Here is a 121,896-nt window from a genome sequence, read left to right as displayed (position 1 = left end):
GTCTAGAATGACCTGGAACTGAAAACTCCCCTGTCTCAGCCTCCCAAGCGCTAGGGTCCCAGGCGTGCACTACCACGCCGGTTTGAATGACTGACTGATTGATTTATTTTGAAGTGCTAGGAATTGAACCCGGGGCCTCGGACATACTGTGAATGTGTTCTGCCACTGCGCAACACCCCAGCCATGTCCGCACTCTTAAATAACAAAACAAACGTGAGGAAATGAGATTTAGAGGAAGAATGGTGTCACAAGCGAAGTCAAAGACACGTCTAAACACTCCACCATAGAGGGTAGAAAAATGTTGACCGAAAGGGATGACATGGGTTCAAGTGATGTCACAGTCCTGTAGGCTTGCTGGCAAGTTGTGAGGATACACTCCTCTGTTCACCAGCCCGGGTTCTATCTGCAGCTCTCCCATTCACTGAGCCATCCACCGGACTCCTTTGGGTCTCCCTCCCCTTGACTCTCGGTGTGATCTGGTGCTGGTTTCCCTGGCCTGGAAAAAAAATAAAAGGAACAACTCCAGGTCCAAGACTGAGACCACCCTCGCCAGTGTTCAGCCAGGCCGCTCCTTTCCTGGAATAGGCACTCAGCCTCCTTGTGCACACAAGCGTTTCCTCATCCCTCGGTTTCAGGTGTCCTCCCTTGGGACGTGTCGCAAGGGCTGACTAAGGCACAAGGGTGTCTCAACAGAGATGTGCGGCGCAGGTGCTGGGAGCTCAGGGCCGCAGAGCGTCCGGCGGGATCGATCACCTGGACCTCAGACCACAGGTGTCGGGATCCGGACTTCCCACCCCCACATGTCACCGCAAGTCTCAGGCCCCATCAAGTTCTTTCCCCAAGGATGGGAAAACATTCCCACGAGTGGACTAAGGCGGCTGATTTGATATAGTACAGAGAAGAATAGAAAAGCCAGCAGCCAGCACCTTCAACAACCCCCTTAGCGTCGCCCCCGAAATCATTGCCTGCGGAAGAGGACTGCCCAGCTTCCTCTTTCAGCCCCTAGGAATGAATTCTTGGGGGGGGGGTTCATTTTTGCCTTGTTTTTGTTTTTATTTTTATTTTTATTTTGAGACAGGGTCTTACTTACTATGAAGGCACTCCTGTAGAGGTCAAAGGACCACTTTGGGGAGTCAGTTCTCTCCTCCCACTATGTGGGTCCTGGGATCAAACTCAGGTGGTAGGTTTGGTGGCAAGCATTTTTATCTGCTGAGCCGTCTCATGACTTCACTTTCGGATTTCAGATAGAATATGCACTTAAGCCTTGTAGACCCCCTCCCCCATCCCCCTTACCTACCTACCTACCTACCTACCTACCTACCTACCTACCTACCTACCTAATTTCGCTGAGAACCAAAATGAACTTGGGCTGGGCTAATAAGAGCTCATTAGTCACACTGAAATCCTATACAACTTTTTTTTTTCCATATTACTTTTTCTGTCCTAGGGATGGAACCCAGGGCCTTGCACCTGCTAGGCAAGCTGTCCACCTGTGTTGTATCCCTCAGCACAACTCCGACAGCTTTAACTCCCCTCTGTGTGGGTGAGATGAGATGGGTGTTGCCTGGGCAACTTGGGGCAAGCTGGCGCCCACGCTGACCTTGGAGGAGCCGCTCCTCCCTGCAGGTGTGTGCGCGCTTGTGTGTCGGAAAAACATCTGCGAACCTGTCGCGCTGCTTTCCGTGGGTCAGCCTGGTCTGTCCTGCACGGACCTCGAAAACACCCCAGAGCAGGTGATTTCTCTGGATACCCATCCTGGCTGCCGTGGGGTGGGAGTGGGAGGCGGCGGAGGCTGCAGCCGTAGGACCCTCCTCCGGGAATCCCTTCCCGTCGCTGCCTCGCTGAGGTGTCTGTACCGGCACCATCGGGTCAGGCTCCCCACCTGCGCCCCCAACTCCGGGCTGAGCCCACGTACGGAAGGGACGTTTGGACCCCCCCGTCGACTAGTGTCCCTTCTGTACCCTGCCTGTATAGTGCCTGCCCGGAGCTTGCTCTGCGAGTCGCGGGTCCTCAGCAGCGCCACACGGACCCGGACACCGAGGGAGGCGGGCAGCGCGTATGCAAATGTCCGAGGGGCCCAGGGCTGCCCCTCCCGTTGGGATAAAAGGCGGGGCGGGGCGCGCACCGGACCGTAGAAGCCGCTGCCTCCCAGGAGCCGGCGGTGCAGCTCCGGGCCGAGCCTCCCGCCCCGTGTCCCCGCGTGTCGTCTACAGCCCAGACAATCTCCCGCCGCTCCTGGTAAGGACTCGTGGCCGAGTGGCGTCAAAAGTCAGGGGTGGGGAGCGAGCTGCTGAGGCTGCCAGGGGCGACACGCGTCCCCCTCACCCCCATCGGGTCTGCACCTACTTGCGTCTTCCTCAGCGGCCCGGGTGTGCACTTTCTCAATGGGAACGTGGGAGGCCGGCGCCCACGCCGGACTCTCCACGGCTTAGCAGGTGGCATCTCCCCAGGAGCTGCGCACTAGCCAGTTTGTCCCCAGGCAATATACAGTCAGGTCGGAAAGTACAGCATCTGGTTTGAGCAAGGTTAGCAGGAACAGGCTGGGGCTCGGGTTGGTTTGAGATGGAGGTAGAAAGGGACTCCGCCGGGGCTCGCGGTATCCCGTGCTGATTCTCCACTTTTCTGTAGATGTCCCGGGACGGACGGGATGCACTAGGAGGTGACAGGCGAGGAGAACCCGCGGAGGGGGAAGGTGTGGATGTGCACACCTTTAAATGAGCAGAACGAATCGGGGCCCCTACACCCCTATGCAGCGTTGGAACTGCTGGCTGTGCCAGCCCAGCAAGCTACCTGGCCCCACCGAGAGCCATCTCCCCCGGCAGGCAAAAAAGACTAGTACCCCTTTGAAAAGCTCCTTTGACGTTTGTTTCTAAAGCTAATTCCAGTCCAAACCAGCTGAGATCCGGGGCTTGACCTGATGCTACACTGTGGAAAACCCCTTGTCTCCGATCTCCACCCACCCTCCCTGGATTCCATAAGCGACAGTATGCAAAGATGGAAAGCATCCTCCCGGAAGGCTCCATGCCTAGCTGACTGTCTGTCCATGCTAGAGCTGCTGTGCTCTGGAGCCCGGGAATGCAAGGAAACAGTCTGGGACCAATCAGAGCACCTAGGGAGGGTGGGCCATGAGGCTTCCCTGTGACCTGGGGCTTCCCTAGCGGGTACAGATATATTGCTTACGGGGCGGATGGGTGTCCTTAAAGCTGATGAAAATGTACAAGGAAGGTCAACGCCAGGCAGGACAAACAGAAAGCTGACAGGGCCCGGAGAGGATTAATCCTGGTAGACGGCTGACACATCTCCACTCCTATTTCTGTTTGTGTGCATTTGTCATGGTGCCCGTTGGTAACCGGATAACCGGAAGGCGTAGAAACATGTCCGAGTTTTGGCTTATTTCGGCCCCTGGCGATAAGGAAAACTTACAAGCTCTGGAGAGGATGAATAATGTCACCTCAAAGTCCAACCTGTCCCACAACACCAAGTTCGCCATCCCTGACTTCAAGGTAAGAGCCCCAGAGATGAGGGAGGAGGCTATGGATTGGAGGAGGGCAGGGATTTCTGAGCAAGGAGGTGGTTTCTCAGAAGCCAAGGACTTCGGGCAAATGTAGCAACGGTGACAATAAATAAGCCTGAGTTAGAGGATGGACAGGCAGGGGTGGCAGTGGGACTTCATGCCATAGCCCCAGATTAACTGTGGCCCTTCTGGACTTGAAGCCATAGGTAAGCATGCACAGGGCAGGCCACGCTGGATAGAGTGTGGATGGAGAGAGGAAGGGATCCTCGGGGGTGGTGCTTGGAGTCTCCTGCTTTGTCTGCAGCATCTAAACAGACGCACTGCAGGGTTAAATGTGTGGCTTGGGAGGCCGTCAGCTTTGATGGTTTCCCTGACCTGGAGGCGGTCCGGGAAGTCCAGGATCTTTCTGATTCTGTTGGGCTGGAGAAAGGGGGATGCTGCAGTAGGGTTCTTATAGTGGATGGGGAAGTGAGGATGAAACAAATGTTAAAATGAGCAAGGTAGGAATAATCTTGTAGTAATAGAGTGATAAGAATCGCTTTATTTTGTTTGTATGAGGGTTGTGTTTGCCTGTATGTGTGTGCACCTCGTGTGTGCCTGGGACCTGTGGAGGACAGAAGAGGCTGTCAGAGACCTTGTCACTGGAGCCACATGGGTGCTGGGTATGGAACCCGGGTCCTCTCGAAGAGCAGCCAACACTCTTAACTGTTGGGCCATCCCTCCAGCCCCCAGCAACGATCTTTTTCTTTTCTTTTTTCTTTCTTTCTTTCTTTTTTTTTAAACGATCTTTTTCAAAAAGATGTGTCCAGGAGTGCTGGCTGGTGCCCATAATCCTTGCACTCTGGAGGCACACTGGAGGACTGCTATAAATTCCAGGCCAGCTTGCTCTACAAAAGGAGTTCCAGAGCTAAATTGGGAGACCCTTTCTCAGAGAGAGGGGGCTAGGAGGAGAGGGTGGGAGGAGGCTTGGGCTACAGTCCGTAGAGTACCTGAGTTCAAGCCCCAACATCCGTATAAAAGGCTGGGTGTGACCCACCTGTAATCCTGCTCTAAGGAGCAGACCTTTTCTTCCCGTGTCTCTGAAAAGACCCTTCCGTGGGTCTTTGGACACTGGGTTTATTTCTATACTAAGAAACAGACTGTGAGTAATCTGTAAAGGACTCTATAAACCGAGCTGAGGTCAGGCCACCAATAATCCTTCCTACGTATTCTGTTGTCATCCTGTCCCAGAAAACACAATTTTAAAAAACAAGGAAGCAAGTCTGGATTCCTAGCATCTGTATCAGGTTTCACTGGTGTGTAACTATAATCCCAGAACTGGGGAAGCCGAGGCAGGGGTCCCTGATCATCCAGTCCAGCTGGACTGGTGAGCTCCATGTTTCAGTGAGTGCCTCAAAAAACAAGATAGAAAGAAACTGAAGAAGACACTCTATGTTGACCTCTGACCTCTACATGTGTAAACATCTGCACACATGTGTATACATAGGACACACACTGACATGTACACACCACACATGGAGAATAATAATAAAATTTAAAAGATAGTTTTTTTTTGGGTTTTTTTGTTGTTGTTGTTGTTGTTGTTGTTGTTGTTGTTCAAGACAGGGTTTCTCTGTGTAGTTTTGGAGCCTGTCCTGGAACTCACTCTTTAGACTAGGCTGGCCTTGAACTCACAGAGATCCACCTACCTGTGCCTCCTGAGTGCTGGGATTAAAGGGATGCACCACCACCACCCAGTTAAAAGGATAGTTCTTAATCTAAGTGTTTCCCCATTTTCTATCTGGCTGTTGGCTAAAGACATCCAATTCAAGGTGCAGTGAGCCCCGCAGGGCTGTTAAAAGGATGCCTTGGACCGTTGACCAGAAAGCTCATAATCCCTTTATGGTCTCTTCTAGGTGGGGACCCTGGACTCCCTCGTTGGTCTCTCTGATGAGCTGGGGAAACTCGATACCTTTGCTGAAAGGTAAAACATTTCGTGTTTACTGCACACAAGTAAGAATTTGACGTTGTTGTAAGAGGACACAGCATTCTTGCTTTGGCCAAACCAAAGTATGACCTGTCTAAACCTGGTCTCAGAAGCCGGAGGAAAGAGCCAGTGGGTTCCCCGGGGTGTTGTGTCAATAGTGCTGGGTCCTCTGGGCCCCTTAGTGGTGACTTTTTGTTTTTAGATAGCTCCTCCCCTCCCTCTCTCCCTCCCTCCCTCCCTCCCTCCCTTCTTTCCTTTCTTACTTCCTTCCTCTTCTCCCCTCCTTTTGTTCTGAGTCTCAGTAAGTTGCCTAGGTTGGTCTTGAACTTACTGTGTAGCAGCCCTGGTTGCCTTTAAACTTCTCCAGCATGCTAAGTGCCGGCCAAGGCACCATGTCCACCTCTAGTCTGTTTTTTCAGTAACGTATGTACATAAGAAAAATTCTAAACAAAAACAAGACTACAGGTGGAAATGAAGTTTCCTTTGGCTCTGCTGGCCTGCCCCCTGTTCCCTCCTCGCCTCCTTTCCTCACTCTTGAAGCTTTGTTGTCCTAACTTAGTGGGCGAGGCTTCCAGAGCACAAGTCAGTGTGTGCTGTAGTCCTTGCTAGATGCAGTTACACTTGCCTGATGCCCAGCACTCGGGAGTCTGAGGTCAGAGTCCACAGGTTCAAAACCAACCTACTCAACATAGCAAGATTCTTTTCTTGTTTGTTTTTGTTTTTTCAAGACAGTTTCTCTGTAACATCCCTGGATGCCTGGAATTCGCTTTGTAGACCACACTGGCCTTGAACTCAGAGATTGGCCTGCCTCTACCTCCCTAGTGTTGGGATTAAAGGCATGCACCACTATGCCCTGCTCAACACAGCAAGATTTCAATAACAAAAATAATAAAACACTTGCCTATAATCTCAGCACTTGGGAGGCAGAGGCAAGAGGATCCAGTACTCAAGGTCAACCTCTGCATCCCAAGTTTGAGGTCAGCCTGGGCTACTTGAGACTGTCTCACAAATAAAACCATATAGCCTTAGAATAATTTTATGTAAATATATTCTGTTATATATGTGATAACATATACAATCTGTTCTGCTTTCTTTTCCTTTTGCTTAATGATATAGCTCAGAGAAAGTTTCATGTTAGCTCATGACAGCCTGCTTGTTTGGATTATCTCTGGGCGGGCTACCTTGAGCAGATGAACTGTTACATGCTTGTCTCTTTGTTGTTGGAAGCCTACATCTTCTGGGCTCGGGCTGTTGCCCACAGTGCGCTGATGACTGTCCTCTTGGGGTCCATGTAGAAGTGATGAAAGTGGAGGTGTGGGCCAGAGAGTCTGTGCACATATGGCCATCGGGATGGCCCCTCTCGCCCCGAGAAGACTGTTGATCTCATTCATACTCCTCACCAAAATGGCCTCAGAACTGCATTTTCTGATCCCTGATCAGTATTTTGCTCTTTGAGAGAGGTTGGCTTAATAGAGGGGGAGGCAATCTTTGCCACTGTAGTTTGCAAAGACACGAGACATTTTTTTCTTTTTTTTTCTTTTTTTTTTTTTTTTTTTTGGTTTTTGGTTTTTCGAGACAGGGTTTCTCTGTGTAGCTTTGCAACTTTCCTGGAACTCACCTGGTAGCCCAGGCTGGCCTCGAACTCACAGAGATCTGCCTGCCTCTGCCTCCCAAGCGCTGGGATTAAAGGCGTGCGCCACCACCGCCCGGCGACACGAGACAAAATTAACCACCGAGATAACCGTGAGATAACAGTGGCTACTGCTACCATGGATGAGTGAAGGGGAGGGATGTGTCGCCAGTCTTGAACCTGTGAAAGAATGTCGCCGAGGACAAAGGAGCAGAGTCCCCTGTGTCAGCTTCCTTTTGAGGCTGCACTGGGCCACACAGAAGCCTGACCGGGTTAGATAACTCACATCCAACCAGTCAATTCGAATGATCTGTGCAGAAGCCAAGACCCTGAGAGCAGCCCCCTACCAGGGACTGCCGCAGGCTTTCAGTCTTCCCTCTCTGGCAGGCTGCAGTGTGAGGATGTGCAGCCTGCTCCAGCTGGCTTAGGAGGCATGGGTGGGCTGTTTCCCCGTCTGGCTGCAGACATGGCAGCTCTTGAGCGGTTCCTTTTTCTAGACCGTGGCACCATTAGCTGCCCCTTAGCTCCTTCCTCACTCGCTGAGAACTCGGATGCAGGGTGATTCTGGCTTTCGGGTTATTTGTTTGTTTGTTCGCTATTTCCTCCTGACAGGCATTCGTATTTTGTCCTGTTACACAAGTCTCCCCTGAAGGGTAATGCAGCATGTGCTTAAGAAACACACACACACACACACAATACACACACAAAATACACATGCTTGGGCAGGGCGAGGGCTGTCATTAGGAAACACAGATGCCATAAAACTTTTTAACAGCGGAGAAGAGGTGTGTAAGGGCTGGAAATTTATTTGCACTGTGTATTGTTTCCAGTTTCCTGGTATGCATGCATTCCCAGGCACTTTCCTACAGGGAATAAGGACAGTCGTGTGCTGTGGGCACCCTGCAATACAGACTCAACTCAAGGCAGGTGTCTTGCCTCAGGAATCTGTCTGTACCGGAACTTAGGATAAAAAGAATGGACTCTGGTCATAAACCCTCCAGGTCTTTGGGGTGGCCGCCCCAACTCTTTGACTAGTCCTCAAGTGTCACTGGAAACATATATGCTGGCTGGGCCTGTAAGCCGTGCAGCGGGAACCTGTCAGCACTGCCTCCGGCCAGGGGAACCGAGAAGGGACAGTTTTCAAGGTGTATTGTTTCCATATCCTTTTATTATTTATTTACTTGGGCACAAGAGTGTTTTTCCATGCAGCTGCAAGGCTTCTGCTTATGAGAGCTCCGTTTTTAGAAAGGTTTGTTCCTGCATGCTGCCTGTGTTAGTTCACTCTGTAAATAGTTTTAAAAAAATTAAGAACCCAATGAGTCTACCTTTAAAAGCCTCCCTTCTCTTTAAGTCCTTCCCAGATCCTTAGCCTGTTCTGTGGTCCGGTCGGTATATTGCGTTTCACAGGCACGTGGTCCCACATGGCCACTCAGCTGTGCCGCGCGCGGGCTCCTCCAATGCGTTGTTGACTTCCGCTTGCCCTTGGGTGTGGTCTCTCCTTTCCCGGGTGGTCTAAGAGCTGACTAAGTCAAGGTTACCTACGTGAGGTGGGCTGTCTGTGCAGCAGTGGTAGAGTTCATGTGAGGACACCGTGCATGCGTGCGGGCAGAATCCTAACGAGGTCTCCAGGCTTCCCACCTCGGGCTGTGTGACCCATGACTTCTACATGTGTAAACTTTTGCATAAGACCTCACTCCTCTCTTGCTTTGTTTGGGGGCTTTGCTTTCTCCAAGAAAGCATATTGAATTGCTTGCTTAGTTTAAAATTTTGTTGTTACATTTATTTATGTATTTGTTATTTGTTGTGTGTGCACATATAGGTCAAAGGACAACTTATAGGAATCCATTTTTTCTTTCCACCATGTGGACCCAGGGCTGGAACTTAGTTCATCTGGTTTAATCACTGAGCCATCATACCATCTTTTGTTTATCTTGTTTGTTTGTTTGTTTTTTGGTTTTTCGAGACAGGGTTTCTCTGTGTAGCTTTGGTGCCTGTCCTGGATCTTGCTCTGTTGTTGTTGGTTTTTGTTTTGTTTTTGAAATGCCAAAAGCAATGAATTTTTCCTCAGTATACTTAGCGCCTTCAATTTTAATGTGTATTGTTTTATTTCTAATTCAGATATTCCACAGTTTTTAATCTTTATATGTTTGAAAGGTTAATTTTTAAAAAAAAAATTTGTCATTTCTGCTTTTTTTCATGTTTTAATTCCATTGCTGTGTTGTTAAAGAATGAATCAGGAGCTATTTGTACCTTTGAGAACTTGAAATTTTCTTTGTGACCTGACCTACTATTGATTCTTTTTAAAAGATTTGTTTTATTATTGTGTGTGTGTGTGTGTGTGTGTGTGTGTGTGTGTGTGTGTGTGTGTGTACACATGTATGCAATGCCTGTGAAGGCTGGAAAAGGGTATCCGATTCCTAGGAGCTGGAGTTACAGGCAGTTGTGGCCACTCCAGGGTTGCCGGGAAACAAACGAGTCTTCTGTGAGAACAGTAAGCCCTCTTAACTGCTGAGCATCTCTCACTTCCCACTTCTGTTTTATGAAGCAGAGCCTCCTTAAGTAGCTCAGGCTAGCCCTGAGCTCCCCTAGTCCCTCCTGAGTACCAGGATTATATACGTTTGTGCCACTAGGCAGGCATGTTCCTTGTTTCTTTCTTATGGTTATAGAAGATACATTTCATTTTATTATAATTAACACATTGACCAAGTTAACCATCTTTGTTCTTTTAGGTATTGCTTTTTTTTTTTTAAGAGATTTATTTATTTATTAGGTATACAGAAGAGGGCACCAGATCTCATTACAGATGGTTGTGAGCCACCATGTGGTTGCTGGGAATTGAACTCAGGACCTCTAGAAGAGAAGTCAGTGCTCTTAACCACTAAGCCGTCTCTCCAGCCCTAGGTATTGCTTTTGTCCTTAATGTAACTCTATGTTTTTGATTATCCTAATACTCCCAGGCTGCCATTTATTAGTTCTCCTTGAGTTTGATTCCCAGTAACACACACACACACACACACACACACACACACACACACACTCAATTACATGGTCAAACAGCGTGGCATATTTGTACACCTTGCCAAACTGTTCCTCTGGGGTGGCAAGAGGCCCTTTCTTCATCTCCGTTAGTGGAGTGCCCTTGAGAGACTGCCCATTTACCTGGCAGAAGGAGGAGGAGGCTGGGGGATTGTTTTCCTGAGTGTTTCTCGGATTCACGGCCAGACCAAACATTTTCAAGTGCCTATTAACCACCTGTAGTTCCGCTTTCACGCCTTGCCTGTTCCCTGTTTGTTAGGGCAGCCCCTGGACGATCTCCAGGGTGCCCTTCACTGTGTGCATCCTGGAGCCTTGCTCTGCGGGGGCAGGACCCTGCATCCGGGTGCAGTGGCTGCCCTGCTTGGTGGACTGACATGCGGGAAAGTGTCCAGATGTTAATGCCTGTATACTGACCCTTTGCTCTCCAGATGCTTGAGGGTGCTGAACTCTTCCTGGAAGGCCCTGGGATCTCACGGCATTTCATGACAGCCCTCTGGGACTGAGTTCAGATCTAGCAGCCTGCCTTAGCTGTGTCTCCTCTGGGGCCAAAGCACAGCTAAGGGTGCTTTGTTTTTTTTTTTTTTTGTTGTTGTTGTTTTGTGTTTTTTTTTGTTTTGTTTTGTTTTTGTTTTTTTTTCAAGATAGGGTTCCAGGTAGGCCAGTTTGGCATCGAACTTGTTACCTAGAGAAGGATGACCTTAAACTCTGCTGGGCCATACATAGTGTGGGCTCAAGTTCTAGAATGCCAGCTTGCCAAAAAGAAGTCTGCTTTGCGTGGCAAAGGTGATTTTTTTTTTGAGAGGTTCAACACCGTACAGGGGATTTCTGTAAAGACTTTTATTTATTTTTGTGCACAGGAATTGAGCTTACGCCTTCATGCTTGCTTACTAGGCAAATACTGAGGTCTGCCCCAGACTTCCTACCATTTTTGTTTTTCTTAAACAAGATCTCAAAAAGTTGTCCAGGCTGCCCTTCAATTCACTCTACCATCCAGGCAGGCCTTGAATTTTCCATCTTTTTTTCCCTGAGCCTCCTGAGTGGCCAGGATTACAGGCACACCCCTCCAGATTCAGCTTCTTTAAGCTTCAAGGTCTTCAGAAACTTTCAGAGTCTGTGGACGTTAGAGCAAGGTGTGTCTGGGCCCAGAGCTCGCTGGAGCGGAGAGCCTCTAGAAACCTCTAGAAGCCTCTAGAAGCCCTCGTTCGATCTTTGCTTTTATATAAAGAGAGTTACTAAGGATCTCTGCTCGCCTCTTCCTGATGACCCTGCTGTGGAGTGTGTGCCATTGTCCTGTGACAGAGGCAAAAATAGACAAAGACTGGGAAGAGTTACACATCCCACCCTCTGTGGAAGCTTCTAGGTTTACTTCTCAGGCCCGGCACTCTCCCTCTATGGCATTTCCTATCTGGACACATTGTGGACAGTGGGACACAGGGCAAGTTTGGGGCTTCAGGTTGTCCTTGGGGGACACTTCAGTGCCTCTAGCAGATGGAGACCTGCCTCTGTGAAAGAGACATGGACGTAAGGACGAGCTGTGTGGCTTGGGGCAGTCTTCCTGGCTCTCTCAGCTTCCTCAGACTCAGGCTTTGTCTTTGGTGAAGGTTCAGCTGGTTCTCTGCAGAGTCGCTTTGGAGGACCGACGAAGGCTTCCAAGGGGAACTTGTTCTTGTTGCTTCGAACCCAGAGAAGTCCCCCGTGCCCAGTCTTGTAACCTGTAACCTTTCTCTCCTCCAGACGTCTGGGCAATTTCAGACCAACTCTATCCTGCTTTGCTAAAATTCTCCAATGAGTCATGGAAGAGGGGGATGTCTGGGTGTGTGTGTGTGTGTGTGTGTGTGTGTGTGTGTGTGTGTGTGTGTGTGTGAGTGAAGGCCAAAACAAAGCACAACCTCAGGTGTTGTTCCCCAGGAGCTAGCCACAATTTTTCTTTTGAGACAGGGTCTCTCACTGAGACCTAGGTCTCGCCAAGTAGCTTGGGCTGGTTGGCCAGGAAGTCTCAGGGATCCGTCTGTCTAGGCCTTCCCTGCACTAATTGCAGACATGCACCACCACACTAGTTTATTTTGTTTGTAACATGGGTTCTGGGTATCACACTTCGTGTCCCCAAGGCAGACACTTGACCAACTGAGCCGAGTGCCTAGCCCCAAAGCCTGGCTTTTGCAGTACCGATTTGCCCTTCAGGAGCTTGGACCCTTGTTTGATCTGCCATCCTGGGAGATGGAGCCGACTAACACTTCCTCTGGAGGACTGGGTCGCAGCTTCTGGGGCAGGCGGGGCCGCAGATGACGACCTGTCTGGCAGGGCTGCTCAGACACAGGGACTCTGCTGTACAATGCGCAGGGAGAGTTCCCTCGGGGCCACCTCGTCTTAAGGCCACCTAGGGAGAATCTGCTCTTTGCTTGGGCCCTGGGAGCTGTGACTCAGGTGACTGAGAAGTGAGCCTTCCCTTCCAGATTCATCCCGCAGCTTCTGCCCTCTTACAGAGAACGACTTTGAGGGCCCCCGGCTCTGCCCAGCAGCCATTTCCTGGCTTATGGTTACAGAAGCTGGGGAGCTGAGATCTCGCCCACATGGTGTTCATCTGTACCCCTGGGGCAAGAGAGCTGCAGTTCTGTGCTTGGACCCTGGGGGAGCTACTTTTGAAGCCAAGATCTAGTTTTTACATACCTTTTTTTTCTCTTTGTAGGTTTCCAACTTATTGGTAGAATTATCATTTAACAATTAAAATAAACGTCCTGTTACATATCAACAGATGTGTAAGATACAGTGCAAATGAGACTTTAGATCCGAGGTGGTGACACACACCTTTAATCTCAGAATTTGGGAGGCAGAGGCAGACAGATTTGAGTTCAAGGCCAGCCTGGTCTACAGAGTGAGTTCCAGAACAGCTGGGGCTACACAGAGAAACCCTGTCTCAAACAACCACAAAACAATAAAATAAACCAGGGTCTAGAGAGATGGCTCAGTGGTTAAGAGCACATGCTGCTCCTGCAGAGGACCAGAGTTCAATTTCACAACCACAACTGCCTGTAATTTCACCTTCAGGGGTCCAGCCTCCTTCTAGATTCTGTGGGCACCCACACTCACAAGCACATACCCCCACACAGACACAAAGATACAATAAATATTGAAAATAAAAGTATAGAAAACTGCATTATTACACGTGGTTTTAAAATCTATTTTATGGTTTTGGTTTTTCGAGACAGGATTTCTCTGTGTAGCTTTGCACCTTTCCTGGAACTCACTTGGTAGCCCAGGCTGGCCTCGAACTCACAGAGACCCGCCTGGCTCTGCCTCCCGAGTGCTGGGATTAAAGGTGTGCGCCATCAAAGTTAACCTTTCCTTTTTCTTTTCAACTTATTTGTACCTTTTTTAAAAAGGTTTGCAGTTTTGTGTGTCTGTGCATGTGTGTGCAGGTTCACGTGTCTTTGTGTACATGCACGTGGAGGCTACCGGCCCGCCTTCCTCCGGTGCTGTCCATTATTTTGGTTTTGGTTTTGTTTACACAGGCTGGACAAGGTATTTCAAGTCTGTAATTCCACTTCCAGGGGGTGGGCCAAGGCCTGGAGGACCCTGGGCTTACTGGCCAAGCAGGCTTGCCGAGGATCTGAGCTCCAGGGTCAATGGGAAACACTGTCTTAAAAAACAAGGCGTGGAGTGATTGAGGAACCTAGCCAAGGTTGACCTCTGCCCTTCACACATATGCCCGGATGCTCACATGTGCCACTCACATTTGTACACGCAGACAAAGACACACACACACACACACACACACACACACACACACACACACACACACACTCATACACGGGTTATAGACAGTGAAATGTGTACATTTTCAGTAAACAAATTGGTGAGTTAGTTGGTGAGTTTTGACGAATATGCATACTCACATGACCAAGTGAGATTATTACATATTTTTTGCAAGTTGATTTTCACTAAAAATATGATCTGTACATCTTCCCATGTGGGCTAATACTCATTACAGTTTAAGAAAATTAATTACATTTTTAGTGTGTGTGTGTGTGTGTGTGTGTGTGTGTGTATATGTGTGTGTGCGCATGCGTGGGTGCCATAGTTCATGTGTGGAGGTCACAGGACAGCTTGAAGGAGTTGCTTCTCTCCCTCTGCCAAGTGGGTCTCACAGGGATCGAACTCAAGCCTTTAAGGTTGGGGGCAGGTGACTTTGGCCACTGAGTCCTGTCTCCCGTCCTCACTGCTCATTTTGGTCAGCTGTTTTAGATTTGTGTGCGCTTCGGAGACCCTGCCGTTCGCCATCAGTCCTGTCTGTGACACTTGTTCACAAAGTCATTGTTAAGAGGGTGTCAGCTAGCTGGGAACGCTGTCACCGGAACCAGGTGGGTCTCCAAAGCATGGAAGTTCATACAGATCAGCGAAGGAAGCAACAGAGGAAAAGAAAACAAAAGAGGGATGGATTTGAACTTGTGGCCTTTGGTAGTCAGCAGACTGAGGAGGGATATGCAGCTCCCTGAAGATCGCAGATATGCAGAGCGGGGTGACAACAAGATGTAGGTGTCCAGGTATCAGATTGGCAGAGACTAAAAGGACTCCTAAGGCTGGTGTTGGCCAGGGTATAGGGAAGCAAGCAGGCTTCTGCGTTCTGTGGGGAGTGGACATCTGCTTGTTGTAATTAGGGGGGACTTCGGCCTTACTTGACATTAGAAGTGGCCACCCTTTTATCCCAGTAGTTTCTTTACACACCTGTACAGGAAGGTAGAATGTGCGGGTCATTGCAACACCAATCCACACGGGAAGCGACCCAGCGGTCTGGAATGCCTTGTGGCGGGGCAGCGTGTTGGGCTACCACGCTGTAGATGAAAGGAACGAGGAAGCTGCTCACTTCTGACAAGAAGGAGCTACACATAGGTGATGTAAAAGGAGAAAGGGAAATTTGAAAATGACCTAAGACCCTTACGTTTCCTATCTGAAAAAAGGTTCTGGTTCGGTGACATAGTAATTCTCTGGTGACCACAGGGGCTGATCACAACAAGTTGCTTCTGTTCTGTGGAACAAGTGATTTTTCTAGCCATTGAGCATCATCGGAGCATGCTATTCTGAGATGTTCCGGAAGCCATGGACGTGCCGAGGGGCCCCATTGGCTGCAGTGAGACACTTGGAAGGGGCCCAGAGGGAGAGGAGTAGAAAACATGGAAGGATGAGGTGCTGGGTTTGTTTATTCGGTCAGCAGACGTGGCTGAGCCAGGTAATGTAGCGGCTGGAGTCTCATCGCTCTCATGTAAATAGGTCATTATTGGATGGGTTGTGGGGGCCGCAGGAATAGGTCCAACTCGCTTGTGTTACTATGGTGATTTGAATAAAGACAAGGAACCTCCAACAGCACTGAGACTGAAGTTCTGTGACAGCAGGGACTTTACTCAGCCCACAGCAGCCAATAATGCTTGGTGCACAGTAGTTGCTTAGTTGGTGTATAAAATTTGCTCGCTGAATCAGGGTCCTGGCAGATGATGGGAGGCACACTCATTTTAGGGTAACTGGAGGAGTTCTGTGACAAAGAGGCCCAGAGTTGTGTGGCAATGTAGCAGACCGAGTATAAGGGACATTGTTGGGACCTGGGCCGAGACACAAGCCTGAGGCTGCAGGAGCTGAGATCTCTGCCGGAGGGAACTGGAGTGGACATTTGGTCTTTCTTTGATCTGCTGAACTCACCCGGGAGCCAGAGGGCAGAGAGCTCAGAGCAGGCAGCCAGATGCCTAAGCACATCCCTCTCATGGAAAATGCCCAGGGAATGCATCCTTGACTCCATTAAGAAGCCTGGGAGACTGTCGGTACCACCGCAGTCGGAAGCCTAGAAGACAGCGCAGTTAGGTTTGTGGACTGGGCTCTCTGAGTGAGACTGTAACTGCTAATCAAAGGGATGCAGGCACACTACACTGGCAGGCATTTAGACTCGAGGTGGGTCGCAGGGGCTGTCTAGAATGCAGCATGACCATGACCTAGGGGCCTTGTCTTTGAAGCCCCACTTGCAGATCCTCGATAGGCAGCGATTTGTTTCGGGTTCCTCATCTGAGAGGTGGGATAATACTCAACTGCCCAAAATCCTCGTGAGGCTAACACAATGATTACAGAGAAATGGACACCCATAGACTCTTACAGATGAGAGGCGGTTATCAAAGGACCGGTAAACACACTTGACCCAAGCGGGAGGTAGACTCGGGAAGAATGTCCAACTGGTGTGCTTCCTGTACTTGGACGGCAATCGTCGTTCACTTAAAAAGTGTTATTTATATACTTTTTTAACGACTTATTTTTATTGCATGTGCATTGATGTTTTGCATGCATGTATGTCTGTATGAAGGTCTTAGACAGTTATATGCTGCCATATGGGTGCTGGGAATTGAACTCAGGTCCTCTGGAAGAAGAGCCTGTGCTCTTAGCCACTGAGCCATCTGTCCAGCCCCTGTCCCTTTTGTTTTGTTTTGTTTTGTTTTTTTAGGCAAGGTCTCACTGGCAGGCCTGGAACTTGCTGTGTAGACTAGACTGGCCTCTAACTGAAGATCCGCCTGCCTCTGCCTCCCGGAGGCTGGCATTAAAGGCGTGTGCCACTATGCCTGGCCTTACTTATTTTGGGGACAGGGTTTTGTGTATCTCAGGCTGGCCTCGAACTTGCCGGGTAGCCAGGGATGTCTTTGAACTTCTGGTCCTCCTGCTCCCACTTCCCACTTCCCACTCCTGGCATTGCCTAGTCTTTGTGGTGCTGGGGATTGAACCAAAGCTTTACCTGCTAGGCAAGCATTTGAGCTGTGTCTCTAGCCTGGTTCATCTTATTATTTACTTACATCATTTTAGGCAGCGCTGGGGATCCAAACCAGGGACTCACACATGCTAGGCAATCACTCTGGCTGTTCATTGAAAACTACTTCATACTTACGTCTTTCCATTTCTGGCTATCAACCACGATGACTTCGATGGTCAAGAAAACACGCCTACCCTCTTCCCTTTCCATGCTTTCCACAACAGGGTCTTTCAAGGTGTTCATCTGCCTCGGTGTCTATGGCAGGCCCAAGGTACCATACTATGCGTGGACTTGTACCTGCAATAATGGAGGGCCTTGGAGCTGGGGACATGGTTCAGTAGGTAGGATATTTGTCTAGCATATACAAGGCCCTGGGTTCCATCCCCAGCAGCACAAGAACTGGACATAGGGGAGCATGACTGTATTCCCAGCACTGGGGAGGTCAAGATAAGAGGATCGGAAGTTCAAGGTCATCATCAGCTACAGAGTGAGTTTGGGGACATCCTGGCATACGGGAGACCTTGTACCAGTTGGAGGATGAGTGGGAGAGAGAGGGAGGGAGGGAAGGAGGGAGGGGGGAGAAGGGAAGAGGGAGGGAAGAAAGGAGGGACTGAAAATGAAAGGGAACGTACCCCATCCTCCATCTGTGACCTGGTGTATGACTCGAGTTCTTGCCGTGTGTTTACGGGAGGCCCGAGGTTTGCCTTTTCTATAAAATCAACACCAGATTGTACTAGAGAAATAGCAAGTGGAAATATGTGCCCACGGCCCAGCCAGAGATCGTCTTACTGTCTACGTTTCTGGCCTGTGTTTTTCCACCTAACATTATAATGCGCGCCTTGTTCCACGGTATTTGAAATTCTTTGTAAACCTTATTTTCAATGGCTGCCTAATAATCCCTCAGCTGGACAGACCATCCCTCAAACAATTCTCTATTGTTGAACCTTCGGGTCGCTTCCAATTTCTTATTGTCGGCAACTCTGCTGCAAAGAACATCTTTCTATTCAGAAAGCCCTTCTGGTTCTTTTTTTTTTTTTTTCCTGTTTCCTCAAGATGGTTTCCCAGAAGTGGAGTGACTGGTTCAAAGGTTCTTAATGCTTAAGTCTCTCCTTACAGATTGCCAGAGTGCCGCCCCCAGTGCCTCCCAGGGCTCCTTTCTCTGCCAGGAGGCTGGGTGGAGTGGTCCTGCACTCAGCTCCTCACCCTCACGGGCCTTTCTTCTCTCCCCCAAGCCTCATAAAGAGAACGGCGCAGAGTGTGGTGGAGGTCATGGAAGACTCCAAGGGCAAAGTCCACGAGAACCTCCTGGCCAATGGAGGTAGGTCCGCAAAGGCTTCTTCTCCTCAGGAGCCGTTTCCCTCATGACAGCCACAATGGGAGCTCTGACTGTCCAGTTCTGTGGAAGCCTTGCTGTCCCATTTGTGGAAATTCTCACGCATCTCCACCCACTTGTCATTTTTTTTTTTTAACCAAACAAGGCGTGAGAAGTAGCTGCCTGCACTGAGTAACACCTCCAACCAGAGGCAGCGGGGCCTCATCAACAACACTTCACGTGGAATGTTCTCATTCCAAAGCTTTGACTTCCCATGCGCACGGACACATATTCAGATACCCCCATTGCTGTTTTGGCTGTTAAATGTGCATATGCCATTTGGGCTGTGATTTAAATGTGTAGCACAAACGTGGAGACTTTGAAACCCCAGGCATGGTGGCACACATCTGTAATCCTACCACCAGGGAAGTAGAGGCAGGAAGAGCAGGTGTTCAAGGACATCCTGAGATACTTAGTAAGTTCAAGTCCAGCCTGGGATATCTAAGACTCTCAAAAAGTATATATAAAAGCAAAACACACACATGTGACAAAACTTGGACACTTTGAAAACTCTAGAATTAAATAGTTAGGTATCTGCAGAGAGAATTAACTTTGACTATCTACATATTTATTCAAAATAAGAACATACATATTTACAATGATATCATTTGGGGTACGTAGCACATATATGAACACACACACACACACACACACACACACACACACACACACACACACACACGCATGCCGCCTGGAAACATTAAGAGCCTTTTACTGGTTTAAATTGGTGAGTGGAAATATTCACTCTCCCCATTCTGAACCTGGACTGGCCTGTCTTATAACCCCATCTTATATTACGTTTCAGGTCTGAAGGAAAAGATGAAATGTTTAAAGAGTAGGTTGTGTCTCGTTTGCTGTGCATATACGTGTTCAGTGTGCTGCCTGCCGCATGTCCCCGGGAGGGTGGGGCCCCGGGCTGGTCGGAGGGGTACAGTGATCAGGCCTCAACCGTTTCTCCAGCAACCGCCTTAGTGCTTGCTCACCATACCCCGGCGATGCAGTTCACAGTGGTTTCACCCCTGTCTCCCTCCCATCCTCTCTGCGTCTCCTGAGCAACCTGCACGTCATCTGGAAACGGGACTGCATCACCTCTGTGGGGCGTCGGGGTGAACTTGGGCATCTCTTCGCTTGTTATCTGCCTGGTCTCGAAGCCTGTCTCTGGTGTCCACCTGCTCTGTAAGATGTCAGCTCAGCCAGACCTTATGTCACGTGGTTCACGAGGTTCACATGGACCGTGAGTCTTCTAGAACAGGCCACTCCTGGTATAGTTGTTAGAAAGAACCGTTGGCTTAGTATTTTCTCTCATCTTCTGTAACAGGCAGAAGGAAAGAGCAAGTAATATTATCTCATTTTTTAAAGATTTATTTATTTATTTATTTATTTATTTATTTATTTATTTATTTATTTATTTATTTATTATGTACAAGGCATGTATGACTGCAGGCCAGAAGAGGGCATCAGATCTCGTTACAGATGGTTGTGAACCACCATGTGGTTGCTGGGAATTGAACTCAGGACCTCTGGAAGAACAGTCAGTGCTCTTAACCTCTGAGCCATCTCTCCAGCCCATTATCTCATTTATTTTTTGATACGGTGTCGTGTGGTCAAGGCTAGCCTCCAGCTCACGATGTAGCTGAGGGTGATTTTGAACTTCTGACCATCTGTCTCTACTTCCCAAGTGCTGGAGTGGCAGGTGTGTGCTACCTCGCCTGGTTCATGCCTTTTTTTAAGCATACACTAAAACGCTGATCAAAATGCTCATCACATTCCAGGGCTGGGAATATGGCTCATTGGTAGTGTTTGCCTAGCCAAGCTCTGGACCCCGAGTTCCACCCTAACACTGCAGCACACCAAACAAACCCCAAAGAGCAAACACACCCACCCAAACACACCCACCCATCCACTAGCTTTCACCTCGAAGCTGATGCCACTTGAATGTAGGGGATGTTCTGCGTGGGATCCACCCCTGTCTGGGTGCACTGTTTCTAAGAGAGGGCACACTGAGGAGCAGGGGAATTTGGTCTTTGTTGCTTTTTTAGCATGCACCATTATCCCCAGGCCTCCTGTGGGGCTTCTGTGGCTTAGTCCCAGGCACTTCCGGCTATTTCTGAGCATGCTCTGTGAACCAACCCTGCCAATCTTAAGTATACACCTTTGCATTGAAGCCCCCCAGAAAGTCCAGCGAGGGTCATGGGACCTTTATAAAGTTCATTCAACTCAAATTTCCCAGGAGATTTTCTTCTGCATGGCACTCTCAGACTGGATAGGATTTCCTAGAGTTTTTTGTTGTTCTGTGCATGGGACTCGTCTCCTTCGAGAGAATTTAGGGCATTGACATCATGAAGACTCGCAGGGGTCAGACCTGGTCATGCCATGCGCTGTCCGTCTTGACCTTGGCCAGTCGACTCTCTGGGTCTGGTTTTTTCTCACTTGCAAATAAACTTAGTAATAGTCTCAGTCTAGGTTCTTAGCTTTGCCGGGTGCCTTTTGCTTTGGTTTGTCTTTGCCACCAGCTGTGCGGAGCATGGTAACATCTAGACCCATGCGAATCCGGCAGAAGCAGAGCAGACACACACGTGTCTGGCTTAGGCTGCAGAAGACCTGTCTGGCTAGCCTGGCATTGGACTGCCGCCTGTGCGGTCATAATCCTGTACGCTGGCAAGGCCTTGGCTTGGTTTTTCAGATGAAGTCATTGTTGCTCAAGAGACAGCTGCCTGTGGGGAGTGTGTTTGAAGAGGGCAGGAAGGCTGGGGTGGCGGAGGCCACTCTGGAGTAAGATTCCTGCCCAAGGTATGGACAGGGAAGGGGCTTTCAGGTTGTGATCTGGAGGAAAGGTTAGACCTGAGAGATGAGCGAGGAGGAAGAGTGCGTAGCCACCAACCCAGAGGCCTACTGAGACCACTGTCAGCCTCTGGGTGCCCCTGGGAGCTCACAGGCTGCAGGGAGAGAGACCCACAGTGCCCTGCACCCTGCAGCAGGACATGCCTTCCTAAGAGTGAAAGCCACGGCGCCCTTGGGTTTGGCATAAAGAGCAGAGCTTGCTCTGCAGTGTGTCTCTGCTAATCAGCCTGTAGAAGGTGAATTCCCATGGCCGTCTTGGCTGTGATGAGCATGGCTGTCAGTGTCTTGAGCATTCTACGGAGTGCTTGGTTCTGTGGGGTCCTGTGATGGGCTCTGGAGACCCGGATGTTGGAGGAAGTCAGTTAGAGCAGCCTTGACTGTTCAGAGCATCTGGGAGAGCGGTTGAGGGGTTGAGTCCTCCTTGGCCTGGGTGGAAAGGGCTCCAGGATGCTGGAGGTGACGGGGAGGGTGGAGAGGGGGTGCCCCTGAAGACACATCACCCTGACATCTGTCCTGGCTGCTAGTTCCTCACTTTCAGGGAAGGCTTGAGGTCACCAGAGGGAGGTCTCTCTCTTGCCCGATGCTCCCTTAACAGTTCACATTGCTGTCTCTTGAGAGGCCTCACGTGGCCTTGTTTAGGTTTTGGGGTCATGGGAATGACAAAATTTGTCCTAATGTCAAAACCTGTACTAGTACCAATTGGACCGCCATCACAAATTGCACACACGAGGAGGCTTCCACAACACTGTCTCACTCTATGGCCCCGGCTGGCCTGGAACTCACTATGTAGTTCAGCCTAGGCTCAGATTCAAAGCGAACGTCCTGCTTTAACCTCCCGAGAGCTGAGGATAGGGTTGTGCACCACCACACCTGGCCAGGGGTTTCAGGTTCTAATGGAGGACTGTGCCGTTTATGGGCAGTCATGTCTGTGTCGTCACAGTAATCTTTCCTTGGCTGCATGTGGGGAGGCAGTGAGCGTGGGCAGAGTGCTCCGATGTCCCCTTTTCATGAGCACAAATCCCACCAGCCCCACCCCCACCCCCCACTCTGACCGCATCTTGTCACAGGCCAAGGTGCTGTGTAAATTCTAATGCCAACGTGGTCAACATCCAACAGAGGTTCTCTCGGGAGCCTCTGCCAAGTTCATGCACTCCGGAGAAAAATCAGGAGTGTGGATCTGGGGGGGGGGGTTGGTGGAGGGGCGCACCTCCTTCCTCCTGCAGCATAGCTGGACCCTGACAGTTGGACATGATGGACAGAGGGACCAAGGACCCTCCTTTGTGATGGGCAGGGTGCTCCGTGTCATTTCTTCCTGCTGTGATGGCGCTTACATAACTTACTCTGTGCTGGAGTTTCCTTATGGAGATAATGACGCCCCTTACTAGGGCTGGAGAGTAGATCAGATGAGGTGATTCACATGTCCCGGCCCAAGGTGAGCCGCAGGGCCACAGCTCCTGCTGCCTGGCACACTGTCACTGTTATCTTAAGGCATCCCTGCCTGCTAGGTAGGAGGGCCACTTCCCTCTGAATCTCCTTTGGTTTCTGTCTTTCTTTTGGGGATTAGTGCATCCACCCGTCAGAGTCGGCCTTGCCTCAAACTGAATTCATCCTCTCTGCCCCATGGTCCCCAGGTTAATGACTGTCCTTCCCTCCACTTGGCCGCCCAGCCTAGGAATGTGGGTGTCACCTCATGTCCTGTGTGTCACTGTCCCTCCATCCTGTCCCTCCTTTCTGCTCTGTCCCGGCTTTCCCCTCTCCCTCATCCTTGCTGGCTTCTGTCCACCCCCAACACGGGCTCTCCCACGCTGTGCTCCTGTCCTGTCTCCATGACCATCCAGTTCCAAGCATGGAGGTCCGGATGTGACCTCACATCTGGGCTCCCAGCTCCTGCCCACCTCCCTGCTCCATCAGCTTCATCTAGACTCCTAACACCCTCCCCCAGTGCGGCCACCCGCCCTTCTGACACTTGGCACTCACAGCCACACGGACAGCCTCTGTCTGTCAGCTTCTTCGGGGTCCCTGTCCAATTGTAGCCCCGGTGGCTTCCCTAGGAGTCTGGGATTGTCTCTCCCCACTGCTTACCTGACTGTCCCTGGCACACAGGTGAGCACTTGAGGCTGGGTGGGAAGGGCATGTGTCCTGGATTCCCAACAGCAGGGAGCCAGACTCCATGCAGGTGAAGGTGACTGTTAGGAGGACCAGGGCAGGCTCTTTCCATGTGCGTAAGGACACACATAAACAGGGAGGGGCTGCATGTGCAGAACCTGTGGTGTGAAATCCCACCTTGGAAAGTGGCTGTTGTATACCTGTCATTCCAGTTACTCGGAGACTGAGGCAGGAGTTCAAGGCCAGCCTGGACCACATCTCAAAAGACAAAAAAGCCAGGCTGTGGTGGCCCACGCCTTTAATCCCAGCACTGGGGAGGCAGAGGTCTACAAAGCAAGTTCCAGGACAGCTAGAGCTGTTGTACAGACAAACCCTGTCTTGAAAAACCAAATAAATAAATAAATAAATAAATAAATAAATAAATAAATAAATAAATAAATAAATAAATAAAATAAAAGCCAGGCAGTGGTGGCGCACGCCTTTAATCCCAGCACTCGGGAGGCAGGCAGATCTTTGTGAGTTCGAGGCCAGCCTGGTCTACATAGTGAGATCCGGGAAAGGCACAAAGCTACCCAGAGAAACCCTGTCTCAAAAAAAAAAAAAAAAAAAAAAAAAGACGAAGAGGAAAAAACAGGTGGGGGATGAATGAAGGAGAAACAACATGCTTCTATGGTACTCTCTGGATATGTAGAGTATAAGAATAATTAAGCCTTTAATCTTACCATTTGGAAGAGAGAGGCAGTGGATCTCTGTGAGTGTGAGTACAGCCTGGTCTACATAGCGAGTCCTAGGCTAGCTAGCAGTAGACAGTGAGACACCATCTCAAAACAAAACCAGCAGGCCCTCAAGAGGTGAGTGGTCTGACCACTTTCTCAGGTAGGGACACTGACTCAGTTCCTCTCTTCCTTGGGATCTGGGACTCAAGCCAGTGTCCTGGTTTTATTTGAGATTAAAAAACAAACAAACAAACAAAACCCAAAACCAACAAAAGCGACTTCGAGAGAGGAAGGGTTTGTTTTGCTGACAATTTGAGGTCACAGTGTCTCACTGGAGCAAAGTCATGGCAGAAACTTGGAGCAGCTAGTCATGTCTACGGTCAAGAGCAGAGGGAAAAGAATCCATGCATACTTCTTATGTTCAAGTTCCTCCCCACACTTACCCAGCCGAGGGAATGGTGCTGCCCACAGTGGGCTGTGTCTTCCCACATCAATTACTCAATCAAGATGATCTCCTAGAGACACGGCCACAGGCCAGCCTGATCCAGACAGTCCTTCGCTGACTCGCTTCCCCGTGACTCTAGATTGTGTCAGTGGACAGCTAAAACTAAGCGTCACAGGATGGTGGCGCACACCGTTAATCCCACCACTGGAAAGCAGAGGCAGGTGGGTCTCTGTGAGTTCAAGGCCAGCCTGGTCTACAGAGCGAGATCCAGGACAGCCAGAGGTACACAGTGAGACCCTGTCTGAAACAAACATACAAAAAAACCAAACCAAACCAAAAAAAACCACCCTAAAGATCACAATCAGCCAGGCTCCTTGGACTGAAATACGTCAGTCCAATTGAACCACTCTCCGCTCCTTCTGTTCTTATACTGCACAGCTGGCTGGGGCAGGCAGGAACATCCTTCTTTGCAGGGGAATTGGTTTGGTTTTGGTGAAAACATTGGTGTATTCTGTTTACTCTAGACTTCAACAGGGACACACACTGAATGATGCCCATGGCTCCAGGAGAGAAACCTAGTGACAAGCACGTTCCTGGTGTGGCTGAGCTGGGAGATGTCTTCTTTAAGGATGATGTGGTTAACATTGCCTTGCTCTTGTTGGGGCTCAAGAAGCAGGGAGACTATTCCCCCCAGCGGGTGGCACCCGGGACAGGCCATGGCTGGGTGGTTGGGGGCCTGGTTTGATGTTTTCTGCTGTGCCTCTTGGATGCCTCAAAACAGACTGGCGATTCAGCTGGGGAGGGAAGGTCAAGCAACTATCGAGGGTGGAGAAGTTACCAATGGTCACAGAATGTCACCTTCTTGGTCCCCACCTCTAGAAAGAGCAGGCTTCCTGGCAAACTCCAGGTGGAGGCTGCCGCAGGAGAACATGCAGCTCATAGTATACAGTGCCCTTCCCTCAGCTCTGGAGTGCATGATGGCGAGCTGATGCTTCCCACTGGCTCCGAACTGCTCCCACGTGGAGCATGTGCACTTCCAGAGCCCGGGCCCATCCTCCAACTTCTCCCTGACTGCTTCTTTGGTGTGAGCCACAAGCTCTGTTTGTCTCCCCTGGCTTGTCTCTGGGTTCGAGTTCATCTTTGCTCTTCCAGTTGACCTGACATCCTTCGTGACGCACTTCGAGTGGGACATGGCCAAATACCCTGCCAAGCAGCCACTGGTGAGCGTGGTGGACACACTGGCCAAGGTGAGGAGAGTCTGCCTGGAGACATCTGACCGTCTGGGATGACATACATGGCGTTGGGACTCCCACAAGGTAGAAGGCAAAAGGCTGGGATGCCAGCCCTGTGAGTGACCCAGGGTAGGTCCCCCTTACCACGTCCTGGGTAAGGTTAGAATCCAGGAGAGACCTGTGTGCTCTTGTCCCCTGTCCCTGTCACCCAGAGACCTGGCTGTAATCTCACAGGAGAGCTCTGAGGCACTTCATTTCACTTCCCTACCATGATTCAAAAGCTGTGATGGGAAGACATAGTCTTGTTCCCACCTACCATGTGCTTGGGGACCCAGTGCCCCTTAGATGATTGATGGTTAATTGACTGATTTTTTTGTGGTACTGGATGTGGAACCCAGAGCCTTTCACATACTAAGCATTCTGCCACAGCCCTCTTTTAATTTTTAATTTTGAGATAGGGTCTCACTAAGTTGCCCAGGCTGACCTTGTACCAATTCTATAACTCAAGCTGGACTTGAACTTCTGATCCTTCTGCCTCAGCCTCCTTAGTAGTTGGAATTACAGGGTTTGGGCACCAGGCCCAGATCTCTTGGGAAATGATTTGCAAAACCTCATTGCTTTAGAAGACTTAGAAGCCCCACCCGTTAGTCACTTTGTGCCAACTCATCCCCTAAGTGCCTTGTGACAACAAACCAGCCCTGTGACAGGGTGCCATCTACTAAGCCATGGTCTCCGGCTCATATGGGATACAAGCCTCCTAGCACAGGGATCTGCAGGGACAGTGTGGGCATCCCATAGCCATGGTGACTTCTAGGTGCCCTCACCATGGGTGAGGGTTGACTGTGCTGCCCTATTGCTGGTGCATAGAGAACCCCTTATATATCGTGTCTCCGGCTGGCCCAGTGGCTGGGGAGATCCCAGCTCTGTGCTGAACAAAGCTGCCCTGTTCCCTAAGAAGCTGTACTTCCCCGAGGGCCGTAGGCAGGTCAGGGCAAGAAGGGTGAGTCCTTTCCTCCCTCAGGTCTCTTGGGAATCCGGGTGTGGCTCCTTGGGCTTACCTGCCCTCCCAAGACAACCAGGCAGAGGTTCTCAAAGGTGCGTCTAGCAAGGGCAGCTCAGGGCATTGTGCCAGGTATGGCTTTCAGGAGAGCATCACGCAAGTCCGCCAATGAGCCAGAGAACACAAGATTTTTGTGAGGCCAGGCATGCCAACTCGGGGTTCTGAGTCCCGGGGACGCTGGACCTGGCTTGGGGGAGCTGGAGAGGAGCATTGGCTGTCCTCTAGTCCTGGGTACCCAAATGCACAGTTATTGAAGCAGTGCTCTGGGAGGGGATGTGGGTCAGGAGGTCAAATCCCACAAGCTGTGCAGCGCGCACGGCTCCACTCTCCATCCCAGGGAACCGGCTCCTGCAGGCTAGCGGGACAGGGGTTGGGGAAGACTGGATCTTCAGTCCGCGCTGCCCCGGGAGCTCGTGCGTCAGCCCCAGCCTCGCTTTGTTCTTCTGAGGTGGCTTAGGGCTTTGTACAGCTTGTCCAGCACATTGTCCTGCAGTCCCATGGTGTGGCCGCACCTTGAGTGTGGCGTGTGGTGTGGTCCAAGGGTCCGGCACAGCGGTGCAGCCTAGTTATTCAGTAGGATATCATCAGTGCGGGAAACCCCTCAAGGCACACGGATCTCTGTGGAGCGGTTTTTTGTTGTAACGTCCCGGGAACATGCTCCTCTTTGGATGTCTGTTCTGAGAACTTAAACTGAGAACTTGCACAGAATACTGGGTTTCATCTCATGCTTCTCCACATCTCCCCCATCAGAGAGAGATATGCATGGCTCCACGGTATGGGCACTCCCATCACATGCCACTGCCAAACTGGAGGCAGAGGCATGGCCAGACGGCTTGTGTTTTGGGGTCACAGACTCTGAAGCGCTCACCACTGCCTGTTAGCTGACATGCATCCATGCGTGATCCAATACACAGCCACCCGTTCGTGGTTACAGCTGCAGGGTGGTGCTCACTGTCATGCTGTGTCTTTGCGGGGCCAGGTCTGCTGAGCCCTTGGAGGACAGAACTGTCTTTAAATGACCACAGAGCTCAGCCCCTGGGAGGGACTCCCTGTGGCTCTGACTCACCTGCTGCCTTCTGGCCTCAGAAAACATATTTACCACCATCTTCTTGAACTGCTCTTCACTGTGGCCAGCTGTCCTTGGGGCCTTTCTAAGATGACTTTCCTCCCCCTGTTGAGAAGCTGGGGAGCCCGAGGCAGGAGGCAGAGGTGTTCAGTTATTGTGCCCTGCGGGTTAGGAAGAGGCTGCCATCAAGCCCGGAGAGGTGGATGATTGGGAGGCTGAGCGTGGAAAGTCAGCAGGGAAGACCTCTAGCAGAGGTACCCAGGGCCGGGAAGTTCAGCATCCCTTGTTGGGAAGGAGCCCAAGCTAGTGTGTGACTCTGGCCAAGCTGTGTGGCTGGTGCCTTAGTACCTGTAAGGTTGTCTCCACCCACTTCCCCGAGTGGGGACTGACTGTGAGGTCCAGGTGCAGAGGGTGGGGGTGGGGGTGGGGTTGGGAGAGTCGGGAGGGAGACAGGTGGGGCCACCCGGTGAGTCTCAGGAGGGTTGCTGTTTTTCTTTTGTTTCTTTGTTTCTTTATCCTGAGACAGGGTTTCATGAAGCCTAGGCCTCAACTTGGCTATATAGCTAAGGATGATCTTGAACTGATCTGCCTGTCTCGGGCTCCCAAGTGCTGGAATTACAGGAATGAGTCCCATTGGCTGGGACACTCACTGTGTTAAGTGTCCCAAAGATGCTTGGGCAGATTTTTTTTTTTTTTTTCCGAGACAGGGTTTCTCTGTGTAGCTTTGCGCCTTTCCTGGAACTCACTTTGTAGCCCAGGCTGGCCTCAAACTCACAGAGATCCGCCTGCCTCTGCCTCCCAAGTGCTGGGATTAAAGGTGTGCGCCACCACCCGGGCCACTTGGGCAGATTTTGAAGAGGTTCACTAACTCTTCAAGGTCACCAGGAACATCTCTCTCCCCCCCCGCTTCCTCCCAGCAACTGGCACAAATCGAGACAGACCTGAAGTCCCGTACAGCCGCGTACAGTGTTCTGAAGGCCAACCTGGAGAACCTGGAGAAGAAATCCACGTGTGTACTGCACCCATTGCCTTCTCTGTGCATGTATCTGGTGGGGTGGGGTGGGGTGGGGTCCTCTACTCTGCCCTTCCCGTGACGGTGGCCCTTGAGCCGGGTGGACACTTGGGGCAGATGAAGAGGACAGAGCCGGGCAGGGTGGCCACCCCGTCTGTGAACACGGAGGAGGAGCATGATGTTGCTTCCTGCTTGTTCCTTCTTTCCTTCTGTCCCCACTCCTTACCCAGGGTGAGGCTCCGGGGAGCCTGCTCAGGCCTCTCTCTGCATCTGCTCTTCAAGGAGGGCAGGCAGGATGGGATGGTAGAGCCCAGACCTCTTCAAGGGGCAGAAAGGATCATGGGCAGCAGCGTGCAGGGGACAGTGGCGGGGCCTCAGCCGCCCTGGCTGTCCGCTGGAGAATGGATTGATTGTTCAGGCCCCCGACAGACCAGGCTCCATGGTGGTCAAGACCATCGTGGCGGGATCAGTTTTGGGGATGCTAGTGAGCAACCCGGGAGGAACGGGTGGTAAGGAGCCAGGCACGCTTCCGAGTGAGAGTGGGGGGCGTGGGGGGTGGAGAGGCCCAGCAAGCATGAAGTGGCCCCAGCACTCACCTCTAGATCCCGAGTCTGAGTCCAGAAAAGCAGAGTGGCCCAGTTGCCCTCCCTCTGGTCTCTCTTATTTAAGCTTCCCTCTTAAATCTTCCCCGGGCCAGCTTTTCTACTCATAAAACGAAGACCATTCCTAATCTGAAAACCCAAAAGGAAAATTGCTTCAAAACCAGAAACGTTTGAAGCATCAACATGATTCCTTAAATGGAAAGTCCCACCGCGCAGCTATGACACTGTAGATATAACCAACCATCTTATTAAATAAGAAACACAGAACCAATGTAAAAGAGAAAGCCAAGAGGTCAGAGCTCAGAGCTAAAATCTCACCCTTCCTCCTGCGATTGTCCCAGCTTCCCGAAAGAGAGCTACTTCCTGTGTGTATGTCTTTACATAGTCTTTCTGTTCTGCCTTCTCATTGGTTGTAAACCCAAACACGTGACTGCCTCATCACTGTCTGTATGTACGGCCCCCCAGGTCTTAAAGGCGTATGTCTCCAATGCTGGCTGTATCCTTGAACACACAGAGATCTACCTAGCTCTTCTACCAAGTGCTGGGATTAAAGGCGTGCGCCACCACCACCACCACGCTCTTGCTATGGTTCTAATAGCTCTGACCCCCAGGCAACTTTATTTATTAACATACAATCAAAATCACATTTCAGTACAATTAGAATACCACCACATTGACACAAAACACTAAATTCGCCACGTAAGCAAGCTTCCCTGCAGGGTCTTGTATGAGTCCTGTATGAAGCCAATGGGTTTCTTCTGCTTTTGACTTGTGTCCTCCAATAAAGCACTCAAATGAACAAAAGGATCCCAAATCCAAACAGATTAGGAATGCGGAAGCTGCCGTCCGTCAGTGGGGGTGGGGTGGGGACACACAGATGGCCCGAGCTTAGAAAGTCGGTTTCGGTTGTCTGGCTCCGTCTTAGGGTAACTGGACATGAGCAGGGATGGATTTGAGTAAGGTGGCCACAGTCTGGTGGCCGTCGAGGTGGATCGGCGGGTAAAGGTGCCTACCACATGCAGGATGACCTGAGTTCAGTCTCGGGTTCTCACCTGGCAGGAGGAGAGAACTGACTTCTGCAAGTTGTCTTCTGATCTCCACAAATGTGCTCCTACACACACACACACACACACACACACACACACACACACACACACACACACACCCCACCACCAAGTAAATAAATAAAAAGTGTAATTCGAGAATTGGGACTTCAGCGGGTGACTGGTCCAACCTCCTCTCCCCTACGGTCTCTGGTTCCTCCTCCTTCACCAATCAGAAGCCGACTCCCTCTCCTGTTTATTCTTTTGACGTACATTTTAAAGCACCCACGATATCCTCAGGCTCTATAGACCTAAAGCAAGGGAAACCATTTCTACACTTGGAGAGTCACGGTTACTCAATCAACAAACCCGTGACTTTGTTGCTTTGGGCTGGGTGCGCTAAGTCTCCTAGCGGGATGATGTGCTTGCTGTGGTGACAGGGTGGCTGTGCCTAGGGTCCCTCTGGAGGGGGTCTGCCGGCCTTTGTCCATGACCTCACAGCTGCGGGTGGAGCAGACACCTTGGGAAGATGGGGTTTCTCTCTTGCCTTTGGGGCTTTGCCTTTGACTCTGTGCTTGGGAACTTGGAAGCAGTGGGCTAGCATTGCTTCACGCTCTGGGGGCTGTCTGGCTCGGACTCCGCAGCGTGGGGACCCACCATGTTGTGGTAGCTGCATGCTGTCCACGCTCTTCATCTGAGCCAGGGCTGGCGGCATCGACAGAGCCACTTCAGGTGAGTGTCCTCAGCTGCTGGACTGAACGGCCCGTAAGGTGACACACAGAGCTAGCTCTATCTAGGCCTATCTGTCCCATGCCACTCGGAGGCCTGGCTGCTTTGATACTTGAATAACTTTAGCTGCCTGCCACCTGAGGTCCCCTCCCAGCACCTGAGCTGGCATGTGAGGACAGTGCAGGTCACTGAGGTGTTAGATTCAGCAGCCCCTTGAGTGACAGGCGCTTTGCCAGTTTCCCTGCCCCAAGAGGGAACAGGAGGTAGCTCGCTTACAGTTAGGCTGTACCTGGCTCTGGCAGCAGACAGCTTGGAGGCTCCCCTGAGCCTGCTCCATGTCCTGCTGTTCGTCTGGACTCTATAGGCATGCGGGGTCAGCGAGCCTCTCTGCTGGGCTTACCCCTTGTCCCTCTGCCTTCCAGGGGGAATCTCTTCACTCGGACACTGAGCGATATCGTCAGCAAGGACGACTTTGTGCTTGATTCGGAGTATCTCATAACCTTGCTGGTCATCGTTCCCAAGTATGTGGATAGGAAGAGGGTGGGTGTGCCCTGCTCAGTGGAAAGTGAGGTGGGCCCCTTGTGCCCTGCTGGCCCCAGGTCAGCAGACATGGCTGCTCAGGGCCCATGGAGGGCCGCTGTCTCCACAGGCACAGGACCAGGGAGATGGCTGTGACAGTGTTTATTGAGCACCTATGTTGTGCCCACAAGAAGCCTGAGAGCTCTATTGTTCCTTTTGACCTAAGGCTACAACGGTCATTCCTCTGGTCCCAGGTAACCTGGGCCAGAATCAGACACTTATTAGTGAGCTTCAAACATACCGGCACCTGAGCTCTCCACATGGGGACCTTCTGGAAGACCTGGGGCTCTTGCACGCAGACTGCGCTCAGCACGGCACTGGGCAATAATAGCAGGAGCTTTGGGGATGTTAGGGACACTCCCCGATTATACCTCTTGCCTTTCAGTCTTCGGGAGAAGGTGCAAACAGTTTCCTGAGACAATAGAAGTCCTTTCTTTCCAAAGCACTCAACAGTTCTGTGTCCTCACAGGTCAAGCTATGTACAGTGGCAGAGGACATATGAGTCCCTATCCGACATGGTGGTCCCTCGGTCAACCAAGTAAGTGAGACCCAGCTTGGTCGACGTCCCCAGAGGGGAGTGTATGGATGTTCTCGGAGCACCAGACACATGCCAGGGTGGGGCGCCTCCCAGCACCATACCTATGCATTGAGTCCCTGTGGGCTGGAATTCCTTCTCGCCGATTGGGATATATTCCTGTCTGCCATTGTCCTTCAAAGCTCCAGTTTCCTGTCCCATGTGTGCCCCCCGCCCCGTGCCCAGGAAGGCTGTGATGGCTGCTTCCGGCAGAGTCTCTGTGTTCTCTGCCTGCTCTGTGTTCTCTACCAGACGTCCATTCTGCCCCACCTAAGGGGGAGCGGCATGGAGGTTGTCCAGCAAATGCCCGAACAGAAGGACAGCCTAGGGCTGGCCACAGAGTCTGAAGAGGGAGGAGAGTCTCGGTGTGTGGCCATTTGGGGTCAGGACAGGAACACGTGAGCACTGCAAAAAGGATGGATAAGACTGGGTCGGATCTGTGTCTGCCATGGAAAACCAGCCCTGCAACTCCACACATCAGAGCCCGCTTTGAGAAGGAGCAAACGTTGGTTGTTGGCAGGTGGTTCAGTCACTGTTTTACTGTTGTGAGGGAGACACCAGGACCAAGGTAACTCTTACAAAAGAAAGCATGTAACTGGGGGCTGGCTTACTGTTCCAGAGGCCTAGTCTATTTTCATCATGGCAGGGAGCGTGGCGTCACACATGGCGCTGGAGCAATAGCTCGGAGCTATATCCTGATCCGCAGGCAGAGAGCCAGAGCCAGAGCCAGAGATAAGAGATAGACAGAGAGAGAGTGAATGCACAACTACGCCTGATGAGGGCTTTTGAAAACCTCAAACCCATCCCCAGAGACACACTCCCTTCTACAAGGCCACACCTCCCAATTCTTCTCAAATAGTGCCACTTTCTGGTGACTGAGCATTCAAATAATATGAGCCTACGGGGGCCATTGTTATCACCACCGCAGGTATACGGAGAACCACGCCATTTGTCTAGAATCAAACCAAGTCAAAACAAAACAAAAATGTGTGACAGGAATGTCCCATTGCCTGCACTATAATACAGTTCACAGCAGAGACACAGGGGCCATAGAAATGAGGAAAACCACCTACAGGGTCATTGTGATAAGGAGTCATGAGTCTCGTTCAGCGGGGCAGGGCCTAGGGGACTGTTAACTGTGTGAACTTGTTTGCGGTCCCAAGTCATGCGTCTTTATGTGTGCCATAAGGGAAATTTTAGAATGAGCCGCAAGTAACATGAGCTCAGTTATCTGCCCTACCACACTGCACCCAGAGCTGCCCACCTCACCTCACCCCACCCTACCTCACCCCCCCACCCCTGCCTCATCCCACCTCCCCCATGTCATTTCATCCAGCCTCACTCCACCCCATCCAGTCCTACCCTACCTACTCCATCTGTCTCATTCCATCCCATCCCACCTCACTCACCCCTGCCCATCCATCCTGTTCTACCCCATCCCATCCCATCCCACCCATCCCATCCTACCCTCCTACCTTGTCCCACCCACCCTCATCCATCCCATCCCATCCCATCCCATCCCATCCCATCCCATCCCATCCCATCCCATCCCATCGCACCCATCCCATCCCATCCTACCCTCATACCCTGTCCCACCCACCCTCATCCATCCTGTCCCACCCCACCCTATCCCATCCCATCCCATCCCATCCTACCCTACTCTGTCCCACCCCACCCTCACCCATCCCATCCCATCCCATCCTAGCTCCCTTCCTATCTCAACCCATTCACTCTTGAGGCCTTGACCTTGAGGAACATGCTACTAACTCCTAGGACACGGTCACCAGGAGCTAAATTGAGGGGTTGCAAGGAATAGGTTAGTCACAGGCTAAGATCTTGGGGGAGGTAGAGCTTGAAGAAGAGGTACATCTTTGGTGGGCAGGTAGCACCAGTCAGGAGCTGCCTGGTAAACAGGTTTCTTCTGTTCTTAAGGATTGCCTCTGGGGTCCTTTTGGGAGGATCCCTGTCTTAGTTAGGGTTTTATTGCTGTGAAGAGACATCATGACCACTCAACTCTTATAAAGGGAAACATTTAAACGGGGCTGGACTACAGTTCAGAGGTTTAGTCCGTTATCATCATGGCAGAAAGCATGGTGGCGGGCAGGCAGACATGGTGCTGGAGAGATAGTGAGAATTCTACCTCTTGACCCACAGGCAGCAGGAGACTACCACAACAGGCCTAGCTTGAGCATATGAGACCTCACAGCCCGCCTCCACAGTGACACACTTCCTCCAACAAGGCCACACCCACTTCGACAAGGCCACACTTCCTTACAGTGCCGCTCCCGATGGGCCAAGCATTCAAACACGAGTCTATGGAGGGGCCATTCCTCTTCAAACTATTCCATTCAGCTTGGCAGGATGCTGGGCCGCAGAGCAGAGACCTCTGGCCCTTCATGATAAAGAGAGACTGAGAGCCTGCACCAACCATTCTGGAAAGGGCTGGAGCACAGGGGCAGTTCCTATGGGTGTGGGCCCTGAGACACCGGAGAGGTGATCTGACAACCGGGCATGCCTAGGCCCCCAAGACTTCTTGCTTGTCTCCGTGTTGCTGGGGATGGTGACTCCATGCTGGCACATGCTGGCAAGCACATATCCAGCCAGGGCTTCATGATATCAGAAGTGGAGTGGCTTCTGCCACTGACCTCACTGGAACCTGCACAGCCAGCGGCGGTGTCAGGCCCAGTGGAGGTGGGGGCTGGGGGGTGGGGAGGGTAGGAGGTGGGGAGGGTAGAGGGGGGGCTGGATCACTCAGCCCAGCCATTTGAGGAGCATGGGACAGAGCAGATCCGCCCTCCCTGTCACTCCCAACCAGAGGCTGGAGCTTCCAGGGCTGAGCCTGGAAGGGTGGGTGCTGGGGGCCGGACCTAGGAAGCTGTCAGGACACCCTTGGTTCCCAGCCCCTGGTGACTGACACAGACCCAAGCATAGGCCACCAGGCCCAGGGGATCTGACTCTGCCCATGGGGACGGCCTCCCGAGACTGAAGAAGAGCTCCTCTTAGCCTAGCTTCAGCCCAGAGCCTGGAGTGGAGCGACCCTAGGTCATCCAGCCGACAAAACGCTTCTCCTCTAGACTGATCGCCGAGGACAAAGAGGCCGGCCTCTTCACCGTGACTCTCTTCCGCAAAGTGACTGAAGATTTCAAAGTCAAAGCCAAAGAAAACAAGTAAGGACGCGGGCCCCGGGCTCCTCCGGGTTTGGTGGGAGTCCCCAGGGAGAATCTGCCTTGACCAGGTTCTCAGTGACACCTATAGCTGCTTTTTTTGAAGGTTCATTGTCCGGGAATTTTACTACGATGAAAACGAAATTAAAAGAGAAAGGGAGGAGATGAACAGGTTGCTGTCCGATAAAAAACAACAGTATGTGAGTACCAGGGTGTGGGCGGGGCCCTCTAGACAGCCGAGACGCACCCCCAGTGTCCTGGGGGCCAGAGTCCACTCCTCGGTCTCACTGTCCCATCACCTGGACTTGTGCCGTCAAGGCACATGTGGGTTCAGATGGCATATGTCCCGAGCCCCGCTCCGGGACGAGGCTCACAACCACCCGGATCGCGGTCCTTTCTGGAAGGGCTTGTCTGATGCACAGTAGATGAGATGCTGAAATGTCCCCTGGCCAGGGGATCACCCTGGGCTTTGCCCCAGGGGTCAGCCAGAGCAGGGGGGCACCAGGATGAAGGATCTGTGGCCGGAGTGGATAGTGTCAGCGACTCGGAGATTGTACAGCCCCTGGTTTCCCTGTCGCCCATGACTGCAGATTTCAGGGCGTCAGCGGCACCTGTGTTTACCTTTCCTCTCCTGTGCTCTTAGCAGAGTGGGTGCTTTCGCCCAAGACACTCTGGCCACGGGCACTTAGAAACTGTGTGGAGAGGTCAGCCTCCACGCCTGGGGCGAAACTGAGTGTCTGGCGTTGAACTGGGAACCTTCCGTTCTGGGAACATCACCGCCGGGCTCTGCAAAAGTCTCTTCCAGACTGGCGTCCAGGAACGGCAGCGCCGGCTCAGCCCTGCACTTACTTTCAAGGCGCTGGCCGGGGTGCGTGTTCCCAGCTGTGAAGGGAGGGCTTCCTCAGGAAAGGAGAGTGCCCTTGAGTCCCCAGAGGAAGGCCTGTGTACTCACAGCTGTGGTGCGTGCCTGGGAGGGCAGGGCCGCTGGGCTGGTACAGAACTTCACGCGTGGCCCAGCCCTCGCCCCAGGCTTCCTCCCACACTAGGCAGATGGCCTGCGCACACATCCCATCGGACCTTGCCGAGTGAGTGGCTTTTCTCACCCACCCACTGGGGAGTGAGCGTAAGCCACCGAGTTCCCCCGAAGCGGTTCGGTTCGTGGAACCTCCCCTGCCTGCTGTTTCCTTTCCGGAAGGGAAGGCCTGGCTGCTGAGGGCTCCTGGCGTTGGGTTGTCTATGCTGTTGTTTGTGTCTGAGAGAGGGTCTCATGTATCCCAGGCTGGCCTCTGACTCGATGTGTAATTGAGGGTGACACCTACGGAGCTCTGAGGTCATAGGTGTATGGTACAAGAGTCAGTTTCTATCTGGGGATGGAGCCTGGGTATTGTGCATGGTAGGCAAGTACTCTGCCAACCGAGCGACACCTTCACCTTTGGTCCATGTTGGAGAGTTCGAACGCCCCTCCCTGGAGCATAGACACATAGACACACACACACTTGCACGCACGCACGCACGCACGCACGCACGCACGCACGCACGCACGCAAGCATGCCATGTGTATACACTGAGCCAGCACCCACACGGCCCAGACCCACAGTCAACTGGTTCCTTGCCGAGGCTCCTGAAGATGCAAAGCCCGGCTGGAGGCCTGGGCCCTGAGCCTCTGAGGGTGCTCAGCCTTAGAGCAATGGCGTAGACATGGCACATTCTGGCAGGAGTGACAGTCACTAACTAGAACAGAAGCCCTGGGTGCCTTGCCTGACCTCAACCTCCTGGGACCCTGTCCGCCACACATGCCCAGCCTTGCCTGTAGGTGGGGCTCTTCCTGGATTGTTGCCTCCCTGGCTGAGTCCCTGCAGTATCCCCGGATGGGGCCAGCTTATGAGGGCCCTGCCTATAGACGATGTAGGACATTTGGCACCCACCCTGTTTATTGGGGTAACACAAGCAAGCCTGCCACCTTCTCTTGGGGCTCAGATTGCCGGCTGGTGGTGTCTTTACATGGCATAGATTTCGGCAGCCCCAGCTGCCCCAGAGAACCTGCCAGAGTCTCCTTGTGTGTGGGAAACAGCTCCTGGGAGACACTTAGGAGCCTCAGAGGGGCTCAGTGAAGACCGCCTCCACCACAGCACCCAGGGGACCTCTCCTGTTTGGTATTATTGAGAGTGGGTTTCAGCCAAGCACCCCACATCCTTTAGTTACTGGCCCGCTAGAGGCTAGGGACTGGGTTGCTCTGGGAACACACAGTTGAGTTACCCCGTGTTTTTCTACCCATTTGCAGACAGGGTGCTAAAGGGTGAAACGGCCTGGCTGCATGCCTGACTGATGTCCTGTATGTGACATGCTCAAGTGTTCCATGAACACCCCAGAGAGAGGGAGCTGTTCCTGAGTGTCAGGGTCCAGATGGACGAGCTCCGGAGGTCAGGGTAGTTCAGTAACACTTCCGGGAGTTCTTTTTGTCTGCTGCCGCTGGGGTCCTGACCCAGACAGGCACGTAGGTTTGTCTCCGTCCCTAGTGTCTGAAATCACAGGCCTTGTTCCCCCGCCACACCCTTCTCGGAGCCCGGACTCCAGAGCTTGATGGCACACGCTCTCCAGGCCATGAGAATTACTTGTGTTCATGATTCACGCTTGCCGAAAGATTAATAAATAATTTCTGTGCCTTTAGCAAACTTCCTGTGTTGCTCTTAAAAAGGGATCAGCCACCTACCGGGACCACAAGGTTAAGGTAACCCCGCTAGGTAACCCTGCTAGGCCCGCCGCGGGGCAGACCGACAGAGACAGAGAGGGCGAGGGTGAGGTAAGCACCCCCTGGGAACCCTGGGGGTCCCCCGGCTCAACGCGCTCGCCAGCTGAGGAACCAATCTTTGCATCTGCTGTCGTTTCCTGTGTGGCTTGTGAGGTCTGAAATTGGAGGAGGCCAGAATCCTGCCCTCCTAAATTTCATGGTCTTTCTGGAGTTGGCGCTCTAGGCAGGGAATGGGGCTTGTTGGCTGGCTGGGATGCCTGTGCTCTGGCTGACGGTGGCTGGAGCTGGTGTCTGGTGACGGGCAGGGCTCTGGCTGGAGGGTGGGCGGTTCGGAAGCTCGGCATTCCTCCCCGGCTGCCCTGGCTGGACCACCTCTGGCCTTGTCGAGCAACTGGAAAAGGGTCAGATGGGGGGCTGCCCCTGAGGAACAACCACATCAGACTCTGTAGCAGCAGCTACGGCCTAGATGAGGCTTGAAGAGCCACTGGCAGGAGCAGCGGGTAGATGGGTGGGCTGGGCCCTGAGGGCAGTGCCTTCCGATGAGGTGGGCTACTTGGCGGTGCAGTGTCGGACAAGAGCCTATCAGCTGCACGTGACAGTCTTGAGGTCAAGAGCTGTGGAACTTCCCACCCCTGGTCCGAGGTGGCCTCTCGCATGCACCGGTGGCTGCCCCTAGAGCGTCCCCAGGGCCAGGCACCTGCATGCAGTGGTCCTGAGCCTCCCCAGGCTCCCCTCTGCTTCTGTTGGCTCTGGGGCCTTTCTTCTGGTTGCAGGGCTTGCTCTGTATAATGAGAGCCCTTCCTTGGCCTTTATCAGGCGAGTGTCCGGAGGCTCACGTGGTTCTCCCGTCTCCGCAGGGACCCCTGCTGCGCTGGCTCAAGGTGAACTTCAGCGAGGCTTTCATTGCCTGGATCCACATAAAGGCCCTGAGAGTATTTGTGGAGTCTGTGCTCAGGTGCGTGGTGGGGATGCCGGGCTGAACAGCCTCGAGGGGCGGGGCCTGGAAGGGAAGCTCGGACGCTCCGTTCCCACCTCTCTTCTTGCCCTCCTGCCCTTTGCTTTCTGTGGCCATGTCTTAGGAATCTTCACTCCGTCAAAGGAATCCCAGTTGGCCATGTGTACCCCACTCTCCGGGGCTCTCTCTTTCCTACCAGACTCGTTTGTGTGCTCTGCATGCCTCACTTGTGTACCCCCATACAGGCCCTCTGTGCTATTCGAGGGCCCCAGTGGCTCCTGGGGGACGTCCCCAGACTAATTTCTCCACCCTCCAAGGGTGGTGGTCCTCACTAAAATAGGAAAGCCACCCATGCAAAAATTATTCGTTTTTATTTCCTATCATTTTAAAATTAAGTCACTGGAAAATTCAGAAACCGTAATTAAGCACAGGTGTGAATCCAAATCACTTGTCGGGGATGATGTGGAGCTCAGCGATTGAGCATTTGCCTGGCATGCATGAAGCCCCGAGTTCAGCCCTCAGCATCACAGAATAAACCACAAGCGCACACATCCCGGTGTGTGCTCATTTAGGTTTTTATGGTTCTGTTCCCCCCCAGCCCAAGTATTTAGTGTTCAGATACATATTATTCTCAATGTTTTCATGGAAAGGGAAACAAACAGTAAATGTTTTTCTAAAGGAGGGCGAAGGCCGAACACTGAATGACACAGGGCACTGGGTGTGCAGATTTGGCTCTCAAGGAGTGAGGGAGCTCACTCGTGTTAAATTGCAGCATTGTTAGTGGGACGAGGGCAGTGTGGAGGCCTGGGCCCAGAAGCAGCAGGACACCATCCAGTGGCTGACCTCATCACAGGGGTGGTGGGGGCCTTGGGGTGCCTCCTGGGCTGGCACCTTGAGGATGGGCAGTAGGAGAACTGGCTGGCCCTGCTGAAATCATGTCCTGGCAAAATGATGCTCTGAACTGTCACTGGAGGGTGAGCAGGATGGGGGTCACTGGCAGAAAAGCGAAAAGATCTGTAGGACTTAGGATGAGATGGCCCTGAAGTGTGGTGGCCCACGCCTATGGTCCTTGCACTGGGAGGTGAGGGGGCTGAGGCAGGAGGATCATCTAGTCTCTGGTCAGATCGGGTCAGAACAGCAAACAGCTGTGTCTAAATCAACAGGGCTATCCGCTCCCCCGGGCTTACCTGCACGTTAGAGCATCCCACTGGCCGGTACGGCACTTGCCTTGGGGAGGGCAGGTATGGGGGGGCCTCTCTGGCCAACCAAAGCAGAGGCACCAGAGGCCTCTGCAGATATAATGGAAGGCGGGGCCGTATTCCAGGGGTTCTTTGTCCACAGTAAAGACTGGGAAGGTTCGGGAGTGCACAGGATGGTGGCATCCACAGGTCCCAGCCGACTCACTTCCACAGCAGGCTCCAGGGAGGGAATTCTGCTGCCAGGTGACAGCAAGGCACCCAGGGACACCTGCCCGGGGCAGAGTTTGGACACACTGGCCGGGCACGGCTCAGTGACACACTTGAATAGTGTTCTGGAGTACAGGACAGCCCAGGCAGCGATGCTTGGGGAAATGATTGGGGCGATTTAAAATCTTTTCTACACACCCAAAAAACGGAGCAAGAGGAATACACCTCGACAGGACCTCTGCTCTCCTTTAGTGGACACGTGTGACAGCCGTATGGGGACCCGTACAGTTCAGAGCCGCGGCTTGTGCCACTGAGTATGCAAGGACCCAGCACAGGTGGCCCAGGCCACGGGCTCGTGGTTTCTGTCATAAGCTGCGACCTTCAGAAGTGGTCGGCAGAGTATGGAGACTTAGTGTCTCATTTCCAGCCTTTGGTTCCCTGGCCCAGTTACCTTTTTACAGCTTTGTTTTCTACGTTGAGTCAGCCAGTTACAGGCTTAACTCCACATGTGCATCACAAAGAGGCCAGAGGCTACAGGGTCCCCTGGAGCTGGAGTTACAGGCACCCGTGAGCCCCTGGCATGGGCCCTGGGCCTTTGGCCGTCTTGCTGGCCGTTACACTAAGCCCCACATGGTCTGTCTTGTCCGGCAGGTACGGACTTCCAGTGAACTTCCAGGCTGTACTTCTGCAGCCCCAGAAAAAGTCAGCCACCAAGCGCCTGAGAGAGGTGCTCAACTCCGTCTTCCGGCACCTGGATGAGGTCGCCGCAGCCAGCATACTGGATGTAGGTATTGTGGGGACCCAGGCGCACTGCCACCATACGCTTGCACGGAGTCACAGACTTCCAAGCAAGGGGGTGGGTGTATGGTGGTGGGGCCGCTGCACAGGACAGAATGTGTGTATGGCCGGAACCCGAGAGCTCCCTTAGAAACGAGAACCATCTTGCTGCTGCCCCCCCATAGGCGTCTGTGGAAATCCCTGGACTGCAGCTCAGCAACCAGGACTACTTCCCCTATGTGTACTTCCACATCGACCTCAGCCTTCTGGACTAGGTGGCCAGCCTGCCTCCCTGCAGCCTCAGACCATGCTCTAAGCCAGACAACCACGTCCTGCAGGATGCTGACTCACGAGATACTCACAGACGTTAGTTAAGAGTGTATTTATTTTTTTAAGTTACAATAAAATGCTCAGTTCTGAGTCTCTCCTTGTGTTTAACTAACTCCCAACTTTCTCCTGAGCGTTTTACAGTGAAATGCCTGTAACTTGGTCACCCACGAGGCTTTTGTCTTCGTGGGATTTCCAATGGGAGATTAGTGAGAATGTTGAAAACCTGAGCCTCATTGTCACTGGTGAAGCCCGAAGACAAGACTTTGGGGCATGAAATGCGGTTTTCACTTGGGACCAAGTTATCCACACAGAATCACGTCCTTGCCAAAAGGTCTTGTCTTCATTTAAAAAAAATTTTTACGGGGAGGTGATGATTGATGTGATGTCGTCTGTTCATAGGGTTAGTTTTCAGGCTAAATGTCAGGCTCCAATTTTATGGTGTGCCACTAATTTCATACATTTATCAGCTTTGTCCAAAATATCATTTTATTCTTGAATGGAAAAAGCCATTAATATTCAAACAAAAGAATCACATTTTAAAAACCCTATACATAAGAAACAGCCTCCAAGAACATTCAAGCAGCAGTCAGGAGGAGGAAAAAATGTTTCAACAGCCCAGTTTTCTTCAATATGCCCAAGAACAAATCCAATTCACTGCGACAATTCATAGAATTCTTCAGTGTTTTCTTGAGACACCAAGGTTCACTGCTGCCGTTTCCAGTGGCCGGCAGGGACTGCTCGGAAAGGCAGACAGCTGAGCAGAACCCCACTGCTAGGACACTGCCTGCTCCCAAGAAACGAAACGTGAAGAAGGCTGGGCTGCGGCCCTCACAACTCGTCCTTCTCCAGGTCATCAAGCTCCACATCGCTGAGGTCAATGTCATCCTCCACAGGAAGCTGAGACAGAAAGTGATGTTAGAGCCTCAAATGACCAACGGTTTCAACAGAAAAGCAAATTCCAGAGGATTCCAGGTTACAGCTTGGCTCTTGGACCAGTTTTAACCCTGAGGGAGAACCAGAGAACTTGGACAAAGCCTCATAAATGCAGCCTAGGCTGGCTTCAAAGTCCTCCCACCTCAGGTTCCCACGGCTGACTGCAGACATGCGCCTCCCCTGGGCTTTCTGAGAGTTTCTGAAACAGGGCTCCATTCTTGAACTCAGTCTGGCCTCAGTCTCATGACAACCCTCCTGCCTTAGCCTTTCAAGTAGTGCAGTGTGGAATAACAGGCATGAAACCAAGCTCCCATGACCTTTAGACTGTGATTTCTTAAACATTTTATTTATGTGTACGAGTGTGTGTTTTGCCTGCCTGCATGTCTGCACCATATGCACGAAATGCCCAGGGAGGCCCGAGGAGGCCACTGGGTCCCCGTGTCTGAAGGTGCCCATGGCTGTACACCACCATGTGGGTGCTGGGAACTGAACTCTGGCCCCGCTGAAGAGCAGCCAATGCTCTCAACTGCTGAGCCACCCTCCAGCAGCTCTGATCAGGATTTTAGGAGGACAGTCTTTCTCTAAATCTGAAGCCAGCCAGGTGTGGTGCATGCTGGGTATGGCCCAGGCGGGACAGCAGGAGCACAGCCCTGGGTCTGATGGTGGGTTCTGTTCCCCTGCACAGACAGAGACACAAACGGAGGAGAGAAGCCCCTTACCGCCACTCACCTCGCCATCTTTGCCATCCCAGGGCTCTCTGGGAGTGATGGCAGGAAAGGAACCACCTCCCACAGGTGCTGTGGAGCCACGGCCGAAAGACAGCTCCCTGGGGGAAGAATACCAACCACATCTAGATGTACTCCAAGTGAACAAACAGTCAAACACAATGTGTCCTGCACCCACAAAGTCAAGCACAACTTCTAAGTTGTTTCTTTCTTTAAAAAACAACAAACAAGCATGAAAGGGTGTTTTTAAAATAAGTGCCTAAGGAGCAAAGGCTGCCCACGGCCCTTGCCTGCTAAGCCCACGAGCTTGAGCAGCACATTATTAGTGAGGTGAACGTTTTCAACTAACCTGAATGTAGATGCACAAAGCGCTTCCCACTAAGACGTGAATATCTGTTCTTGAAAAATACTTGTAATCTGGCTACTCAAAATACTACCAGTGAGAATTCCTGGTCCTCTGGCCTCTGTCCGCTGCTGGACTACAGGCACCACCATGCCCAGCTCTAACTGGGTCTGTGAACACTGTCTTGTGGGGCATTTTTGTTGGTGGTATTTCGAGACTACTGAAGCTGGTCTTGAACTTGTGATCCCTGCCTCCACCTCCTGAGTGTGCAGACAACAGGCATGCACCACCGTGCCAGATTAAAACCTGTCATTTACCTTAGGTTCTTTAGTTTTATGCTACTTATTTTTGTAGAATACTTTTAAAAAGACCATTAAAAAACAAATTCATTACTAAGCCGGGCGGTGGTGGCACAAGCCTTTAATCCCAGCACTCAGGAAGCAGAGGCAGGCAGATCTCTTGTGAATTTGAGGCCAGCCTGGTCTACAGAGTGAGTTCCAGGTCAGCCAGGGCTACACAGAAATACCTGTCTTGAAAAACAAAAAAATTCATTCCTCTGGGTTCCACTTATTACCATGCTTGAGGAAAATGTATGCTTTGGCGTCATGTTTTGCTGATCTTAGAGGACGTACAGGAAGATTTTTACTGCAACATCCCCTCACTGTAGTTTAGCACGGCACAATTTATAGTCTCCAGAAAGCAACAGCCTCGGTGTGGCCCGGTCCAGGCACACCTACAGGATACACTCCACACAGCGCCAGGTACCCACTTTTCTATCAGCAGGAATTCAAAGCCCTCATCTCACACGGCAGCTGAGAAACCAACGAGGAAGAGAGCAGGAAGAGGAAAGACAAGTGACCTCTTCAGTCAATGCCTTCTCTTTGCCCAAGAAATGATGGCGGGGTTAGGAAGAGGTGACCAGCAGGGCAGGATGGAGAGCTCTGCACCCGGCTTTTGAATGAGGAACCCATCACTCGCCCACAGCAGGAGGATCCTCATTTTCACACATTTCCAAGCCAAGGGCTTTGACCTGAGGTCAGGAACACCAAGGGCGGGACATGACCTCCTAAGACCCCGCAGTTAGAACGAGGCCAGATAGTGTGCACTCTGACAAGCAGGGCGGGGGGAGAGGGCGCAGACAGACAGGCAAACCACGCACGTGGATGTACTGCCACAGGAGAGATTTAAAAGCGCTACCTTCCTTATGTTTTAAATGCAAACTAGTTCCACTCACTACCTGGCTTACACATGATATATAAACCAATAACACCCCACAGATGAGACAATAAACAACTAAGAAAAGTTACCTGAGAAACTCATTAATGCCTTGCTCACTGAAAGACCCTTTGAGAAGAGCAAACTTCATCTTGCGTGCGTTGATGGCCGCCATGGCAGGGTACCCGAACCCTCCAATGCCCAGCGCGTTCTCCAGGTCATACTGAGCGCCAGCCTCTGTCCACAGCCACCTGGGAAAGCACACTGGCTTCAGGGTGGGGGTGCTTTGGGGACTAGAATCTGAAGGTACACCCAAATCTTAGAAAGGAGTGCAGGATGGGCGCATGCTCAGATCCTGCAAGGCTGTCCACGGAGTCACATGGGTTTCCTGCCACCTGAGCTTGGGTCAACGTGCACACTCTGGGTCTCAGGGCAGGGAAGCAACAAGCTAGTGACAAGGCACACGCAGACACACACAGGTGCACACTGCAGAACACTCGGGATGAGAGGTGGAGGTCTGCACCCCGCCTGTTCTCAGAGAGGAGAGACTGCGCTCAGGACTCACCCCCACATCTTTTTCTTGTATTTGTCGGCCAGTTTCAGAAGAACTTCCAAGTAGGAGTTTCTGCCTGCAGCCCCTGATTAACAGACAACAAATATTGAAAGGGAAATCAAGTCAGTTCACTCAGGAAGCACTTAGCAGCCAGCAGCCACACGAGACCCAGCCTGTGCTCACCAGTGTCTAGGATGTGGGGCAGGACAGCCACGACACAGAGCTGGTGATCCTCGCAGGTCTTCTTGGCAACGTCTTCGTTGATGATCTGCACAGAAGAAAGGGCAGTTGTGCAACACAACACTCACGAGACTCCTTCCCCACAATCCTCCTCGCACAGACATGCCATCTAGAACCCTCTAGAGGTGCACACCATCACTCATTCCTCAGCCACCTGAGCAGTCTCTGAAACTGCAGTCCCTGGCCCAGGCTGGCCTCCACAGCTGTACATACAGGTCATACGTCTGTGCACAAGGTATGGACACAGTGTGAGGCTCCTGGTGTCTGTTTCCTCAACAGGCCATGAAGACGAGACTGCGTTTCCCCCTCGGTGCTGAGACCCGAGAGCGTCTACGCTCCAGGGCAGAGCTCCAAAGCCCAAGCGTGACTGAATGCACTCTGTTCTTGAGACACTTCGGTGAGCTTCTGCTCACAGCGTCAGTATTCTAATCCCACAAAGATTAGAATAGTAGTAAACTGAGAAGGGTTCACAGCAGACGGGAAGCTTCCTCACCACCAGGGGGAGCACTGTACCTCGAGCAGCTCTGGAGGTGGGGCATTATCTGAGAACAAATCCAAGGCCCTGGACACTATGTCTGATCTCGTCCGGCCACCGTCATAGTCCACGGGAGACTCGCCTTTCTGAAATATCTTGATTGTAGGGAATCCTCTGATCTATTAAAGTACAATAACAACCATAATATTTAAAACGGAAAATTGAATAATAATAATAATAATAATAAACAACAACCCACAATCTTTATGGTTTCTAAAAGCACTTCACAGACATTTCACTATCACAAAAGTATGCTTTAACCAAGCATGGGCACACACCTGTAATCCCTGATTTTCAGGAGGCTGAAGTCAGGATCACAAGTGGGAGGCCACTCTGGGCCACTTAATGAGATACTACCTCAAAAATAAATACTAAGTGCTGGGAACTAGGCACTTGCCTAGCATCTATCAGTCTGGCTTAAATCATCAGAACTGGGGTGGGGGGGGAATGAATTCCCAGCTGGAAGCACAGTCAGAGATTCATTAACTGTGGAGTTCAGTAGACCCTGCCCAAGCTCTGGGTATTTAAAACAGTGTGCATGCCGGGTGGTGGTGGCGGCGGCGGTGGCGGCACACGCTTTTAATCCCAGCACTCAGGAGGCAGAGGCAGGTGGATCTCTGTGAGTTCGAGGCCAGCCTGGACTACAGAGCGAGTTCCAGGAAAGGCACAAAGCTACACAGAGAAACCCTGTCTCGAAAAACCAAAACCAAAAAAAATAGTAATAAAAATAAAAATAAAAATAAAACAGTGTGCATACATACATACTTGAGAGCAAGAGGATCAACTTTCAAAGCAAGTGGTGTGATGGTGCCCAAACCCACAAGTCCTGAGTTCCAGACTCGATGGCTAGGGACACCACCTCTCCATCTACAAACGGTTAGAGGTCTCCCTGCCTCCTTCGAAGGGCGGCCGTGAGTCGAAGGCTGCTGAAATCCCGAGGATTTCTCTAATTAGTAAACGAGCCTCCACCACACTCACCCCGTATCGGCTGGCCAGAACCTGGTTCACGGTGGCGTCCACGGCGGCCAGCTTCACCTTGCCCTTCGTCTGATCCTTCACCTCTGTGGCTGCAGCAGCCCACTCTGGCTCCAGGCTGCAGAAACACATTTTCAGAGTCCAGGGAACTCACACAACAGGTCCTTACACTGAGCTGTACACTCTGGCCTAATCCCGGTTTTATGTCACACTTCAAACCCATCTCGGTGGCTTCAGCAAAGGGGTGATGCACCTGTCCCCCGGTTGAATCTGGGAATGACACAGCCCACAGCTGGATGACCGTACAGGAAGTGTGGTGACCGGATGCACGGTTTGGTCCAAGGCACTTACTTCTTGCAGTGTCCACACCACGGAGCGTAAAACTCAACCATCCAAACATCTTCACTGTCAAGGACATTCTTATCAAAGGTGTCATCCGTCAGCTCCACCACGTCCTTCTTACTTGAACTGTCACCTCTGCCCTGTCACGGTAACAGTAAATGTCACACTACCACCCGGCCAACAACGAACACTACTACTGCAAGCACAGACAGGACAATCACTTTACAAGGGAGCCAAGTTTTCGATTGGTTCATTAGCAAATACATGAAAACAGTTACTGAATATGATTGAACCGGGAGCATTCCTTAATACAATTTTTTGCTAACAGTCTTACTTTTAAACAATTCCTGCTACATTTAGTACAACTTATGGTCTGCCTTGAATTCTTCCACCTGCTATTTTTATAAAGAGCTCAAGCACCTGACGGCATGGCGGAATGCAGACTCTGGCAGATGGGTCTGTGTAGACACAACTGTTTCTACATTTTCAAATGTGAAGTCCAGATCATTCAAGACAGCTCACACTAGTGTTTCATCTGCCCCAGGCCCGGCACACAACAGGAGAGTAAGTACTCGGCCTTGAACCTATACCCCTGGACCTGAATTTCCTCTAGGCACACCTATGGTGCTGTTCACTCTGCTGTGCTGCTGTCTGTCACCCGGCTAATCGCCATGGCAGGGGCCAGGTAAGGATGCCACCTCTCGATAGGCCTGAGACTAAAGCTAAAGCTAGTTTTACTGGCCTCTTGAGGGGTGGAGAGCCATTTTGTAAGTAACTTCAACACTTCATTTCTAAGGGTGCATGGGCATCATAGTCAAGCTCCACATTTCATACAAAAGCACGTAAAACACCAAAGATAGAACAGGAACTTGTCTCTCTTCCTCTTCCTATTTATCCTGTCTGCGTTCCAGACTCACTGCCACAGACACAGGCCAGGAGCTCTTGCAAAGGCAGTCTGGGAAGTGAATCCAGGATTCTATTCTCCTCTTGGACCAGGGAAGGCCATGAGATCCCAGAGCCTGCCGCCCTCGGCATGGAGCTTCTTCCCACTCTGTAGTTCCAACAGCCCATTCCAGCTTGGGGCCCAAGACACCTATCTGGGAACCTCCTTCTCAGACTGTGACAAGGTTTGCCATGTAACTCTAAGGATGCCAATGAGCAGCTGGGGAGATCATACACTCCTGTAATTCCACAACTTGGGAGGTAGAAGTAGAAGAATTTAAGGTCATCCTTGGCTACAGTGAGAATCCAAGGCTAGCCTAGGTTATATGACACCCTCTGTAAGGAACACACACATTCAAGCAGAAGACCAAGACACACAAGACAGGACCACACAGCCTTACCTGTTTTCCAGAACTGTATCCACCACTCCGCCCAGCGAGGCGATCCTTCACGAGCTGGCGCAGAGCACTGAGGGCGGCATCTACGATGGCTTCCCCGGTTCTGCCACCTGTGGGCAGCAAAGGACAGTCAAGACAAGGCAGGCAACCCGGGCTGCCCTTCTGCCTAAGTGCCTCTCCTGCGCCTGTGAAGACTTGTAACTCCACATCTGTCAGGCAGCTGAAGGTGATTGGGTCTCGCATGCACCCACTATGGCGCTCATCCCATAATGCACTCTGCCCTAGACTTCCCACTCTGAATGCCAGTGTTTTTGGTTTCCTAGATCGCTCTGTTCACTGTCTGGAAAACTACAGCTTCTAAAGAGAGACTCTCATGTTTGCTGAATGGACGACATGGACATGGAAGAAAGGTTTAACAGCTAGTCAGGAAGACAGGAAAACTTCCCAAGAAGAGGGGAGAAACCAACACCACCTTTTCTAAGACACACAGTGTAGACAGTGTGTGTGTGTGAAGAGAGGAACATGACACACGGAGAGTAGACAGTGTGTGTGTGAAGAGTGGAACATGACACACGGAGAGTAGACAGTGTGTGTGTGAAGAGTGGAACATGACACATGGGAAGCAGACAGTGTGTGTGGGAAGCGTGGAACATGAGACATCTCTGAAGCCAAGTAACCTGAAAGCAATCAAGGCATCTCTTCTTTTGCTTCAAGTTCAGTGGTTAGGATCAAGTCAGTCCTAAGTAACCACCTTCAGTAAAGCTCAGAGAGCAGCCATGCTGCATGAGACCCAACAGTTCAAACACAACCAAACCTCAACCACACAAGAGGACGGTAAGTGGGAAGTCTATCCAAAACTACAGACCCAAGACCCCAGAAGAGCAAGGACAAGACATGACTTGAAAGCACCTTCAAAGTTCACAGGCCAAGCTGTAAGAGAGCCCCAGTATCACAGTAGAAGGAAAACACTACAGGAACCACCCTGGCCTGCGGTTCCCATCTTCTGTGGTCTACTTAACCACAGTCCAAGAATATCGTTTGTCTTAGCTCTTTCAAGTGAGACCACAGTCCCTAACCTCTAGAGTTCTATTTTACTATTGGTTACTGTTACTCTCCAATTGCCTAGTTTATAAATTAAAGTACACATGGATAGGGAAAATCTTCTCATGGTCAGGCTCCTACTAGGAGTCTTAGACCAGCTGTACAGCGGGAACACTCAGAAGTGCTCGGGTAACTGAAGGGCAAACCCGACATGAGAGCAGCCTTCCGTTCCTCCTGCAGACAGTTCCAGTTCGAGCCAGTGCTGTTCCTCCTGCCCTTTCTACAGTTATACCCAAGCAGGACTCATCTGGGAAAGAGGCTTCTCCCGCCGTGCACCAGTGCTGACCATCTCTTCATTATGGGCCATATGCACCCAAGTGCTAGCTACCTTTGAGACCACACTGCCTTCTGCAGCCACTCAGCCCTGCTGTCCTGGTGCACAAGCAGCCTGGCCCACCCATGCGGGCACAGGTCCGGCTGTGTCCTGGTGCACAAGCCGCCTGGCCCACCCATACGGGCACAGGTCCGGCTGTGTCCTGGTGCACAAGCAGCCTGGCCCACCCATACGGGCACAGGTCCGGCTGTGTCCCAAACACCTCCCCGAAGGCAGCTGAGACGGCTCAGCAGGTCAAAGTGCAGTCTCTGAGCTCCACTTGGCAGAAGGTGGGAACTCCTGAAAACGGTCCTGTGACGTCATGTGAGCACTGAGCCCACACGTGCCCCAAGACACACGTGTAATAACAACCACCTTATTTACAAATAAACACAGCCGCGCAGAATGCTCTACATATTCTGCCCTTGTCAAGAAGCAAAACGATAACCAGTTATCATTTCAAAGTGAGGACAGACGTGTTTACTCCTGAAAACAAAACTCATCATCAGGAAGAAACCATGCATCCAGGGCTTTGTCTCCAAGGATTCTGACCTCCAAGTCTGGAGATTTACCAAGTGAACTGGTACCTATACCAAGTATGTGTCTCCCCTCTTCTGCATGCACTATTTTAATTACACTCTGGTTGCCTGGGCAGGCTTCCCTCCCTCTTTACAGAAAAGCAGCAGGCCAGAGCAGTAAGTGGACAGGAGGCCCGAGCATGCTCGGAGAGGCGGGCCAGTTACAGCAGGCCGGGTCTGGAATTACTCTTCCGACCCCACAGCCCTGGGCCCTCCCCAGGGTGAGTCTGACTGGGATGCTCCTCCTTGGCCCACCGGTACTTCGGTTCACAGGTGCAACCTTCAGTTACTTTATGTCATATTTAGCAAATCCTTAAAAAACTTTAGCCAAACCCACCATAATGTAAAAATTATGCTCAACACTTTCATTAGGACCACGCTCTGTCCCGACTCATCAATTCTGATTAGATACTGTTTGTGTGTGCGTAGCTAATGATCAAGTGAGGACCTTGCAGTGTGCTATCTGGAATCTGGAGTACCCATTACCAATAGCTCCTGACACCAGTAGCATTTCAGAGTCAATGGCATAGGCACTACCATGCGTGTTTGCCAGACTCCAATCTTCCAGTAAGGGGAGGAAAACACAGATCTTCATCAACTATTAAACAGCTGTAATGAGAAAGGCCTGGAGGTAAAAAGGTGCAGGTCTACAACCACTCTGAATAATTCACATGTGTCACACATGCACGCACGTACCCCTGTACCCCTCTTTACCTACAAGCTAAAGCTCTAAGCTTGGAGGAGGCACTAAGTGTGGTATGCCATCACAGAGAGCAAGGTTAAGAGGCTGCAGGAGCCAGGCTAACTGTTCCAGGAGGTGTCGCCTACAGGGGAATAAGGAGGGAGAGTCCTTACCCTGATAATCCTCTGGCTTGTTTTTGTTGGCTCCAAATATCTTGATGGTAGGGAATCCCTGGACGCCGTACTGACCGCCCAGGGACTGGTGCTTATCGGCATCGACTGCGCCGACTTTGACAACATCCTGAGGAGACACAGACAGGTTACCTCCTTCCTACTCCCATAGCCCCGTCGGACTCAGGCACACAGGTAAGGGCCCAGGGAAGTTACAAGGGCCACTGAGGAGTTTAGCCCTGAAAACCAGGGAGAATTTAAGTTGTCCAATGGGAAACGGGCAAGTCCAGCCTGCAGGGAGTGTCTGGGGGAGGACTGGACACCAAGGCCTTCAGAACCAGCATGGCTAAGATAATGATGTAATTTAGCTGGGAAAAGGACAAAATAAAACCAGACATGAGCAGTAACATCTGCACCCCACCCCCCGCCCCCGAGGTATTTGATAGTACAATCAGCACTCAGGACTTCGCCATCAAATTAACTCCCAGTGCGCACTGGGCCCATGTGTGGTGGTATGTTGTGTACCCTAATAAAATTTGCCTGAAGATCAGAGAGACAGAGGAACAAGCCACTGCCACATCTTACCTCTAGGACTCCTCAGCCTGAAAAGGCTTCAGTTCCTGTCTCCTCAGGCCTTATATACCTTTCTCTGCCCAGCCATCACTTCCTTCCTAGCGCTGGGATTAAAGGTATGTGACTCCCAAATACTGGGATTAAAGGTATGTGACTCCCAAATACTGGGATTAAAGGTATGTGCCACCACTCTGGCCTCTATGTTTAATCTAGTGGCTGGCTCTGTCCTTTGATCTTCAGGCAAATTTTATTAGAGTATACAATGTATCACTACACCCTATGCAAATGTAAACACACAGTGAGGGAGGCTGGTGTCTCAGATACTCACTTTCAATGCAGTGGCTGCTTTCTTCCATTCTGGTGTTAGCCTCTGGCAATGACCACACCTGCCGAGAGACAAAACACAAATAAGGTGACAGTTAGACCCTTTGACCTTCAGTTCATAAAGCTGAGCTTGCCAGGGGGACCGGGACCAGAGGCCCAGTGACTACTCAGGACAGGCGTTATTTCACCACCGCCTGCTGACTACCTGAACACGGGGGAAACCTGTTTCACAGGCACTAATTCCGTAAAACCAAACAGAACCTGTTACAAGCCAGGCAGGCAGCACACACCTGTCGTGACAGCACTTGGGAGGCAGAGGCAGGACCACTTCAAGTTCAAGGCCAGCCTGGGCTACACAGTGAGTTTTAGCACAGCTAAGACAACACAGTGAGATCCTTTCCCAAAGCCCAAACAAACCGTGCTGTGAAATATAACAACGCGGCATACTGTATGATAGAGACAGAACCCACTTCTAGGATCCAGTCAGGCATGGTGTAGAGACAGAACCCACTTCTAGGATCCAGTCAGGCATGGTGTAGAGACAAACCCACTTCTAGGATCCAGTCAGGCATGGTGTAGAGACAGAACCCACTTCTAGGATCCAGTCAGGCATGGTGTAGAGACAGAACCCACTTCTAGGATCCAATCAGGCATGGTGTAGAGACAGAACCCACTTCTAGGATCCAGTCAGGCATGGGTAAGTGTAATGCCCACGGCATGCAGACCGTGTGTTTACCTATGGGCAATATGGTGCATATTTGAAAAAGGTTTTGCTCGGCTCTTCTGCCTGGGTCACGTTCTCAAAGGACGTCCCTGGACCTGTGCAGAGCTAGGACAGGCCTTCACTCTCTCCACTCTAATGATCAGATAGAGACTGGCAAAGGACCTGATTCCAAGGCTGGCCCGCCTGGCCTGTGCCACTGCCTTCCGAAGTGAGCCACGCCCCACCAGGCTTCCACAAACATCATGTCACTGATACCCTAGAGGGACCTGAACTCAGCCCCAACGTTTAAGCGAGGTTATTTTGTGGTAGGCAGTGCCTTGAGTTGGTGCTGTGACACATTTATACACATTTATATACGCTTTGCTGCTCGGGGGACACTTCAAATACAGAAGCCAGATACTCACAAGGCTTAGTTAGGCTTCCGTTTCTCTAAGAAGGAAGGATTCAAATTAAACAGTTAAGAGGGCACACACTGCTTCAATCTGATGCTAGGCACTAGGAACAGACCAACGTTTGACATAAAAATAAATTCATGGGCTGGAGAGATGGCTCAGAGGTTAGGAGCATTGGCTGCTCTTGAGTTCTGAGTTCAATTCCCAGCAACCACATGGTGGCTCACAACCATCTGTAATGAGATCTAGTGCCCTCTTCTGGCCCATAGGGATGTGTGCAGACAGAATATTGTACATATAATAAATAAATAAATCTTAAAAAAAAAAGAAGAATCCATTTTTGCTAACCTGTAGTAGAAACTCAAAAGTTCTTTCTATTATAAATGGAAACATCCCACAGTTGATGAGATTACTACTACTTAATGGCTTCCACAGCTATTTTCTTAACATTACAAATGATCATTACAATTGCTGGAACATTCTAGCATCATTTATGTGTACAACAACTTTAGAATTACATAGTTGTTAGACTTGCTGATGACTCATGATATCTATTAGTCTCTAAAGAAGTGCAAGTTGAGTATCCATTATCCTGACATTTTAAACCCAAGAGTGGGCATGCAGCTCAGTGCCTAGTGTCAGCAAAGCCCTGTGGTGGTAATCTAATTGTATTGAAATATTATTTTGATTTGTACTGAAATATTAATTTGATTGTATGTTAATAAATAAAGTTGTCTGGGGGTCAGAGCTATTAGAGCCATAGCAAGAGTGTGGCGGTGGTGGCACACGCCTTTAATCCCATAGATATCTGTGTGTTCAGGGTCAGAGCTATTAGAGCCATAGCAAGAGTGTGGCGGTGGTGGCACACGCCTTTAATCCCATAAGATCTCTGTGTGTTCAGGGATACAGCCAGCATTGGAGACATATGCCTTTAAGACCTAGGGGGCTGTACATTCAGACAGTGACGAGGCAGTCATGTGTTTGGGTTTACAACCAATGAGAAGGCAGAACAACATACTTTAAAAATACGAACCGACAGGAGGTAGGTCTTTTTTCGCGAAGCTGGGACAGCAGGAAAAAGGGTGAGATTTTAGCTCTGAGCTCTGACTTCTCGGCTTTCTCTTTTACATTGTTTCTGTGTTTCTTATTTAATAAGACGGTTGGTTACATCTACAAAGCCCTGGTTCAGCTCCCGGCACTGCCAAACCGTACAAACCAAACTACCCAACAGGAAACCGTCTGAGCACTACATGACATCCAGTCCTGGGTTTCTGCATTCACTGGGGAAAAGCTGTGTGAATATTTCAAAATATTTCAAAATCTGAAAAACTCCCAACATTTTAGACAGGAGCTCCTCAATTTGTCCTCAATTATGTAGGCTCTGTCCCTTCAGTCTTTGAGTCTCACGGAGTCCAAAGGTGGGCGCTGAACTTCCGATCCTCCCAAGTGTTCTTCTTTTTTAAGAACAGGTTTTGCTATGTAGCCCTGGAACTCCTCACAGTCCTCTGCCTCAGCTTCTGGAGTGCTAGAACTAAAGGCATGTGTCATTATGCCTGACTCTGTCTACTCTATTCACCATCTAAAGCCTTTCCTCCATGAAGGAATCCAAGGCTGTCCCTGGGATGTTAGAACCCAAGCATAAAAAGGCTGAAAGTGATTGTTCCAATTAGACATTTTTTCAGAACACTATGCATAAAACTGCCAGCATAATCGTTACCTACCACATCCAGAACCTGCCTTCTAAATCACACCATCTGCTGAGGTTTCACAGGGAAGTTTGCTTGCACTGTGGCTCTCAGAAACAAACCAACTACCCACGACACAGTGATAAGAAGCCAAATGTGCAAAAACACCTCACAGAGCCATGGAATAACTTAGCAGTCTGTACAAGTACTATTCGCCTGTGCTAGCTAATTCAGATGGGCTAACCACAGAATCCAGTAACTGGATTTAAAAACCTTTAGAAAACAGTCAAAGCATTAAAAAGAGCCAGATTCGCAATATGTTGGCACGAACGTTTAGCGCTGCCCTCCACTTGCTACACTGACCCTGAGTAATGTGCTGAGAAGCAGTGCCAAGTTTCTAGAACTGTTTCAGAACCCACAAAAGAACTTTCAGGGGGCACTTCCTAAAACGCACCCACTCAGGACTTCAGAATTCAAAGGTAAGAATTCCTTAAGAGCCCAGGTCTGGTGGCCCAGGTCTGGGATCCTAGCTATTTGGGAGACTGAGGCAAAGGAACAAGTTCAAGGAAGGCTTCCCTGAGATTTGGAAGTGAGTTCAAGGCCAGCCTGGGCAACGTGATAAGAACCTGCCTTAAAAATAAAGTCCATGTCAGCTTCTGTGGTGGTTCAAATGAGATGCTGCCCACACTCTTGGGCACTAAACACTCAGGGCCCGGTTGGTGGCGCTGTTTGGGCAGGCTCAGGAGGTGCAGCCTTGCGTGAGGACGGGTATGGCTGGGGCAGGCTTTGAGAGCTTAGACTCACACTTGACTCCTGGTTGGCTCTCTCTGCTGCTCCAGCACCGTGCCTTTGGTCTGCTGCCTCTGCTCCACCACTACGGCCTCTCCACTGGAACCACAGCCCAAATGAACTCTTCCTTCCCTAAGTTGCCTCAGTTGAGGTGATTTACCACAGCACCAGAGAAGTGACCGAGAATATCCCTTCCTGACGCTCACAAGGTGCTTTTCACTTGAATGTGCAACCTTGTGTTGGCTCATCTGCAGACATGCAGCTGGTAGTGAGCTGCTCTCGGGGTCCTGCATTCTGCTGCTTACAGCCACCATGGCCCTGTCACATTCTACAGTTCCCAGCGGTGTATGCGTCTTCGCCTTCCTTTGCATCACACGCTTTAACTAGTAAGCGTGCAACACTGCATTCTGGGCATGCGTCACAGCCCAGGTCTCCTTCCACCACGTGGGTCCCAAGAGTTACACTCAGGTCACCGCACTTGGCGGCAAGCACCTTTTCCCACTGAGACGTCTTGCCAGATCACCCCACAACTGATGCAGTCTCCACTGCTTTCAAGACACCTGACGTGTGCAATCGAGAATCCTAGTCTACAACTGTTTAGACATGGTGGCACAGATCTGGAATCTCAGTTCTCAGGAGGCTGAGGCAAGAGCACATACATTCTAGACCAGTCTGGGCTATATAACTCCAAGGTTCCAGACCAACCTAGACCACACACAGAACACCTGCACGCATGTGCACATACACAGACTTAAAAACAGCTGGGCATGGTGGTGCACACATTTAATCCTAGCACTTGGGAGGCAGATGGATTTCAGCAAGTTTAAGGCCAACCTGTTCTATATAGTTCCAGGTCAGCCAGAGCAAGCGACCCTGTCTCAAAAAAGCAAAACCAATCAATCAATCAATCAATCAATCAACCAACCTTTAAAAAAAGCATAACTATTTTACAATACGTACCATGGAGCATAAAACTCCACGAGCCACAGACTATTGCTCTGAATAACTTCTCTGTTGAAATTTGATGGCGTTAATTCAATGACATCGTCACTAGAGGAATACAGACCGCTGACTGCCAGAAAGAAGGTACAGCTCACCAGACCTGGACAAACGACAAAACACAGCAGTGACGGCACAGTCCACAGCAGAGGATCTCCCCCACCCCCGGGCCCTCGCAGAAGAGGACGGCTTGGGCTGCCCCTGCCCGTGGGTCCTTCCTGTTGCAGTGCTGGGCAGGAAGGGCATGGGCCACTCAAAACCACGACGGCTGCCGCTTCCAATTTCAAGGGAAGCACTTGCTTCTTCAGGGCTAGAATCTAGGAAGCATCCTCATTTTGTAAACAAGCAAAGCCCAGGAGAAAAGGCCACGGACAGGCAATGCAAAGACACCAAGTGGCAGAGTGGCTTTCTAACTCCTGTTCCCAAGTTGCTGGGTGAGCATGCCTTGGCACGAATAAACAGACACGTTACTCAAGAACGCTGCATCTGACGGAACCCAATTTTATCTAAAGTCTGGACAGTAGGGGAGCTGGCTCAGTGAATTAAGAACACTTGCTATGCAGGCACGAAGATCCGAGTTCGTATCCTCGGCGTCCACATGAAGAGCTGAGCATGGCTTTCCGTGCCTGTGACCCCACCGTGGGGGAGGGGAGGGCAGAAGGATGCTGGGCGCTTGCTAGTCAGCTTAGCTGAAATGTGAGCTTTGGTTTAGTCAGTGACCCTCTCTGGAGGAATAAGGCGGACAGGGAAAGAGGAAGACACTCAGCATGCCCCTTTGGCCTCTGCACATGCAGGTACAGGTGTATACATCTCTACACTCAAGAGAATGCACCACACGCCCACATCACACACACACACACACCCAGCAGAAGGGAACTACTGAGAAAGAGGAATGGGACCAGAGGGAGAGGGAGCAAGAAAGGATAATGGGGTGTGTGTGTGGGAATTTGACCAAAGTACATTATGTACATGTGTGAAAATGTCACAGGAAACCTACTATTCTGTACAGTTAATATGCTCAATGTAAATGTCTTAAGAAGTATTTGAGTTATAGATAGGGCCACTATTTAGGAACTTACAAAATAAAAGTGGCCTTTACTAAGAGTGATGTCACACAAACCAAGTATGGGATGAGACAGTTAACATGCTCCCAGGGGACAGGCAGGGACGGCTGAAGCTGGCTACTGCATTTAATGACCAAGTTGTCTGTGAGCACCTAGGCACCTGTGACAGTGAAAGAACCAGCAGCCAGTGGGCAGAGGACGGGAGGAGAGGAGGCAATAAGTCTAGAGAACACAGACAGCTCTCTAAACAAGTTTCGTTATGCGGAACTGGAAAGAGCAAGCACCATGTGGGGTGGAGGAAAGTTTCAGTGTAGAGATGGGCGAGATCTGTGTGGATATGTATGCATAGCGAGAGAGGCCAAGGACACTGAAGATCTCAACAAAGTGTCCTAAGTCAGGACAGGAATCCAGAGTCAGCGACAGAGGCGCTCTGGAAGGCCTCCATCTAATTCACAAAGCGGGACCGGCTCAGGGGTGGGGCTGCTCCCTCAAACTACTATCCACAAGGGAAGCCATCAGCCACATGTGGTTACCCCAAACCGAGAGGTTCTCCAAGGGTTAAAAAAAAGCATACTGGATTCCAAAGACTTGCAGAAAAAAATAGAAACAAACTTTATTAATATTTTTCATACCGAGTATGCGCTGAAATCATGATGGGTTACGTACAGATGAGTGGGGACTTAAGGACAGGACGCATGCCGAGAAGCATGCATGGAGACAAAGCCACAAACGGGGACAGCTAGCACATCATTAGGACACCTAACCCAATGGGGCTGCCACCATAAATGTGGTCATTACGTAAAATTAATTCGAAGTACTGTTACCTCTTCTGCTTTAGTTGTGGTTCCTAGAAAATTTAGGATTAAATTACAGACAGAGTAATGTATTTCTACTGGATGGTGCTGTTCCACAAAGAGAATAGTAGAGTTTGGCTCCAGAGTGCTGGGATTAAAGACATGTGCTACCATGTCCAGTGAGTTCTAAGACTTTACAAGAAGTTTATCTTGTTTATGAAATTGTTATGAATTCATACTTGCTTGATGCACTAAGTCCCGTGAAAACTTCAGATCTGGGAAAGATCAGAAGTTATGGACACTTGGCACACAGAGTCACATGGACTGTTACCTCCAATACAACATTAGAACATTGTTGCAATCTACTTCTGACTGAAGTTTTACGCTGTGTAGGTCTTAGATCTTTGATAGGATGTTTCTATTGGGTTACAGCTATCTGTTAAGGGAAGCTCTTGATAGAACTAGGCAAAGTGTAAAGACAAAAGTCTTATCCACAATGTCTAAGAAAACAAATTTGCCCATGCAAAAGAAATGCCTTACTGAGGTTTGCAGTCATTGTCCATCTCCGGGGATGCCTGCTGAGGACATGCATTCTCCCCTGCTGCCCTAATGGCCAGGAGAAGCAGAACCACCCAATTCTCTATCTACCGACTGATGCCTCCAAGATGACCTAACAGGGTCAGGAAAGATCAAACACACTGCCCTTTGCATCTGCTCTCCATGCAACGCACTCCTCCTCTGGTGGGGGCTGATTTACCATAGCAGAGGAGGTCAGTGCCGACCCACCAAGTTCTGCTTCCCGTGGTCACTCTACACAGTGACAATGAGTACCGCCAGGAAACAGAACTCCAGGAAACAGAACTCCCGGGGTCCACACTCTGAGGCGTGCAGATGGTTTTGCCATCTGTGGCTTCCCATTCAATCTCCGTAGCCGTTAAGGGTGTTATACATTCACGCCTGTAACATTTCTGCCTGGCACCCGCCTGCAGCAGGGTGTCCAAAAAAAAAAAAAAAAAAAAAGGCTGACTACCTGACTGAAATAATGAGTTAATTGAGAGGATCACTCTTTCACAGCTACTCATGGGGAAAACCAGAGATTAAATCTTTCCCTCTCTACAGTAACCCAGCAAGTACTTCTTAAACATGTACTACCGCTCCTGGGGTGAGCACGGTTGAAAAAAAGACAAAAAACAAACAAAAAGCCCTGGAAGAGAGGTGAGAAAATATGCTCCGGGTCACAGGGTCGTAGACAGTAAATGAAGCGGGCTGCGGGGAGAGCCGGGACCCATCTTCCCTATGGTCCAGCAAGGATCTAGGCTGCGTTAGTGATGTCTGAGACTTTAGGGCCGTGAACAGAGCCAGCCGGGGAAGGAGGGGACCCCCAAATCCACCCATCGGGCCGCTAACCATCATTCCGGGGCACCTGGGTGGACCTTCAAAGGCACAAAAGTGCTCAGGCGCCCCCGGCGAGGCCTCCCTCGGAGGGCACTGCCCACCTTCGGTCCGCATCTCAGGACCGGCCTCTGCTACCCCGCGTCGAAAAGTGAAGGCTGAGCTGGACCGGTGGTGGCTCGCACACGAGGTGAGCAGCGGCTGCGAGTCCCCGACTCCCGGGGCCTCCTGCAGAGGGCTCGGCCGGGCCTCTCCCGCCCCGCCGGCCGAGAAGTCCCCAGGCCGGCCCGGCACCCCGTTCCCTCCGCTCGGGCCTGCTCCGCGGCCCCGGACCCTCCGGCCGCCCCCAGCCCGGCCGGGCTCCCACCGCAGGCCCACGCTTACCGAGCCCCAGGCGAGCCATGCCGAGAACCCGCATTCCGTCCGCGCCGCCGCCACCGCCGCCGCCGCCGCTTCGGCTCTGCCGCGCCCACGTCCCGCCCTCGGCTTCTAGCGGGCGGTGCGCCGGCGCGCGGGGGCGGGCCGGAAGGGCTCGCCGCGCCGTGGCCGCCGCTCATTGGTCTCTGCGGACTTCGCTCGCCTGCACGGCCAATGGGAAGCGGCCGGGTAGAGGTTATCGGTTTGGTTCGCCCCCCCCCCCCCCCCGCCCAGTGGGACCAGGGACGAGCGGTGGAGCGGAGCGGAGCGGGGCGGGGCATGAAGGGGCGGGGCGTGAAGGGGCGGGACCAGAGCGTGTCCGGCCCGGTCCCTGCGGGTCCTCCCCCCCCCCCTTGTCCCCTTCTAATTTTTCCTGGGCTAACTGAAGAATCCAAGGCTGAGGTCTTCATTTCTCTTTCCTCTTTGCCTCTCTCGTGGCCCCTTCCAGCCCTCACTCCTTGACCTGTCTCTTTATGTTGGGGAAATAGCCCCGGGTCCTCAGTGTCTTTATGACCTTATTAAATGACATACTTATTCCTTCGTACGCGGACTGAGTATTCAGTGAAAGCCATTTGCCGAGCTTATTCTGTATATAGCAGCATCACATTGCTTTATTTTGTTAAATTGGCTGCAAAGCCTGGTTCACTCGCGTGACCCCGAGACCCTCAGAGCTTAAACGGCAGGGTTCATCGCTCTTGGCTGTAGGGGCTAAAATATATCACCTGGCCGAGAGCGCTTTGCAATATTGACGAAGATGTTCGAAGGATAACAGGGTAAGACATAATTAAAAATAATGGCTGGGGAGTCAGCTCTGTTGCCAGAGTGCTTACCTGCTACGCATGAAGCCCTGGAAGTAGATCTGGGGCACCACAGAGACACATCGTGGTGATTGTGCTGGCTAGTTTTTATCTCAACTGGACTCAAGTTAACGTTATCTGAAAGGAGGGAACTTCAATTGAGGAAATGCCTCCCTAAGCTCTAGCTGTAGGGCGTTTCTTAGTGATTGATGGGGGAGGGCCCAGCTCATGGGGAGCAGTCCCGTTCCTGGGCTGGTGGTCCTGAGTTCTGTAAGAAAGCAGGCTGAACAAGCCACGAGGAACAAGCCGCTAAGCAGCTCCCCTCCAAGGTCTCTGTCAACTAGACACAAACTAGACTCACCTGGGAAGAGGGGATCTCAGTTAAGAAGTTACTTCCATCAGTATGGACAGTGGGTATGTCTGTGTGAGCATTTTTTAAATTATTATTATTGATTGATAATCCATGGAGGAGGGCTCAGTTCACGGGAGGCTTTGCCTTCCCTGGGCAGGTGGTCCTAGGCTGTACAAGAAAGGTCATTGACCATGAGCTGGGACACAAGCCAGGAGGCAGGGTTCCCTTGTGGTCTCTGCTTCAGGTTTTGCTTCCAGGTTCCTGCCTTTGTGTCCCTGGATGACGGACGCTAACCCAAATTAACCCTTTCCATTCCAAGCTGCTTTTGGTCAGTGTTTTTATCATAAACAGAAAACAGGCTGCCTCCAGCCTGACTGTGCCAGGTACTGTGGGAGTCTCAGCCGCTGGCCAGGGAGCACACAGCCTCCACAGAGGCCAGGGAGACAAAGGCACATTATACTGCTGTGTTCCTGGGTTCCGATTCAATGAAGATCCTGGTACCATGGAAACCAGCATTAATCTTTTTTTTTTGCTTGCTTCTTCAGTGTGGTAAAATGTACACACAATTTGTTGCTTTGTGTTTTTTTCTCAGTGCTGAGTACCAGACTCAAGTCCTCACGCACGCTAGCATGCACTCCGCCGCTGAGTACCAGACCCAAGTCCTCACACACGCTAGCATGCACTCCACCACTGAGTACCAGACCCAAGTCCTCACACACGCTAGCATGCACTCCACCACTGAGTACCAGACCCAAGTCCTCACACATGCTAGCACGCACTCCGCCACTGAGCTACGCCCCAGCTCCTCACTCACAGTGTTCTGCAGCCATCACCAGTATCTACATCCATTTTTATTGTCCTAAACCAAAATTCTGCCTATAAGAACTTTCCATTCCTCCCTCTCCCTCATCCCTGGTCATCTTACTTTCTAGCTTATAAATTTGGCTAAACTGAGTGATTTGTATGAGCCAGATCATTTCTGTCCTTTTATATTCTAGTTTATTTACTACACACAGCATGACATGTGTATGCTGCCATACCTGTTTTCAAAGTTTCTCCATATTGTAGCGTGTGTTAGAGTTTCATTTCTTCCTAAGACTGAATGATTTTCCATTACAGGGAAGGACGATGTTTTCTTTATCCATTCCTCTGTTGATAGACATCGGGGAGGGGGGGCCTTTTTGCCTTTCAGTGTTAATACTGCTAAGAGCATTGATAATATCTTTAGTTGGGAGTGCAATTTCAGGCTCCCGTGGTAATTCTGTGATGTACATTAGAGGAATTATCACAATGTTTTCCACAGGAATCGCTCCACTTGATACTCCTGCTCATAATGTATCATTTGCATCCTGCTCCGTTCTATCAATGTGAGTTGCAGTCAGGTGTGAGGCCTCTAAGTGGATTGAGAGCCAGTGTATGGCTGGGCTGTGGGTGCCCTCCCCCACTGCTGTGAGATCAGCAGTACCCTGGTAGGGGCTACCCCATCCCCAGGCCCCGTGATGCCCTATGGAACAGAGTGGAAGCTTGGCTATCAGGGCATGGGAGAGAAACAGCCTGTCGTTGGAGTAAGCCACCAAAGCTCAGCTCCATACTTACTGCAGCAAACCTCAGCCCATCCTGACTATTGTTGCATATGAGCTCCATGGCTCTGGGATATCTGATGTACTTTTTTTTTTTCTATTCTTGTTTTCTTAAATATAAAAGACATGATGACTCCTTCCCACTAGAGTGGTTCTTTCACTCAGCACAGATTCCGTGGGTGCCTAAAGTCCACCACAAGTGTGCCCTGCACCGTGCGCTTGGCCTCATGGATCTCACGAGTAAGACAAATGGAACTGTAGTGCTCAGTTGGTGGAGCTCTTGCCTCACGTGCAAGGAGGTCCTGGGTTTGGTCTCCAGCACCACATAAATAGGCATGAAACATATTGAAAGCCATTTTCTAAAGTGATTATTCATTTATGGATATTGGTTGGTAAACAATGGTGTTTATAGTGCTGTTTGCTGTCTGGGTCAATTGGAGTCAGTGAAAAAACTCTGTTAAAGATTTCTATAAGGATCCCATTCCTTCCTCCTGTGATGCTTTCTGTGCTGTTTAATACAGACACAGAGAGTGAATGCATTCATGCATGCACTAGACTTCCTTTCTCTACTTATATACACTCCAGGATCCTTTGCATAGGGAATGGTGCCACCCACAGTGGGCAGGTCTTCCTACCCCAAAGAACACAGTCAAGATAATTCCCCAAGACATGTCCAATCAATACCTCATTTCCCAGGTGATTTTAGATTGTGTCAATTTGATAGTTTACCTGTGGGGGGCCTGCCCCCACTTTTTCCCCCCAGGGTACTCTTAAGCAGGGAGAAATGAGGAACATGTAAATAGAAATATGGAGGAGAGAGACAGCTATAAACATAGAATAGCCTCAGGAGGGCCTGGGTCCAAACCCACCAGTCCCTTCTGTCACTTCTAAAGGGCTTTTAAAGGAATGCCAAGGGGTGGAGCAAAAGACCTCCCCCCAGCACAGCCAAGTGCAGACCATCCCAGGCACCTGGTGACCATGCATGTGGTCCAGCCATCCCCTAATGCAGCCCTGCTGTGTGAAGCAAGCTCAGATCTGACTAGGAAGCTTTTATGGGCTCCCACATTTACCCATTTTGATAGTTTACAGAAGGAGATGAGAAGGAATTCATGGGTGAGGGGTTTCTTTTGTATCGGCAGTCAAAACCTCTTTTATAGTTCAGCTTTTAGATTCAGAGACTTTATTTAAGAAGAGCCAGGTCATTCTAAATTATAGCTGAGTATCAGTAGAAACTCTTGATTTCTCTTGTGTTTCCAGCAGCACTTAGAGCAGTGGTTCTCACCCTTCCTGATGCTGTGACCCTTTAATACAGTTCCTCATGCTGTGGTTGGTGACTCCCAACCATAAAATTACATTTGTTGCTTCTTCCTAATTGTATTTTGCTGCTGTGATGAGTCGTAATGTAAATATCTGATATGCAGGATATCTGATATATGAACCCTGTGAAAGGGTGGTTCACCCCCAAAGGGGTCCCGATCCACTGGCCGAGAACCACTGACTAGATCCGTAGCTGGTACAGAACAGTCAGTGTGTCTCATTTAGCGATCTCACCACTTCCCCTGTCATAGTTTCACGTGAGCCCTCTGTTCCGACAGCCGCTGATCCATGGCCCCAGGCCGGGGATTTACATGTTCTCCTTCACTGCCTACGGGTGTGGGGTGTTGCCAGAATTGGGTCTCTTAAGCTGGAATGCAAACAGTCTGTCCTGCAGGAGGGCCTCTCCTTGCCAATGGCCTGTGGATGGGCGGGGAGACTGTGTATCTGGGTTTTTTGCCACCACCCTCCGCCAGCCTGCTGATGGGCCAGGGAAGCCACCCAAGTCCTCATCAACAGAGAACACACGGAGCGGGAACCTTTGAGACGCCGAGTTTACCGGCCAAGTGCTGTGGTTTGAAGGAGAATGGCCCCCCTGGACTTGGGTATTTGAATGCGTGGTCACCAGGGAGTGCCACTATTTGAAAGGCTCAGGGGGTGTGGCCTTGTTGGAGGAAGTGTTTCCCCGGGGGCTGGGGCTTCCAGGTTTCAAAAAGCCCATCCCAAGCCTATGGATCCAGGCGCAGAACTCTCAGCTACTTCTCCAGCCCCCTGTCTGCCTGTGTGCCGCCATGCTTCGCACCATGGCCATGGTGGGCTAAGCCTCCGAACTGTGAGGAAGCCCCAGTTAGATGCTTTGTTTCATGGGAGTTGCTGAGGTCATGGTGTCTCCTCACAGCCATAGGACACTGACTAGGACATCAAGCTGAGGTCTTCCACCATGGAGAGCCCTTGAAGGGGAGTGAAGCGTAGGACAGGCTACCACCTCAAGACTCTTTTCCCGTGTCCAGGGCCTCCGTTCATTGTGGCCCTGTGGAAAGCACAGGCTTGTTGGCCCTGAACGCCCTGAACTTCTTGTTCTTACTGGGGCCTGGACTCCGGAGTTGATGGGCGAGAGAGTACCTTCTATGGTGGCTGGGGAAGCCGGAGACCGACGAGGCAGCCTTCCTCTCTGGGGGTGAATGAACTCATCCAGGGGCCTGGCAGAAACGGAGCTAAGCTAGGTCCTAAGACTAATGGTTCCAGTGCTGACGTCCTTCCTTGTCAGTGTGTCCGGGTGGGCTCCAGACTTTGTGGGCCTCCGCTTCCGCGGCTGCCAAATACGTATTGTCATGATTGTACCCTATCTGGGAGGGTAGTAAAAAGCTTGAAACTGTTCATGAACCAAAGCTCTTTGCAGTGCCCTCTGGAGCAACAGCAGATTCTGAGGCAAAAGAAAAAATATCTATAATGCTCGTTTTTTTTAAAGTTGTTGTGAGTGTGTGTGCGTGGGTACCTGTGTGCTCAGGCCCACAGGACACAGGCGGCCGAGCGTCTCTATTTCTCTCTGTATTATCCCCTTGAGAGGGAAGCTCTCACTAGGCCTGGAGCCCACCGTCTGTCCAGCTACGCTGGCTGGCCAGAGAGCACTATCGGTCCGCTCTCTGCTGACCACTTCCCTTCCCCATCCCTGGGGTGACATGGGCACCCAGCCATGCTCAGCCTTTTACAAGAGTGCTGAGGATCAGAACTCAGGTCCTCAGGTTTCCTCAGGGAATGCCCTTACCCACTGAGCCATCTCCCCAGGTCCTGGGACTGTTTTTTTTTTTTAAATGAAAATAAAAAAATCTGCTTTTAAATAAAGATTTTGTTTATAATGGAATTTTTACACGTCCTCCCTCCATCTTTCTCTTTCTTCCTTTCAGTATTTTGAGACAGGGTCTTGCTAAGAAGCCTAGGCTAGCCCCTAGGCTAGCCCCAAACTGGTGACCTCCCTGCCTCACCCTCTCTGGTGCGGGTATTGCAAGTGTGAGTCACCAGGCCTGACTTGGTTTTTTAGGTTGCATTTACATATTATTTCTCTTTGAAAACTGTGCCTATGTGCGTGCGTGCGTGCGTGCGTGCGTGCGTGTGTGTGTGTGTGTGTGTGTGTGTGTGTGTGTGTGTGTGTGTGTCTATTGATTAGTATTGTCAGTTGACAGACTGTAGAATCAACTAGGAGACAAACCTCTGGGCAGATGTGTGAGGGGGTTTCTCGATTGGGTTAGATGAAAAGGCAAGATCCACCCTGAAGTGGGCAGCACTATGCCGCGGGCTTGGGATAAACTCGAGAAATCCAGCTGAGCACCGAATCCATTCTCTCTGCTCCCTGACTGCAGATGCAGGCCGACCCGCTGCCCCATGCTGTTGTAGAATACTATTTTAAAGTGTGTTTACGTTCGTTCATGTTGCATTTGTTTAACTCTGTGAAGCTGTGTTACTGGGCCTGTCTAAAACATCTGATGGTCTAACAAAGATCTGAACGGCCAATGGCAAGGCAGGAGAAAGAATAGGCGGGGCTGGCAGGCAGAGAGAATATACAGAGGGAGAAATCTGGGAAGAAGATTGAAAAAGAAGGATCGAGAGAAGGAGGAGGACTCCAGGGCCCAGCCACCCATCTATACAACCAGCAAGCCGCGGAGTAAGATTGACAGAAGAAAGAGAATGGGAAGAGCCCAGAGGCAAAAGGTAGATGGGATAATTTCAGTTAAGGAAAGCGGGCGAGAAATAAGCCAAGCTAAGGCCGGACATTCATAATTAAGAATAGACCTCTGTGTGTGATTTGAGAGCTGGAGCACACCCCCCCCCCCAAAGGGAAAAAGAGCCAAACAACAATCATAACCCCACACTCCCGCCATGCCTTCCCTGTCATGGACTGTGCCCTCAAACTGGGAGCCAAAATAAACTCTTCCTTCATCCTTCGCTTTTGTCACAGCATCGAGTGAAATAAGCGCCACACGCTCTCCTGGAGGGGCACCAAGGACGGTGGCTCTTCCACGGTACCTCACAGCCAGTCCCCCTTGGCCAAGCACTTGATAACTGTTCAGTTCCCCCAAGCTCTCAGACACACACCTGCTTTCTCGGCTGTGGCCTGGCTCTTTGCCAAAAGCCACAACAAGGATGTTGACTTTGGGCTTTTCAAACAAGAGATCCTGCCCTATCAGGATCTGCCCTTGTCAGAGACACAAGTACATTACAAGTCATTTTCTTCCCCGTTTACAGATCTGAAACATTAGAGCCTTCTCTTTCCCGTGCATACAGATCCGATTTCAGTTGCCAGAGTGCTTGCCGGGCACGCAGGAAGGCCTGGGTTGGACCTCCAGCACCACACTAAACCAGGCGTGGTGACACAGTCCTGTAATCCCAGCACTCAGGAGGTGGAGGCAGGAGGATCAGTAAGCCAAGGTTATCCTTGGCTGCCTAGCATGTTGGAGGCTAGCCCAGTCCCATGGGATCCTGTCAAACCAACCAAACCAAACCAAACCAAACCAAACTGAGCCAATCATACTAGTGCACGCCTTTAATCCCAGCACTTGTAGGTAGAAGCAGAGGCCAGCCTGGTTTATATATCAAGTTCTTGGACAGCCAGGGCTACATGGGTAGTCCTCATCTCAAAAAACCAAAATAACAAAGAAAGACAACAGCAGCCAACAGGGCCTCTCAGTGGGTGAAAGCATCTGCCGAAAGTCTGGTGCCCTGAGTTCAGTTCCTGGGACTTCAGGAAGGAGAGAGAACCAACTCAGAAAGTTATCTTCAGGCTTCTGCAGGCATGCTGTCACACACACACCTACACACACATACATACACACACACACATACATACACACACATACATACATACATATACACACATACGCACACATATATATACACACACATACATATACACATACATGCACACATAACTATACAGACATATATACATACATTCATACACACATATATGCATACACTCACACATGTATACATACATACATATGTATATACACATACATTCTCACACACACATATATACTTATACATATGCATACATATACACACACACATGTAAATTTAAAAAAACTTCTAAACAACAACAATAAAAACCCTGAATCTGCATCAGGCCCCAACATTTCTGGCCTTCGAGGCGAACAGCAGCCTCCTCCTCCTCCTCCTTCTCCTCTTCTTCCTCTTCCTCCTCCATTTTTGTTTCTTTCCATTTCTACCTTTGCCAGAGCTTTCTGGAGATTGAGAGAGGCCCTGGCCCGCCCTTCTTCTATTTTTTTTTTTAAACATACTAATAAATAAAGACCTGCCACAGTGGGGTAAACTTATAACTGTGTAGCTAGAGTTTTCCTGCCTGGCCCACAGTCAGGACAAATCTTTGTCACTCGCCAGTCCCACAGCTGCTCAGACCCAACCAAGTAAACACAGAGACTTAGATTGCTTACAAACTGTATGGCTGTGGCAGGCTTCTAATCCATTTCTATAAATCTATACCTTGCCACGTGGCTTGTGGCTTACCGGCATCTTCATATGTGGCTTGTCATGGTGGTGGCTGGCAGTGTCTCTTTCTGCCTTCCTGTTCTTTTTTTTCTCCTCTCTGTTAGTCCTGCCTATACTTCCTGCCTAGCCACTGGCCAATCAGTGTTTTATTTACTAACCCGTCAGAGCAACACATTTGCCATACAGAACATCCCACAGCATGACTGCTTTATTTTGTGGCCTGAGGACTAAACCCAGGGCCGGGCACATTCAGGGCCAGAGCTGTGGTGAAGCTGTACCCAGCACTAGGACAGATGTGTTTATTGGAGTGGAATCAGCTCTGTAAGGGAGAGTTCTTTATCTAGATGTCTGGTCACGGGACATGCAGGACGAAAACCAGGCGACCCGGAACAGGACACCGATCCGAAGGAGCAAAGTCAACTGGCCTCTTCCCGCTCTCCCGGACTGTCTTGTCACCACGCTGATTCTCACACGGAACAGACGAACCTCGAAGTCTTTGAGGATGGGAAGCCTGGCTAAGGCAGTCTGTGTGGCTTGTGTAAGGACACACCGCACTCTCTGTGGCTTGGTGGCTTCACTGCGGGGAAGGCTGCCAGCCTCAGCCGGCGGTCCTGCTGGGTCTTACAGGAAGCTCTCCCTGACTGCCCAGGCCCAGCTCGCTGCCCTTCCTTGCCCTTGGTTGACTCCCATGAATCCTTTACGTCCTGATGTTAACCTGTCACCCCTGTTAGGATGTGTCCCTGCTCCCATCCTGTGGGAGACCACAAAGGTTTCCCAGTGAGATCTGAGCTTGCTTCACACAGCATTAGGGGATGGCTGGACCACGTGTGGGGTCACCAGGTGCCTGGGATGGTCTGCACTTGGCTGTGCTGGGGGAGGTCTTTTGCTCCACCCCTTGGCATTCCTTTAAAAGCCCTTTAGCAGAGACGGAAGGGGCTGGAGGGTTTGGACCCAGGCCTTCTCGAGGCTATCCTGTGTTTCTGTCTGTCTCTCTCCTCTATACTTCTATCTACATGTTCCTCATTTCTCCCTGCTCAAGGGTACCCTGGGGGAATAAGAGGGAACCGGTCTCCCTCACCACCCCACCCTTCTCCACCTCCCTAATGACATCTTACACTTTGTCGTAGCCCCCCCCCTCCTGCTGTGCTCAACCCACACGATGATGATGATGATGATGATGATAGCCTTAACTTCACGATACTTCACCTAGTGGAGACCCCACGCCCGCTTCTAGCACCAAGCAGAGAAACCAATGAATGGCCGAATAAATGTATAACTGACAAAATGACACAGAACTCTGTGCCCCCTTTTTATTTGTTTGGGCTGGATTATTTGAGTCAGCAAACTTGCAAGACAGCAACTATTAAATTCCCGTTGAAGGGAGAAGGACTTCCCAATTGACCGCCCTTGGGGGGTGGGGAGTGGGGGTGGGGTGGGGCTGTACTTACCGCATTGGTGGTGTAATCATGAAGACCACCAGGTGGCGCCAAGGGCCCTTTGCTGGAAAGTTTCACTCCGCCCCCTTTGCCTAGCCCCGGGAGCCTCTTCCAGAAGAGCGGTTGATTTTCTTTCCCTTTCCTTTAAAAAAAACACTCCTTTAAAACAACATTCATTGTCATTTGCATGTATGGGTGTGGGTACACGTGTGCCAGAGAACGTGTGTGGAGGTCGAAGCAAAGCTTTTGTGAGTTGATTCTCTCCTTCTACCCTGTGGGTCTGGGGGATTGAACTCAGGTCATCAGGCGTGCTAGGAAACACCTTTACCCACGGGGCCATCTCACTGTCCCCGCCCACTTCTTCCACATGCAGGCACATGCGTATTTGTGTGTGTGGATGTGAAGTCCAGAGAACAAACTCCAGTGTCCTCAGAGATGCTCTCTGCCTTCTTTTGAGGCAAGGTCTCCTGTGGGCCTGGAGCTCATCAGCTAGTTTAGACTGGCTGACAAGCAAGCCCCGGGGATCCACCTGTCCCTGGTTCCCCAGAGCTGGGCTTGAAAGCATGCAGCACCTTGTATGTGGGTTCTGGGAGTGGAATTCAGGTCCCTCAGACTTGCAGAGTGAGCACTGCCCTGATGGAACCAGCTCATCAACCTCTCCAAATGATTTTTCTAGACTGTTTTCTGGAGCTTTCCCTAGAAACATCAATCCCAAATCCAGCCTGCGGACACCCAGTGGTTTTTTAAGAGTCATCTTGGTTCACTGACGGGGGGAGGGAGGGACGGGGGGGGGGGGCAGGGATGACTGAGTGACTCTGGAAGGCAGCCCCCCGGGGAGAAGCCGCTGTCCTTCCTGTTTTCACAAATCTCTAGCCACCCCTGCTTCAGCCAATCCTGAGAGGGCACGCCCCTGCACATACACATACACCCACACCAAATAGACTAGAACAAGCCCTCTACCTTGTGCGGCCATGGCTGGCTGGCTGTGCAAGGGCAGATGGGAAACTGGGGTCTCCTTTGGCCATGGAGCCACTCAGAGCTCCTAACGGGGCATCTCTTCCCTTCCCTATATAGCCTCTTGTTCCCGTCCACGAAAGGACTTCCTGCACAGGCACCTTCTCCAGGAGATCTGGGTGTGGGGTGCTCGGCTCAACCCCAAGAATGATTTACAATAGCAGTACTTCCAGTTTTGAATGAGTAAGTGTATTAAGTATGTAGCAAGCCCGAGGTAAAGAAATAACTAGTAAGTAGCAGATAGACAGCGAAATATAATCAAATCATGTGCTTAAGACCTCCAGCAGAGCCTGGTGCACACTATTAATCCCAGCACTCAGGAGGCAGAGGCAGGCGGATATCTGTGAGTTCAAGGCCAGCCTGGTTTACACAGCAAGATCCAGGACAGGCTCCAAAACTACCCAGAGAAACCCTGTCTCGAAAACCAAAACAGAACGAGACAAAACAAAGCAAAAATCATCCAGCAGAAATGGCCTAGGAAGTTGAAGCCGCTATCTTGGTGGAAGTAATGACCGGGAGAGACCACCAGGGGGCACCCCTGCCCTCTCTGTTAATCATCCCGAGCCGCTTATGGAAATTGAGCAGACGTCTGCTTAGGATTTATTTGTGCACATTTTTTACTTTGATTGCTAGGCTTCGATAAAATGTTTACATCTTAAAAATAGATGCTGTGGTAGAGTTTTAAAACAGTCTATGCTACGCAGGGTAGTCTCAACCCCAGGGCCCTGGCCTGCCTGAATCCCCTTGTCAGGATTTTCCTGGTGTAGCCGGGTCTAGGGCAGATGAGGCATTTTGTCGGAAGGAGAGGGTAGCTGGGAAGGTCAGGTTGTGCCAAGGGACAGGACTAGAGAAAGGAGCTATGAGGAGAAACTGAGGTGTCTAGGGACATCTTGGAGGCCCAGGAAAGGTAAGGTAGACTCGGGTTGATTTGACCCTCTCTAGCCACAGAGACCCAGAGACATGGGAGTCAGAGTGCTGAGGTCTCCCAGAATATCAGCCCTCTGGGTCGCTTTTGGTACAGGACTGTGGGGGGTGAGGGGAGGGAGAAGGCATGAGTGGCATCAGGGTATGGGAGGAAGTCAGGAGGCTCTCACTCTCCTGGAGCAGAGTACCCCTAAGCACTCCCTCACTCTCTTGGAGTAAGGTTGGATGCAGACCCTGGCTATGTGTTGGGGACACAGCGGAGGCCACTTCCCTACACACACCCCCATGATCAAGTCAGCTTCACAGAAGGACAGACATCATCATGGCTGTCAGGCCCCCTGGCCCAGACCTGGGACTCAGAAGCAACTTTCTCTTCCCCCATCGTCTCCTGCTTGCCCCAGCCACCTCCCCCTAGAATTAAGCCAGGCTCATCTTTTGTTGTGGAATAGTATTTCAACTGGGCAAAGATGTGTTACATTTGCTTATTCTGCAGAATATTACTTTAACTGTGTGAAGGTGTGTTACATTTGTTTATGCTGCATTTGTTTAATGATGTAAGGATGTGTGTTTAATTATGTAAAGATGTGTTGCACCTGTTTCACCTTGCCTGCCTAAAGCACCTGATTGGTCTAATAAAGAGCTGAACGACCAATAGCGAGGCAGAGAAAGGATAGGAGGGGCTGGCAGGCAGAGCGAATAAGTAGGAGGAGAAATTTAGGCAAAGGGAGAATGAGGAAGAAAGAGAGGTAAATGCCCCAGGCAAAAAGCCAGGCAGACAAGAGAAGCCGTGAAAGTAAGATCTACAGAAAGAAAGAAAAGTAAAAAGTCCCGAGACAAGAGGTAAATAAAGAGAAACGGGTTAACTTAAGTTAAAAGAGCTAGTCAAAGCAAGCCTAAGCTAGGCCAAGCATTTATAACTAATAATAAGTCTCTGTGTCATGATTTGGGAACTGGTTGGTGGCCCCAAAGGAAAAGCCTGGTTCAATCTTCACCCGCCTTTTCTGTGAGTTTGCCCCCATCCACACCAGGATTTCTAGTAGGTCACTACAGGAAGTTCAGGAGCCCTCAGAGGGCTTGCCCTCCCAATTCTGCTGGGTAGAGAGGGCAAGATCACCATTCCACACATGCCTGAGTCTCAGAAGCTTCAAGAGGGCCAGTGCACCTGTATCCCATGACTGTTGACACACCCTTCTCACACAGATGGGTGGACCAGAGCTGGGGGGGTGGGTAGACTGAACACTCAGGCCCATGTGTGATCCTAGGCAGAGTGCCTGGCACACGACACGTTCCAGGAGACACACGAAATACATGATGTGGAAATCAAAGCTGAATGCCAACAGATGGCTGGCAGGACCCGGTGATCACATCTGGGTCTCCATACTTGCAGAGACACCTGCTCTCTCAAGTCCTCACGAGAGCTCCCTTCTATTTCATTACCTTTGACGCGGCAACTGGGGAACCAAATTCTAAAATAAACTCCTCCCCTGTCCCGTCTCCACAGACTTCTGACGATGGATTAAACCGGGCATTAGGAACTTTCTACCCACCGTCACGAAATGCCAACAGCTCACCTGGTGATCACCACAGAGATCTGGGGGAACATTCCCGGTGAATTATCCTTTGTTTTGACAGCCTCAGGCGGCAGGGTTTCAAAGCGAGGCAGCTCCTCTGATTCTTTACGGTTTCACTTCTGAGCAGTGATTTAAAAGGTAAAAGTCTCTCGCGCTAGATCAAAGGCGAGTGCTCTACGTGGACCTGGACGCTGCCCACAGCACTGTGCTTCAGAGAGAGGAATACTCGGAGTAGGCAGGGAACATTCTGGAACCTCCTAATTTGTGTGCCCCTTCCTCTGAGCACCCCCCCCGACCCACACACACACTTTGTGCCCCTGTCCTTCTGTACAGACCGCTGGTAGACATCGACGCTATGGCCTCACCTCTCATTGCTTCAGACTGGGCCTCTGAGAGGGGAGGTCATCCTCAGTTCCCAGATGCTGGCCCAGGACCCAGGGGGGTCTCTGCAAATACTTGCTCACTGGATGACAGACAGTGCCCCCCTGGTCTAAGGTTGTCTTTTTTACAAACACACACAGGAGGTGGGTTTCTTTCTGCCAGACTTTGAACACAGCCTGCCTAAGGGGCCCTGGAAAAGCAGAGGGGATTAAGTCTACATCGTTTTTTTTTGGTACCGTGTGAACGAGCCCTGTGAGAAGACAGCAGAGCATTGCCAGCTCTCATGTGCTTGTGTCTGCTCTGCTGGGCCACACGGGTCTGCCCCAGCCTCCCGGGACCCTGTAGGAGACCTAACTGCTTCAGGAGACAAGGTCACAGCTGCTCCTGTTGAAGATGTGTTCCTACTGCTGCCGGAACCCTGAATTCAGGGGGCCTGTTTCCTCTAGGAGACCTGGAAGAATCCCTCCAGCTCTGCAGTGTAGCTGTGTTTGTGGACACTCGCGGCATCTGCCAGGGCTGGGTTTCATGAACCATTTCATCATGACAGTTCTGTGGTGCAGGCATGGCCCGTGTCCCCATTTCAACATGAGGAAGCTGAGGAAGAGTCACTAAGCAGCAGATACAGCTGTGGGATATGAGGGGCTGAGGCAGGAGAATTGCATTAACCCAGCCTGGGTAACTTATCACAAAATAAAATAAAACACCGGAAAATGAAAAAAAGACAATCTCCCCCTCCCACATTCACACATATACACACACGCTCACACACTCATATGCTCACACACTCACGCACTCTCACACTCATGCACACACACACTCATACACACTCTCACACACACACTTTTGCATATACTCATGCAGACATTCACACACTCATGCACACACTCAGTCACACACTCACATGTTCACACACTCACACACTCATATGCTCACACACTCACGTACTCTCACACTAATGCACACACACACTCATACACACACACACTTGCATATACTCATGCAGACATTCACACACTCATGCACACACTCAGTCACACACTCACATGTTCACACACTCACGCACTCTCACACTCATGCACACACACTCATACACACTCTCACACACATACTTATGCATATACTCATGCAGACACTCACATACTCATGCAGACATTCACACACTCATGCACACACTCACACACACACACACACACACACACACACACACACTCCAAACCACTAAAGGGAACAGGTTCCAGAGGTTTCCTCAGTCGCCACTTCACCCGGTGTTTGGTTGCTAATGTGCCTCCCCACAAAGCATTTGAGGTAACGCAGTGTCTTATGAGGGCTATCACTGCTGTGAAGACACCATGACCATAGCAACTCTTGTAAAGTAAACATGTAATTGGCTCGTTTACGGTTCAGAGGCTCAGTCCACCATCATCATGGCAGGGAGCGTGGCAGCGTGCAGGCAGACATGGTGCTGAAGTATTAGCTGAGCGTCTACATCTTGCAGGCAACAGGAAGTTGACTGAGACACTGGATGGTGTCCTGAGCATAGGAAACCTCAAAGCCCGCCCCACAGTGACACACTTCCTCCCACAGAGCCATGCCTCCAAATAGTGCCACTCCCTGTGGGGGTCACCTTCTTCCAAACCACCCCACGCAGTGAGAAAGAGAAGAAAAGCAGGCATATGCAAAAGGCGGGGAGAAGAAGAAAAACCCACCAAGTCAGATGAGGATGCCCGCAGGAGGGGTGAGATGTGGATAAGCGGCGACCAAGTCAGGGTGGGGGTCCCTGAGAGGGGACACAGCCAGGTCCCTGGCCAGTCACATGTGTTCCTACTCACCGAGAAAAACAAACTGACCGCTCCTGTGCGAACGCACCCGCACTACGACAACTATGATGATAATAATATAAAATTAGAGTTGTGGTGTGATGGTCTGTATGGTCAACCTGACGGGACCTAGACTCACGGGGGAAGGAGTCTCTGGGCATGCCTATGAGGGACTTTCTGGATTAGGTTCATCGAGACGGGAAGACCCATCCTAAATGCGGGTGACATCATCCCGTGGTCCGGGGTAGACTGAATACAGAAAGCAAGCCAATCGGTTATCTGCTCCTGCTGCCGCTGTGACTCCCTGCCACAGGGAACTGTGCCCTGAAACTGTGATCCAGACGGAACCTTCCTTCCTTAAGTGCTTATGTCAGGGTATTTAATCACAGTGGCTAAAAAACAACCAAGACGAGCGGAAAGGATGAATCAGAGAGATTACGGAACTGGCTTGAGTGTGCAAGGGGAGCAAGTCGCAGATGTAGGATCTAAAATGCCTGGGCCCTGACCTCCTAATTCAGTGTCCATCGTTTTCTTCCCTTTCAAGTAAGACACAGTTCTGGCTTGAACAGCGAGAGAGGAGATGGGTGTGTGCCGCCTCTGTGGGAAGCACACTGGCTGTGAGGGTTGTATGGGGGTTCCTGAGCAGGTCGGGCATAGGTGTCGTGGTCAGGGCTGGGTCCTGAAGGTCACGTGGCAGGCTGTTTTCTGAGCGCAGGCTGGGTGGGTGTGCCAGGCATTCCTAAAGGAGGGTACGAAGTGAGCAAAGGCCGAGGGGTCAAAACAGCCCCGTGTGCAGGTGAGCTCCTGGGTTAGTGCGCCTGTGTTGTTGGAGCTGGCCAGGGCCTGAGTAGGGGGAATCTGAGAGGGGGTGGGCCGCGAAGAGCGCTCCATTCATGGTGAGGTGGGTGGATTTTATCTGTAGGGTCACCAGAGAAGTGGAAATGTAATTTATGGTCCTCACCAGGACACTTTTGAAAGTAAAAAAGGTGCTAAAAATAATTAACAGGTATTAATCGCTCTGGCAGCCATATAAACTGTGACCCTCCTGAGACATCCTTCAGTAGAGCCCCTGGGGAGCTCAAGTAGGAGTGACATGAGGGGAGTCACTTTCTGGAAAGTTTGCTGCTAGTACCAGGAAGACAGTGGAGTGCACGTTATGTTTACGTCTGTTTATTCTCTCTCTCACGTGTGTGTGTGTGCGCATGAGTGTGTTTACGCGCTGCGTGTGGCACACGTGGAGGTCAGAAGACAACTTGTCAGAGTCAGTTCCCTCCTTCCACCAAGTGCATGCTGGGGATTCAACTCAGGCAGTGAAGCTTGGAGGGAAGTGCCTTTTTTTTTTATTTTTCCTTTTTTTACCAGCCCTGTGCTGGACAGTTTTATGTCACCTTGACACAAGCTAAAGTCATCTGAGAGGAGGGAACCTCAATTAAGAAAATGCTTCTGCAGAGTGCTAGAGAGGTCCCCAGGAACCCACAAAGATGACTCCACTATAGACTACTGGCAATGGTCGAGAGGGTGCCTGAGCTGACCTACTCTGGTGATCGGATGGCCGAACACCCTGTCATGATAGAACCTTTATCCAGTGACTGATGGAAGCAGATGCAGAGATCCACGGCCAAGCCCCAGGTGGAGCTCCAGGAGTCCAATCGACGAGAGAGAGAGAGAGAGAGAGAGAGAGAGAGAGAGAGAGAGAGAGAGAGAGAGAGAGAGAGAGAGAAGGGATTATATGAGCAAGAGTTATTGAGACCATGATTGGAAAAAGTACAGAGACAACTAGCCAAACTAGTGGAAACGCATGAACTGTGGACCAATAGTTGAGGAGCCCCCATGGAACTGGATCAGGCCCTCTGGATAAGTGAGACAGTTGATGAGCTTGAACTGTTTAGGAGGCTCCCAGGCAGTGAGACCAGGACCTGTCCTCAGTGCATGAGCTGGCTTTTTGAAATCTAGTGCCTACACTGAGACACTTTGCTCAGCCTTGGTGCAGGGAGGAGGGGACTGGACCTGCCTCAACTGAAAGTACCAGGCTCTGCTGACTCCCCAGGGGAGACCTTGCCTTGGAGGAGGTGGGAATAGGGGATGGGTTGGGGGGGAAGGCTGGGGGGTGGGATACTCGATGCTGGTCTGCTGGAGCTGAGAAATTATTGGTGATTAAAAAGAGACCAGTGTTGTTGAAGTGAAACTTCTGGGAAGTGTTTCCTCGGGGTCAGCAAACAAAAGCTGTGTTCCAGAGGTGGCCAAGGTTGTACCTCGTGCTGGCAGCCGGGCTGGGTCATGTGCGTCACCAGGTGGTACTGGTTTTGAAGGCATGAAGGCATCATGGAGAACAGCTGAGGTTTGGCACTGTGAGAGGCCAGGAGAGGCCTTTGGTGAAGGCGCAGCCTCAGTGGCATTTGAAGGCCCAGGACTGAAACTTGACGCCATGAAGAGAGCCCAGGAGAGGCTACTGGTGAAAGTGTAGCCCAGTTGCAGCAGAGACCCCTGCATTTTGCAGATGGCAGGACCATGGCATGACCACCAAGGACAGCAGGAGCTGTGGAGTGGAGCCAGCTGGAGCCTAGAAGACAAGCTGTGTGTGCTGCAGAGGGCAGAGCTGGAGAAGTGACCCGAGTTCCTTGGAGGAGTCCAGAAGATGGTGAGTGGATCCCAGACACTGGACATTGAATTATTTACACATTTGGAGTTTGATTTTGCTTTGCTTTGATTGTAACTGTGCCCTGGTTCTTCCCTCTTGCAGTGAGAAAGTAATTTTTTAAAATTCCATTTTAGAGGAGCCCACAGACCTTGAATTTTAACAGATTTTGGATTTTAAAAGAGATTGCTTATTTAAAAGGGACTGAACTTCTTATGTGTTTGAATTGGTAAAGACTGCGATTTTTTAAAAGTTACTTATATTTTCCAATGTGAGATCCTGGGGGTGAATGAGAAAGGAAAGGTTGTGGCTGGACGGTGATGTGTGTCACATTAACAAGGGGTCAGTTGTGCTGGGTAGTTCTGTGTCAACACAAGGTAAAGTCATCTGGGAGGAGGGAGCCTCAGGAAAAAGCCTCCATAAGATTGGGCTGTGGGCCAGCCTGTAGGGCATTTTCTTAGTTAGTGATAGATGGGGGAGGGCCCAACCCATTGTAGGTGGGGCCATCCTTGGACTGGTGGTCCTGGGTTCTATAAGAAAGCAGGCTGGGCAAGCTGTGGGGAGCAAGCCAGTAAGCAGCGCCCCTCCATGGCCTCTGCATCAGCTCCTGCCTCCAGGTTCCTGCCCTGCTTGAGTTCCTGTCTTGACTTCCTTCAGTGATAGACTGTGATGTGGAAGTGTGAGCCCAACAAACCCTCCCCACATTGCTTTTAGTAATGGTGTCTCATCACAGCAATAGAAACCCTAACTAAGACAAGCCCTTCCAATGCATTTTTATTTATTTCTTTATTATACATACAGTGTTCTGTCTGCATGTGTCCTTGCAGGCCAGAAGAGGGCACCAGCTCTCATTACAGGTGGTTATTAGCCACCATGTGGTTGCTGGGAATTGAACTCAGGACCTCTGGAAGAGCAGCCAGTGCTCTTAACCTCTGTGCCATCTCTCCAGCCCCTCAAATGCATTTTTTGTATGAAAAGATAATGCATGCTCCACATAGAGAACTGAGTTGGTACAAAAGCACACATCGGCCAGCCAGTTCCCCTTTCTTCTGATGGAGGAAGCCAAGGTCCCCTTCTTAGAAGCAGTCATTGTCACCAGTTTTAATCCAGAAACAACCTGAATGCAAGAGCTCACACATATCTGATTTCTAATTCTGTACCTCTCCCCTTCTCTGTACATTGCTCTTTATTTGTGGGCCCCATAAGTCATCTATACTGATAAGCTCTAGAGCGGCCTCAATCTTTTTATTGTTTATAAAATACTCCATGGATCCAACATATTGCACCGTCTCCTCTGCCTAGGTTTTTGTTTGTTTGTTGTTTTTTTTTGTTTTGTTTTGTTTTTTGTTTGGAGACAGGGTTTCTCTGTGAGGCCCGAGCTGTCCTAGAACTCACTTTGTAGACCAGGCTGGCCTCGAACTCACAAAGATCAGCCTGCCTCTGCCTCCCGAGTGATGGGATTAAAGTGTGTGCATGACTACGCCTGGAAGGAGGCTGTTTTTTAATCTCTCCCTACGACAATAACGCCACAAGTGGTACCTATCTGCATAGGAGTGTGTGCACAGAACGAACCCCCTGAAATGGCATGGCCGAGTAGAATGGCCTCTAAATTTATGATTTGTTTTGAGAAAGGATCTCATCTAGCCTAGGCTGGCCCCCACCTTGCTATATCATTGAGAACGGCCTTGAACTCCTGATCCTACCTCCCCCTCCCAGATGCTGGTATTACAGTGTGTGCCACCATGTTTGACTATATCTAGGGTTTCAGTAATAATGTCAACTCACTTTCCACAGTGAGGGAGTTCATTCTGCCCACTTTGTCAAGTCCTAGGGAGACCCAGCTGATGACGCGAGAGGCCAGTAGCAATCATGGGAAGGTGGGCAGAGTGTTGAGAAATACAGCAGGAATGAGGGGTGCTTGGGAGAGTGGAGCAGGAGGTGGGCAGGACTAAAGAGGGGACAGGGTGGTGTGACGTGAACTAGGTGAAGACATTCAAAAGTCGGGGAGTATGGGGCTGGCACTGGGGAGCAGCTGGGAGCTGGAGACACAAGCCAGTAAAGCCCTGTGGGTGGGTGTGTATGAGTGCCACCTTGAGCTCTGGGGGGGGGGGTAGCCGAGGAAATGTAGTTAGGGAGGGGGCAGAGCCTTGGTCAGGCTGGGACCAGGCCTTGGGGTGTTGGGTATGAAGAGGCCACACACTCGGGTGCTGTCCCTGCACTGAAACACCTAGTGTGAATTCTTACCTCATCCCAGCTTTGAACGTGGTGGATGCTGGGGTTCAGTCCTGAATCTGGGAAGCAGGTTGATGGGGACGATCCCAGAAAGAAGGAAGAAATGGGTAAAGGAGTGCCTGGGGAGGAAAGGGAGGGAGATCCTGTGGCCAGTGTGAGCCAAGAACTTTTTAGTTGAACTAACTAGTGACCATGAGCTGGCACGGGGTGGGGGGGTCGGGGGTGGGGAGATGCTCTGGTATAATAAAGCCACCGAGACTCAGATGGTCTACAAACAATAATAGAAAGTCGGGGTGCTTGCTCATTGGCTGTCTCCTAGCAGCACTGTGTTCACGACAGGATAAGCGTTCTAGATGTGGTACCAAATTATACAGGAACACGGTATTCTGGAATGCCTGTGTGAGTCGGCCGGCCATCTCTTACTCAGGAGATGAAGCGAAATTGCCCCCTCGCTTCCATTTCCAGGTAGCTGGCGGCAGACACACATTGTGGTAATAGATTTCAAGGGCTTTGCTGCGGTCACCTCCCATTATCAAAATCAAGCCAGGCAGACAGGCTGAGACGAAATGAGCCAACTCAATGTCACCACCTTTTATATGAAGTGTCACCCACTGTCCCTCTGAATCTCAGAGGGGTATATGTTGTCTGGAGAACACAGCCGGAGCAGGCCTTCCTCTCCCTCAGAGTCCTTCCCAACTGTGGTAGATTTAACTCACGCTCATTTTCTGATGTACAAATAACACCAGAGGGGCTCTAATCTGAGCTTCCTCCTGAGCTAGTCTGTTTCCGTGAGCCTTTCCACACACCTCACTTCCTGGCCTCTTGGGCTTCACAGGAAATACCTGCCACACCAGCGTCTGGGGTCTGTTCGGTTCCACGGGAAGGTTCAGGCTCCTTTGGCCCATGCCCGGGTGCTGTGACTGAAACGCAAGGCCTCTAGGCCAGCAGTTGTCAACCCGTGGGTCGCAACTCCTTTGGGAGTCTCATATTAGATATCTTGTTTATCAGCTATTTAGATTATTCATAACAGTAGCAAAATTAATTAGGAAAGAGTAATGAAATAATTTTATGGGTGGAGGTCACCACAACATGAACTGTATTAAAGAGTTGTAGCATTAGGAAGGTTGAGAACCATGGCTCTAAGCAGTGGTGGCTGACCCCTGAGTGGACTGAAATCCTGCGTCAATGACTTGGTCCATCTCCTCAGGCCAGTTGTCCATCTGTGTCTCCCTAGCTAAGCCCTCAGCCCCACCGAGAGCAGTTCCCATGTTCCTGCTGTCTCTAGAATACCCTGGTGTCGTCTCCCCACTGATTCCTTGTGGGACAGCCCACTTTCCTATAGTCCAGATTCTCCCTAGTCCCAAAGCATGATGCCCTCAGGATGGTCTTAGAGTCACGAACATGTCTTGGTCCTTGTCTGCTTGCTGGGTGGGCTGGCTAGTCCCTGCACAGTCGGGCAATTTGTGGGAACCCTGGTCTTCAGTAGTTCCCCAGCAGAGGGCGCTCTTTAGCACAAGGTCTGGAGTGTTGTGTGTGTGTGTGTGTGTGTGTGTATGTGATGGTTGTGGGTGAGGGCTGAGCATACACGTAGTAGGCACTCGCAAAGTTAACGCAAGACAGAAATGTTCGATCCATTTTAATATGAAACTCTGTAAAAATCCTTCTCTTTGCTACCCTGGGAAGATGGGAGGTGAGTATCTTGCCTCATGACATAGGAAGTTGAACTGTGGTTGTTCTGAAAGAAAGTGGAGCCATAAGGGACCACTGAGGTCTACTGTGAAAGGGCAAGAAATATTTTGGGGGGTAACTCAGCTGGTGTGGTGGGATGAAACAGGTTGAGGGGCAGGCCCAGCTGTTAGACGCTGTAAGAAGAGAGCTCTGGGGGAGGTAAGCTCGGCAAGGGAGTCAAGGAAGGGACAGGAGGAGCTGGATCCAGAGACTTCCCCAGCCAGGTAGGTATGTGTTCCAGGTGCACACAGCCAGCTGGTACCTCTAACTCTGAGAGCCCACTCTGGGAGGCGACAGCGCTGACCCAGAGGGTTGTCCCATGTGGCCAAAGGGTCTTCAGCTCTTGATGGAGCATTCACAGCAGTTACTGGCCAAGAGACGAGGGCAACTCCATATGATTAGCTAGAGGTGCCTACCTGATGTCTTGAGATGAGTGATGTTCTCATGTGTACATGAAAGCTTGCTGAAGGGAGCAAGTGTGACTCTTCTGTTCTGGGGCATGTACACATGCAAACACATGCGCGCGTGCACATACACACACACACAAGTATACACATAGCACACAATACTGTTTCTCACTGCAGCCTACCTATCCCTATATACAAGCTGAAATACCAAGAGACTCACCAATTTGGCACCAAGGTCGTACCCTAGCCCTGGGGGATGAACTCAGGGCTTTTGAGTTTAAGTGTGTGAAGATCCATATTGGAGGGTGACTTCATGGTACCCTGGGGAAGGTGCTGGGACTTCAGGTTTGGGACTGTCTTCTGTGCTCTGGATGACTGAGACAGGGGGAAACCTCAGATGAGAAAGTTGCAGTTAAGTGATAGGTGTTTTGTTTGTTATTTGAAACAGTGTTTCGATATGTAGCATAGGCTGGCCTGAAACTATGTAGCCAGGTTGACCTGGAACTCTCGGTCCTCCTGCCTCAGCCTCCCTAGTAGTAGGGACTCCAGGCATGCACCGGTCGGCTTAGCCAACCTGTTTTGAACAGAAATGAAAGCACTGTTTAAAAAGTTCTGTGAAGGCATTTGAGACAATAATGTTCAATATAATTGCATGCAGGGCTTCCTGGGAGTCCCTGCTCTGAAACTCACTGGAGAGCCAGCTAGCCTGCTGCTGGCCCGGTCCTTGAACAATAACCCCTCCACACACGTAGCTTGGGGCTCAGGACACTAGGGAAGTGTGCCTTAGGCATTTTGCTGTCTTTTGTCTTTTGTGGGAGCCTTCTCAGAAATGTAGACACCGGGCAAGTTCTACAAACAGCTCAGGGAACATGTCTGCTGGGCTGTTTTCCTCCCACGGAACCAGCAGGTGAATAGTTGGGGTTTGTTCTGTTTGGGCCTCAAGGGGGAACAAAGTTAGACATAACCATGGTAACTAAGGGGCAATTAACACCTCTCAGGGCTGCTAATCACTGGGTTAGAATTTTCTTGCAGGAAGTTGTGTGTGTGTGTGTGTATGAGCTTCACAAGAAGTGGATCGCAGGGCTCTGTGGAGGCAGAAGTCCCACTGTTGGGACCATGATGGCTGGTGGCAGCGCTTGGGGAGAAGGTCTACAGTGAGAAGCCCGGGTTCAGGTCCTGGCCCGGCTGCCCAGCCTGTGCGATCCTGTACCTCCTGGTTCCGCACAGTCTCCATATGCAAGTGGTTAGGGCTGGCCTGAGTTCTCAGGAGGGTACTGTTAGAAGTTACTGAATACATAGTCACGTACGACATGTTTCCATCAGTGAGGGCCCAAGTAGGATCATAAGGGAGTTGGAAATTTCCTACCACTTAGTATTCATCTTAAAGAGATTGTTTCAATTAATTATTTTTAGACAGGGTCTCACTATGCAGCCCTGGCTGGCTTAGAACTCTTATGTAGACCAGGCTGGCCTCAAAGTCAGAGATCGTCCTGCCTCTGCCTCCTGAGTGCTGGGATTAAAGGTGTGTGCCACTATGCCGGGCTGGTAATTCTGTTTTATAAAATTGAGACGGCATAGCACATAGCCCAGGCTAGCCTCAACCCCCCTATGTGGCTGAGGATGACTCTGAGCTTCTAATCCTTCGTTCACCTCTACTTCCCCAGCACTGGGGCTACGCATGTGCAGCACCATACTTGGTTTGTGTGGTGCTGGTCATCAATCCCAGGGCTTCGTGCATGCTAGGTAAACACGCTAACAACTGTAACACAAGCAGCAAATGCCAATGCCCCGCCCACCCCTCACCACAGGTGAGGGGGAACTAATCCTGATGGCATGGACTTTAGGGGAGCTGGCTCTGGGCCCCCGCCTGAGGGAGGTGGCCCCAGTTACCAGCTCAATTACCCAGCCAGGCCTTGGGTTGGTCCACCCTAGCATCTACCCCACCTAGGACCTGCTGGAGCTCATGAAGGGACAGGTCCTGGGGAACAATACCCAGAGGATCTCCATGACTGGGGGCAGCCGCAGGATATTCCAGAGGAATTTCTGTGAGGATCCAGGGCTGATGGTGACCCAGAAACCAGAGGCCTTGAACCAGACCGGTGACTCACTGTAATGAACATTTGCTCATAAAGATGATTGGACAAAAGGGTACACTGTGTGACACACTGCAGTGCCTAATGCTACCAGGATGAATGAAGAGGCGGAGAGGCAGGAAGATGGAAAAGCAAAGAGGTTTTGTTTATTTTTTATATATTTTTTATTTTTAGTTTGTTTTGTTCTTGTTTTTTTGTTTGCTCTGTTTCAGTTTGATTTTTTTAAATTTTCTTTTTTGAGGGGTGCTGCAGGGGTGAGGGGAGGATGGGGGGGACTGGGAGGTGAGTGGAATTAGGGTGCATGATGTGAAATTTCCAAAGAATCAATAAAAAAAGTTAAAAAATACCAAGGGCCCCTGTCCTTAATTTTTAGTTCCAACAGGGTTTAGTTCCTAGGGAAGAGAATGAGGGAACTGAATAATAACTTTGGGCTTAAAAAACTTTATTAGGATAGAGCTGAAGAGACGGCTCAGATTAAGAGCACTGGCTGCTCTTCCAGAGGACCTGGGTTCAATTCCCAGCACCTACATGGCAGCTCACAACTGTCTGTAATTCCAGTTCTAGGGGATCTGACCTCACACAGACATACATGTAGGCAAGACACCAATGTACATAAAATAAAAATAAATTGTTAAAAAAAACTTTATTAGGATAATTTTTAAATGCAAATAAATGGAGGCAAAGTTGAGTTATAATTGTCATGGACATGATAACCAATACCAGTGATTAATATTTGACCAATTTTGCTTTGCCAATTCACCTTTAAATATACAAGTTCATTTGAGAGTTATAATTTATGCATATACAATGTATCTCTCTTAGTTAGGATCTTATTGCTGTGAAGAGAAACCTCGACCTTGGCAGCTCTTATAAAGGAAGGAAAACATTTCATTGGGGCTGGTTTACAGGTTAGAGGTCTAGCTCATTATCACGGCAGGAAGTGTGGCAGTGCACACGCAGATGTGGTGCTGGAGAAGGAGCTGAGAGTTCTAGGTCTTGACCTGCAGGCCACAGGAAGTGAACTGTGTTCTGGGTGTAGCTTGAGCACATAGGAGACCTCAAAGTCCGCCCCCACAGTGACACACTTCCTCCGATAAGGCCACACCCACTCCAACAAGGCCACACCTCCTAAGAGTACCACTCCCTACGGGCCAAGCATTAAAACACATGATTCTGTGGGGGTCATTCCTACTCACACCACCACAGTATCCAAATGAGGGGTAACGTGGGACGGAAGTCTGGGGTCAATTTGGAGTTTATTGATAGACAAAATTAGTACACTGCACTCATGATACAAAGCTGTGATGCTGCTGATTCAGCGGCCGCTCCTCTTGTTCTCAATGAGCGATGGAAACGGTCAGGGAAAGGTCACCAAGCCCCCAAGCCATGGCTTCAGCAAGCCCTCCACCGTCCAAGAGAGGGAGCACCCCAACTTGGGTCTCGCTCTGTAGACCAGGCTAGCTTCGAACACAGCGGGCAACCTGCTTTGTCTCCCAAGTGCCGAGATTAAAGGCATGCTCTACCTACTATACCCAGTTCAAAAGGGCTTTTTGATGAGTATGTGCTTGTTAAAACAGGAAGGAAGCTGGGGCTGGTGGTATACTCCTCTAGTGTCATGGTGGCCAAGGCTGGTGGATCTCTGAGTTCAAGGCCAGCTGGGGCTACATAGTCAGACCCTGTCTCAAACGAACATACGTCCTGGAAGGATTTATTGGCGTCTACTGCAATAGAGGTCCAGTCCATTACAGTAGCAGAGAGACTGGGCTTCATTCCTAATAAACAGAAGTGTGTGTGTGTGTGTGTGTGTGTGTGTGTGTGTGTGTGTGTGTGTGTGTGTTCCTGCTAGGATTCAAAGTGACTTCAAGAGAAGATTAAGGACAGCCACTTGTCTCTGAGCCTTCTGCTAAAGTGCAGACACAAAGCGAAGGCAGAGATGAGCAGCCTTCATCCTGCTTTAATTACCTTGTGGGTTCAAGTGAGGAGTCAAGGCTTTTTGCTAAAGTGGCTGCTAAAAGCATGTCTAAGCTATAGGTAGTGAGTGTCTAAACAGAATCGAATAGACCAGCTGGTGTCTAGAGAGATGCAGAATTGGTTACTGATGCGGAAGACCCCCCCTTCCATTTTGGGTGTCAGAAGTATTTTGTATGAAGAGAGACCCTGGTGTGAGGTTGACTAGATGTCCGAGTTTGTACGCCCCACATGGCGTTTCTCAACTCATCTGCTGATGGACCAGGTTGTTTCTACATTTGGTCTCTGAATAACGCTGATGTGAACATAAGATGTATAAATAGCTCTTCAAATCCTGGCTTCCATTTCTTTAGGTTGTCTGCTCACACGTGGGCTTGCTGGATCACATGGCAATTTTATATTAAACCTCTTTCAGGATCAGAAGGACTGTTTTTCCCTAGAGGTATTAACATTACATCTCCTACCAGCAAAGGACAAAGGTTTCTAATTTCTCCACATTGTCCTCAACACCTGCTGTTTCAATTTTTTAAAATAATAACCAACTGACTAGGTAGGTAGTGACATCCAGTTTTTAAAAAATCTGTTATGTGTGTGGGTCTGCATCATGTATGTGTACCACAGGTATGCCTAGTGCCTCCAAAGGCCAGAAGAGGGGGTCCGATTGTTTGGAACTGGAATTATAGGCAGCTGTGAGTCTCCAAGTGGGTGCTGAGAACCAAACCCAGCCCCTCCGTAAGAGCAGCCAGTGGTCTTAACTGCTGAGCCATCTCTCCAGGCGTCTGGCTGTGGCTTTGATTTGCCTTTCCCTGATAACCACTGATGGTGAGCTTCTTTTCTCATGCTCACTGGCCATTGTTGTGTGCCTGCGTTGGAGAAATGTCAGTTCAAATCCTTAGCCCTTCACTTATTTAAATTAGAAGTGCTTTTGTTAATTTTGAATATACATTTTTATTTCATTTTAATGATTGTCTCTGTCGGCCTGGGGTGGGAGTGTGGGCAGGTGTGTTGGAGGTCAGAAGACAACTTTATGGCATTGGGTCTCTCCTTCCACCTTTATGGGGGTTCTGGGAATTGAATTTTGGTCATCAGGCTTGCGTGGCAAGCACTTAACATGCAAGCTCTCTTGATGCTCCCCCCCCCATTCAAACAAACATGGACTGATGAGGTGACTCAGTAGTAAGCGCTGAGCAAGGCTGACGCCATGGGTTTCATACCTGGAACCCACGGGGAGAGGAAAGAACTGAATACTAAATGTTGTCCTCTGACATCCAAATGTACACCTGAGAATACACACACACACACACACACACACACACACACACACACACACACACACACACAGAATTTTCATACTCTTACAAATAATTCTTGTTAACTCTTCATTGATTGGATTATTATTATTGCTGTTTTTTAGTTTTATCTTTACTTTTGAATATGATTTTATAATTAATGATCAGTTGTTTACTATTTAATAATGAATTATGATTGATAACTATATTATATTATTATATTAATAATATGATGATAACATTTCTTCCTCCCCTTTATTTCCCCCAGATTCTCCCATATAACCTTCCCTGCTCTCCATCAAATTCATGATCTCTTTTTTTTATTGTTTTTTCATGCATACACACACACATTCCTAATAGAACCTGTTCAGCCGGTATAATGTTACTTGGACATATGTTTTCAGAGCTGACTACTTGGCATTGATCAACCTGTTTTCAGTTTTGAGAGACTGAGCCTCATACTGTAACCCCAGGTTGGTCACCACTCACTATCCCCCTGCATCAGACTCCTCAGGCTGGGCTTATAGGTGAAAGGCCCCACACCCGGCTTTATCTTCTGGGCCACATTCAGTATTATGCTCCTTTAAAGGCATCCTTTCCTTCCAGTACAGGCTTCAGCAGTGAGTAATATCCTGTCTCAGTTTCCTGGTGCCATCCTCGTTGGTACTCTGGTTTCTTAGAGTATTCTTTTTTATTTTATTTTATGTGCACTGGTGTTTTGCCATGGGTGTCGGGTCCCCTGGAACTTGAGTTACAGACAGTTGTGAGCTGCCATGTGGGTGCTGGGGATCGAACCCGGGTCCTCTGGGAAAACAGTCAGTGCTCTTAACTGCTGAGCCATCTCTCCAGCCCTGGTACTCTGGTTTCTTAGACCCGTGAGTTTAGGACTCTGTAAGGACGGCAGTTACTCTATGTGCAGACAGGGTATGTTGGTAGGAAGAGTGCACAGTGGGGTCTTTGCTGGTCTGAGAGAGCGAGCCCAGGCGGAGAGTCTGGGCTCAAAGCGGCTCTCCTGTGTGTCATCTTCCTGCATGGCCCCTGCTCTGAGAAGGGCTGTACCTGTGACACCCCCCCACCCCCCTAGGGAAGAGCAGTCTTGGGACAGCCATCTCTTTAGATGCCTAAGCTGTGTGGCTGCACCTGGGAGCACCTGCAGGTGGGAGTTCTGTCCCCACCTGTTTTTGTCACATCCCAGTAGGGTCCCTGCTGTTATCTGATAATCACTTCAGGTTCTAGAGGTGGCCTCCCAGGAAGCACAGGCGGTGAGCAGGCAGTGACTGAACAAAGGCTCAAAGAAGCAAGGGCCAGATCAGAATTGAGGCCCGCCCCTCCCCTGGGCTGGATAGGTGGCTCGGTGGTTAGACACACTCATTGCTCTACTAGAGGACCCAGGTTTGGTTCCCAGCACCTGTAGAAGGGCTGCCAAATGTCTTTAATTGCACTTCCGCAGGATCTAACGCCCCCTGCTGGCCTCTGCGGCTACTTCATGCACACAGTGCTTAGACATACGGGCAGGCAAACACACACCTAAAAGAAAAGGAAGGAAGTCTTTAAAGAAGAACCGATCCTCTGCCTTTGTTGTTTCTCACTGGTTATCCCTTAGGCTGCAGAATCCTAGGCCACCACCCCGGCATCAGAGCTGAAACCACAGCCAGCGTCTCTGATAGCACCACCTCGGTGCTGGCCCCCAGGCCTATACATAGCTTTGTTTTCCAGACTCTCCAGCAAGGGTTAACACCAGCAGGTTGTATTTTAATTCTCTGCTCTCAGAAGCCCTGCTTCCCTGTTTCTATCGGCCTTGGCTGTTGTTCTGTGGTTGTTATTTAATGTTAATTGAGGTTTCCCACATGTGGAACATCCATCTTAAATTGGTTTCAATTTCCTGAATGTGTACGTGCGTACGTGCGTGCATGCGTGTGTGTGTGTGTGTGTGTGTGTGTGTGTGTGTGTGTGCATGTGCGTGTGTGCATGTGTGTGTGTGTGTATTTATGTGTGGGTACATGTGTACCTGTGTGTGTGTATTTATGTATATGTATGTGTGGGTACATGTGTACCTGTGTGTGTGTGTGTATTTATGCATATGTATGTGTGGGTACATGTGTACCTGTGTGTGTGTGTGTGTGTGTGTGTGTGTGTGTGTGTGTGTGTATGCATGTACATGTATACATGATTGTGTGTATGCACATGTGGGTGCATGGGCATCTGTGTGCCCAGAGATTGTCAGGATATCACCGTCTCCTATTGTCCTGGGGCTCACCAGTTAAGGTAGGCTGTTTGGCAAGCAAACCCCGGGGACCTGTCTCTGCCTCCCCAGGGCTGGGATTACAAGTGTGTGCCACCACACCAGTTTTTCCTCTTTTCTTGTTTGTTTCTGGTGTGGGTTCTGGAGATCAAACCCAAGGCCTCAGGCTTTTGTGGCAAGCAGTTTATGAACGAACGAAGGAGCCACATTCCTAGTTCCATCTTCCAGCCACGCCTTCTGTCTCTGAGACCCTGTTCAGTGTTGGGAGTGAAATCCTCCGCCACGCCACAGGGAAACGTGGCGGCTTTGTCCTCTGCTGATTTCAGCTTCGCTTTTGCAGTTTCTTTGCGTCTTAGAGTTTCTCCAGCTTTAAATTTTCTCCCATTGCTTCGAGGGGAGGGTGCACCAGGTGGTGACTGCCAGCATTCCTCAGTGATTTTTCCCTGGGAATGCACGCGGTTACTTTGTGGATGGTCCGGGACAGTGTTTTCATATGGCCGGTTTTGAGGTGGTTTAATCGAAAACCCCACTTCCGTTTTCCTTTTCCCATGGTCGACCCTGAGATCCAGCTGCTCTTGATGGGAGTTTCAGCTTCAATCAAGACGGGAATTTGTTAATTGTGGGACTGAGACACAATGCCGGTCTAATGTAGGTGCAGTTGGGCCAGCTTGATTATTCATGCTCCTTGTGACTATTTTTAAAAGTATAGTCTGTAGGCAGCGAGTAATTATACACCGGTAGATGTTTCAAGCCTTTAAAAATGTCTTATTTTCTAATTCTAGGTATCTGGTTAGGGTAATGGGCATTTTTATTCATATGCAATGAAAAAAGCCAAGTATTTGCAAAAAAATTAAATATGGTATTGAAGTCTAGCTGTTCCAGCTTATAATTACTGGCTATGATAGCAGCAGCAATATGCCGCCTGCTAACTTCTGAGTCACTGCAGCCACCCTGACCCTGGGGGAGAGCCCGCAGGGGAGGGAGCAGTGAGCATTTGTGCCTAAAGAGCTTGGGTCATGTCCTGGCCATGGCCATCACCCCAGGTCTCGCCAACCAAGGCTTGTACAGGACTTTCTGGTGCCTACTTTCCTTAGATATAAATCTGAGTAACCCTCCTCTCCTTCTCCTCATTCCCTCCCTCTCCTCTCTCCTTCCCCTTCCTTTCCTTTTGAGGTAGGAGCGAGGCATTAAGAGGAACATAGGAGGAAAAAGCTAGTATCAGAGGAAGGCTAGGAACCCTTCTGACCATGGGCTCCATACAGTCAAACTGCACAGGAAGAACATTCTATCCCCCAAAGCTTGTGCTCTTGGAAATGACCTGAAAGACTCACGGTCCAGGTGTGGGAGCCTCAGGCCTTTCCCAACCCTCTGGTCCACTTCCACTGCCAGTAGTGTTTCTCTTTCTGTCTTAAAAATATTTTATTTATTTGTGCGTGTGTGTGTGCGCGCGCGCGTGTGCGCGCGCGCGCGCGTGTGTGTGTGTGTGTGTGTGTGTGCACGTGCGTGTATATACATGTTATTTATACACACATGTGTTCAGTATTTCTCTTTATTAACTTTTAATTTCCTATCATTATCCACGTGTCCCTAATCTAGTGTTTTGTTCTGGGACACAGGAACCTGGATGTGTCTGGATGGACTCTGATCCATGCTCATAATCGTTCGTTCGCTCGTTCCTTTGTTCCTCCCTCCTTCCCTCCATCATCCCTTCCTTTTAAATGTTTATATTTATTTATTTTTTTGTGTGTCTATATTTGCTGTGTGTGCATGTGTGTGTGTGTCTATATATGCTGTGTGTGTGTCTATATATGCAGTGTGTGTCTATATATGCAGTGTGTCTATATATGCAGTGTGTCTATATATGCAGTGTGTCTATATATGCAGTGTGTGTCTATATATGCAGTGTGTCTATATATGCAGTGTGTATCTGTATATGCTGTGTGTGTGTCTATATATGCAGTGTGTGTCTATATATACTGTGTGTCTATATATGCAGTGTGTATCTGTATATGCTGTGTGTGTGTCTGTATATGCTGTGTGTGTGTCTATGTATGCTGTGTGTGTCTATATATACTGTGTGTGTGTCTGTATATACTGTGTGTGTCTATATATACTGTGTGTGTCTATATATGCAGTGTGTCTATATATGCAGTGTGTGTCTGTATATGCTGTATGTGTGTCTATATATGCTGTGTGTGAATGCCCAGTAGAAGCCTGATGTGGTTTCTGTGACTCAAACTATGGTCCTCTACAAGAGCAGTCAATTCTCTTCACCACCCAGCCATGTTTTCAACCCCTCCCTTTCAAGACGAGCTCTCACTCTATAGCCCAGGCTGGCCTCCAGCTTGTAGTGTCCTCCTGTCTCAGCTCCTCAAGTGCTGGGATTCTGTCTTGAAGGATTACTGAAATGATGTGTGCTGCTGCGGTTTGCTTGATTCAAGTAGATATCACTTTGGGTCAGCAAAGTCACTGTGTTAAATTTAACACAATCAATAACTTGTCTCTTCTTACCTAATTTATCCCATAACATAGAATACAGAATCATCTTTCAAAATAGAAGAGGGATATTTCTAATACACGGATTACCACATGGACTATGGAGACACTCAGCTGTTCCTAAAAAGAGAGAATGTGGGGCTCGCTCAGGAGGAAGGAAACATTTATGTGGCTCTAGTAAAAGGGAAGAGGGACAGCGAAGCTTCAAACTGCTTGCCTGGAGGCCTTGACCAGGGATGGTGATCTGGGCAAGGTTTTCCTCAGCAGCATGTCGAGATGGGCCGGGTACCTGGTCCCCAGCGCTGTCTCTTCTCCATCCTGGGCTCTGGGCTCACCCAGCCTGCTCACATCCTTCTGTCTGGAGAGAGCTCCTTGTAGGGGCTTGCAGTGCGGTGTCAGGATGCAGCCTCCTGAGTGGGTGTGCACACGATGACTCACTGGAGACAGATGATAGAACTGCCATTGTGCCTGAGTCTGTCTGCCTGTCCCCTTCCCTCTTTCTTTGGGACAGGGTCTTCCCCAAGCTGGTCTTAAATTCACAAACTTTGTCTCATCCTTCGGAGTGCTGGGATTACAGTGTGGTGTGTGCCCCTGCACCTGGGTACGTCTGTCTCATGGGTCTGCTATAAAGGCAAGTGAGAGATTATACCCGGTCACCTCAAAACAGCGAGGAGACAGACTGCTTTTAAATGAATTATAATTCACACTAAGATTCTTCCTTCTCTTCTCCCTTCACACCGACACACCGAGACACACACACACACACACACACACACACACACACACACACACACACACACACCGCACATATAGACACACATACACATAAATGAAAATAAATATTTAGAAGGAAGGCCTGGAGGAAAGGAGGGAGGAGAGGAAGGAATCAAGGAAGGGAGGAGGAGGGGGAAAGGGAGGGGATGGGAAAGAAGGAAGGAAAGATTATAGACACGGATCAGAGTCCATAGGGCACCCCCTGAGATGTCAGGTTCTTGTGTGCCAGAATAAAACCCTAGGCTGACTAGGGACACATGGCTAATGAGGGAAATTCAAAGTTAATTAAGACACAGAGATACCACACACACAGCTGTGAGCAGCCCCCCCACAAATATGGGTATTTTCATTTCCTTTCTTTTTAAACTTAGAATCATAAGCACATCTACCCATGGGCCACAGTTAGTGACTTTCTGGGCCTGCCCCTTGTCCTTCTGCAGAGAGAACTCCGGCTCCATGCCCTCCAGTGTGCAGCCCACTGCTCTAGCACACAGGCCAGGGCTTGGTGCAGGGCCAGCCAGAAGTTAGCCCTGCTGAAACTGCCCCCAGAAGACTGCTTGCTTCCTTCCTCTCTGTTTTCCTTTTTTCCTTCCTTCCTTCCTTCCTTCCTTCCTTCCTTCCTTCCTTCCTTCCTTCCTTCCTTCCTTCCTTCCTTCCTTCTCTCCCTCCCTCCCTCTTTCTCCCTTCCTTCCTCCCTTCCTTCCTTTCTTTCCTTTTTCTTTTTTGAAAACTCCCTCCCCCACAGGAGTCCTTGGCCCCCTCCTTGTGGCCCAGGGACAGTGCATAGTTAGACAGGTACCACCATCAGTAGGGTGTGCTGTCGACGAGCACGATGTAGTGTCTCACTAAGGGCTTGTGCAGAGCAGCTCAGTATTGGATGCTCTGTTGACAGTACCAGTGACCCTTGTCTTGTGAATGCCACACTCAGAGTCCCAAGGGAAGTTCCCCACATCTAGTCTCAGGCACGGTGCTTTATATCACCTCCTTGGCTGTGGGTATGTGGCAGAGACAATCCCTTGGCTGTGGTTATGTGGCAGAGACAATCCCTTGGCTGTGGGTATGTGGTGGAGATGATCCCTTGGCTGTGGGTATGCAGCAGAGACAATCAGTGTTGTTACCAGGCATCTCAACTCATGCTTCCAATTCTTAAGGTAAGGCCTCCTCTGGCCCCTGGTCTTGCAGCACTGGGTTCCAATTGTTTATGGAGAAGCCATCCCTCCATGCTGACTGGGAAGAGAATATGTACATTTTCATGCGTCACATTAAACAACAAACAACTGAATCAGAAAAGCAGGAAAGTGAGTCTATTTTTTTTTCTGTTTATGTAAAGCTCAAAATTGCAAAAATAAGTTTTCCTCTTCAGGGACACAGACATGGTAGACTACAAAACACAGCAAGGGACTGAGTGAGGTATGCTCTTCAGGACTGTGGTACCCAGGGGGCTGTGAGGTGTGGGCCCTCTTCTGACCCATAGGCTGGTTGAGAGTTTTGGATAGTGGGGCAGTGGTATCTTCGTACCCTACACCTTTACTAGTCATACCCTGCTGTGTACATCTATAATATCACTTCCATCTACTCAGTCCAAATGGTGGTTCGAGCTCGTGAATTTGGAAGGGCGCATGGCCGTTGCAGGTCCTTGGGTAGATCTGGCCATGTCCTGTAACTGTTCTCCTACTTGAGGATCTGTGGCATCCAGCCCTTATTTCTGCGTGTGGTGTTTGCACCTTGATTATCAGGGCCAGCCCAAGGAGGGGAGCAGAAAGCAGGTCTCTGGGAGGCTTTCTTGAGCTTCTCACAGTGACCTAGGATGGAGGAGCCATGTTCTTCTAGAGCCCATATGGACCCTTTGGCTAGGAGCAGACTAGCCAGGCTAATTCCCTTTTGGGGGGACACCTTTGCTCATAAACAAATCACCAGACACCAAGCTCTGTGAGGAGACGAGGATAGAATACAGAAAGCTGGTGCACCATGCTTCCATCTTACCCATGGTTGCCAAGGCAACCAGAGCCTACTGTTTCTTAGTAACCACGCCTCCCAAAATAGCCTCCATTGGTGGCAGCCAGGGAACTGCACCCATTGCACAATCATTTTTACATGTTTTGAGAAGGAGAGAGGAGTCGGGTTGGGAGGGGGGCTTTATATCTCTTAAGGTTATACAATATGGACACTACCCTTCCTCACCTGAGTTTGAGCACAGCAGGTGAAGGGTTATGGTCTCCACCTCCCAGTTGAGAACATACTCACAGAGTAAGAAGGGGCTTACACAGGTGATTGGCAGGTCTCAGAACTGAATAAACAAAACCAACGCCACAAAGGCTGCCTTCTTCAAGCTTTGCCTGTGCTTTCTAAAACAATGCTTGATCACTAGAGGAAGTGCTGGGTCTAGTCAGCCCCATGGCTGGAGGGGACTGTAATGAGGTTTTGCTTGTCAGTGGACGCCATCCCATCCTCCAGACTCTTCCTTGTCAACAAAGCTGGGATTTTCACAGGTGTGAAGGGATGGATGCGTCTTCAGATCTTCCCTAGCTCGGGTGAAGATGGACTGGCTATAACAATTCTACTCCTTCGGCTAGTACACATGTGACCGGCCTCAGCCAAAGGAGGTGGGAGCCAGTCTTCAGCGGAACTGGTGTTTCTCTTTAAAAAGGCACCGCCAGGAACAGCTTCCTTCCCCGGCCAGGGTTCTTCTGGGAGTGACGCCACCTAGCTGGTGGTCATGAGGAAGACTGCTGCTGGAGATGCTAAGCGGAGGTGGAGATGGCTTTGAAGTCAGGATTCCTTCCGATAGCAGCATTGCATGGGGTCCCTGGTACTGCACCTGTGGCCTCTTGTAGCACACCAGAGTTCTAACCAGTCGCGTCCCTCACTTCCGCTGGGCCACGAGCCCCTTGGCGCTGGTTATGTTCCCAATGCTCTTCCCTTAGCCTAGCCTTTTCATAGCAGGGGATATAGGAAGGTCACCGAGAGTCAGGCTGGTTCTCCAGACCCTCAGCAGTCTTGGGGTGGGTGGACTCTGCCCCCCATTCGTGAGGGCCTCTTGATGACTTTTGTTGGGAGTTTCCCAGTATCTCGTTTTGTAGAGGTATGACAGCAATATCCCTCATGTCACCATCTTCGGGGGTGGACCTGTTTGGGGGAGCTCTTCCCCATGAAAACCCTTTGCAGTGTGGAAATAGTTCCAGCGCTGGTCTGGAGGAGGTTTTGTTCCTGGGAAGAGCGCGCTTGCCTTTTACAGGAGTCTCACTTCTCATCCCGACAGCCACACCTGTTGTGCTAAAGTAGGCTTTGGGATCAAAAGGAAAACCCAGGGAAGGAATTTTGACGTGGCCCCTAGCCCTCTGAACCACAAGCCCAACAGTGTGGTGCATGACTCAGAGGGACCCCGAGTGACGGAAAATCCTGTGTTAACGGATTCCGGAACTGTGCTGTGGGGGAAAGAATGGGCAGGGATCAGGGGCCCATGCTGATGGATGTTCCGAGACTGGAGGAGGTAGGCAGCAGGTGGGCAGAAGCATCACCAAGTGGTACCAAAAGGTGTTTGGGTTAGAACTGTAGGAAGGGGAAGAGTGAGCCTGCACCCTCGTTACCTGACCATTAGGGGAGGATTCAGGCTCCTTCCTGTTTGACCTGGAGTGATGGAGAAGATGTTGGCTTTAGGTGGGGCAGTGGCATGGCAGGGGCCCCAAGGAAGTAAGTGGTTTGAGGGAGGTCACAGGGGCTGGGGTGTGCTGGTGGGGTGGTACATCCTTGTAATCTCAGCACTTGGAGGGTAGAGGCAGGAGGATCAGGCATTCAAGGCTTTGGTTATGTAGCAAGTTTGAGGACAGCCTAGACTATATGAGAACTTGTCTCCAAACCAAACCAAATCCAACCCAGGGAGTAGGGGTCAAGTGGTGACCAGATAACATCCACTAGAGGGCTAACCAGGGACTGAACACCTTGTTTCCTGGCTCCTTTCTTCCTACTCCCTAAGTGGCTCCTAGAGAAACTGGGCATCCCTACTGCCCCCTGCTCCGCCGCTCATCTGTCTGAGGAAGCAGTACCCAGCTCAGGGGGGCAGAGAAGTTGGGGGCTCCAGCTTTGTTCTTCATAGAACAATCCCTGTTGCCCAGTTCTTAGGACTTGGGGGCTCACGAATGCATGTGCCTCCAGTTGCTTGTTTTTCTAGCTGTTTTTAAATTTCTTTGCCCGATTCCCAAGCACACATCAGAGTTAATGAAGCGATTCTATTATTAAACCACTTAGAAATTTAGAAGACAATGTACTGGGGTTTGAATGGGATAATTAGATATTGGGGAAGAAACATTTGTAAGCGGGTCCCATGTAGATCTCAACGCTGTCCCTCAGCACCATGTTCCCCCCCCCCAAACCCGAGATCCCCTCGGAGCTCAGGGAGGAGGCTGTTTGCACATTTTGGGGGAGCGGCGAGGATGTTTCTGTTTCCATGCGACTGCCTTCAGAAGCGCCCCAGAGTTTGTGCAGATCTGCAACCCCACGACTGCTCTCACGGCTACGATTTGAAGTGTGGCTGAGAGCTGGGAGGGCCTGGCTTGGTAGAACTGACACCAGGCAAGGGCTGGGGCACCCTGCTCTGTTCTCTGCAGAAAAGCATCAAATAAGTTATAGCTATGCTGAGGAAGAACCAGAGACTTTGAGATACGGTGAAGGCACGGAAGGGATGGGATGGGGGTCAGTGGGAGGGCATCTAGAGAGACCCCCACAGGCCTTGCCCCATGACTCTCCTCACAGATGCCCCGCCGGCCAGCGGGCACAGAGTGAACTTGCCCTTGGCGCTGGCCCCCGTTTGCATGGCTCAGCAGATGGCAGGGTCACCGCAGGCGTTTGCCAGCTTCAGATGGCCAGTGGTGACAGGTGCAAACGGTTTCCTTCAAAGGACACCAATTGCTCACAGTTCTGGGGTGACTGCGAATAGAATCCAGATCGAAATCTGCCCAGATGATGTGCCAAGCCGGACATATGCACATGGGGATAGATGGAGTTCCTGGCAGGGAACTCAGGAGCCACTTGGAAAGAGCACAAGGCTTGGAGTCAGATGAGAATGCAGATCTCTGCTGGGTAACTTACCAGCTGTGTGACTTTGGACAAGTTCCTTGATAATCTGGGAGACATATTGTCCCTGTTAGCTAGCTCTTCGTCACTGTGACCAAGATGCCTGGCAGAAATAACTGAAAGGAGAAGGGATTAATTGCTCATCTTGCCCAGAGGGTTCAGATTCTCCTGGCAGTGACAGCATGGTGGAACAGGGCGGGGCATTCATGGTCAGAGAGGATGGACCACCAGCCCGTGGGATGATGTCTCCCACATTCAACATATTTATCACTCAGCTAATCTTGTCTAGAGACCGACACACCCAAAGCTGTGCCTCAGCCACCTCTTAGGTGGTTCTAAATCCAGTCCAGTGGAAAGGGATGATTAACCATCATGGTGCCCCTCTGTGCAGCAGAGCTGGTCACCATATGTCTTAGTACCTTTCCCGGTGTTGCGATAGAATCCTGACAGTAGAAAAGGTTTATTTCAGCTCACGGTTCCGGGTTACAGTCCAGCCTATCAGGGAGGTCACAGTGGCTGGAACCCGAGGAAGCAGGTCACACTAAATCCATCATCAGAAACAGAGGGCAATGACGGATGCAGCCAGCGCTCAGCTGTCTTTTCTGGCATCCGTAGCCCAGGTCCTACCCATGATTAAGACGAGTGTGACCCCAAATCAATCAAAGTGGTTTGCCCTGCCCATGATCCCATCTCCCAAGAGCTTCTAGGTTCCGTTAAGTTGACAATTAACGCTGACCACCACATGACATCATCTTCTCAAGGGTATGTTGAGGCATCCACATGGCAAGGAATGTGGAAGTACTTTGTTAAGTGATGGAGCATACTGCACACACTCCTGGGATCCCTCGTGTGCTCTGAGGACATTAGGATGGACATGTTGCGGGGGCTCTGTATTCAGGTCGCATGCTAGTGGTGACCAAGTCATTGTTCCCTCCACACACACATACAACTATACCTTCCCACTTACAGGTTCTTCCTGGATAGATAGCACAACTTAGTGGACTTGCCATAAAGTGCAGGGAGTCTCAGGGGACTTTGGCTAAGTCATTTCTGAGACACAGCAGCAGTCCAGTGCATGCCCATCATCCTCTGCTAATGATTGCAAATAGAACAGAATGGATTGATGGCCCCTAGGGTCCCCCAGGTGAATAGGGGGAGCAGAAACTCTCCCCCCACCCCATTTCCCTCCCTTTGCTTCCTCTCCCCCGCCTTCCTCCTTATTTTTGCATTATTTCTGTCTCCGGCTGTTGTTCAAATAGCTCTAATTATTTAGTCATCATTTTGCATTTAATTGTTTGCCCATAATTGGATTCACTTATTTAATATGATTTATTCAAATGTACGTATTTGCGTATTTCCTGTCGGCCTGATATGGGAACCGGAGGCAGAGATAGAGGTCAAAGACAGCTGTTGATCAGCAAGTTGGGTGACCCCCCCCCCAGCCTCCTTATTACAAGAAAGCAGAAGATGACGCCCCCCACCACACACACTCAGTGTGATGGTGTAGACCACAGTGGGTCACTCTACACTCTCTGGGGATATATGGGAATCTTCACAGAGCGAGTGTGCCCAGAGAAGACAGGACAGTATCGTTTGGGGACAATGATGAGGGACCAGGCATTGGTAAGGCAGTCGTCTTCAGACTGGGAGGAATAGCTTCACGGGTTCCTCACAGCTCCTGGGAGCACTAGTACCCCATTCATTCTTTATGAGGCAGTTAAACCAATGGGCCCCGGTTCCCAGTTCCTCTATAAAACTCTATGATGTCCTTGGGAGATATTAAAGCTATTTTTTTTTTTTTTTGCTCTGAAAGACTGAGCAATGGGGAAAGGAGTCCCCCCCCTTTGAGTGGAGAGCTTCCTCATGCAACTCGGAGCTATTTGATGTTTGGAAATCTTTGTGGAAGTCAGCTTGGGCTGTTCTAATAATAGGGGAGGTTTGAACGGTAGATATTTACTTTCCTGTATTTCTGGAGGTTGGAAGTCGGAGGCCAGTGTGGTCTGAATTGTGATGAGGGTTCTTCCTGGCTCCCTGATGCTGCCTTCTTAACATGTGCTCACACTATGGACACAGAGAGAGCTATATTGTCGTGTGTGTGTGTGTGTGTGTGTGTGTGTGTGTGTGTGTGTGTGTGAGAGAGAGAGAGAGAGAGAGAGAGAGAGCTAGCAGTCAACATTGATCATCTTCCCCTATTGATCCTCTGTCTTATTTTTTGAATCAGGGCTTCTCCCTGAATCCATCGTTTACTGATTGTCTAGAATGACTGGCCAACAGCCCCAGGATCCTCCCGTTTCTGCTGGATTACTGGTCTGTGGCACTACACCTGGTTATAGGTAGCCAGAATCCAAATTGAGGTACTCATGCATGAAGAGCAAGCACTTTATCTGCTCAGCCATCTCCCCAGCCCTCAATACCATGTTTTAAAAGATCACAGTTTCTACCAGGTGGGGGCTCCACCCCATAACCTCTTGCATGTAATAAGAATCTTAGACGATCTTATTAATCAAAAACCCAAAACTAGATATTGGGGTGAATGCTGAAAGATCAGAGAGCAAGCCAGCCATGGTCTTTTTTTTTTGGAGACAGGGTTTCTTTGTGTAGCTTTGGAGCCTATTCTGGAACTCGCTCTGTAGCCCAGGCTGGCCTCAAACTCACAAAGATCCACCTGCCTATGCCTCCTGAGTGCTGGGATTAGAGGCATACAGCTACCATGGCCCGGCCTTTTTTATTTATTTTTAAATTTTTTTTAAATTTTTTTATTTGTTTTTTGTTTTGTTTTGTTTTTTGTTTTTTGTTTTTTTGTTTTCAAGACAGGGTTTCTCTGTGTAGCTTTGTGCCTTTCCTGGGACTCACTTGGTATCCCAGGCTGGCCTCGAACTCACAGAGATCTGCCTGGCTCTGCCTCCCGAGTGCTGGGATTAAAGGCGTGCGCCACCACCGCCCGGCATGCCCGGCCTTTTTTTGGAGGGGGGGCACCCATGTTCTTACCTCTATGAAATCCTCAGTCTCAAGAGAGGAATTCCTGTTTCCTCATACTGAAAGCCTCTGAGTCCTCACCCAAAAGTGTTTCAGTTGAACTGCTTAAAAGCCTAAAAGCTTGAAAGCCTCTAGTTCCTGGTCCTCACATTTTATACACCTTTCTTCTTCTTCCTGCCATCACTTCCTGGGATTAAAAGCATGTGTCTTCCCCAAGCAGAGACACGAGAGCACAAGTCCTTGGATTAAAGGTGTATGCCACCACTGCCTGACTCTGTTCCCAGGGTGGCCTTGAGTGGATCTCTGCCTCCGAATGCTAGTATTAAAGGCATGTGCTACCACTGCCTAACCTCTATGTTTAATATAGTGGGTAGCTCTTTCCTCTGATCCCTAGATAAACTTTATTAGAGCACAAATAAAATATCACCACACTTGCACATTAATCTCCTGCTCAAGGACTCTGTGCCCACTACAGTCTGAAGGTAGAAGATGCTCTAGCTTTGGAATAAGAATTTGGGTACGCTGTCCCTCCCAGAGCAAACATAGTGACAGGTCTGAAGAGGTGGATGGAGCCAGAGTCTAGCCTTCAAGCGCCATAGGTTCAAAGTCTCCCCTGCCGCCTGTAGTTGAGGAAATGCTTGCAACAACATGTTCGTTTTTCTGATCCTAGGAGGGTCTCCGTTTAGTGTATAGGGCACTAAGTAACAGGCACTGCCCCTAGTGACCTACAGGGGGCAGCACTATTCCCTCTGCCGCCAAACAGCTTCCTGTTTGTGTTTGTCCTTGATAGGCTGAAATGGGTAGTCTCCTCTAGGCTGGGACTCATTATTGGCAAGGCCACAGCATAGTTGTCCCTGTTCCTAGTGAGTGTCCCTAGCTTTAAAGCTCATGAAGACTGAGAAAAACACCCTATGCGGAAGTACTGATTCCCTTCTGGGATGCAGTACCCACTTAGCCCAGGTTCTTATACTAAGACCTCAGCTACAGAGGAGGAAACAGACTTGGGGCAATGTGGGTCAGCAAAGACTCACTGAACCCCTGCTATGGGCGGGGCATTGAGGTTACAACAGAAGACTAGACGGGCATGGTTACTGCCTACTTTAATAAAAAACATTTTATTTTACGTGTATGAACGTTTGTCGGCATATACGAATGTGTTCCAGATGTGTGCATGGTGCCCGTGGAGGCCAGAATTGGGCATTGGATTACCTGGGACTAGAGTTACAGACGGTTGTGAGCAGCCATGTGGGTGCTCAGAACTGAACCCAGATCCCCCGTAAGAGCAATACTTGTTCTTAACCCCTTAATCATCTCTCTAGCCACACATAGTTCTAAGGAACCGTGAGTCGCCAGGAAGAAAGGAGACATGAACAGTAATTATGAAAAATAATGCGTGAGGATTTTTTAAATAAGATAGCACTGTATGAAGATTCAGGAAACATGACATGTGGTGTCTGTCCATCAGAAAAAAGGGGCGGGGGGGGGGGGGTCCCAGCCTTACCGGCCCAGAACAGACTATTCCCAGACTCTCTATTTTGCCCTTGATTTAGGAAAAGCCTTACTTCAGGAAACCAAAAGTTGTGTGAGGCTGGGCAGCGGAGACCTGTTGTGGGTCTGCCTTTGGCTTTCCCTTGGCCAGCCTTGGGAGCCGTGGTCATGGATGGACCTAGTGAAGTGCCTACCTTTGGATTTGGAGGGAGGGCTGCTGTGTGTTTGAAGGCCTTGAAGTAGCCAGCTCTGCCATCGTCCTGTTTGGGCTGTTGATTTCATTTTGTTCATCTCCAAAAAACCTGGGCAGGAGCCTCGATCGCCATCTGTAGGACAAAATATGCTCAGCCACAGAAGCTGGCATGGTGCTTGGGGGCTCTGGGCCTCACATGACCCCACAGAGACCCTGACCTCCAGACCTGTGGGACTGAGGAAGGAGGCTTGCCCCAGGACACTGGGCTCACATCTGACTAGGGCCTCTGAAGCCTTGCTGTCGTACAGAAGCATCCATCATTGGGTCCTCTTGGCGCTTGCCAGTCCATCCCTCTGGGAGAGGTGCCCCAGCTTGGGGGTGCAGGAATTCCTGCCTAAGTCCCTGGCATCTCATCAAATGCCAGCTCAACTTCTAGCTATGCATCTCCCAGAGCATCTCCTGTTTTGGTGTCCTCGAGGCAGCCTGTCCAGGTCTCCATGACTCACAGAAGCCACTTCTAAGCCTCAGCCCAGACCACAGCATTCCATTTATAACAAACACGCTCACAGGAATTAAGGAGCCTCCTCTGTTGATACATCTTGCTTTGTGGCTGAAGGTGCTCTGTCCTGGGGGGTGGGAGAGGGATCTTCTGGTCCTAGCTTTGCTGGGGACATGTTAGGTGGCACAGGCAAGTGACCTGACCCCTCTTGACACTGTTAAAAGTTGGACAATCTGTGACATGTACCTGTGTTCACACATAGTGTGTGTGTGTGTGTGTGTGTGTGAGCATGAGCAAGAGAGAGGCAGAGACAGAGACAAAGAGGAGAGAGAGAGAGCGCTCACACCATACTCACCTCCCATACAAAGTACAGTCTAATAACTGCACAACCAGAACCATGGCCATGTATCATCAAGTACTGTGTACAGATGTTACCGGATGCACTGTGGGTTTCTAGAACACAAAACACAGTAGATCTGTTTACACCAGCCTTGCCCCAGGCATGAGAGGAATGTGTTGTTTTAGAACGGCCGAGTGGCTGGGACATCACCACAGAGCAGGGCATTGTCAGCGCTGCTGTGACCTGATGGGACCGTAGCGGTACATTTGATCTGTTCTTACTGTGTGATGGTCGTGAGCCTCACTCCTGGCACTGTGCTTGTGGTTTTTCTATTTGCCTCAAGTTGTTGTCCATTTCCTCCTGTGTACCTTTCATTTATATTCAGTGGATATCTTCTAATCTGGCAGTTTGATTACTTGCCTCTATATTTAAAAATTTTTGATTTATCCATTGACAACTTCATGCAGATATAAACAGATATACAATATATCTTGATCACATCCTCCCCTCCCACTCTCTTGGACCTCCCCAAACATGTGGCTTCCACCTCCATGCCCTCTTCTTACAATTTAATTTTTTTTATAACCCACTGAATCTAATGAGTGCTACCTACATAATAAGCATGTGCCACCACCCAGTGGCCATACCCCTGACGAAAAATGACCCGCCCTCTCCCCCAGTGACTCTGGTTAGAGCCTCATGAGACGCTCCCCTCCCCCCATGCTGGAGTTACTGACTGGCTCCGTCTGTGCACAGGTAACTGGGGCTGCTTGGATTCATGCATGCAACAGTCATGTCATGTCTGAGGACGCCATTCACAGCATCCTCCCCATCTTATACACCTTTTTCACTGTCTCCTGAGGGGGATCCAGACGGCCCCTTTGGGGCTGAGAACTCAACAGTCTCTAGTGCTCAGTGCTCTGGCCAGTTCTAAGTCTCTGTATTGACTGATACCCGCTGCAGAAGGTGGTTCTCTGAGCAAGGTGAGAACATTGCTAATTTATGACGCTCTCCAATCTACTCTTTTGAAGTCGTTTCCTCACTAGCCCATTCTAGGGTTTGTCCTATCTGTCTATCTGTCTGTATATAATAGATATTATATATTACACATATACTATATGTATATCACATATATATTATATATATATGTTCAAGCAGAGTCTAGATTAGACTCATATTGACAACTCGGTGACAGATTTAGGAATTTCCTTTGATAGAATTCTAGTTCTCATCTTTCTGTAGTATTTACTGTTCCACACACCACACCTACATGGGTTACAAACCCAACAACATGTTGTTAGATTATTATGTTATATAATTTCCTATCTTGTAAAGGATCAGGGGGAGAACAGGAGAGCAAGCGTGTGTTTTTAGCCTTCAGTATATGAAATTCCGTGTTTCTGGTTCTTCTCCTTGGTTCCTGTTGACGGCGTTGTCTCATGGAGCCGCTTTCCCAGCTCCGTGTGGCTTTGCTTGCCTCACCCTCCCTGGTACTGTTACTGACGAGCGCCTTTCATTTCTGTACGTTTGGAGCTATGAAAATGCAAGCTAGTGCAGACGGGGTTTCACTTGATTTAAAAACAGCCAGGGGAACAAAGACAAAAACACCTTGCTAGTGTCTTTTATACCGACCTGATTATCTTCGTCTGCAGTCTTAGTTTCCTGTGTGGATCTGAACCACCTTCTTGGGTTACTACTGGTTTGCAGTCTGAAGGACTTACCTTGGTCCTTCTTGTAAATCAGGTCTGTGGACCACATATTCTGTTTTATGTGGTGGTGTCTTTGGCCTCCTGTGGTGATATATTATGTACCCCAGTATATTGTGTGCCTTAATAAACTTATTTGGGGACCAGAGGACAGAGCCAGCCAGACATAGAGGCCAGACAGTGGTGGCACACACCCTTAAACCTATCACTCAAAAGAGAGGCAGAGATCCAAAAGAGAGGCAGAGTTCCACCTGGATCTCTGTGAGTTCAAGGCCACACTAGAAACAGAGCCAGGTGTGAATGCACAAGCCTTTAATCCCAGCATTTGCGATCTCATGCCTTTGCTTGGGAAACACAGATGCCTTTAATCCCAGGAAGTGACATGGCTGGGTAGAGAAAGGTATATAAGGCGTGAGGAGACAGGAACTAAGCAGCAGTTCAACTGAGACCCCCAGGGGTGAGGACTCAGAGGCTTTCAGTCTGAGGATTTGTGGAAACAGTATTAGCTGAGGAGTTGGCGAGGTAAGGCTGACTGGGGCTTGTTCTGCTTCTCTGATCTTTCAGCGTTCACCCCAATATCAGGTTCCAGGTTTTTTGTTTTTAAATTAATAAGACCCTTTAAGATTCATGTTACAGCTTCCTCTTTGGAAGATAGCTTTGCTGACTGGAGGATATGTATGTGTGTGTGTGTGTGTGTGTGAGTGTGTGTGTGTGTTGGGGAAGTCTGAGTATTCTCTGTATTGTCCCATTGTGCCCTAATCCCCACTGTTTCTGATATGGAGTCACACTGAGGTCCCCCTCACATTCCCTCCATTCTACTGCTGATTTTAATGTTGTCTCCTTGTCTCCAGCCAGTGACATCATCTACTCTAGTGCACTTTTGTGGATCCTACAGAGGCATTCACTCAGTTCCTTGGATATATCAGTTAATGTTTTCATCATCATTTGGAGAATCTAGGGATGTTATTTCTTTAACATGTTTTTTACATTTATTATTATTATTATTAGTGTGTGTGTATGTGTGTGTGTGTGTGTGTGTGTGTGTGTGTGTGTGTGTAGAGGCATGTTTGTACCACACCACATGTGTAAAGGTCAAACAACTTGGAGTCGGTTCTCTCGGGGTCTCAGATGGAACTAGGCTGTCAGGATTGGTGGCAGAAGCCTTTATCCCCTGAGTTACCATTCCAGCCTGACATGATTTCTTGGAGTATTTCTTTTTTCTCCTTTTCCTCTCTTTGGTAATTCCTTTGTGTCTATGTCGGTTGATAAAATCAACGGCAACCTGCTTTTCAGGGGGAGACAATTCCCATTACTTCATTGTCTCTCTTCAAGCTCTATCGCTCTATCACCTATCTTCCATGTGATTTTTGTTTCTAGTGTTGCTGTGCTGGGAACTGAACTCAGGGCCTCGCACTTGCAAGCAAATCCTCTGTCTCCGCAGCCCTTAGGGTTGGAAGTTCCCTTGCCAGGTGAAACCCGCTGTTGAGTCTACACTTTCCAACCCAGGTCTCCCACTTGGAAGAGTTTCGAAATTCCCATCTTCACGGACAGTCCCCCTTTGGCAGCTTGTACAACTTTGGAGATTACCACAGTTTGTCCCTGGGGAGGAGGCTTTCAGGTCCGACCTGGTAACCGGGTGTTTTAGATAATACAGCAAGTCTGGGTATGAGCCCCAGGGGAGGGACCGTCGATGATGTGTTTATGTCGAAGCTGGCTGTACTGTTGAGGAGGGTCTCCCCGCCACCTCTCAACATGCTTTGTTGCTCAGCATAAGACTTGTACATATGGGTCCCCGGGACAGCAGCAGGTTTGGCAGGGACCTGTAACTCTCATCTCTTTCCTCAACCATGGCCACATGCTAAGCTCCACACATCACTGGCTGGCTTTTCTGGTTTTTGTTTTTTTTTTTTTTTTTTTTTTTTTACCACATGCCAAAGTAGAAATTAGTCTAGTGATTGCAGACAAGTTTCTAAATGATCTTCTTCAAGAAAAGACACAGAGCCAAATACAGGGGTGAAAGCCTTAGAGAGATCAGGGAAATAGGGAATGCCACCAGCCAACCTCACCTCACCAACTCTGCAGCTTCCAAACGCGAGCTACTTCCTGTCTACCTGAGCCTTTTATTGCCTTGCTGTTCTGCCCTCTCGTTGGCTATCTTAGCCCAGCTACCTCACTTCCTTGTCACTGCCTGTCTGTCCAGACCTCCAGGTCTCTATGGTTGGTACTGGGATTAAAGGCTTGTGTCACCATCCTTGGCTCTGTTCCCTAGTATGGCCTTGAACACACAGAGATGCTGCCTGCCTGTGCCTCTGGAATGCTAGGATGAAAGGCGTGTGCTGCCACTGCCCAATCTCTATGTTTAATATAGTGGCTGTTCTGTTCTCTGACCACCAGATAAGTTTATTAAGGTGCACAATATTATCAACCACAAGAGACGGATTTCATTAAGTACTTTGGGGGATAGTTTCTGAGGCCCATGCTTAAGATTTGTTTGGACTCCTTACCTCTGTATTTCCCTGGCTCTCTCGGGATACTGGCCAGCCTAGAGTTTACTGATATTTCCAGAATATACCAGTCTTCTCTGACTTACATTGCCCTGTAGCACCCACTGTTTTCAAGAACACCTTTGATGTTCTCAAAAGGAGTCCCGCCTCTCTGCAGTACTTATCTCTGCCACAGGGGTCTGAGGCAACCTGAGAAACACTGGCATCCTGCCCCTTCTGGACAGGCAGAAAGGTACCCTAGCCCGAGGCTGTCCACTGAAGGTGGGGGTGGGGGGGGTGGGGAGGGTGGGCAGAGCGCTGAGTCTTCGTCTTCATTTGCAGCAGAGTCACGATGACCCTGAGCTGAGCGGGGATGAGGGCGTGGGACTTGGGCTTCAGATGCCACACATTCTCACCTGGCTTGCTGAGTTCTGTGGATTTGTAAAAATGCCTCTTTATTTGCTCTGTGCCTCTCGGATCATTTCCAGAGAATCTAAACTTTTTTTTTTTTTCTTTCCTGAGATGGTCTCTCGTTCATTATGTAGCCCAGGCTGACATCAGACTCTCTATTCTCCTGCTTCGGCTGCCTGCCTGAGTGCTGGGCTAACCATTATTTTTTTAAAAAACTAATATTCACCAGTGTCACGGGGAAGCAGGTCCCCACTCTTCTTGCAGGGCTGCACTCAGAGTAGAACATTCTTTTAGAAATTCCTATTTAAGGCTTTAATTGTCTCTGCGTCCTTCAGCTACAGAACTTGAAGACGTTACTGCTTATGCCAATAGCTTAAGTATTCTAGATATAGACGTGATATGAGTCACATATATGCATATATATATAGGACACACACACACACACACACACACACACACACACACATATATATGCAAGTAGTTTTTCAATAACTTTTTGGTGTTTAAGGAGCTGAGGATTCCTTGCAGATTTCCAGGAAGTTTGAGGACCTTAGATTTGTATGACTTTAAAAGTATTTGATTTATTTCATGTGCACGCGTGTGGGCACAGGCCCACGCATGTCAGTGTGTGTGTGTAGGTTAGACGACAGCTTGCAGAACTCCCATCACGTGAGCCATGGGACTGAGCTCAGGTCGTCAGGCTTGGTGACCGGGGGGAGGGGAGGGGGAAGGCTGTTACCCGCTGAACCACCTCACCAGCCCTTCACCGTGTTTTTTAAAAGAGGCATCATTCACCCCGTGGTGAGACTTCCTGTTGATCTGAAGATGAGCTCTCAGGGCTTTGGGATAGTCCAGAGAGAGCGGACTGGCCCGGGGTCTCTGACCCTCCTTTGGCTAAATATTGGCAGCACTTGCTTAGATTCTGTATACCAGACAGAGGAGAAGAATGACAGAATCAGCCATGACACAGGCTGGAAGTGTATCATGTCCCCCAAAAGGGCAGCTTGGGTGATCTGGGGGTCAGGAGCATGAGCAGCCCTTTTTCATCCTGTGCAAGGCTCAGAGAGTGCCAGGAGAAGGCTTAACCAAGCCATAAAGACTTATGAGTCTGGCTGTCCCTTGGTTTGCAGAATCTGAAGAGTCATTCAAAATATCCCCTCTCCCCTCCCTGGAATAGCAGACATTTATGCACACCTCTGTCCTTGGAGAGCTCTCTCCACCCAGTTGTTGCTGCAGGCCAGTGGGTGGGGTGACTGAATCTTGACTGTTTCCACAAAGGGGGGGGGCAGGAAAAGTACACACAGTCACCACGACCCTCTTCCTGCGTGGACAGCAGCCCGGGAGTTGGAACAGCAGCACATCCTTCCCCGGCTTACTCACTAATCCTCACCAGTTCCCGCCTACTTCCAGCCCTCTGTCTTGCTTCCTAGGCAACGTGCTCTTTTCCCTTCAGAACGGGAAGCTGCGGATTTTCATGATTCTTGGGTGGATATCAGTAATGGTTAGTCTTCCTTGTCAACCTGACATAATTTAGACTCATCGGAGAACAGGATCTCAACGAGGGACTGCTTAGATTGGGTTGGCTTGTGAACGTGTATGTGGGGGATTAGGTCTTGATTACTCGTGTTAGTTGACATAATCAGACCCAGTCCACTGTGGGCGGCACTATTCCCCTGACAGGGGATCCCGGACTGTATAAGCATGGAGCGGAGGCCAAGCGTAACTAAGTATGCACACATCCATCTGCTCTCTGCTCTGACGACGGCTATAAGTAGCTGCTTCACATTCTTGCCTCGACTTACCTGAGATGATAGACTGTAATTTGTGATTTTAAGCCAAATAACTCCTTCTTTATCTTTATCTTTATCTTTATCATTATCTTTATTATTATCTTTATCTTTATTTTATTTATAATTACATGTTTCTCTCTGTGTGTATGGGTACATATAAGTGTAGGTACCTATGGAGGCCAGAGATGTCATGTACCCCTAGAGCTAGAGTTACAGGTGGTTTCCAGATCTGGGTGCTGGAAATCAAATTCAGGTCCTCTTCAAGGGCAGTATTTGCTCTTAACCACTGAGCCATTTCTCCAGCCCTAACCTTTCTCTCTTTTTAAAGATATTTTATTTTATGGGTGTGAGTGTTTTACCTGTATGTATGTATTTGCACCACACGTATCCATTGCCTGAATAGGTCAGAAGAGGTCACTGGATCCATTGAAACTGGAGTTACAGTTAGTCAAGAGTGACCACATGGGTGCTGGGAACTGAATTCAGTCTCTGCAGAAGCAGCAAGTGCTCTTAACCCCTGAGCCATCCTCCAGCTATCCAACCCTTCCTTTCTGGAAGCTGCTTTCTTTTGTCACTTTTTTTTTTAATCACAGGAACAGAAATGAAGCCAGGACAGTATCTGCCCCTTCACCCCAATATAAATGACACAAAGTGCTCTCTATGTCAGTAAGACTTTTTTCTTTCCTTTCCTTTCCTTTCCTTTCCTTTCCTTTCCTTTCCTTTCCTTTCCTTTCCTTTCCTTTCCTTTCCTTTCCTTTCCTTTCCTTTCCTTTCCTTTCCTTTCCTTTCCTTTCCTTTCCTTTCCTTCCCTTCCTTTCCCTTTCCTCTTTCTTTCTTTCTTTCTTTCTTTCTTTCTTTCTTTCTTTCTTTCTTTCTTTCTTTCTTTCTTTCTTTCTTTCTTTCTTTCTTTCTTTCTTTCTTCCTTCCTTCCTTCCTTCCTTCCTTCCTTCCTTCCTTCCTACCTTCCTTCCTTCCCTCCCTCTCCTTCTCTCTCTCTCTCTCTCTCTCTCTCTCTCTCTCTCTCTCTCTCTCTTCCTTCCTTCCTTCCTTCCTTCCTTTCTCACTGTGGCTCAGTACTTATTCAGGTAGAGTGAGTGCTTAGGAAGTGTTCATTGAATGAATGAATGAATGAATGAATGAATCAGTGATTTGGAGTAAAACATCTTGAAGAAACCATAACTCGTTCAGAATAAGACCCAACCCAACTGGGCCTCAGTGGTGTTCTGTCACTGCAGGCAGGCGTTCCAGGAGGGCTCATCACTGTGTCGTCACCTTGGTGAGTTGTTAACTTGGGGAGAGCTTAAGGGAGTAGAAATTTGAACGCACTGCCTGGAGAGATCGAGTGCTTTTATGTTCTGGATTTCCCAATAGTTGAAAGTTAGCAACACATAGAAGTCTTAAAAAAAAGATTCGTTTTTAAACTTTGGTTTATGTGTGTGCCCCATGTGTGTGGGTATCCAAGATGCTCAGGGCAGGTTGTTGGACCCTCTGTAGCTGGAGTTCTAGGGGACTGTGAACTGTCTGATGTGGGTACTGGGAACTGACCTTGGTTGCTCTGGTTTCCAGTCTCATCTCAGGTCTTTACAGTGGAGGCTTGTGAGGAATTCAGGTACATGTGGCGCCCAGTTAAAGGGATTTCCCCTGATACCCCGCAGCCCATGTGGTCACGTGACTAAGGGCTTCTGGTGGAGTGGGACAGCACACAGGGCACGACCTCCAGGCCCCTCTGTTGAGGAGGTAATCACCTGCTTTCTCATGGGCTTGAGTGTGGAGGCAATAACAGAAGTGAAGGATGACCGAAGTGTGAAAAAGAAAACCACCAAGGGCTGAAGGAGACACAGGGCCTTGATCTAGTTAGACACGGGGAAAGAGAGAGAGAGAGAGAGAGAGAGAGAGAGAGAGAGAGAGAGAGAGAGAGAGGTGGTATTGTGTTCCCCAAAATATTGTGCACCCTAATAAACTTATCTGGGGTCACAGAAAAGAACAGCCACTAGATACAGAGGCCAGAAAATGGTGGCACACACACCTTTAATCCTAGCATTCCAGAGGCAGAGATCTGCCTGTATCTCTGTGAGTTCAAGGCCACATTGGAAACAGCCAGGCATGGTGACTCACGCCTTTAATCCCAGGAAGTGATGGCAGAAGGCAGAAAGGTATTTAAGGCGTGAGGACCAGGAACTAGGCCTGGTTAAGCTTTTAGGCTTTGAGCAGCACAGTTCAGCTGAGATCCATTTGGATGAGGACTCAGAGGCTTCCAGTCTGAGGAAACAGGATCAGCTGAGGAACTGGCCAGGTGAGGTGGCTGTGGCTTGTTCTGCTTCTCTGATCTTCCAGCATTCACCCCAATACCTGGCTTCAGGTTTGTTTTTATTAATAAGACTTTTTTAAGATTCATGCTATGAGAGAGAGAGAGAGAGAGAGAGAGAGAGAGAGAGAGAGAGAGAGAGAGAGAGAGAGAGATATGCAAGAGAGAATAAAATAAAAATAGAGAACAGAGTGAGGAAAAAGAGAAAGATAGGTGGATGTAGGATGGATGGACAGACAGATTTCTTTGTAATAGTAAGTGTACTGTAAAAGATGCATCAGGGCTCCCTGAATGACTTTGTGGAATGGATTCACTTCTGAACCGTTTGTACACGAGAAAAACGAACTTCCATTGTGCTTAGGGACATTCTTGTTCTAACCATTGAGCTTGTACTTGAGTGTTTCTTTGCTCTAAGGCTTTTGGGGGGTGGTGGTGATTTGGGGTTCTCTTGAGGCAGGGTCTCACTCTAACCTTGACTAACCTCTCAGGGACCTTTCCACTTCAGCCTCCCAAGTGCTGGTTTACAGGTGTCTGCCACCGTGCTGGGCTCTGTGGGAGCTTCCTGTGTTTCTTTCTGTCTCAGCCCGCTGCAGCGTCCGGGATGAAGCTGCTGTGCCTGTTCAGAGCGCATCCGTATTTCCACGGGTGGCTTCTAGCAGTGCTTGAGGTCAGCTAGCTCAGATGGGTCTGGGCGCTAAAGCAGTTACAGCGAGGGACGGACCTTTGCCTCCAGCAGCCTGGAACGGTCAGTGCAGGTTTTCAACACACGGGACCTCCAGGCACTTCTTCTCAGTGGGGTCTGGTTCTAGGTCATCCGGTTTGTTCAACAAAGGACGAGAAGACTTGAACGTACTCTCTGTCCTAATAGCCTGCCTGGGAATGCTTGAACAGACCCCTGTACGCATACCTCCCAGGACTCAGCATCTGGGGTCCCGCAGCTTGCGGGCTGTGAGGGATGATGAGGATCCAGGGGATGGCACAGGGGCCGGGCAGAGCGTTGTCAGAGTGGTAGGGGGTACTCTGGGGCCACCAGGAAGGGCTCACCCACCCTGCAGGATGCTGGGTCTCAAGGGGACCCACCGGGAATGATAAAGATGGAGTCAACCATGGGGGAGGTGGCCAGAGAGGAAGCCTCAGGGCTTGAGAGAGAGAAAGAGGAGTCTGTACCCTTGTGAGGCAGGGGAGGCAGTATCTCCCTGCACAGGATGCTGGCTTCTATAGTCTGTAAGGAAAGGCCGGCCTGCCTGCCCAGAGATGGGGGCTTCTGCCTGAGGGCTGCTCCGGGCTCCTGCTGATAGAAGCAATGTGGCGGGGGAGGGGGTGCTGGGGGGTGCTGGGTTTTTGCTCTGGGCTTAAGGCCTCAAAGGGCTCTGTCCACCTCACAGGCACATGGAGGTCGTGTCCTGGTTCCAGTCACATCTGAACCCACACTCGCCTTTCAAGCTCCCCTCGCCAAGGCATAGACAGCCCTTGCAGATTTATTTTCAGGCCTTTTAAAGTTTTTAGAAAACACACACACACACACACACACATACACAGAAAGATCACAGGTCTGAAAACAAATTTTCCTCCTGTCCATCAGTTTTCTCAGCTGGGTTTTGCTTCCCATCTTTGTGCCTGTGGAGAGAAAAAGATGAAGGAAAACTTAATGTTCTCTATGGTAAAGAGGCATGGATTCAAGTTCAGGGCTCACAATCAACTGCAGGAGACACAGCAGGCTCCTTAATTAACTTAACATTGATTTGGGGTGTGTGCATGTGCGTGTGCATGCATGTGTGTGTGTGTGTGTGTGTGTGTAGTGTATGTGCATGTATGAGTGAATATGTGTGTATGTGTGTGAGTGTACGTGTGTGTATGTGTGTGTGAGTGTGTATGTGTGAGTGAGTGTGTGTTTGTAGTGTATGTGCATGTATGAGTGAATATGTGTGTGAGTATGTGTGTGAGTGTACGTGTGTGTATGTGTGAGTGAATGTGTTTGTAGTGTATGTGCATGTATGAGTGAATGTGTAAGTATGTATGTGAGTGCATGTGTGTGTGAGTGTGTAGGTGTGTGTGAGTATGTGTGTATGTGTGTGCAGTGTATGTGCGTGTATGAGTGAATGTGTGTATGTGTGTGTGAGTGTGTATGTGTGAGTGTGTGTGTTTGTAGTGTATGTGCATGTGTGTGTGTTTGTAGTGTATGTGCATGTGTGTGTGTGTTTGTAGTGTATGTGCATGTATGAGTGTGTGAGTGTGTGTGTGTGTGTGAGTGTACGTGTGTATATGTGTGTGAGTGTGTATGTGTGTGTGTGTTTGTAGTGTATGTGCATGTATGAGTGTGTGTGAGTGTGTATGTGCATGTGTGTGTGTGTTTGTAGTGTATGTACATGTATGAGTGTGTGTGAGTGTGTGTGTGAGTGTACGTGTGTATGTGTGTGAGTGTGTATGAGTGTGTGTATGTGTGTGTTTGTAGTGTATGTGCATGTATGAGTGTGTGTGTGTATGTGAGTGTGTGTGTGTTTGTAGTGTATGTGATTGTGTATGTATGTGTGTGTATGTGAGTGTGTGTGTGTGTGTGTGTGTGATGTCACAGGTATGGAGGCCAGAGGACGATTTATAGTTACTTCTCTCCTACTGTGGGCTCTCGGGGCTCGAACTCAAGTTGTCTGGCTTGGCTGCAGGTGCCTTGACCTGCTGACCCATCCCCTAGCGCCTGCGCCAGGTTTCTTTTCTTCTTCTTTACAATTATTTATTATTTTTTAAAAATTTATTTATTTTATTTCTATGAGTGTTCTGTCCGCATTATGTAAGTGCACTCACTGTGTGTGTGTGTGTGTGTGTGTGTGTGTGTGTGTGTGTGTGTGTGTGTTTGTGGGTCTGGCATTCATGGAGGCCAGATGGGAGTGCTGGATCTCCTGGAAATGGAGTTACAGTTGGTCATGAGCAGCATGTGGGTGTTGGGAACAGAGTCTGAGTCCTGAAGAGCAGCCAGTGCTCGCTAACCCCTGAGCCACCATATCTAGTTCCTGAAGCATGTTCTTCAGCTTCATGTATATATCTGTGTGTGTGTGTATATACACACACACATATATATGTATATATATATGAACATATGTACATGCGCGCGCGCACACACACACACACACACACACACACACACGAAGAACTAATAATTCCGGCCCTGCCTCCTCCTCTGGCTGTGGTTGGAGATGCATGTGAGGAACAGAATAATAACCATAACTGCCACTTTGCTCACCTTTGTTCTGTCCCGGGGATTATTATAGAAGCAGGGATTCTAAAGCTCTTGTCAGGTACAGTGTGTACCGCTGTATGCGGCTGCGAGAGTCTCAGTATTTATAGCTCCCGTTATACAGAATACGGTATTTAGTCATGTATTAATCAGAGGAGAGTGGAATAAATAATCACCCTGCCCCTTTCTTTTCATCTAACAATAAACTTCTGCTGGAAAAAAGAAGCAATTTATGAGTAAGATGACGGTAATAAAAAGTTTTAAAATTAGGGTTATCGAAGTGCAATTCACATACTGAAAAATTCAGGCACTGCTTATTGAAATTGGCCATATGTAATTGGAAGGTGGTCTCTCCTCTCCCACCCAGCTCCCGGCAACCATCAACTGGACATCTGTCCTCAGTGGTTTTGTCTTTTCTGAATGACATGTTAAAAAAAATACTCAGGGGCTGGAGAGATGGCTCAGCAGTTAAGAATGTATTGTTCTTTAGGAAGACCTGAGACAGTTCTAGGACCTATGTGGGGTGGCTTACAAACACTTAGATCTCTGGCTTCAGGGTATCTTATGCCTCCTTTGGCCTCTGATGGTACCCCCCTCTCATAAAAACAAAATAAATCTTTTTTAAAATCCAGTGTTGGGGGCTGGCTCAGTGGTTAAGCACATGTACTGCTCTTACTGAGGACTGGAGTTCAATTCCCGGTAACCACATCAGGTGGCTGGCTCATGGCTGCCTCTAACCTGTTCGGGCTTCTAACCTCCAAGGACACCTGCACACACCTGAGATGCCCCCTCCCCCAACACATGCTTTATAAGATGCAGACAGATCTTTTAAAAATGCCGTAGCCTTTTCTGACTTCTTTGACTTGGCATCCTGTTTTGAAAATGTATCCGTAACGTTGAGTGTGCGAATAGTTTGTTCCCTTTCCCAGTTAGACACGGCAGCGTTTATTCACTCTCTTGTTGAAGGGCATGTGGCTTGTTTCCAGTTTGGAGCTATTATCCATGCGGTTTTATGAATTCTCATACAACTCAACACGGGCATATGTTTTTGCCGCTCTGAGACAACGGGATCACGTGGTACCATTATCTTTTTACTTTGCATGCATGTACATGTGTGCAACTGAGCATCTCTGTGTGCCCTGGCGTATGTGTGCTTGTGGGCGTGTGCTGCACGTGGAGGCCAGAGATGAACCTCTGGTGGCCCTCACGCTCCCACTTACCTTGTTTTTTTGAGACAAGGTCACTCACCAGGACCTAAAGCTTGATTAGGCTGGCTGGTCTGCCAGGGAGCCCCAGGGGTTTGCCTGACTCCACTTTTCCATGCTGGGGTTATTAGAGCCCATCAGTACACCAGGCTTTTTATGTGGCGGCCAACTCGGGTCTCTGCTAGTGACTTTGCACTCTCCTCAGCCCTCACCTTTTAACAGACTGGCCAATTGTTTTCCAAGATGGCTGCGGGCCAGTTACATAAGAGTTCCGGCTCTCGTGAATCATTCTGAGTGCGTCCTCTCCATCACTTTGTTTTACATTTGGCCACCTTCCCAGGGGTAGTCATCTCTGACTGCGGTGCCGACCTGTGTTTTCCAGTGCCGAATGATGTTAAGCGTTTTCCACACACATGCTTATTTATTGACCATGCACATTTCTTCTTCAGTGAAGGGTCAGCTCAGTGCCTTACCAGATTCAAAATGAGTTTCATTTGTTTGGGGCCACAGAATGTGGCTCCATGGCAGAGTGCTTGCCTACCATATGTCGGGCCCTGGGTTTGATCCCCAGCACTCCCAATATATAAAAATTCAATTCCATTTGAATTTAAGAATTGACCTGTTTTTGAATGTTGACATAAGATTATTTGGGCACAATCTTTTATGTCCAAATGGACACATGTTTGGCAAGTATTTTTTTTTTTTTCCAGACTCTGGTTTGTTTCTTATTTCCACAGGCATCTTTCAAAGATCCGCTCTGACTCTTTTGAATCCAGCGTTTCCATTCCTTCTCTTACCTAGATCACTACTTTGTGTGTCTCGCCTAAAAAGCCTTTCTAAATTCCTGGGTCAAAAGAGTCTTCCTTATGTTTTGGCCTCGGGTTTATAGTTTATAGGTTTAAGATTTTATGTTTAGGGCTGTGCTATAATTTAATATTTGTATGTGGTGTAAGGTATGAAACTAGGATCATGTTCATACAAACATCCAGTCACACTTGTTGACAAGGGTAACCTTACCCTGTAAGTTGCCTTAGTTAATTAATCATCAATGGACCATTCAATGTCAGATCTGGGTCCTCCATTGTGCTCAGCTGACCTGTATACCTTTTGCTGGTAGGACAGATAGATGTTCACCTTCTTCTACGGGAAGCCAACCATCCATCTCCCTGTGGCATCTTCTAGACATCTTCTCCTGTCTTCCCCATCCCTCATCCCACTTCCTTGTTTATACATCCGACACAGGTCATGTTGGATTCAGATCCACGAATGACCGTGAAGATCTGCTCGCAGCCTGGACTGTCAGTCCTGAAGCTGTGGGACTGAGAAGGAACAGTGGTTTAGGTGAGCTGTCATAATGTCACCTCTCCAAACTTGTTTTCCTTCTCTGTAAAATGAGGATTGTTAGCCCTTTTGGAATCATCATGGAGATTACATTAGGCACAGATCACAGTGGACACAGGCCTTGGAGAAATAGAGACTCATAAAAACTGCCACCTTCACTGAATCAGCTCTATAGTAAGAGTTATTGTGTGCGTGTGCGCACACGCATGCACACACATGCAGTAGATCAGGCAATGTCCTAAATGACACACAGACAAGATTGTTGAAAGAACAGCTGGGAAATCCAGGATGCAGGGCTGCTCTGTGGAGGGAAGTGTTGGAAGAAGCGTATTAAATGAAACGTCACTGTCCACAGAGGGAGCATGTCCAGAAGCGGAGGAGGCTTATGTAGGCGTGAGGTGCACACCCCGCTGGGAGAGCCGGGACAAAGCATTGTGTCCTTGGGGATGTCACACACATGTCCCATTTTACTTTGATTCACACGGCTCAGGAGTGGACTGGAGAGACGGCCAAGGCCACTGATGGTCTGGGCGGGATGGGAATTGGGTTCGTCTTTTGTGATAGTGTATGGAACCAGTGGGTTGCCACATGCTCTCACCAGATCATTCTTGGGGGCTTTATTTCCCTGTGCATATATGTGGATACACACACGGTGGGAACCTTATCAGATTAATTCAGATTGCAGTAGCTACTTTGGAAAAACCATATCCCCGTGTATGAGAACCAGCGGCCCGGAGGCAGAGGCGCCAAGAGACCGAAGAGTCAGACGGCTCCAGCATTGCACAAACCCAAGACGGGCTTACAGCAGCAGAGACAGCTGCATCCCTGCACCCAACGCGTGAAGAGGTTTACACGCTAACCTTAATAAAGGTCAACCAGAGCCAACCAGAGGCGATTAGCGTTTCCCGAAGACCACTAACAGATACCCACCATGTCCACCATCAGCTAGGAAACACTGTGGTTGTGATCTGCTCAGAGGACCCTTAAGGAGTGTCTTAGTAGGATTGAGGATCCTGTAGGCAGAGTGGTAGCGGTGACCATGATGACCTTGTCCATGCCAAGCTGTATGTCTTCAGTAGCATCAGGCACGTTTGCTTGGAGGGGTAGGGGGAGATCCAATGCCTGGCGAGTGATGAGGGAGGGGTGGATAGGTGAATGAGAGAATAAACAATGGATGTTCCTCAGGTGAGATCCTGCCAACAGCCTGCTCTTATGGCTCCGGTACCTCCTGTGAGTCCCCAGATAGGGACCAGTGTTCTCAACGTCTGAGTCTTCTTCCTTCATATAATACAGAGAGAGGAGGAAGACAGAGGGCCAGCACACAGTTTTCTTGTATGACGCTCCTCTCATGTGGTCAGGAGCCACCCCTGGGCTCTGCTGTCCCGGGGTCCTGTTCTGGGGCCCTTGCTTGTGGGTTTGGAAAAGCTCAAACCTATATGTACTGGGAGTCAACAAAAAGTCTCTGTCAGATGGTGACAGGGCCTGGGCGGGAGGATGGAGCAGCACACGTCAGCTCCTGTCCTGGTCTGGGATGTAGCTCTGTTCACTTAAAAGCCAATTTGCCCTAGGAGGTGGAGACAGAGTGCTCGAGAGAGCCCAAATGGCATGATTTTTTTTTCCCCCAGAAGTCAAACACTTAGTGAAATCAGCCTGCTCCCATTTGAAAACCATTAAAATCAACGTCTCCTTGTTCAGCTGTTTATTTGGTCCAGACAGCCGCCAGAGACTACAAATGAGCCGAAGCCTGAGCTTGGTTCGCTGTGCATTTGGCTGGTGGTTTTGAGGGGCCGGTCTCTCTTCTGTGGCTTTGCCCCCCTCTGCCCTTCATAGCACACATAGCCTTTGCTTGGGCCTCCAGGGAGCTACGGCGGGCCCCCACAAGTGGGGGTGGCAGATCCCTTGCAGATTAAGCTGCCTCTGAGCAAACCTCTCGCGATGCCCTTGCTAAGATGCAACTCACCTCGTCAACTCGTTTCTTCGGTTTCTACCATGTTCTCCTTCCATCAGCGCTGTCCTGCTTGGAGACAGGGATCATAACTTAGGATTCTACGAGCCCTCCACTCAGTGTCTTGCACACCGAGTTCAAGATGTCCGTGATCTTACGGTGCATTGTGAGCATTCATATTCACACATGGACAATGTAATAGGCGATGGAAGAGTTAAGGAGTGAACCCCAGGCAGGCAGGCAGGCAGTAGATGGTTTGGAAGCCCAGCTGCTTGGGGGGGCGTTGGGGGTGTGGCTGATAACAGGACAAAGTCAGCAATTATCACTGAAAGGACTTTTTTGTGATGGGGACTCTTTCAGAGGGTTGGCTCAGACAGCATTTTCTTCTCACCCCCGAATTTCAGACTCTGCCTGTGGCTGCCCTGAGGGATGCAGGTGCCCACTGCATGGGAGGAGGGTTGCTCCTTCCTGTACAAACTCAAGGC

The 121,896-nt window shown here is 49.9% G+C and overlaps 2 protein-coding genes across 4 annotated transcripts; one reads left to right on the top strand and one right to left on the bottom strand.

Annotated features, from left to right (window-relative positions):
- The first annotated feature begins 2,096 nt into the window (after positions 1-2,096).
- Atp6v1c2 (ATPase H+ transporting V1 subunit C2) lies at positions 2,097-41,772 on the top strand. 3 transcript variants are annotated; one of them, XM_015995523.3, is made up of 14 exons: positions 2,097-2,238; positions 3,365-3,503; positions 5,410-5,477; positions 18,154-18,239; positions 25,554-25,648; positions 28,677-28,768; positions 31,568-31,666; positions 32,194-32,262; positions 35,373-35,465; positions 35,569-35,662; positions 38,131-38,262; positions 39,069-39,166; positions 41,224-41,356; positions 41,535-41,772. In XM_015995523.3, exons 2-14 carry the CDS (start codon positions 3,375-3,377, stop codon positions 41,622-41,624), a joined length of 1,278 nt encoding a protein of 425 aa, XP_015851009.1. In that variant the 5' UTR covers positions 2,097-2,238; positions 3,365-3,374; the 3' UTR covers positions 41,625-41,772. The 3 variants fall into 3 exon arrangements, with proteins under 3 accessions (XP_015851009.1, XP_015851011.1, XP_076415165.1); XM_076559050.1 differs by having other exon boundaries at positions 2,099-2,238; positions 3,371-3,503; XM_015995525.3 differs by lacking the exon at positions 38,131-38,262.
- Positions 41,773-42,147: 375 nt separating this feature from the next.
- Pdia6 (protein disulfide isomerase family A member 6) lies at positions 42,148-60,974 on the bottom strand. The gene is made up of 13 exons (XM_076559049.1): positions 60,845-60,974; positions 57,172-57,313; positions 52,626-52,683; positions 51,728-51,854; positions 48,884-48,990; positions 47,550-47,680; positions 47,202-47,316; positions 46,202-46,342; positions 45,632-45,716; positions 45,461-45,533; positions 44,988-45,146; positions 43,342-43,438; positions 42,148-42,576 (listed from the first exon to the last, which is right to left on the bottom strand). The coding sequence occupies exons 1-13, from the start codon at positions 60,876-60,878 to the stop codon at positions 42,508-42,510; spliced, it is 1,338 nt and encodes a 445-aa protein (XP_076415164.1). The 5' UTR covers positions 60,879-60,974; the 3' UTR covers positions 42,148-42,507.
- Positions 60,975-121,896: the final 60,922 nt, after the last annotated feature.

Source organism: Peromyscus maniculatus, chromosome 22 (assembly GCF_049852395.1).
Source record: "Peromyscus maniculatus bairdii isolate BWxNUB_F1_BW_parent chromosome 22, HU_Pman_BW_mat_3.1, whole genome shotgun sequence".
Taxonomy (NCBI): domain Eukaryota; kingdom Metazoa; phylum Chordata; class Mammalia; order Rodentia; family Cricetidae; genus Peromyscus; species Peromyscus maniculatus.
Note: the sequence above shows the minus strand (reverse complement) of the source record. Positions and strands in the feature narration are given on the sequence as shown.

Bases quoted from the DNA above. Each gene is read 5' to 3' on its own strand.
- Atp6v1c2 (XM_015995523.3), top strand. From the start codon at position 3,375: ATGTCCGAGTTTTGGCTTATTTCGGCCCCTGGCGATAAGGAAAACTTA. The intron at 32,263-35,372 runs GTAAGTGAGACC...CTTCTCCTCTAG, and splicing joins GTGGTCCCTCGGTCAACCAA to ACTGATCGCCGAGGACAAAG. The intron at 41,357-41,534 runs GTAGGTATTGTG...GCCCCCCCATAG, and splicing joins CCGCAGCCAGCATACTGGAT to GCGTCTGTGGAAATCCCTGG.
- Pdia6 (XM_076559049.1), bottom strand. From the start codon at position 60,878: ATGCGGGTTCTCGGCATGGCTCGCCTGGGGCTCG. The intron at 51,855-52,625 runs GTGAGTATCTGA...GTGTCTCCTCAG, and splicing joins AAGCAGCCACTGCATTGAAA to GATGTTGTCAAAGTCGGCGC. The intron at 47,317-47,549 runs GTAAGTGCCTTG...GTGTTTCTGCAG, and splicing joins TGGTGTGGACACTGCAAGAA to CCTGGAGCCAGAGTGGGCTG.